The 144,179-nt window shown below is 35.3% G+C and overlaps 2 protein-coding genes across 3 annotated transcripts; one reads left to right on the top strand and one right to left on the bottom strand.

The window, feature by feature from the left end:
• Positions 1–9,567: 9,567 nt before the first annotated feature.
• Positions 9,568–26,206, top strand: Ccnh (cyclin H). The gene is made up of 9 exons (XM_042691051.1): positions 9,568–9,778; positions 11,912–12,034; positions 14,141–14,214; positions 15,234–15,444; positions 17,365–17,528; positions 19,057–19,127; positions 22,904–23,015; positions 25,294–25,354; positions 26,002–26,206. Exons 1-9 carry the CDS (start codon positions 9,662–9,664, stop codon positions 26,038–26,040), a joined length of 972 nt encoding a protein of 323 aa, XP_042546985.1. The 5' UTR covers positions 9,568–9,661; the 3' UTR covers positions 26,041–26,206.
• Positions 26,207–28,926: 2,720 nt separating this feature from the next.
• Positions 28,927–99,242, bottom strand: Rasa1 (RAS p21 protein activator 1). 2 transcript variants are annotated; one of them, XM_042690726.1, is made up of 26 exons: positions 98,914–99,242; positions 98,644–98,868; positions 80,469–80,621; positions 78,825–78,960; positions 77,949–78,019; positions 74,371–74,488; positions 70,638–70,669; positions 66,144–66,196; positions 62,803–62,953; positions 58,477–58,555; positions 54,956–55,076; positions 53,852–54,008; positions 49,173–49,260; positions 46,546–46,623; positions 45,094–45,251; positions 44,209–44,285; positions 42,760–42,932; positions 42,306–42,465; positions 40,960–41,102; positions 39,739–39,854; positions 38,720–38,806; positions 36,584–36,651; positions 33,799–33,887; positions 32,550–32,627; positions 30,880–31,014; positions 28,927–29,762 (listed from the first exon to the last, which is right to left on the bottom strand). In XM_042690726.1, the coding sequence occupies exons 1-26, from the start codon at positions 99,156–99,158 to the stop codon at positions 29,679–29,681; spliced, it is 3,075 nt and encodes a 1,024-aa protein (XP_042546660.1). In that variant the 5' UTR covers positions 99,159–99,242; the 3' UTR covers positions 28,927–29,678. The 2 variants fall into 2 exon arrangements, with proteins under 2 accessions (XP_042546660.1, XP_042546659.1); XM_042690725.1 differs by having other exon boundaries at positions 98,644–99,242.
• Between the last annotated feature and the right edge of the window lie 44,937 nt (positions 99,243–144,179).

Below are 144,179 nucleotides of genomic sequence, written 5' to 3' on the forward strand. Positions count from 1 at the left end.
ATTACCATTGCATCTCTAATTCTCCAGGCTCCAGACAATTTGCACAGCAAGCAGTTTTTCAGTTCATAATTAAGGTGTACTTTTCATTGAAAAGGCTTGTACCAAGTTTAAAATTCCCATCTCACAACGTAGTTTAAAAACAAATCTTTGGATATTTTTACCTTAACACTGTTCTGAAAAGAACATGATCCTTACCACCACTGAAATCAAAATATATACAAGAGAAAATCAGAGGTGAAAAAATGTCATTGGATAATTGTATTAGCTCACTAAGTGTAATGATATCCTAGTGATTCAAACTGTCTCTTCTAGAGCTGGTGCTGGTGGTACCTATCTGTAAACCCAGCTATGCAGGACACTAAACCTTAGAAAATCAGTTTGAAGACAGCCTGTGCAAGAAAGTCCAGGACACTTTGCTTCCAAATAACCAGGAAAAGAAGGCATGGCTCAAGTGATAAAGGGTCAACTATGGGCAAGCAAGCTGAGCAAGTGAAAGGCCCTGAGTTCAAGTCCCCATACAAGCAAAAAGAATGTTAATGGCTTTTCTAGATGTGAGTTAGCAATTAACTTAATAAATACCTTGCCATATATAAGACACAATATGAACATAACAGATGACCAAAGCCAGGGTCCCTACTTTAAAGAAATTTAAATCTTAGGAAAGAGGTAAGACATAAAACATGGCAACATAGAATATGTTGAAAGACCAAAATAAGTGATACAAAATAAAATAGCAGTAATCTGGAATGCTATTGAGTGTACCTAAAAACAAAAGGATTTGTTAGAGCTAAAATAAACGAGTATAGGCAAAATCTCAAGCAATTTGGACCCAGGGTCTGTGAGAGAAATAAATGCTGAGAAACAGAGTGGTTAACATTCTTGCAGCACTGGCTTTAGCCAGGAACATGTCTGAAGTGGGTCTCAACCTCTTGAATCAGAATCAACATTTTGTGAGATCTGCAAGCAACTTGACTGCATATAAAAAATTGTAAAACACCCTCTTAAAACAATTCTGACCTAAGAATTTTCTATAAAGTTTCAGATAGTAAATATCTAAAGTTTTTCAGGTCACCTTATCTATCTCAGCTACTTGGCTCTGCTGTGGTAGCAAGAGAAGCTAAAGATGAAACCATATGAACAAAACAAGCATGTTCCAATTAGACTTTACTTATTCGACTTTACTTTTTATTTCAGGTGTCAGTTTGGCTGGGTTAAAAGTGGTGTCTGGATAGATAATTTTTTTCTGGGTGTGTTGATATGAGTGTTTCTGGAAGAAGTTCACATGTAAGTCAGGCCTCTGAGTGAAGCGGGTTGCTCTCTCTGCTTTGAGTGACACACAGCCAGCCTGTTGGAGACCTAAATTGAAAAATAAGACAATCCATGTTATTTCTTACTCACTGTATTCTTTTCTTGCTCTACATTCATGGTTCACCTCGGTTCACAAGCCTTCAGACTCACATTGGAATTCCATCACTCGTTTCCTGGGCCTCAGCTTGCTGATGGTAGGTCAGTTCATAGACTTCTCAGCCTTTATAATATGTGACTCCTTCCTTACAGTAAATATACGCAAAAGAACAATGATAGCTTGTGGCAAGGAGTGGTAATAGTGATAAATATAAATATTTGCATTGGTCTCTGAATTCTGATCAGTTTTTAGCAGTGGAAAAGCGTCCCCATCCCCAGTAGTATCACAGTATGAAAGATGAAGTCTACACTGCCCAAGAACCTGCAGTGCTGCCTCTGAGGCAGCCACTCTGCAAGGCAATGTTGATTCCTTTCAAGATCCATCCCCCTTCCCTCTCTCCTCTTTGTTTCTAGCCTATAATGAGACCTGTAATTACAACTCAAGTTGTAGCAGAGTTATGAGGAGGTGTACTACCCCTGTATTTTCTTCTTTGCACAGATAAAATTCTGGTGTTGGAGTGTAAGAATGAATGATCATGGCAGAATGATGATCCATTAGAGTGCCTCATCTGGCAGAATGGTCCATACAACATTGCTTCAGGTCCAGCAGCTCACTTTACAACAAAGAAATATGGCAATGAATTCCAGTTTGTTTGTAAGTCTCACTGTGTTCCTCACTATCTAGGAGTTGCTGAGGAGAATGAAAAGGCATTATCAGAACACAGTAATTGAATCAGTTAGTTATTTCAAGGGGCTCTGGAAGAGTTCTTTAGAAGGTTTCACACACTCTGAATCAGCATTTAACACAGGGATCTGTTTTGTTTTTTCCATAGCAAATATTTACTAGTCTTAAAATGAAAGGGAGAAAATGGGAATAATCCCATGTACTATTGCTCCTGATGATATCCTAGAAAAATCTATGCTTCCTTTTCCCATAAATTCATGCTCTATTGGCCCACAGGCCTCACTCCAAAAATAAGAGAACTACAAATGGGAAACACAACAATGATTCCAATAGAAGTTAAGAGTGTTGTCTAGCTCCTTGCCATTCTTCAGACCTCTGATTCAACAGGCAAGGGAGTTACTGTGCCCACTATTCAATGATAACGACTACAAATTAGAAGCTGGAGTATTTGTTGCTCCACAATGAGGTAAGGAAAAATATATCTGGAGTATAGGAGATTCTTTAGGGTCTTTTTTTTTTTAGTACTACATTCCCCAAAATTAAGATTAATGAAAAAAATACAAGCTAATCAAGGCAGAGCTACTAGTGTCCCTGACCCTTTCAAATAAGTGTTTATAGGTCACTCTACTGAGTAAATATTGAGTCAAAGTGCTTGCTAAATGCAAAGTAAATACAGACTGGATCGTGGAGAGAGGTAGTTATAAACAGAAATTATAACCACACTACCAGTTTACAGTAATGAAAATTGTAATTGTTTTGAGTATTTCCTCTATACTGTTATATATATAGAGAGAGATAGATAGATAGATACTTAGATATTTATGTTTGTGGGAACATAATGTGTGTATCTATGTACATATTATTAGAATATCTAATTTTATCGCATTATTTAAGGTGTGGACATAGTAGAAAAAGTGATGTGCTATCATTTTCCCTATTACCAATCAATAAAAATCAGCTGGGATAGCGATGCTGCAAGCGTGGACCATGCTCCCAGCCTTGCCTGCGAAGTAATTACATATGCAAATTCTTGAGCTTGTTCAAGAATTAGAAACTTAGCAATCTAGGACTTTATATCAAGTTCTCAAAACTGATGAACATGACAATTGGAGAATCTTTGTTAGGTATTTCCTATCCCTAAAATAATATTCCTGGAGGTACTTCTCTACATCTACTGAAGTGGAGTATCTGACTTTGAAATGCAGGCAGGTTTACCTGTGGCGAAGACAAAGCCAGTAAGGACAACCAGGAGATAAGAGGGAAGAAAGGCTAATTAGGTACGTAAAGCAGAGTATGGAAGCTTTTGGGGGGAAATTTCTGCACATTCACATAGAGAAGGGTCATCATCACAAGTAGAGGTGGGAATATTTCTGACCAAGCTGAGTTCAAGACCATATATAAAAACTCCAAAACAATGATAGCAAGAATGCTGCTGAGTAGAGAATTTAGCCTTCTAATGAGCAAAATTTTCTGAGTCACCTGAACAGTGAGGCAGTGTGACTTGAGATTTTGACATTTGAGTTATTTCCCTTTGATATTCTCCAGATGGCCTTCAGGATTTAGAAGAAGCAAAACTCAACAGCCTTGAAAGAGCCTTAAGAATTATTTACCAGAGTAGAAAGACCATCCCTACCTTCAGTACTGATAATTGCCTACACCAGGCATGGTGGCACAAGCCTGTAATTCCAGCACTGAGGCTAAGGTAGGAGGATCTTGAGATTGAGGATAGCCTGGGCTACTCAGCTTGGAGATCATGTCGTAAAACAAATAAACAAACAAACAAACAAAAACAAATAAAACACACAAACAAAATATGTACCTGCTTAGTGGAATAATGTATAGGTCTTTGCCAATTTCTATAAGTTGCACATTTGCATAAACTTCTAAACCTAATGCAAATTTGTCAGAAAAAATCTTAAAAAAATAAACAATAAGTTCTGGTCCAGTTTTAGATTTTTACACACAAAATTAATAAGTATATATTTTATCTCATATTTCATATGTTAGATAATATGAATGGTATGGAGATAAATTCACCTTATAAACTTGAATCTAATAGAGTCAAAGTACAGATGTTTGGGTTTCAATATAGATTGCATTTATTCTAAGTTAACTTATTTTAGTGACAACTTACAAGTTATTTATTTACTAAACTTACTATTTATGTATTTATTGGCAATAATAGGTGTTGTTAAAGATGACATTTGTTAAAGATGGTAAGACAAACTTCATTCTCCCATCTAGAGACTCTGTATATCGGTAATCCAGTAAACAAATGCTGATGTAGACATGGACTTATAACAATGTACTACTTAAGATATTATCAACCCTTCTTTGCATGGTGATTTAAAATAGTCCTAAAACAAAAGGACTGAAAGTTTTGGAGGTCACATTTAAAAGATGTTTTCTTTTTTAAATTTAATTTTATTGTCAAGGTGACATACAGAGGGGTTACAGTTACATATGCAAAGTAATAAGTACATTTCTTGTTGAACTTGTTACTCCTTACCTCATTTTTCTCCCTCTTTCCCTCCCTCCCCAAGTTGTACAGATCATTTCCAACATAATGTCTTGTGTCTATCACTGTTGAATTGGTTCCCCCTTTGTCTCACAATTGAGTTGTTCCCCTTCCCTTCCCTAATTCAGATAAATTTATATACAATACTCAGGGTATCAAAAATCAAATACAATGACAACAGGGGATAAACTACGGTGGGAACACAAAAGAAAAAAAGAAATAAAAACCAACAAAGAAAAATCTCTTGTGTCCATGTCTTGGAGTTCATTTCCCTTAGCATCATCTTATATGGTCCTATGTACAGCTCATCTGATAGGATTATCCTAGACTTACACTAATTATTACAAATAAGGGAAACCATGGGACCTATGTTTCTTTAGGTCTGGTTTTGTTTTCTAAATGCCACTTTTCCTTTGTATCTTTTCCTTTTTATTAGTCTGTTTTGGAAAAATGTATGTTTGATGCAGATAATTCCTTGTTTATCAGGTTGTACCTGCACAGCCGAGAATTCAAGTGAGAAAGGATTCCTGATTCTTTGTTAATTGAGTGCTAGCCAAAAGAAAGTGCAAAGATCGCAATGGTTTTCAGTACTCATTGAAAGCTATATGTTAGATGTCATAAACCTATGTCGGTAGCTAAAGTGATACATTCTAAAGTAAGAAAGATATTATGTTTCTGTGAATATCAATGCAATTTATTTTCTCAACAATTTCTCTTTTTTTTGCTTTGTGACCCTGAAAACAGAAACCATTTGAATATGAGTTCATTTGATGGTTTGAATATGAGTTCATTTGATGGTTTTTTGACAGCAAAATGATCCCAAGTTGCATATAAACATATATATATGCATATATATGTATATATACACGTATGTATATATACATATATATGCATATATATATATTAGTAATCATTCCCTTACTCCTTTATTTCCTCATTTCTCCAGTTTGAACTAAGATTCATCTGAGTTTATTATCTTTATTTTCCCCAAAACATTAAGACAACTAGGGTAGAGCCAGGAAAAAAGAGAGTGTTTTCCTGAAGTCAGAGAGAGGGATTTCTAATTCTGTATCTCATTGGAAACTAGAGTCTCATGTAGGCAACTCCAGAGCATTTAGAGGAAGCCAGCAGATGACACTGCTCGGCAAACTCTGATGTCTCTTTCAACCTTTGATGTGCAAGGAAGACTTGTATTCAAAATATTAAGAATTTGTCTATTAGTAACACTAACAAAGTTTAACAGTTGAATCAGGAAGACATTGTATTTATTGTAAAAAATCACTGGGAATTTATCTTATGTAGATGCTACTTCTGGATGCTGTGTAATGAAATAGTATTATCTCCATTGTTGAGTCATGAATTTTCCTATTCCTACTGCAGTCTCTGTTTTGTTTGTTTGAATCATCCCCATATGATAGCAATGGATGTTATTTAAAAGTAATGGTGAGCCAGGAATGGTAGCACACACCTGAATCTCAGCACTTATAAAACTGAGACAGGAGAGTCATGAGGTCCAAGTTCACTAGGGCTACATAATAAGACCACCACCACTACCACCACAAATACACACACAGGCACGCATCCGTGCACACACACAGACATACACACATGAAAAGAAAGAGAGGGGGAGGGGAAGAAGGATAGAGTAAAAGTAATGGTTGTGGAGGGAAACTGATCACAAAACATGTTTCTACTCTTTGTAATTCAAAATTTCCATAGCAGAAGTCAAAGATGATGAAGAAAATCACTTGCTATTTGGTATTTGGAATTAGACATAGAAATAGGTAAAGACATCAAGTTCTAAGTCCTCAGTCTGTCTTTGGATGCAAACATAGCAAAGAAACCAACTGTTGTTCATCCAGCTGAACAGGAAAATAACACTTAGTCCACATGATCAATGTATACCCTACTAAGAAAGAATCACATGTGAACATTAATTTTGAGTCTGCAACAGCTTTATTTACAGTTAATTTAGATAAATCCAATCCCTAATGTATGTGTGTATGTGTGTGTGTGTGTGTGTGTGTGTGTGTGTGTGTGTGTGTGTGTGTAATCTCAACATTACACTAGAGAAAAGTGGTGCCAGTTTTTTACATCTTGTCTTCTAAAATAAATAATGGCACTCGGCAAGTTTATTCATTCCTTTGTGGAAAGAAAAATCTTCCAGTTCTCTCAAGTGGCCATTTTTATTTTCTTCTTCATGAAACTAATGATTTGTCATATTTTTTTAAGAAATATAAAATAAAAAGAAGCAACATGAATGCATAACTCCTACAAGTCTGAGATTATGTGTACATATATGTACATGTTTGTTTATATATATACATATATATGTATCTTCTCTGGCCCGTTTTAGTGTCTTTCATTTTTTCTTTTCTATTATTCTTTTCACTGATCAACTTCTTTTTTTAATAGTTGTACAGAGGAGTTCACATCCATTAGTCTCATAACCTGTGTGTTCTTTAGCATCATTGGATTTTCTGTTTGCCTTTTTTCCCCTCTTTTTCCTAGCCAGTTTCCTAGTCTAGATTACCAACACGGGTTCAACATGCACTGTTTACTGTAAATAGTGTAAGTGTGAAGAATAAATAATCTGCACCCTCTATCCTTTCTGGTTGTATCAAACAAAATGAAAAGGTTTTCCTGTTCTTAAGCTTCAAATGATATTTTTATAGAAAGCAAAGTTGAGTCATTCTTCCACTTATTTTAATCTGTGTATCTTTTCAAGATAAAACTCTGCTGATCTCCAGATTTTTTCATTATTTTTTATTAATTCATTCCAGGGGTTTTTTTTTTTTGTGGTATTGGAGTGTTCTCTCAGGGCCACTAGTTTGGACTACACCACTTGAGCCATAATCAGCACTTTGGGCAATAGTTATTTTTGAGATAGGGTCTCCAGTTGTGGGCAATGGCTAATCTCGGACTATGATCCTCCTTATCTCCTTAGAGTAGCTGGGATTACAGATGTGAACTACTACAACAGTTCTCATCATCTTTATCTTGTTTTTATTAGCTATTAGAAAAAAATACTTGCAAAAGGGAAATCTGTTTTCTTAACAGCATGCACGGGACACAGAAGAGTAAATAATGCCTAAATGCAACAAATATCAAAACCAGTAAAGGCTTTTGGAACCAATATACTTTAAAAAAATTTATTGTGAAAATACTGTACAGAGGGGTTACAATTACATGAGCAAGGTAATGGGTAAATTTCTTATAGTTGCCTCCTCCTTTGTTTCCCCTTCCCATCACTTCCCATTTCCCCCTCTTCCCCCCACCACCCCCCTCCACCCGCGCCAAAATTGTAAAGTTCGTTTTTTCGACATTAGGTCTTGTACATTTCATTGTTGCAATGGGTCCACCTGTATCCCTATTTAAACAATTTTCTTTTTCCCTTCCCCTCCACAAATTATACCAACATCAAATACAGTGAAAACAGTGGTTATACCTTGGAGGAGGGACATACAAAGCAACAAAGAAATCATCTTATAAATATGTTAGAAACAATCGCAAGAAAGAAAAAGAAAACATTTGAGCCCTTATCTTGGAAGAACCAATATACTTTTTGCATCTTAATTTCAATTCTGAAAATCCAAGTTATAAAAAAAGAAAATGTGAGTCTCTTAGGCATTAATGATAGTTCATCCAAACACTGTCTGGAGGCAATCATTAAGATGGGGATCTCATTTTATGGTCGCGACTAAACATAATGCCCATTACCTGGCTTATGAAATCTGACCTCTTCTAAACTTCCGATTAAATTCCCTATTCAATATATTCTTAAAATCTCTGGAAACTGCTGTATACTTTTGATTTAGAGATAGACATAGGAAAAGAGGACTGGCAAACAAGTCAGGTTAGTCGCACAACAATCAGGACCAATGAATACCAACTGCATCTTGTTTTCTTGGCCTCAATATTTCTCCTTAGACTAAGTAACTCACACTACTCTCAAGTGTTTCAAATGTTTTTTCAAGTATCAGCTTCTCAGTAACATTCCTTGTTAAACACAGATGATTTTTCCAAGCTCTTTCTCCAGTTCTGATTACAGGCCCATTATACAGCCTCCACTTAGTCCCTTTGGTGCATGTTTGTTTGGTCCTGCTCTTTCAATTTTGCCATGAAGGGGCAACTTGATAAACAAGGCATTATCTGTATCAAACATCTATTTCTCCAAAACAGACTAATAGAAAGGAAAAGAGATATAAAAGAAAAGTGGCATTTAGAAAACAAAGCCAGACCCAAAGGAACATAGGTCCCATGGTTTCCCTTATTTGTAATCATTAGTATAGGTCTAGGATAATCTTATCACATGAGCAGAAAAACTCAAAAGCTATGTACATATGATCATATAAGATGATGCTAAGCGAAATGAACTAGATATGGACACAAGAGGTCTTTTTTTGTTGTTTGTAATGAACTATGTGAATTTTTTTTGTTTCCTTTGTACGCTCTCCCTCTATCCCGTTGTCACTGTACTTGATTTTGGTATATACGTGTATATACATTTATCTAATTTGTGGAGGGGAAGGGAAATAACAAAATGCTGAAACAAGGACACAGGATGACCCATTGCAACAAGGATACTCACCAGGCAAGTGGGGGGGGGGGAAGGGAGAGAGAGAAGGGATAGTAGGAGAATTGGAAGGGAAGGGGTAACAATGCTTGATCGAAAACGTACTCATTGCCTTCCTCATGTCACTATAACCACTCTGTACAGCATTTTTACAATAAAATACAAATTTTAGAAAAGAATCTTGCTAAGAAGGGGAGGAACCAGATAGTATGTCACTGCGGGTCGGCAAACCCCGCCCACGCGAGGCTCCGCCCACACCAGACCACGTCCACTCGCCACAGACTCCGCCCATGCGTCTCCAGCCAGGGAACGCCCTCCGCGTAGACTCCGGAAATGCCTCTGCGGGGCTCCACGTGATCGTGACGTCAGTGCGCCTGCGCCCGCCGTCCTGGGGTCCGCGGCGTTCGCGGGGTTCTGAGCCTGGTGCTGTGCTACTGATGTTTGCCTGTGCTTTCTGAGCCTGGCCTTGTAGTCCACGATGTACCACAACAGCAGCCAGAAGCGGCACTGGACCTTCGCCAGTGAGGAGCAGCTGGCACGACTGCGGGCGGACGCCAACCGCAAGTTCAAATGCAAAGCGGTGGCAAATGGGAAGGTGAGGTCCGCGGTGGCCAGCCCCGGCCCCCCGGCCCCTCTGCCCCGGCCCCTCTGCCCCCCAGCCCCTCTGCCCCCCAGCCCCTCTGCCCCGGCCCCTCTGCCCCGGCCCCACTGCCCCCCAGCCCCTCTGCCCCACTGCCCCCAGCCCCACTGCCCCCGGCCCCTCTGCCCCACTGCCCCCGGCCCCACTGCCCCCCAGCCCCTCTGCCCTCGGCCCCTCTGCCCCGGCCCCACTGCCCCCGGCTCCTCTGCCCCCGGCCCCACTGCCCCCCAGCCCCTCTGCCCCCGGCCCCTCTGCCCCCGGCCCCTCTACCCCCGGCCCCTCTGCCCCGGCCCCTCTGCCCCCGGCCCCACTGCCCCCCAGCCCCTCTGCCCCCGGCCCCTCTGCCCCCGGCCCCTCTGCCCCCGGCCCCTCTGCCCCCCGGCCCCTCTGCCCCCCGGCCCCTCTGCCCCCCGGCCCCTCTGCCCCCCGGCCCCTCTGCCCCGGCCCCTCTGCTCCCCGGCCCCTCTGCTCCCCGGCCCCACTGCCCCCCGGCCCCTCTGCTCCCCGGCCCCTCTGCTCCCCGGCCCCACTGCCCCCGGCCCCTCTGCCCCGGCCCCACTGCCCCGGCCCCACTGCCCCCGGCCCCACTGCCCCGGCCCCTCTGCCCCCGGCCCCTCTGCCCCCGGCCCCTCTGCCCCCGGCCCCACTGCCCCCGGCCCCTCTGCCCCCCGGCCCCTCTGCCCCCGGCCCCTCTGCCCCACTGCCCCCGGCCCCTCTGCCCCGGCCCCACTGCCCCCGGCCCCACTGCCCCCCGGCCCCTCTGCCCCACTGCCCCCGGCCCCACTGCCCCCGGCCCCTCTGCCCCCGGCCCCACTGCCCCCGGCCCCTCTGCCCCGGCCCCACTGCCCCCGGCCCCTCTGCCCCCGGCCCCACTGCCCCCGGCCCCTCTGCCCCGGCCCCACTGCCCCCGGCCCCACTGCCCCCCGGCCCCTCTGCCCCACTGCCCCCGGCCCCTCTGCCCCCGGCCCCTCTGCCCCACTGCCCCCCAGCCCCTCTGCCCTCGGCCCCTCTGCCCTGGCCCCACTGCCCCGGCCCCTCTGCCCCGGCCCCACTGCCCCCAGCCCCTCTGCCCCCGGCCCCTCTGCCCTATGCCCCACTGCACCCGGCCCCTCTGCCCCTGGCCTCACTGCCCCCGGCCCCTCTGCCCCCGGCCCCTCTGCCCCGGCCCCTCTGCCCCCGGCCCCACTGCCCCGGCCCCACTGTCCCCGGCCCCTCTGCCCCCGGCCCCACTGTCCCCGGCCCCACTGCCGAGGCCCCACCACCCTCGCCGCCCGGCTCCCAAATCCGAGCCTGTTCGTGGACACTCGGCCTCCCCAGGGCAGCCTCGCCTCAGCCACGCCTCCTCTGCCTGGTCATCTTCCGCCGGCCTCCCAGCCTAGCCTCGCCTTCCTCCTCCTCCAGCCTCCCTAGCGCAACCTCACCTTGGCCTCCCATGGCCTCCTCAGCTTCATCCTCACCGCCACCCTTGCCAGCGCAGCCTCTCCTCCTACTTCCCTCTCTCTCCTCCTCCCTCCTTTTCTTCTTCTCTTTCTCCTGATTCCCCCTAATTCTCCTCCTACTCTTGTTCCTCTTCCTCCTCTGTCTATGGATACTCAGGAGAACAACACTATCCCCAGAGTAGGATGGCACACCGACGAAATGTTTCTGTAAAATGGCCAGGGATATGCAGGTCAGGGCAGGTGCTCTGGATTTTGTAAGCCAAGGTTGGGTCGGGCAAGTTTTACACCGTAGCTGATAGAGATGAGGGGAAAGACCAGAACTGAGTGGCTAGGAGCAGGTGCGTAGACGCTCCTGGTCATTTGTGGCTCAAGCAGTATTGAGGCAGCAGTGGTTGGAGAAAGTAGCCCTGGATCTTGTAAGCAGAAGGGGGTTGAAATTTATACTGATCCGTAGGGAATTTTGGAAGGAGTTAGAATAGGATGTTAGCCTTACTAGATGTCCATCCTAGAAAGAGCCCTCTGGCCTGTAATGTCCAAAGAGAAAGTGATGAGTGGTGTATTTCTCTCTGTTGCAGATATAAACCAAATTTAAACTGGACAGTTTTACCATAAATTCATTGAATTTAATGTTGACATTTTCACACAAAAGGTTCTTCCAAATGATCCGGTGTTTCTTGAGCCCCATGAAGAAATGACACTCTGCAAATACTATGAAAAAAGGTTATTGGAATTTTGTTCAGTTTTTAAGCCAGCAATGCCACGGTCTGTTGTGGTAAGTTATGATTGTGATTAAGTATAAAGTCTATTATCTGGCTTGTGAAATCGGATCTCTTCTAAAATTCTGATTACATTTCCTAACCAGTTTACTCAAAAACCTTTGTTTAATTCATATTTTTTTTAAAGTATGAATTATGATAGCTGACAGAGTACTTCAGGTACTTCATTTTATAGTCAAAGAAGCATGGAGGTCTCTTGTTCAGGTTGTGGCATCATGATACAGAAAAAGAAAAGTAGTTTTTCCCTCCATATATATTATCAACTAGTGAGCAGTAAAACTACTGCTTTTCAACTCTGGCACACTCCATACTGTTTGAAATGATGCATTGATTCATGCCCTGGCAGAAACTGATGCCATGAGATTGTTATTTTTTAAACCTTGAGTAGTGGATGCTGAATACTTTTATAATATAACACTGAATATAATTTTTATATTTTATATTTTATAATATAATTTTATAACACTGAATAATTTTATTATGGTTTAAAAAATTGTTTTATGAGCTTGGCACTGGTGGCTCATTCCTGTTATCCTAGTTACTCAGGAGGCTGAGATCTGAGGATCGCAATTCGAAGCCAACCGGGGCAGGAAAGTCCTTGAGACTCTTATCTCCAATTAACCATCAGAAAACTGAAAATGGTGCTGTGGCTCAAGTGGTAGAACACTAGCCTTGAGCTGAAGAGCTGAGAGTTCAAGCCCAGAGTTCAAGTCCCATGACTGACTCAAAACAAAACAAAACAAAAAAACAACTAAAAGATAAAGAGAACAGCAGAGATGGAGAGTATAGAATGTCTTTACCCTGCTATTATCCTACAGTGATTTATTGTGGAGAGCAAATATAAAAGTCTGAAGTTTTAAAGTTAAAAAGAGCGAATAATTTATGCCCAATGGAGAATAACTTTTTAATTATACTTGAAAAAAATTGAAGTACATTGAAAGTATTGTCTAAATGTATTTTGGGTGATTTTCTTCTTTCAATTTACTAGCCTATATCTGAGATAGCAAAGATTGACAAAAAATGTTAGATATACCTGATTAGTTTTTATGTTGAAATCTGGCTTTTGTACTTTGTGAAATGAAATATAGAATGAAGTCAGTCATAGGTTTATGTGATCTTTTAATGAAGAAACAATCTTCAATTGAACTATGTGGAATTGATCTTTTATACAATGTATATATGGTGGAATAATGCTATTCTACATAAAATAACAAATTTTTGATATTTAAGATAAAACGAAGTGTTCTCTCCTTTAAAAAAATATAAGAACATATTAGCTCTGAGTGGTGGAAGCTTCATTGTGACATTTCCATGCAGAGGTATATTTTTTCTGTCAGGAAATATATAGTATGATTATTTTCATCAAAGTCATAATATTTTTTGATACTACCCAAATGATGTAGTATCTGAAAATACAGGCAGATATCTAGGTCAGGAAATAGCAAACAAAATCCAGCCATGTACCAGTTGACTCCAGCTATGACTTTTATTAGATATCTGATTTTGAATAAAGTCAGCCTCCTTGACACTCAGTTTCCTGTACTGTAAAGTACAGATAGCAATAGTGATACTTTACGGAGCTGTTGTAAGGATTAAAATATAATGATAGCTTTGTACTTGGTGCAGAATGGGATGTTTTTACTTAATGGATGCATTTAGGAAATGACAGGTGTTGCTTCCAAAGTTCCTTTTTCTAACACTGATCTGGAGTGTATTGAGAAGGCATAGTATCCCAACCATTTTTCTATCAATGTTTTTTCAAGATTGGTGTGGTAATCTGTGACTATTTGTATTTTTTCTGAGTTTTTTGTTTCTCAACATTTTTGTTACTTGTAACTGTAAATAAACAAACACATGTTTGTAAATTCAATAACCACAGAAAGAATTAGTTACAGTGGGCCTGGAACAGACAGGAGTCTTTTTATTGTGTTGTTTTTGCAGTACTTCATCATGGCTTATTTGATTAAAAGAAAATTAACAAGTGTTGGTATTTGTACAGATAACTACTCAAGGAAACCTTAGCATATATACATTCTTTTTCATTAAATTTGACATGTAATCTGCTTGAATAGATTTTTATATATGTCTTGTTTTAACCTTAGGGTACAGCATGTATGTATTTCAAAAGATTTTATCTTAATAACTCAGTAATGGAATATCACCCTCGGATAATAATGTGAGTATAAGTTTGTCTAGTTTATTGTATTCATTAAAGAAAATCTTTGTTAGCATTTGTCTGGGATATGTGTGCATGAAAAAGTGGATTGGTTTTCTAACGAAAGGCAAACATTCTGGTAAACATTCTGTTTACCTGTGTAAAGTTAAGATTATCTCTTAGCTTTATAATATTACTAATGACATCTGAATTTCAGCTTGACTAAATTCAAAACCTTTTTCTCAAACCTGGCTATTTCCATAAAACTGCTTTTGGTAGTAACTCCTTTATTCTTCCAGTTCTTCAAACTGAAAATTATTTGTGGTAATATTCTCCCTTGGATGAAATTTATATGTTCTATAGCTTCACATTGGTTTCACTAAAACAAAAGTTTTATTTTGTGTCTGTCCTCTGGTAAGTATCATGGTTTATCAGAGATCTTGCTGCCAATCACATTGTTTCTGTCTTTTTTGTTGTTGTTGTTTTAAATTCCCTTTCCTATCAAATGCGGGCTCTAGGCCTTACCTCAGCTTGCAAAAGCTGACTACTGTGTCTCTCTCACTAATTTCTCTCTCTGAACTTCATATCATGGCTAACTCTCTTTTGTAAATATGTCCATAGATTCAAAATTTCTATTCACACAACTTCAGAGATTTCCACCATGGCCTTCTGCAATATCTCCTTATCCTTCCTTCCCTGGTTTATGGTACATATATATGCACTGTTCTGTTTTTAATTCTTCCAGCTATCTTTCATTCCTCAGTTTTCCAGACTTTAGATTTAACTGTATGAAATTGACATTTGAGTCTAGTGGTTGAATGCTGTGATAATAATATTAGATGGTTGAAATTAATTTTATATTTTGTTTTGTATCTGCTAGTGGGTAAAGGTTTGCAGATATTTTTATTTTTTATTTAATTTCCTGCACTGTCTATCATAGTCATTTGTGATGATTTTAGAATGTACTTCCAGCAACATTTAGATATTTATCAAAATACATGTATATCGCTCCACACTCCCTTATTTTTTTTTTCCTCTAGGCTTACTTGTGCATTTTTGGCTTGCAAAGTAGATGAATTCAATGTGTCTAGTCCTCAGTTTGTTGGAAACCTGCGGGAAAGTCCTTTGGGACAAGAGAAGGCACTGGAACAGATTTTGGAATATGAACTACTCCTTATACAGCAACTTAATTTTCATCTTATTGTCCACAATCCTTACAGACCCTTTGAAGGCTTCCTCATTGACATAAAGGTAAACTTACTGGTATGAAATGAGCTGTTGACTATTATACTCTTTTAGAATTGTTCTTTGAAGAATTATTTATAACTCCACTTTATACTATGCAACTATTACCATATGTGCAGGCCATTATTGATAGAAATAGCATGATGGCACATAAACATATGTATTTATAACTTGGATTAAACTAGGTTTTGTTTTGATATGGAAAAGGATAGGATAAGAAAACGAAGACTGGAAATAGAAGAAAGTGAGAGTGTTGTTTTTTTCCAAAGAAACTGATACATATTTTAATGCTGATTTAGGGAGTTAGTGGTAAGAGAAAGATTAAAGGGAGAATGAAAAATGTTTCTTTTTGCAATAAAGTAGAGGGGGTTTGCATGGGGAATTAGCTTTAGTGACAATAATAGCTCTTTTAACAGAAAAAAAAAAAAAAAGTATGGATGAAGATACTGTTATACCCAAGCATTTGGTGGTGACAGGAAATAGTTCTTCTCTTGGTTAAGAGCAGAAATCATATTCTGAGAATGACAGTTTCTGAGAATTATGGAAGACATTGAGTCAGGTAGATATTGTTACCATAGTTGCTGAAAAGTGGGACAATTTTTTTGTGTGTGGGAAAATCATTATTAAATCTATGAACATAAATGTATGATAACATTATCTGACATATAAGTATATGATTTTCTCTGGCAGCACCCAGAGATCTGAGTAGAGTTGTCAAGGAAAAGGTAGGATAGATTGAAATACTGTTGAAATTTCGGCAGAAATGTGTTGGCAGTGGATTGGAGCAGGGAATTCAGGTAATAAATAAGGGCTAGAAGATAGTGGTGAATGGGAGCAAGTAGATTTGTGACCAAGTAGATTTGTGACCAAGGTATCCAAGGAAGGAGAACAGCTAAGATTAGTGAGTATACTTGGTAAAAGGGACATTAGTGATAGTTTGGCCAATTTCCTTAGAGGTCAGACATTTGAACATATGACAAGGCCTGCCTTTTGTGACTGTATTCTGGATAATTTGTTTCAGACAAGATTCTTACTGTTTTATGGCAGTTGTTGGGTGGCTCAAATCTATAATGCTAACAGCACAGGAGGCTGACATCTGAAGATCTTGAAGTCAGCCTGGGTAGAAAAGTACAGGAAGTAAGACTCATACCTCCAATTAACCAACACAGAGCTGGAAATGGAAGTGTGACTCAAGTGGTAGAGCACTGGCCTTGAGTGGAAAAGCCAAGTGAGACTACAAGGCCCTGAGTTCAAGCACCAGTATTGGCAAACACATATAAAAATTACTGCTTCAGGTCTTGAGAATTAAGATTTTGGATTCATCTTAAAGGATATGAGGAATTGTCAAGAAGTGAGGTCTTCTGTATTTCTTAGGCATAGTCTAAAAAATAATTCTGTAAGTATTTTGGGAATTCTGATAGGTCCAAGACTCATTTCCATTCAGTTCTATCCAAGACTATACCTTAAAAACAAATTTCATATGAAAATAAGATGATGCTGTGATTCCTGAATGTGACCTTCAATTTGAATCACCTGGATTACCTGAAGTCATTTCCTATGAGTAAGACAGGGATTAACATAAACCAAGAATATCAGGTATTATCATGCTTGGAAATTTAGCTATGTTATCTCAAAGCATGTTTATTATTTTGGCTGTTTGTGTTCAAAAAGTTTGAAAGCTACTGAGTTAAATGATAGTATCACAGAAGACAGAATGTTGCATTTACAATTTAAGTACTGATTTTGGTACATTCTAATGGTATATCCCAAACATTTTTCTACAGAAAGAATACTTTTAGGGGTAAAGGAAAGGAATTACTTTTACAAAAGCATTTTGTATTAAGTGTTTTGGTTAATGAAGTTGTTTTTTAACAGAATATTATTAAAATCTCAAAAATGGTTAATATTTGAAAATTTTCTTTCTAGACTCGCTATCCCATGTTGGAGAATCCAGAGATTTTGAGGAAAACAGCTGATGACTTTCTTAACAGAATTGCATTGACAGATGCTTACCTTTTATATACACCTTCCCAAATAGCCCTGACTGCCATTTTATCTAGTGCCTCCAGAGCAGGAATTACAATGGAAAGGTATTAATTTGAATTTTACCTTGGTTAAATTATGGCTGGGACAGTTGATGAGAGAAGAAAATAAAATCATCTTCTAAGGAAATCTTTAAAAATTAAGCAAACATGTTGAAGAGAATAAATTTATGACTAAAGTAGAAGTGAAACATGGTGTAAGTGGAAAGTATTCTGGAAAGACTGGCATAGCTGTCAGTAGGAAGAAAGTCTGAAAGTTTATGAATTGAAAAGAAATGCGTATAGAAGATGTCTGCTTTGTATTCTCAGTAATTCATTTGCTATACAGTAGGGATTTCAGTAAAGATTTGCGGGAAAATTAATGCTTTAGGGATGTCCAAATGAGTTGTAATTGGACTATAATCGTTAATATGTAAAATGCACACTGAGAAACAGGCTTTATTGTAGCTTTACATAATTTAAATTCAGTTGGTTCTTACTTTCTATTATTCACATTTTAAATGTTATTTAAATAACACTGTGTGCAATATTATTTAATTGGGGAGGTAAAATAATAGTAACATCCACGTATTTGCATTACTCAGTGGGTTTGTTAGACATTTTTACTGCCCATATATAATTTTTTTATAACCTTGGAATTTTTCTATGCTTGATTCCTAAAAATAGGTAAAGAAAAAAGATACTTTCTAAACAACCTGTTTTATATGTTTATAATGTCCTACTTAAAATTTTTATTTCAAATTAGTAAGATGGTAGCAAATAGGAAGAGATATTTCATTTTTATCCAAGTTAAAAGTGTTAATGTTTCCTTATAGGCATACATTAGTCTGTCTGATTACAGGATGCTGCATCAGACATCAGTGGGCTATTTCATATATCCCACATACCAGGCTAGTTTGCTAAAATACAAGCAATTATAAATTTCAGAGCACATCTTCATCTCAGATAATGGATTATAGACTTACATTTTATTTTATTTATGTTACATTTCTGTTCTACAGATAAAACGTACCAGCTATGTAAATGCATACATTCAATCCCTGATGATTTATATTCCATTTTCCGTGTAATGCACTGTTCATGTACTGTGTATGCACTGTTCATTACATTTATGAATATAAGAACAAGCAAAATCTAAATCTCTGCCCTGGATAGAAACGATAGTTAGTCTTGTAAATTATAAGTGTGTGTGGAATTTACATAGAGGTCTTCTGTTCTGAAAGTAGAAAAAGCCCCTTTACCCACAATTTAGATAACCCAAAGTTTCATGAGTGTTTTAATCTATAGTGATTAAATTTGGTTATTTAAAACTTCAATTATAGGAATTATATTTTCATACCAATGCTTCTTAGAAAATGGTAACTGGGTTTTATATCACATGGAAAAATATAAACAATTTAGATATGATACAAATAAAATATAATTTATAAAGCATAGTTGGTATTCTTATTGGTTTTAGTGGTAGTCACTCCAACAAATTACAAGTGAACATGGATGTAAATAATTCATGATGTCACATTTTCTCAGTGTACTCTGAGATGTCTGTATGCTAAGATGCTTTCCTTTCTTTAACCAGTTATTTATCAGAGAGCCTAATGCTGAGAGAAAACAGAATTTGCTTGTCACAGTTACTTGACACAATGAAAAGTAAGTAAATAGAAAATGTTGTAAAATACTCTTTACAGAACTGCTTTCTGAATAGGTATGTAGCTTGAGGTAACAGATTTTTCCTTAATTTACTTTTACTGAATTACTGTATTATGGAAGCATTGAAGATACGCTGATACAGAACAGATCAAAGGTAAGATTCAGAAAGGTTATAGTAGGTCAAAACAATTCTTTTAAAATGTACACACATTTGTGATAATCACTAAAATATATCTACAGAACTGATTGAACATTTATGTCTGGAACTTATAATTTTTTTAAGTAAATCAGCTTAAATGATTAATGCACATCACTTGCTGGTACTGTTGTTAGTTGCTTCTCAACCAGGAATGATTTTTGGCTGTCACAGCATGGATGATGATGGTGGCTTAAACCATCAGGTTAGTGTGCTGAGGTACAATGCTGCTGAACATATTGGGGCCGGGGAATATAGCTCGGCTTAAAACACTTGCCTGGCATGTACAAGCTCTGAATTCAATGCCTATCATCATTTAGAAAAAAAAGTTGTATATGATTTCAGCATGGTCAATAAGGCATGCCCAAGTTAAAAAAAAGTGCTGCTAAACAAACAGCCTACAGTGCACAGGATAGCCCTTATTAGTAGACTGAAAAGTTGTTCGGCAAAAGAGTAATGTCCTAATTTCTGGAACCTAGAATGACAAAAAAATGGAACCTTAAATGTCAAAAAAGAAAAAGAGGAAGTAGCAGGTTTTTCAAGTAAAGAAGGGTCTTAAGATGATAGCCTGCAATAAAAAAAAAAAAAAAGATGGTAGCCTAGATTATTGAAATGAGAAATGAATACAGTCGCAGGGTCTGAGAAAAGTAGAAGGAAACTTGATATATTCAGAAAAAGTAGTGTTAGACAAGTGAGAAAGATGTTAATGTGCTGGCTATAAATTGGAGTGATGGTAGCCATAAGCCAAAGGATGCAGATGGCCACCAGAATTGGAATGAGTAAAGGGTGCATTCTTCACTCGTTCCTTCAGAAAAATATAGCCCTCGCACTACCTTGATTTGGCCCAGTAAAATGAATTTCTTCTTCCTGGGTTCCAAAACTGACAAGTTATATTTTGATTATCTTAAAGACTGAATAGATTGTTTAATTAATTGTCTGATTTCACCATCTTCATTTTTGTCCATGTAACACTGAATGGTTATACCTACTGGGCTCCTATTTAGTCCCCTTCCCCCTCTTTCACTCCCTCCCTCCCTCTCTCCCTCTCTCCCTCCCTCCCTCCCTCCCTCCCTTCCTTCCTTCCTTCCTTCCTTCCTTCCTTCCTTCCTTCCTTCCTTCCTTCCTTCCTTCCTTCCTTCCTTCTTTCCTCCTTCTTTCCCTCCTCCTCTTTTTTTTTCTTTCTTCTTTGCAGTAATAGAGTTTGAACTCAAATACTCAACCCCTGAGCCACCCATCCAGCCCTTTCTTACACTGGTTATTTTAAGATAGTTTTACTTTTTGCCTGAGCATGTTGCCTGGTCCATGATTATTCTGTTTTATACTTCTTACCATACCTGAGATTACAGGCATGAGCCACCACACCTTGCTTCTTCCATTGAGACAGTATCTTGAGAACATTTTGGCTGGATACCTTGGAACCCCAAATCTCCTAATCTCACATAGCTAGCATGGTAGATGCATGACTGCCCCACAACTGTTAGTTGAAAATGGGTTTTAGTAACTTTTTTGTCTATGTGCTTCAACCATGGTACTTTGAGTGATCACACTGGGCTTTGACTACTCTTTCAAAGTCAGTTTTGCTTCCATTTTGTATGTTCTAAATTAAACTTGTAATTAAATAGTTAACAAACCTACAAGATAGATTTCACATCTTCTTGTGAGATAGTATGCTTTGGGGCACATACTTTTTATTTTTTAAATTAAGTAGTTTTACAAAGGAGTTGCTGTTTGACAAAGTAGTTTATGAATCAGTGCATGTTGATCAATGTTATTCCTCCCAATGTTCTCACCCTCCCTCCCAATTCACCCCTTCCCTCACTTAATTTTGTAGGATGTATATTAAATTCTTGACTACATTGACTCTTCATTCTAGTTTTTCTTTCTGCATGAAGTAGTCTTTTCTGAGAATGATGGATTTGATGTTTAAATAAATGTTGATTTACTTACAAATTTATAGGCACTTTCTTGTTACAACAAATGAGGGAAACCATGCAACCTGTTTCTTTGGGTCTGGCAATATCATTGCCAGATGGTGCAATATCATTTTTTCTGATGGATGAGTAGAAGTTTACTGTGTATATATACCATATTTTCATGATTCATTGGTCTGCTGAGGGTCATCTGTGTTAATTCCATATCTTGTCTCTGGTAAACAATGCTGCAGTGAAAATGATTGTGCTGGTAGCTGGCTAGCTTTGTTTGTGGTCAATGGGATAATGTCCAGGAGTGGAATTACTGGGTCATAGGGATACATTGGGACATGATAAAGTATACAGAACTTTAGATACACAAGACCAAAGGAGTATATTCTTAGGAAAGGATCACAAAGATTCAATAACTATAGGCATATAATGATGATAGTTATTGAAATGAACTCCAAGAAATGATTCTATGTTATTTTGCTTCTTGTTGTTTTCCTCTTTTGTTGTTTTTGATTTCTGTACCTTTTATATGTAAGTTTATCTGTTTTGGGGGAGGGTAAAGGAGAGCACAGAAATGGTAGATCAATGGGCAAACAAATGCAGCAATGATACTAACAGGTCACTCTGTTGAAAATGAACTTTTTCAGGGAGAGGAGTTGGGATGGAAAAACCTGGGAGAAAAGGAGGGAAAAAAGTGTCACTGCTCAAAAAGAAATGTACTCATTACTTATGTAACTGTAACCTTTGTGTATAATACCTTTACAATAACAAAAAAGAAATTTTATTAAAAATACATTATGTTGGATTGGAACCTCGTAGTATAGCTATTTAAAGGTAGTTTTAAAATGAATTCAATTAAAAGACAAAAAAAAAATCACATATATTGGTTTTCTAAATAAATAAACAACTGTAGATACTTACTTTTACCACTAGAGGGTTCACTTTCAAAGCTAATTGCGACTCAGATCATAGAATCTAGTAGGTAGAAAGATCCTTAAAGATAATGTATTTACTTAAAGTTTTAAGCATTGAAACTGTGCACATGCCTGTCTAATAATTCCTAAGATCTCTCATCATTATAATCTTGACATATTTGATTTGTTACCATTGAGTAACAAGATCAACTGGAGGATGTTCTACAATTTTACATTACTAATAGGTTGTTTATTTTAACCTTAGTAAAAGAATATTTTTGTATGGGACATATATTTTGTTGAGGCAGAGGATTACATAGTTACTTTTGTAAACAAGAACTGTATTCTTGACCCACCATCTGTAGTATAGAATATTTCAAATATGGTTGACAGTAAGAAAAAATGTCTACTAAATCATGCAGGGAATTTTTGAAAAGCAAAAGGTGTTTTAAAATTGAGCAAAAAGTGAACATGATATTATTTGCAAATAAAAATGCTGACTACATAGAATGTCTTTATACATGCGTACATGATACAGGATATATAGCTATACAGATTATATGTATATACCAATGTATAATTACTTTAAAAAGCATGGTGCTTCTTGGATTTTAGAATGTTGGTAAGAACAGATAATCTTTAGTGTTTCTGTTTCCTATAAAGAGTTGGGAAATAATTTGGCTCTCTTCATATAAAAACAAGGCTTGTGGTACTCAAGGTAGAACTGTTTTTTCCTCTACATAGACATGAGAAATTTAGTAAAAAAGTATGAACCACCTAGATCTGAAGAAGTTGCTGTTCTGAAGCAGAAATTGGAACGATGTCATTCTTCTGAGCTTGGGCTTAATGTAATTACGTAAGTCGATGTGAACATTTCAGAAGTTACATCTCCCAGTCAACTAGTTCGTAAACTGTTTTCCTGGTAAAAATTTATTCTTCTGGTGAAAACTGACATACCATCAAAAGTTTAAAAATTAGGGTTTTAAAAATTAAATTTTTAGAAATTTTATTAAAAACAAAATGAAGTTTTGGTTTTCATCCTGCAGTTTTATACCTGCTGTCACTAGTTTATTCAATTTTCAGGTTTGCAAGTTGTCTTATCGTTGTTGAGATGGGATCTAGGAAACTTTTCTGCCTAGGCTGACCTTGACCCTTGACCTGGATCTCAACCACCTGAATGCGTTAAAGGTGTGAGCCATCAGTGCCTGCTGTCCTATTTTTTCTCATCTACATTTTTTTTTACTTTGTTTTTGTTGGTCCTGGGTCTTGAACTCTGTCCTGAGTGCTGTACCTCAGCTCTTCAGCTCAAGGGGAGCACGCTACCACTTAAGCCACAGCATCGCTTCCAGTTTTCTAGTGGTTTATTGGAGATAAGAGTCTTACGAACTTTTCCTGCTCTGGCTGGCTTTGAACCGTAGTCCTCAGATCTCAGCCTCCTGAGTAGTTAAGATTACATGCGTGAGCCACCGGCGCCACACTCGCCTACATTTTTATATGTGTAAATTTTCTTTTGCTTTATACTTTTGCCTTAACTTCATTTAGTATTTATTTTACTCTTTTTGATGTTGTTGTTGGTTGGGGGGCTTGAACTCAGGGCCTGGTCACTGTCCTTAAGCTATTTTGCTCAGGGCTAGCACTCTACCATTGGGAGCGCCACAGTGATACTTCCAGTTTTCTGGAAGTCAACTGGAGATAAGAGTCTCAGGGACTTTCCTACCTAGGCTGGCTTTGAACTGCAATCCTCAGATCTCAGCCTCCTGAGTAGGTAGGTTTACAGGCTTGAGCCACCGATGTCTGGCTTATTTTATTATTTCTTGAGCTGTTAAAATCATTTATTTGTGAATGGCAGGATATTTTTTCCTACTTTTTCTTCCAGTTGCTTTTCAATTTCACATCTTCAGTTGACATACTCTTGGCACATATATTAAATCCATATGTATATATAATTTTGAATATCTATTTTGATTATTGGTGTATAATTATTACTATGTTTACATATGGGTTCTTTTTGAGAAAGGGACTTGCATCTCCTGATTTAGCCTCTTTTGATCATTGAACTTACAATTATGTGTCACTGTGCCTATCTATAGTTTGCCTTTTTATTTGCTACCGTTTGAACTCAGGGCCTTATTCTTGCCAGATAGGTGTTCTACTGCTGAGCCACACTTTCAGCATTTTTGTGCTGCTTTTCATCATATATCCTACTTTGTTGTGTGCCTGGATTACAAACTGTTTAGACTTCTCATCAGAGCCGCCTTGTCCAGATCTTTCCACTGACTGTGTCCCAGGGTGTTTCTTTTTTTACTAGCTTATATCTGTAATGCTCCCAGGCTGAGCCTTCCGCATAGTTGCACAGATACACACAAATGTATCAAGCTATCAGTTGAAAAGGGTCATTGCAAATTTTTCTGCCTAAGCTATCCTTGAATGGTAATTCTCTTACCAGCCTCCCAAAAAGATAGGGTTACCACTTGTAAGGCACTGGTGCCCTTCTCTGTTTCTTTGCATTAGTATATCACTAGCATTGCACTGAAATCAAATTCATACTCATTCCCCTACAGCATTCTGAAAGCTGGGATTACAGTGATCACTCACCTATCATGGAAGTTATGTTTCAGAGACCCCTGCAACAGTGAAAATTTTCAATGTAGCAGCGTTTATTGTTGTCCGTCACTATATTGTGGCTCACTGCTACTTCGTGGATTTTCACCTATTGCAGTGTATCTGGAATGTAGCTCCCACAACAAGTAGGGGATTACTATTTACATATTTTTTAAAACCCACTATACAATGAAGCCACAATATGCGAAAGTGGGATGTCTAGTCATGAGCAGTGATTGGCTTCCTATCATTTTTTCATAATTTTTAAATATAACCTCAGGTTTATATTAGACTTAACAGGTTCCAAGAAAAATTCTCTTGGGATTCTAATTAGTATTACACTGAATTTAAACTTAGATTTGGAGAGCATTGTTTTCATATCCATAATTCTTCAAATGTTTTCACTTATGTAAAGGCACTGTTCTTCAGTAGTTATGTATCTATTTATAGTTTACTAGTTTATCCCTACATATTTTATAGTATTTTGCTATTTCTAATGCCAAATTGCTTATTGATAGTTTCGTAAATTATAGGAAGAAGAGGAAAGGCTATGAAGAAGATGGTTATGTATCAAAGAAATCCAAACAGGAGGAGGTATGTTTACTCCAATGGTAAATTTTTAATCACTATTGCACTTTCTTACATAACAGAATTTTTTGTTTTAAAATGTAAGTATTTTAGGCAAGGTTAAGAGAGGAAAGTTGTTAGGATTTTCTTGGGCTTTTGACACAGGATTTCAGTATGTGTAGTCTAGGCTAACCCCAGTCTTTTGAATGCTGGAAATACAGGCATGCACCACCACACCCAAATGAAGTTTTTTTTAATCTTCATTTTTTACATACTTCATTGTTGTGTACATTATGCATTGATAAGGGAATTTTGCTTCCACCTACCCTGTATATAAAAGTACTGTACTAGTAACTTGATGAAGACTTCTTCATGTTTATAAGAAGCAGCAGGATCCAACATACATGCTAAATTTTGCTGTTCTCCCAGCTATTCAGCCATTGCCCCTTTCCTTTAAATTGTACCTGGCATGTCAGAGATAAACCAGAGGCAGGTCACAATTGTAATCTTTATTATTCATGTTGGTAAGACTATGCTAGTATTGCAGTAAGACCAGTACAATAAACTTTGTGGGGTTATTTTTCTGCTATCAATGCCATTTTCCTAAAGGGAGGTAAGGCAATAATATGGCAACAGTTATGCTTCTCCTTATGATGTTTATGTTTCCTCCTTAGGAAGAATGGACTGATGACGATCTGGTAGATTCTCTCTAATGATCTGAGGTTGATGTCAGTGCAAACTAATCACCAGATGTAGGAAGCAAATCTGGGAGTGAACTTTATTGGTGTGAAGATATCAAATATTTATGCTTTTCTACTTGTTACTCAGTGTGTTTCCTTTCATAGTGCCTTTATGTAAAATAAAATGCCTTCCAAATGACATCTAGTTTTGATAATTATGTCCAAGCATAACTAATTCCAAATTAGTCTTTCCTGAAATGCAGAATACAACTGTTACTTGATAGTCATCAGGCTAATAAACTTTTTTTCCCTATTAGAAAACATTTGAATTTAAAGTCTTGAGCAGTTGCCTAGATAAAAACCTAAGTTGCTATAGATAAGTAGTCATCAGTTGTATATTCACCTTCATACTTAACCCATTAAATCACCTGTAAAAATAGGTGTTACTAGGAATTTTGCATATTAAATGTGTACAAAGTACTTATTTCAAATTGAAAAATGCTGATACAAAATATAAAAACAAAGCTGGGAAGGTGGCTCAGTGGTAGAATGCTTGCCTCACATGCATGAGGCCCTGGGTTCAATTCCTCAGCACCACATAAGCAGAAAATGCCAGAAGTGGTGCTGTGTCTCAAGTTGTACAACGCTAACCTTGAGTTGAAGAGCTGAGGAGCTGTGCCCAGGCCCAGAGTTCAGGCCCCATGACTGACCAAAAACAACAATAATAATTATATATATATAGAGAGAGAGAGAGAGAAAGAAACACACTGGCATCAAATTACTTAGGTATAAATTGGGACAGCTGTAGGCTGGTAGGTTTTAAATTTTTTACCAAGTCACCATGTAGAAAATAATACTGTACGCTAATGCACAATAAATAACATTTAAGATGTTTATAATAAACCCTTTATTCATTGTAAAAAACAGTTGTGAATGTGCGTCTATCAGATGAATTGCTTTTCTGAAAAGTCAGCTCAAGGAAATGCTGAAAAATTTATTTGCCTTGGATCTAATTAAATCTTATGAATACACATGACTTAAAAATCGCTGTACCCAGGCTGTACTTTCCATGAGGGTAGGTAACATTCTTAATGTGTGATCATATTTCCTAAATCCATATTTATCTCTAATATTTTGTATTTTAAATTAGTTTTTTGTTTTCATATTTTTTGGTTTCTTGCTCATACTGGGATTAAAAAATTACAAAATGGGGCTCTATGAAATCAAAGGAGAAGAAATCAGAGTTTATAATTACTCAGAATAACCCATGCTAAATAGCATTATGCTAATTTACAGACAGAACTGCAAAAGACTCCATTTATTGTTTCCTTTTCAGATCGCTAAATTTGGCATCATCAAGGTTAATGTCTGAGAGACTTCATTTCAATATAGTTACTGCAAGGGCCTACAAAGTAACAAGTTCCCCATTCCAATTGAAGAGACAACAGTCATTAACATTTAAAAAAGGGGGTAAGATTCTCAGATTTGTGCTTTTAAATAAATGGCAGAAAAAGAAGTATTTAGGATGAGGAATAAGTATGTCTAAAAACTGTAATTTTAAGTGGTGGGAGCAACCTAAATTGCCTCACACTAGTTTGGACCTTTTTGTCTGTTAAATATTTTGGGTTCTGTGTCCACATCAACTAGTCCATATCACTTCTTGTCAACCTTCATCCTATAAACCAACAAACAGTAGAGGATGCTACTCCTGTACATTAGAAAGCAAGAGGAATGGCAGAAAGCACAGGAAAAGTCATAAGGCTTCAATATAAAAGGGAAGGAAGGAACTGTATTGACTGTTGGAACTGTACTTGTAGCTAAGACTAGCTGCCTCCACAGAAATATTTTGCAATTGGGGGCTGGGAAGGTGGCTCAGTGGTAGAGCGCTTGCCTTGCATGCCTGAGGCCCTGGGTTCGATTCCCGAGCACCACATAAGCAAAAAGAAAAAAGCCGGAAGTGGCGCAGTGGCTCAAGTGGTAGAACGCTAGCCTTGAGCTGAAGAGCTGAGGGACAGCGCCCAGGCCCAGAGTTCAGGCCCCACGACCCCCCCCCCCCCAAAAAAAAGAAAAATATTTTGCAGTTGAAAACTATAATAACAGACATACTTTAAGCACTTAAGGGTTGTGATTATTGCTTATTTGTAGAACACTTGCCTCACATGAAGGAGACCTGAGATTTCATCCTAAATAAATCCTGAAACTTAATTTCCTCCATATTTTACATATCAGACAAATAGAATCAGATATTGTCTTGGAATCTTGATGGAACTGATTGTCCTCAGCTTCTTGGTTCCTATCTTAACCTACTTTGGTTACTAGTGATAATTTACCTTAATTTTTTTGTGTGTCCTTCCTATACCAAATTATGGAAGGAAATATTACAGAACATAGAAATGTTTATGCATATTTGTATATATGCATGTGTATGTGTATATATATATATATATATATATAATGAATATATATACATATATAAAATGAGTAAAAAATAAATAGACCATTAGCCAAAATACTGGTCTAAAATTTCATATTCTCCCTGGGTTTGCTCTGGGGCTAAAGTCTGAACTGCTCCTAAAGGAAGAACATAATGAAATTAAAATGGTTAGTGTATTTAGATGGAATTAATCAATTGTGCAAGATATCCCTTGGTTTTATTTTAACTTAACCCTGTGAGTATTTCACAAAAATACACATACACAGAAGCAAATAAACTATACAGTCAAACTAAATATCCAGCAGATAATAACAAGTAGTCAAATTCAAAGATGGGTAAGTTAAGTGGTTGATGAAGTTGTATAATGAAAGGGATAGCACAAACACAAACTGATGGAGAATTAATTAACAAAAGCATTTTAGTTTGTGTTTTACATAAAAGAAATTGGCAATGTAGAAAGTGGCTGAAAAGGTAACATGCAGTGATCAATACGAAGACCAATAATATTTATTGAATTCAAACTTATTTACTGTTGTAAACATTTAACAAAAAGCATTATGAGATCTAAATACAGTCTTTGACAATTCAACAAAATAAGTGGTATGTTTAAAAATAAAGCTGATGAACAATAGATCCATTCTGAATATTTTAACAGTTCCAGAAAAAGTAGCACAGTATTTTTAAAAAAGTATACAGCAAAGATTGTTCCAATTAGAATGGCAAACTCCGGAAACTGTAAATACAAATAAAGTCATTGAACAGTCAAATGGTCATATTCTTAATCAAGAAGTTGTAGTAATAACAGTCCGCAATCCAGTTATACTCAGTTGTTAATAGAGAATGCTTTTCCTTGTCAGTTGATTTCATAGTTCTTTTTTCAAGAGACAGCAAAACTTTGGCAATTGGATGTACTGAAAATATATTCTCATAGTTCAAGACACAGTTGTAGCTTCTTTTTTTTTTCTTTCTTTTTTTTTTGTGAAAGGTGATCTGTACACCAAGGCTCAGAGTTTGGTAAAGATTCCAAGTGGAAAAAGTGCAAATATCCTGCACAGATAGCTTACAAAGTTGCTGGTCCATTATTCACCAGCAGAATCTTGGGTTTTGTTTGCATAGCTCACACATCACTGGAATGTGGAAAGGTGTGCTATTTTTTGGCAAGAGCAAAGGAAATATACTGATGTGAATTACCATGAAGGGCATGCTGAATCCATGCAGGACACCAGGATGAAAGCTGCTACCTGACATCATTTGTCTTTGTGTACTGGTTTTGTTTTTGTTGAAGCAGTTCTGTTATAGCCAGGAGCTTTTTCAGTACATGCTAAACAGAATAATAAATAAATGATAACTTAGTCAAAATGTGAGGATGGAAACCTGGATTTGAAAAAGCTGTGTCAAAGTAAAGGTATCTATAAGATATCAATATTTTACTCAAAGCATAAAACTGTTTCTAGTAATCAGACCTATACTGAACATGTTTACCTACAGCCAAGGTGGAAAAACTTTGCACAGATATTCACTTATCATTCTTTGTTGTCAGATCAAAGTATTCTGAAGATAAACAATAACCATTAAAAATAAAATGTAAACTAGGCACCAGCGGCTCATGCTATAATTCTACCTACTCAGGAGGCTGAGGTCTGAGTGTCTCAGTTCAAAGCCAGCCTGGGTACAGTGCCAGAAGTGGCACTGTGACTCTAGTGGTACAGCAATAAGCCTTGAGCACAAAGCAGCTTAGGCCCTGAGTAAAAAGCCCAGAAATAGCAAAAAATAAATTTAATATAGAACTCAACAAAACTGCTATCCACACTTGGCAGAAGGTGAGGAAGGACTTCACGATTCTAGAATCTTAGATTAGGAAAAATTCAGAATTGCTACACTTAGTGCTTTAAGATCTTTTGCAAAGTCCCTGTCAGTCAAGTGATTAGCCAGTGCAGTAACAACATTCACTGTATACCCAGAAACCTTGTATTAAGCTAGCCAGAAATGTGTCTTGATTAACAAAACTTCACCTGTGTGACTTTATGTCAGTTGTCTTTATCCACACAAAGACAATTAAAATGCAAATAAGTTATCTCCATGTCTTAATACAAGATTAATTAGGCCCTTTTAATTTCTAGTCCCTCTTGAAATATATCCCAGTCTACTTTTAACTAAAGTCTTAATATTGATTAGAGTTTCTTGAACACTATGTTCTTTGAATTCCTATTTGATCCCAGTATTCCAAGGTCTAGCTTTGAAAACTAGTGTGGCACTTTTTTGTCATACTTTCTAAATCTCACATGTTTCACAATTTGAGAATCATTTTTGTCATCCATTGCCTGAGACAGCAACTGTTAGGGAAAAAAAATTACCTCACTATAGACTTACTTTAGCTCATCTGCTTTTTTACTTACACTGTTAAGAATGTGTGTACATCATCATTTTCAAAAACCTACCTGCTGTACACCACGTTCATTACTAAGTGTTCGAAGTTCATCTGAATGAGCCACACAAATCTCATGCAGTGCTGCTAAATCACGTGACAAATCAGTTCTAGAATGTTCTGTAGTGTCCGGAAGTTCGGGTACATTCTTTAAAGGAATTATAAAACTCCATTTAGAAATCAATATACTGGTATTTTCTTCTGAATGATGCTAACTGGGTATAGTAGATATAAGTTTTAACATAACATTTCTGTAAAGAATGATATTAATTTCAAAATCCCCCCTTAAGATTAAAAAGCTTCTTATTACTGTAGAATATATACCTGTATTTACATGAAAGCTAAGTTCCATTTTCTTCCACAGGGTATCTCAATATTCTTTTCATCCTAAAACAATAGGTTACCTAACAGCTACATATCTGTAAGTAGTTTTTATGGAACTAAGAGTATACACTAAATACAGTTATTAACTGCTAATCTAGATTAAATATAATTTAAATTTAAAATTCAGACAGAATCTCACTTTATTACAGTCTACAAAAACATCAGCATATAAGAAGTTGCACTATTGAAGTGTTAAAATATTTTCACTATATAAACTAAATTATATATTTAAAACCGACTTAGTGTCTAAAAAGGTAATACAATTCATAGAATTTAACTTTACTGAGAAATATAGGGTCTTAGAAATTATAAATTTTAATATTATATCATAGTTTTATTAATTACAAAAGCCAAGTGAGGCACTGACAATCACACACTGAATGTAGTGGAACACCAAATCCATGCATCTTATTTATTTTGTATTTTTATTTTTTGTTGGTTGTGGGGCTTGAACTCTGGGCCTGGGCACTATTCCTGAGCTCTTCAGCTCAAGGCAAGCACTCTACCACTTGAGCTACAGCGCCACCTCTGGTTTTCTGATAGTTAATTGGAGATAAGAATCTCAAAGGCTTTCCTGCCCTGGCTGGCTTTGAACAGTAATCATAAGATCTCAGCCTCCAGAGTAGCTAGGATTACAGGTGTGAGCTACTGGTACCCGGCTCTGTAACTGAAACTTCAGTTTTACTGAAAAACATTAATTTTATACATCCAAAGATCTCAAAGTACTTCATGAATAACATGAATAATTTAAAACATCAAGACATTATATTAAAAATGTTATGAAAAGCACAAGAAAACTCATTCTCCAGTCTACTTATAGTAGCAGACTGTTAGTATCTGTGGGCATATTGGTCCAAGGACACTCCATTAAGGAGAAATAGTTTATGTTCAGGCAGCATATAATTAAGGGCTTCTCTGCTTCAACTAAACGAGGTAAAATGTGTATTATAATATTTTTACTGCACTTCCTTAAAACTGTATAAAGACAAATAAGGCAGATTACTGTACTTAGTGAGTTTGGTTAGAACTGCATTTTTCACCTTGTTCAAATCCTATTGTAACTATTCTAAAAGTAACAAAAATAGTGGAAAAGATTATTAATGACAATACAAACTACAAAAGGTACAATGGATACTATTTAGTGTATAAATAAATGCTTACACACAAGTAACAGTGAAATATTTTTGAAAAAGCAGAAATGTTTTTGTAACTTCTATATAGAAAAATCTAAAGGTTGTTGCTTAAATGGGTTCTGCTATAAAGTATGGTTCTTAAAAGAGTTGAAAATTACATACATACCCCAAGTTCATCTAAAAACATGATCATACGATGTTTGTTACTTTTGATGAATGGATTGACACCTTCCATATAAGGCTCCTTTAAAAAAAAAAAAAAAGCTTGCCATTTGTCTTAGAAACAATTGGCTGATGATCTATTAACAAAAACTACATCCAGTTTTTGTAAGTCTGCTATCTATCAGTAACATCACATTATGAGAGTTTAATCATAAGACAGTTTATTTTCCATCTGTAGAAGAAAAATCTGTGCCCAAATACAACTCATAGGATATAGTCTGAAGACACAAACTGCTTATTTATGCATTGAAAAGGATTATTGAAACAGAACTTATAAACCCAGCACTTTTTATAGGAAATTACAAAGAAGGCAAAAAACCGTAATTAGCTTCAGGATTCAGGTAAATTCAAATGTTAACCAGCATATGTAAACTGCTTAAAATCCTAAGCCACTTAAAAATACACTATAAAACATAAAAGGGTAATTTTTTAACACAAATTCTTAAAATCAGTTTTATAAAAATAACCTGAAGACCTCAATAGGTAATCCAAAAGATGCAGACATGTAAGTCTAATAAAGTCTAATAAACAAGTAACATGGCTATCATAAGGACAAAAAATTAAAAAAAGATCTAATTTCTCACAAGCCTGTCAGGAGAAAAAAATACCTTATATTGCTAAATCCTAATAGTATTTAATTCAATTATGAATCCTCCAAAGGTTAGGAAATGGATAAGTATAAAAGGGAGTTTATATGGATATTTGTTATGGCAGTAACAGTGATAAATTGAAATTCCTTTAAGTATCTAAGGACTGTATGACATTTACATAGTAGCATATTTATTATAAAGTTAAATGTTTCCAGGTTTACAAGAAACTAGTCAGATTTTAAGCAAGAGTTTGTGACAATATGATTCCAACTAGAATATTCATTTGTTTTACTTGTTTCACATTTCGGTAATGACTGCCTGCTTTAAAAACTCATTCGAATATATATTTTTAGGTTTATTGTGAAATAAATGATTATAATTTAAACCTGCTCAATGACCTTTATATTTAAAATACAAGAATCTGAACCAATTGCCCTTGAAGAATTACGTTGTATAATGAATAAAATGCTGTGTTTTAGTTACACTGTTGAAAGTGTAAGTTTATGACATACCTTTGCTGAAAAATTAAAGTATATTTGACAGTTTTATAATGTGAATACTTCATTCACAAATTACACTTAAAGTATTAAAATAGGTTTTTACCTTAGCTCCAAATTCAACAAGATTTGCTAAATTCTGCACAGATTTAGCCACTAGTATCAGTGTTCTTGCAGCAATTGGAGATGGAGAATCTGTAAGAAAATTTAGGCACAACTGAAGAAAACTCCAAAGATACTTCCAGGTGAAAAATATTATAAACTTAGATATTAATGTTTTTCTTTTTTTTTCTTTTCTTTTTTTTTTTGCCAGTCATGTGCCCTGAACTCTGGGCCTGGGCGCTGTCCCTCAGCTCAGCTCAAGACTAGTGCTCTACCACTTGAACCACAGTTCCACTTCTGGCTTTTTCTGCTTATGTGGTGCTAAGGAATCGAACCCAGGGCCTCATGCGTGCAAGGCAAGCACTCTATCACTGAGCCACCTTCCCAGCCTCCTATTAATATTTTTCTATTCAGGCCTATTTGAATTGTAATGTTGTACAACCTGTCTAGTTCAAATGAACTTCAGTTTTGGGGTCCTGAGGAATTTAACTTAGGACCCCTTTGGCTCCCCATTATTGCTAGGCAGGTACTCTACACTTTGGACATGCCTCAGCCCTATTTTGCCTTAACCTTTCTGATAGTGCTTTCTATTTGATATAGCTGGGATTTTAGGTATGTACCACTGCACTCAGCCCAAAAGAACTTAAGGGAAAAGCTAGGGAGATGAAAGGGGTACTATAAAACTCAACAATTCCCAAATGGATGATAATATTTCAAAATGCCTCACAAAGTCTGATTTATATAGTACCACACAGACTCACTCCAAAAATCTTTCAGGGCAACTCACAAAGCTAATTTCAATCCATCTGGGTTAACAACTGTAATCTAAGGAATATCCTGCCTACATCATTATTTGCAGTCCACTAACTGACTTTTAAGATGCAGAAAACAAAAAGTCTGTTAGGTTCTACTATATTTTAAGGAGAAATTATAAAATATATTAAACTTTAAAAATATTTCAAAGCTCAGGAAAGATTTCCCTATTAAAACATAATGGAGGAAGTGGTGCTGTGGCTCAAGTGGTAGAGCGCTTGCCTTGAGCTGAAGAGCACAGGGACAGCGCCGAAGCCCAGAGTTCAAGCCCCATGACCGACAAAAAAAAAGAAAGAAAAAACAAACTATAATGGAGCCAGGCTTTGGTGGCTCATGCCTGTAATCCTAGCTACTCAGAAGGCTGAGATCTGAGAATCACGATTCAAAGCCAGCCCCGGTAGGAAAGTCTGTGAGACTCTTATCTCCAATAAACCACCAGAAAACCAGAAGTGGCACTGCAGCTCAAGCTATAGAGCACTTGCCTTGAGCTGAAGAGCACAGGGACAGCACCCAAGCCCAGAGTTCAAGCCCCACAACCGACCAAAAAAAACCCATAGTGGAATGTAAATAAAGTATTCATGGCTATAAATATGAACCCTAACATATTTACTTAACAGTAAATGCTGTAAGGTTGACTTCAAACTTTGATCCTCCAAGTTTCTCTCCTCCAAGTTCCTCCTCTAAAGGAAGCTATACCTCTTCTAGGTACAGACAGTGGTGCTCAACTTATAATTTTTAATGTGATGGCTACAAAAGTAATAATTTAAATTTTTTGAGGTGAAAGGATCTTTCCTCCTCACTTTCCCGATTGCTTGGACTACATGTGTGCCTCCATGCTGTTTTCAAAAAAAAAAAATTGGGGGGGGGGGGTAGGGCCCACATTCTAACTATGTAGCCTAGTGTGCTAGCCTCATATTCTGGGATCCTCTTAACCTCCCAAATGCTGTAATTGGAGGCCAAAACTATGATGTCCAAATCAAGGTATTTTAACTCAACTTCTAGGTTTACTGGGTTAAAATAAAAATGATTTATGTTAGCACAACATTTAAAAATACTAGCTATCTTCTTTCTGCTCATAAATCTGAAAGTCATTTCACAATGAATTTATAGGCAATAAACAAAACTGAATTAGGATTGCTGGAGTTTAAAATGGCCAATTAACATGATATAAATTGATGACAAAAGTCTTCAACCAGGGCTAGTTTTTTGTTTGTTTGTTTGTTTAAAGCCAACTTAATTATTTCTTGCATTTGAAGTGCTTTCTGATGACATTGTTGGCTTGAGAGACTGCCATAGTTCTTAAGGACTACATGGATACAACCAACCCCATCTCAGGGTTTTCTCTCTTGGTCAGTTTTGCCTACTTATTCCCTAATTTCTTGTCATGATCAACCTTACTGAGGGTATTCAGCAATAAGGGCCTCCATCAACTTGACATACACTGGCTTGTTAAAGCTGGATCCAAGTGTTTGGAACAGGTCTAAGGTTTTGACAGCTTTGGGAATTCCCATGTGCTAGGGCCATTGTGAATGAGGGCAGCTTTGGCACCTCTTGTAAAACAGTATTCACATACATTACACCTTTAGCACTGATGCCTTCCTTTGCCATGGTAGTGGGTTCTAGATAAAACTGGCTATTGGTTGCACCACTTCCATACCTCAGTTGTGCCAGGGAGCTACTGTACAAGTATTCAGTTCTAGCCTCTAGTAGTCTAGCTGAGACTAAGCACACTAAAACTCTTCTCAAATTATAAAAGCCCAAGCTGCACATTAAGTCTTCAGAAAAGGTTGAAACTATGTAGAGATATTAAGTACAGTGAATATACTGCTGCCTTGTTAAGTAGAAAAAAAAGGGAGTCTTCTTGGAATTAGGTAATTGTTTAAAAATCAAATTTTAACAGGAAAACAGTATTCTTACCAAATAGTATGACACTGTTCTGATTTCTTTCATTTCAAAATGTATGAAAAGCTAATTACCTGAGATGATATTAAACATCCGTGGATTCAGGATGGCAGGGCAAATAAGCCGAAGAAAAACAAAACCACTGAATGGGAGGGAAAATTTTGAGAAAATTATTTTATATTTTACACTAAAATAATAAACAGATTTTTTAAAACCTTGCAGAACCATTGCCTTTACTTTGAATTAACATAGGAAAAAAATCTTTAAGAAAACATTACACTACACTTATATTTTAGTGTAATGCTTCACTATTTTAACAAAACAAGAAGATATTAAGCCAGACTTATGTTTTAACAACTATATCTTCTTGAATGTACTTTTCCAAATCTGGAATTTTAGATTAGCTTTGGAATGATGTTAAGTTTACCATTAGCATTTACTGTGTCACTGATGTTTATTCTAGACTTCTAGAGGAAGCAGCATACTTAAGAACCCTTTGAATTTCTGAAATACTATAGGAATTAAACCTTTACTAGACACAGTTCTCTAAGGTTCCAAAACTCACATTCTCTCCCTTTTCTTTCTTCTAAAACTTATTTAAACAGTAAAGTCTGTTGTACAACCTGTTGGCTATACCTGTTTCAGTTTTGTTGCTAAGAATGAATGGAAACCCATGGCTACTATCACCAAATCCTTGATAAAAGAAAATGTATAATATGACAATGAAACTCTGGAAGCTTTCTGAATAAGAAAGTAACAGGAGTCTAATTTAAAAACTTGTTAAACCACAAAAAAAATTACACCAAAACTGAGTATAAATCTAAGCCTATTAGAAATTCCCACTCTGCTCCTGTTCTTTTCTAAGAGTGGCAATACAGCTTCACAGCATTTGCCTTCAAACATATGTCAGCTTACTAATTTTGGCCTCAAGTTTTTACAGTTGTATCTTTTATCTAAACCATGACAATTCTTTAATAAATTTTAACTTGAAAATTTGAAAAAAAAATTGTATTCAAGTGGGGGGTGTATGAAACTGAAATTTGACTTGGTCACTACATTGTACTATGTAAGAATTCCAGGGTAGAAATCTACTTTGAACTTAAGAGTAATTTAAAACTCAAGAAGGACACATAGCTGCTTAAGACATATTTAAAAGCTTACTAAGACACACCATTATGTGGAAGATGATTTCCACCAAAAACATCCTGTTACATTAAACAGTCAGCACTGCAGGTTTCCCTGCTATATTTGCTAAGCAATTTTAGTTGTTTAAAACTTAAGTTTATTGAGCACTTTGATTTCCACAATACATATACATAAATGTGCTTGTAATTCTTTGTTTCCTCATAATTACCTCTAAAGAAAAAAAACACACAAAAAAATGAGAGAGAATCCTTAGCTTTTATTTTTCCTACAGCTAACAGATATTTTGTTCATGCTAAGGATCAAACCAGTGCCCCATTCATGTTAGGAGAGTGCTCTACTACTGACTATGCTTCTGGGCTCTCAAGAAGTTTTTATCTGCAAAAAGCAGTCAATAAACAAAATTCAGATTGTTGTATAATATACTGTCCTTTTTCTGAGATTTCATGTAACTGGCGGTTACATAATGAATTGTATTAGGTAAAATGTTGTATTTTCTGAGTTGTTTGTACTTGTCACATTGTATTTGTTCGGATGCACTAAGGAAAATTTTCCAACAATGATATGAAAGATACTAGGTTTATTTTAGGTTTGTTTCAGTTCTGCCTTAGATATATTCACTGTAACTTTAGACAATTTAGCATGCTCAAATCTGCTTCCACATTGGAAAAATAAGCTAGAACAAGGTATCAAATTCCATGACCTGCCAAAGGACCAGTTCTTTTTTTCTTTTTTAGATAGTATCTTATAGTGTAGCCCATGCTGTCCTTTAACTAGTGAACCCCTCTTGCTCAGCCTCCCAACTACTGAGATTACAGGTATGCATTACACACCCAACTACACTTCTGATGACTCTTCTTCAATGAGCAGAATGAAAATGACACTGGTTGAAAATTAGCTGGAGATACTGATTTTGTTACAGACAAACTAAAATCTAAATGGTTCCATTATTTCTCTTTGTTCTCATCACTAAATCTCTTTTTTCTCATATATAACTTTATATAATACATACACAAATCAGTATGTGCTATATACAATTATGTAACAATTGAAGTACTGAACATTACCTAACAACTCTTGTTCTCATGGTGGTATTTGTAGGCCACTTGTGCTGAACAGATTTCTGTAAACACCCATAAATATATCTCAGTGTCCTGCCAAAAATAACATAACCATCTCAATACAGAAAGCAACTAAATTCTAATCTCATGGCAGACAAAACTCAATTTATACTTAAGTATTACATTTTAATGTGATTAGCCTTCCACTCCCTACCAAAGTAATTGTACTATGTAAGAATTCCAAGGTAGAAATCTACTTTGAACTTTTAAAGTAATTTAAAACTCAAGGATACATAGCTACTTATTTAAAAGCTTACTAAGAACAAACCAGTTTCTAACACAACTGTTTATAATCATTAATTTTAAATTATGCATTATCTAAAAGTATGAAGCAAGTATATTCTTTTTTTTTTAGGGGTGGAGATTGAACCTTGAACCTAGGGTCTCATATCTAGTAGTTGGGTCCTGTATTACTGAGCCATACTTAGACTCTAGTGTACATTTTGAAAAAGAAAGTATAGATAGACTAAATGTAGAGAAAGCTTCCACACTTTATTTGTTCCCTAAGCTTCTATTCATCATTCATCTTATATTTAATTATTTTATATTTATAAATTTCTCTATAGAACTGTATGACTCCTCTATATCTTATGTAAACATTTCTATATATATATATATATATATATATATATATGAGACATCAGCCTGTAAAGACATGGTTTATTTAATGAATGTGGCTATTTCATTATTTTTGTTAGTTCTTTTTAATAAGAATCATCTCCAAATTCATAAATCTCACAATTCTGCATCAGCCACTCAAGTGCTGAGATTATAAGTATATACCACAATATCTAGCATTCACTCTACTTTTAGTATTTCCTTATATTTTTCACTTTTATTAAACATTCATAGTTTAAAAACAACTTTTTCAGGACAAAAGAAAGCTATCATATTTTAGAAAAAATATTTATTTTTAAAAATAAAGGTTAGACAATTTCCTGCCAAATGAAAAGTTCACCACTTACGGTGGAAGTATTTCTGAAGCCATGAATATTTTCTCCACAAGCTCTGAAAGGATGTTCAATAAGTGTGCTAAGTTAGTGTTCACATCTTCATTTTTTTCTAACTTTGATGGACTTAACTAAGAGAAGGAACAAATCAATATAAATGCATCATGGTAATAACAATTTCAAATTATCATAAGTAAACATTGCCCTCTTCAAAGTTATTCCTCCTGTTATATATTGTCATGCTTCATAATAACTATGTCATTTCCTATATTTCCAAACTAGATCACTCATTTCTTCCCTTTAAGTTACTAGTAAGAATTCACAACTTGGTGCAGGAATATTTGTCAGCTCTTGGCATTAAAACTAATCCCCTATCTTAATTGTGTACCAATCTAAAAATTTAAACTGAGTACCTTCCTTTGTAATTTTTCTCTCATTAATATGAGACTAGCCACCTGATATTTTGAATGAGATTCAAAATTTTAAGTTTATATATTCATACTGAAGCCTTAATCATCTTAGAAAATGATTTTGACTTTCATTTATCTCCATCTTTCCACAAAACCTTCAACCTACATATTAGGATTTACAATTAAGCATTTCTAATACAACAATCCAAACTGTTTAAGTGCTGACATGTTGCCATATGAGAAAGTTTTACACCTGATCTCATATGAAGGGGCAGTCACAAGGCTACGTGTATTAAGACATTCATGAAAGAAGTGAGTTTCATGTTTGGATTTGGGTCCTGTGCCCAAAACACCTAATTATAGTAGGAAAGACCCGCAAATCTGAAGCACTTCCCTACCATTTTGGACAAGGAATATTCAATCTTTACAATAGTCTCCATAAATTTTTTGGGACTATTTATTTTGCACAGTTTCCAAAAGTAGGCAGGCTATACTTGATAGTCCAGTAGGAAAAATGACAAAATACCACAAAAGTTAGTGGTTTCTAATACCAAAGTCAAGTACTTCGTATGTTTGCTGCTGGGAGTTCAACCCAGGGCTTCTTAAGTACTAGGTAATTGCTCTGTCACTGAGCTGTATCCCAGCCCTCAAGTATGTCCTTTTTTAAAAGGCTATTTTGTATAACATTTTAATAACTATATTGCAGCTGGAGTAACTGCTTTCAGAATTGATTTCAGAAACGTAATTTTTCTTAAAATATAATTTGCTGTATAACTTTCTCATTAAATATGCTATTTACTCAAATACTAAAAGGTAATATTCTTACCTCACAAGACTGTTTACTTTCCATTATCTTTAAGATGGAGTCTTTCAAAGCATGATGAACAAATTGTGTAGCAGTGGCTTTCATATACTGTTCCATCAAGGTGCTTGCGAGTGTTGTGGCTCGAAATAGGGTAGTGGCTTCATCTACACCAAGATTTACATCAAGATTATTTGTAGAGAACTGTATTGATATGATCAAATTAGTAATTTAACATTTTTATTTTTCCTCAATAGTGAGTTTATGTAGCAATCAAATAATGCTTATAACAACATACTGTGTTTCTATCAACTTATGTTACCGGTGTATGTATTAGATCATAAATGGGAAGGACAAACACCACTGTTCATGTAACAAAACATGAAGTCTTACAGTGGTTATGTTATGTGTCTAACATCAGTTAGCCAGTTAGTAAAAACGGAAGGAAGGACTACTTTGCAGACTACCTATTTCATGCTTTTAAAAGTATGAGTGCATTTGCACATAAAAGAAAGCATTGTCTCATAATGAATTATTAGACAAAACATATTAAACATTATGTTAAATAAATATTATATTAAGTTTTAGTAAAATTTTAATGAACTAAATATAATACAAGACAATACCACCATTTTACCTACTCTTTAACAAATTTTGGTATTTTTAGAGTTTTTATAATTTTAGACTCTGTCAGTTATTCAGAGAATTCACAAGCAAGAACTCTTACTGAACCAAAGTATGAGGATAAATTGGATTATTCTGACACAGTAAATTGTTAAAAATCTTGTATGTCCAATGACCTCAGAACTACTACAAAAGAAATGAAACACATCTGACCTCCAATTTTAATGTAATAAATTAGCAAAAATAAACGGGACTATGGAAAATAATCAAAACTATTTTTGTTAATCAAGCTATGGAGTATTGATCACACACAGAAATCATTTTCTTATATCTTCTAATACTTCTCTGACAGGACTTATATTAGAAATATTAGTCTCTTAAACCCATTAAAGTTGACATCCCAATTGCAGTTTTTGTTGTTATCACAGGCTGGGGTTTTAAACTTAGGACTTTGTACTTGTTAGACAGGCATGCTACCAGTTGAGTCTCAGTTTCTGCTCCTTTTGCTTTCAGAATTTTTTCAAATAGAATTTCTCTTTTTGCATGGGCCAGCCTCAGAATGCAATCCTTCTACCTATGCCTGTTACCTAGCTGGTTTAACACCAACTGCAGCTGTTAATGAAGGAAAAACAAAACAAACTTACTTGCAATATGATTTAATTCTGTAATATAAAGGCAAAACCTGTATGTTTGATACATAAAATCTTGTTAGCTCAGTTTTTAACATTACACATCCAAACTTTTACCTTCCATGCTTATTTCTCTGTCATTTAGTGTACATAACAACAATGATTCAAGCTTTTCATGAAGAAAAATCCTCAGTAAGATGCTAGCCAGTAGTGTTCGGTCTTGTCCACATACATGTGATAAGGCATATACTACATGAAGTTCTTTTTGCAGTATAAGCTAAAAATGACAATAGAAAAGACTGCTGAAAGCACATAGAACAACAGGAAAGGTCTTCTTTCATATGTTCTTATGTTAAAAGAGATCCATTGAATAAATTCATCAAAAATAGAATGAGTTTGTAGTCTACATATATCTGGTCTCTTAAGATCTTAAAACTAATAAAACAAAGTCTTTAATCTTGACCAATGTGTCACTAGAATTATAAAATTAGTATGTTCAACTTAATGGATCTTTTGTTGAATGTTTCTGCTAATCATGTCATTAAAATCAGACTGGTAAATAACTTAATACCTCCTTAAATTCACTGTACTCTTCTTCTGGCATAATTTTTTCCATAGAATACCGTGCTCGAACACGCAGGGATCCTGGTTCAATACCTTTTAACGGTATGTGAGAGCTGAGCAGAAACCATTCATCTGTGGCATGCCCTTTCTGTAACCGGCTCAACTGGCATCGCATAAATACTTGGAAAGAAAAGCAGATGATTACTGTATAAAACCAAACATGCAGTTTTCTACAGTGTTAAATTATCACTGACAACACCAAGTCAATACTAAATTGCCTCCTTCATTTGCTAAAGGCTAGTATGTCTACGTGCTAAACCATGGTAGGCAGGGATATAAGGTATGATAATCAAGACATGTCTCTGAATTTTGTGAAATAAGTCTAGCCAAGAAATCAATTATAGTATAGTGTGCTGAGTACTGTGACAGCGAATAATGCTTTTGTGATAAAAAGGAAGATCTAATGCAACCTAGGAATGTTAAAACTCCCTCCCAAGGATATAAGCCTGAAGGTGATTTATAACAGGATAAGTAAAAAGGTAGAGAAAAAAAGAGTTGAAATAAAAGGTATGGTTTTCCTTATATGTCATTATTAATATTTTTATAATAAAAGTAATGCAGAACCTCTAAAAATGTTCAGCAATTATAAACATTTTATACAGACAAATTTAGACTTTGATCTATCTGCTAATTCTTATCTATTCCTTCCCTAAGTCTGCATTTTAAGAAGGTATTAACCTAATTCATCCTGATGTGAACTGCTAAATCCTACTGTCATCTGTTCTCCCAACAGGCTGTGAAGAAATGTGCTGCTCAGAACAAGAAATGGGAACATTAACTATTATAATGAATAATAAAATAAAGATTTTTTTTTTAGTAGTATTAGGGACTGATCTCAAAATTTCATGCATGTTAGTATATGAACTGCGCCCCAGCATTCAAGTGCTATATCAGTGAGCTACATCTCTAGCTCTAAAGTAATTTTTAAAATAGAATACCTATTTGCATATAATCTAATTACATATAATAAAGTAGACAAAAGCTAAAGTAAAAAGTAGGGAAGAGAAGGAGTACCACAAAAAACTACAACCATTTTTCTGGTTCTTAATTCATTAAGGAAGAAAATAGAGGTATGTATTTTAGTCTTAGGAACTCAGCCTTACAGTATGTACAATTTATCCAGTTTGCTCTTTTCCTTTAATAAATAAGAAGCACAATAAGAAGCTATCTCAATTTGTACGGTGCTTGAATTTGCCTTTAATTTTTCATTTTAAGATATTTCATTATGAATTCTAAGATATGTAAAACATGCTTTTTCTTTTTTTGTGGTTGTTGTTATTTTACTGCACTAAAGGAACTGAACCCAGGGCCTTGCACTTGCTATGCTATAGTGTAGAGCCCAATCCTAGCTCTAAAATATGCTTTTTAACTTAAAAAATTTTCTGTATCAACTTACAGATATCTGGGTCTTTGCTTTTCTTTGTTTTATTACTAAGAGTGATTTCAAATCTGTTGATGTCAGGAGGAAGATCACTAAAGAGCAAAGAGAAAAAGAATTAACAAAATGTTCTGGCATCAAATTACATTATGTTCTACTGTCAATAAGCCCCGTATTTGTACTAAAAATGTAAGCTTGGTATATCCAAAACTATTCACAAAATATTTTATTATTTGGCAGGCAAGAATGGCAATAACCAAATTACACACTTGTTATCAAAGTTAATATAAAGACATATATTACGTTCTTAATAAAGATAAATCAAGCTAGGTGCTGGTGGCTCACACCTGTAATTCTAGCTACTCAGGAGGCTGAGATCTAAGGATAGTGGTTCAAAGCCACTCTGGGCAGAAAAATCCGTGAGACTTTTTTTTCTTTCTTTCTTGCTATTGTTTTTAATGTATTTATAATGTACTATGTGATTTTTTTGTTTCATTTTTTTATTGTGAAAATACCTTACAGAGGGGTTACAATTACATGGGCAAGGTAATGACTACATTTCTTATCAAGCACTGTTGCCTCCTCCTTTGTTTCCCCTTCCTTTCCCTTCCCATCTCCCACCCCCACTGTGAGAATCTTATCTCCAACAAACCACAAGAAAATCCGAAGTGGTACTGTGGTTCAAGTGGTACAATGGTTGCCTTGAGCTGAAGAGCTCAGGGAAAGTTCCCAGGCCCAGAGTTCAAGCCCCACGACCAAAAAAAAAAAAAAAAGATAAATGCAACAGAAAAAAAAGTGTTAATAGCAACCAGACAGGATTCCTTATTCTGATAATTTAGACACACAAAAAAGTAAATATAATATGACTACAAAAATTATTTAATATCATAAAATAAGACTTACTCAAATACAAACTCTTCTGACCATACTGGGTTTTGCCCTTCTCGTGCATGAGTTTTTGCTACTTGGACACTATTCAGGTAGATGTTACAATATGGATTAGTAAAATGTTTTACTGGGAGTTTGTGGGCTTCTTCAATATGCAAAACAAGGCTGCTGACCTAAAGAAAACACAAAAATTATTGCCCCAGTTTTACAGAATAACTGTTGCCACCTGAATTAACAATATAGTATATTTATCTTAAACGTTTTATTCCAGTGAAAGAATTCCACTGCCAAAAGGTGTTTCTTAAAATACTGATTTTACATTCTGACTTTAACCAAAAGTACACAAAATCCAAAGATGCTATACTATTTGACAGTTTTGGTACCAAAACTTAGATCTTCTCACTCCAAATATCAGGTCCTCTTTCTCTCCGTATGACCTACTATTTGTGTGACGTTGGACAAATTTGTCTCTTTGACCCCCCATCTTTCTAATATATAATACTGCAGGTTATTATTAGAAATGTACTTCAGATATTAGTTGTAATTATATTACTAACAAATGTATTATTTTTTAAGTTCCATAAGACTTAACTTTCCCTCATTTGCAAAAATTAAGGCTGCCTTTCCATAGCATATAAGATTCCCAGTTAAGTGAAGATATATGACAGTTATATACATAAACAATTCTTGGGAAAAGCACTAGACTTCAGGTTACAAGAAATATTTAATTGGTTATATATTAATCATTTATCCAACTTCTATTAGAAAAATACATAAAATTTGACAAACTTATTGGAAATACCTATAAATCATTTAAGAGTCACTTTGGTCAATAAATACATATTAAACTTGCCTCAAAAATTACAAGAATGTCACAATCTGCCTGATTCCTTCTAATAATCTTGAGATTACTTTAAATGGAAGGAGAAAAAAGTAGAAAATATAAAATTGCCCTAATATTCCAAGGAAATAAAGAGAAAGCCTAACTTACCTTTTTGTATACACAAAAGGATTGGTAGTATTTAGCGTTTTAAATGAAGCTGAAGATCATGCAGTGGGTTTAAAAACAACTAGTAGAGAATTAAAAACTCAAAGCTTTATTGGGATGATTAGCACAAATCAGAGAACCTTTTCAATAAATACTTTAAGTTTTATCTTTCAAGATAATTTTTTAAAGGGAAAATGATTTGGTATTGTTATTTTAAGTGAGAGAATAAATAATACTTTATTCAACATTTATTCAAAAGTTAACAGACTATAAATTGGCATAGATATATAAAGAACATTCTCTTTCATAAAGAAATTATTACTTTTCCTTGACTGACAGTAAGACTTTAAAATGCCAGAAAAGATTTATTTCCCTTAAAAAGGGTCGTCCAAAGTAGTTTATATAGAAATCAAAAGATAAAGAACAAAGTGAAAAATAAAGATTGTGACAATTACAAATCCAACAAAATTTCGTTTTACCTGACGAAGGCGTTTATTAGATGTTCCTGGACTGCTTTTCCGTAAATTGCAAAATGCCTGCAGACCTTTCATCCAATCCTACAAACAAAGCAGAAAGAAAAGAAAGAAAAAACAGTATTTTAAAGAAATGTACATAGTTTATTTACTTTTTGTCTTCCAATCATCAACTCATTTTTTTTTCAAATTAAACAATTTATCATCTAGGCTGGCAATCCTAGAATATACTGTACTACAATTTCTTTTGGCCTAAATAAAGTAGAATAACCAAAATTACTATAGCTCATCCAAAACTGCATGAATTTATGTAGAAACTGTAAATTAGTCTTAAATATACAGCAAAGGGTAGATAATTAACTGCCCAAAACAGTAAAATATATATTAAAGAAATTGTTTCTCCCAAACAAATGTCTAACATCAAACACCTAAAATATATATGAAAGAAACTGCTTCTCCCAAACAAACATGTTTGATACCTAACACAAATATTATGGTCTAACACCTAAATGCTCTAATACCTAAGTTTAGCTATGACAAAAGTCAAATTGATACATTTTGTAAGGAGGAGGGCCAAATGCAAAGCCAACTAATAATTTATGTGTTAACATTTAAACCTCACACAATTTGAGTTATTTCTAACTTTATTAAATACAGTGTTAGGTTCTTAAAAGTCCTTTTGGCCTAATCAAAATGATACTAACAATCACATTTTCTTAACATTTAAATTTTTTTGGCTGGAAAAAGAACAGTTCACATGTATTTAAAAGGTAAATATTTGTTTAGCTTATACATGTAGCTGGAAGGCTTGTACTCTAGTTTGTTGACTATTTCAATGAGTCTGAACAATTATATATATATATATATATATACACACACACACACACATACGTACATATTATTGTTACCGTAAAGGTGATGTTCACAGAGGTTATTGTTATATGTCAAGTGATGAGTACATTTCATTTTGAATAGTGTTCATCCCTTCCCCACCTTTCGTTTTTCCTTCCCATTCCCCTCTCAAGTTGTATAGTTCATTTTCAACGTAGTGTCTAGCAAGTACACTACAGCATTTGTTCACCCTTTGTCCCACCTTTTCTGCAACCCTCCCTCCTCTCCATCTTCCCCAAATAAACTTACAAACAAGACAAAAGGTACAGGTTAGTGGTTTTGTTGTTTTTTTGTACCTAGTGGTTTTCTTGTTTTTTTTGTACCCAAACCTCGAACATTCTACACAAATGCTCTATACTCAGGCCATGCTCCAGGCTCTTTATTTTGTCCTTTTCTTTTTGAGACAGAGTCTAGCTAGTTTGAAAGAACTAGTCGAAACTCCTGATCCTTCTCCCTGTACCTCCACAGAGACTAGAATTACAACCTGTAACATAAACCTCAGCCTGAACTCTATCAATCTTCACAGAATTTCTTTAAACCCAAATCAGTTACAACAGCATTTAGAAATACAGAAGAGACCCCACAGCCCATCAACCAACAAAAACTGGAAACTCAAGAAGAGTTTTACTTTAAGTAGCATGTGCAAATATGGAAAATCTATGAATATTGCGAGAAAACATCTTTAAGTGAGGCTTTCAAAACTGAAATATACTCAAAGCATGTAGCACACTTTTCATTTAGAAAGAGGGTAAATAGTAAAAAGTAATTAGTAAGTATGAACAGTGAAGCTTAAATTTCTATTCCTAACCCAATTTCATATAGTTTAGAAAGGAAGGGAAATAATGCAGTCCTAATACTGAATGCATATCCAATGAAACTAGGAAATTTGAGGGGAGGGGTGGGGTTGTAGGGATGGGGGGAGAATACAAGGGGTGACATCAATTGAGATCTCTTGTGATTTGCTGAATGGTAACCCCTTTGAACAGCTACTTAAAGATAATAAAATTGTAACAATGAAAAATAACAAAATAATTCCTGAGAAAACAGGACTAAAAATAATCAAATTACCAAATTATTTTGAATCTTATTTTTCTGATCTAAAGCTTAGGGAAACATAATACTAGACTTTTATCATAAGTGAGGAAAATGAGTATATAGTTGAATTATTTTACAAAGACTTAATTTACAAGCCATAAAACAATTTCTCATTTGTCAAGTTTACCCTCCAAGTAAAATATTTTTATAATTTTTGAGTCAAGGATTCATCCTAAAATCCCAGTTTTAAGAAAATCTGCTTATATCCAGGGTTGGGATCGTTGTATTTCCAAAAGAACCATTTTTTTAACCTCTTACAGCTCCTTTAAGTTCTTTCCATAGAGTATAGCAGAAATGTAGCTATAATCATACACAAACTTGAACAACCAGAAACATTAAAGCTTCAAGAAAAAGTGTAACTGAATACCTAGAAATACTATAGCCTATATGTAGAGAGGATTTTGTAAGAACATTCTCAAGTGAGTTCAACATAGCATATTTAAAGGTCAATTTTAAATGGAGTATAATATCCACTTATCCCTTCACTGGTATATCTATTTCAAAACATTTTTAAATATCAAAATTCTCATGTCTTAAAAGACAAATTGATTTCAGGCATTATTTTATCCCTTATCTGGAATGAATTAATTTTCTGTTCTACTTAATAAGAAAACATGGGTTAACAGCTTACAAAACAAAGATCTTACCTCTGCTTGTTCTGGAGTTTCTCCTGCAAAGTAAAAGATGTAATGTTCTTCACTAAAGTGCTGAACTACTATCTGAAAACAGTTTGGCCTTTAAAATACAAACCAGAAAACATTATTCAGAATCAATAAAAAGCACTGAATTTTTTCATAAAACCGTACAATATAATTCTATAATTAATATGAATATAATCTGGAGAAATGTTTCATTATAACAGATCTTTCCTATAAAGAAAAAATATCATCTGCATATATTTTAAAACTTAGTACTATCAAATTGGATATGTTGGAAGTAGCAGTGTGGCTTATGTAGTAGAGCATTAGCCTTAAAGAGCTCAGGGACAGTGCCTAGACCGAGAGTTCGAGCCTCATGACTGACCAAAAAAAAAAAAGAAATAAAATAATTAGATACATCTTTCAAAGTGTAAACTAAAGGACTTTGTAACTTTTAAAAGTATTTGAAACAGGAAAGTTACTAAAAATCAAAACAGAATTTAATTGTCCATAGCAAATCTAAACCTTTTCATATACATTTAGAAGAGACTAAAAATGTTCTTATACCAAAAATATTTGTAGTGATTATCGGTAGGCAGATGGAGGGTAATTTCAATTTTATAATTTTCTACACTATTAAATTCATCTATTGAAACCATCTGAATGAGAATAAAAATAATGGAAGACTAAAACATCTGCCAATCTAAAATTTAAAACCCAACAAAACATCATAAATGGAAGTAAAATACTAACTCAATGAAAGATCCTGTCTATGCAAAGAAGAAAGTATAAAAACTTCAACCTAAATGTTCACTAGAATATCACTGAAATGTCTTCAATTTATGCTTCTGAAATAGTTACGGTTTAATGCATACCAATAATCAAAGTCTAAAACTTAAAGAAATGGTTCTCAGAGATCTCTAGTATTTTGAAACCTAGGCAGCTGCATTTCAGGGAAACAGCAATGTTAGTTGTGTCCGTAACCACCAATATTTCAACATCAGTATCTACATGGAATCACCTACTGGAGAAGATTTCTACATTCTTGGACATTAGACTTCAGTTAAATGATAAAAGTCTTGGGGGGGCTGGGAAGGTGGCTCAGTGGTAGAGTGCTTGCCTTGCATGCATGAGGCCCTGAGTTTGATTCCTCAGCACCACATAAGCAGAAAAAGCCGGAAGTGGCGCTGTAGCTCAAGTGGTAGAGCGCTAACCTTGAGCTGAAGAGGTGAGGGACAGTACCCAGGCCCAGAGTTCAGGCCCCACGACTGGCAAAAAAAAAAAAAAAAGTATTGGGGACTGGGAGGGTGCGTCAATGGTAGAGTGCCTGCCTTGCATGCCTGAGATCCTGGGTTTGATTCCTCAGCACCACATAAGCAAAAAAGGCCAAAAAGTGGTGCTGTGGCTCAAGTGGCAGAGCACTAGCCTTAAGCTGAAGAGCTGAGGGACAGCACCCAGCCCAGAGTTTAGCCCCACGAATGACCAAAAAAAAAAGATGAAAACTCTATGCTTACACAAAACACAAGTTTCAAATATATCTGAAAACACAATAAAGCTCATAGAAATTCATCCAAACTGTCCACTTTTGTGTTTGTGTATTTGCATTTTATAACAAAACAATCTGGTACCAAGCCATTTTTATTTGTCCTATTATATGCTCAGTATGTTTTCTCACTTCTTTGAAATATACCTTACAGATGCTGCTTTCTTTGGCGTTTCATGCTTCTCAACTACTCTACAGAAAAGCACAAAAAACAGTTGATGCTAAATTAGCATGTTTCCCAAAAAAGTGGTTTTAATGAGAGACCTGAGCTTAAGTCTCATGAACATAACATTTCCTATCTGATTTTAAGTAGTATCACTAAAGATCATTCCTAAGAAATTCTTAAAAAGTAACCTTCAACAGAAACTGCATAGAAAGCAAATGATGACCTTAAATCATTTTTCCCTTTTTTTAAAAACTCAACTGTATAATTTAACTAATCTTAGAGTTTCACTGCCTTTTTGTTTGATTCTGTTACTGTTGCCTTCCGTTGTACATTCCATTGTATTTATATTATGTTTATTTACTGTAGATACCTATTTGTTTTGTTTTTCAACTAGGTTACATTAGGCATATGGAAGAGACAGGAGAGGGATCTCTTAGCTGCATTTTCCCACGTTTCCATTTGATTTTAAAAAATTATTTCAATCTGCCTATTAACTTTTCTGTTAGAAGTTAGGCATAAAGCTCAAAGGGAGGATACAAGGTCCTAGGTTCAAACTCAGACCAAAAAAGTAAATAATTATTGGATAAATCACTAAATTGTTCCTGAATATTTTCTTCAAGTTCAGAATTTCCTTGAAAGAGCTATTTTGAATTCTGTACCACAGTTTACACAAATTACTTACCACATGATCAATTTCTGACACCATGGGTTTGTATATGTGTATGTTCACCCAATCTCTTTTGAGATAGGGTCTTGATATGTAGCCAAAGGTTGCCTAAAACTCACTATGTAATGCAGATTGGTCTTTAATACTTGATCCTCCTGCTTCAGCTTCCCAAAAACTAGAATTACAAGCATATGCCACCATGCCTACCTCCCTTCAAGTTCTTGATGCTGGCTGATCTATCTACGTATGGTATCTGTATACTTCAAAGTACTATGTATTGACTTGTTTCCATAATCTGGCTTTGTTTGTACTTCTCCCAAAAATATTGGACAGTGTTTATTACTATCTCTGATCCTGTGCAGATTTCAGCACTAGATAGTGTCCCATGTCCAAGTTTATTCCAAATTTACATATGGTATGTCATTCAAGATGACCCTGGGGTAGTACTGGAAAGCATAGTTTATCTTGATGTAGATAAGCCCAGATAACTTGTCCATAGTCAGTAGTCAGGCCCCACAGGATCCAGCCAAGCACTGGGTCTCACTGTCTATCCATAAACTCCAAAGTAACAACTTGGACCTATCTTCCAATACCCCCTCTTCCTTCCTGCATGCCATTATTCTCTTCATGTTTGCTAACTGAGGCTGGGGGGAAGAAAGAGAGTTGTACACTTCAAGGTTACAATGGGGGCCAACAGGATTATTCAAACCTAGTACCCATAGCCCATCAAGAACAGTACAGCAAAAAGACAATACAAAATCCACACTACTATAGTTATAGTCTTCAATCACTCCTGCCATCTGGAATTGATGTAGACCAGATGCCAAGTTTATCCCACAATGGCAAGAGATTCCTGACTAAAGTATGGGCAGATCCAAAGGCTTCCCATGGTTTCTGCTCTGGGAACATGGTCATTGTATTCTGCCTTAGTGTTAGGTTTTGCTGTGGCAGTCCCATCCAAGTCAAAATCTTGTGCTTAACTTCTCTGTTCAAGCTTTCTATGTTTTGGTCTTCAGAGATGATGAAAGTAATCACATGCCTGTCAAGTGTTATATTAAGCTAGGTAGTACCTGGCATTAATAGTCTCAAGAATCAATGTAGACCCAAGGACAGAGTACAGGATTACAGGGGCTGCTAGTAGTGTACATTGAAACATGAACCAATCCATCTGAGGTCCCAGGTTTAAACCTGGTGGAGAAGGTGGAGTCAATGTTTGGGGTCAATGCATGGGAGCAGTGGGAAATAGGGAACTACCTAATAATGAGTTTCACTGTGCCAGGCTTCATACTGGATTCTAAGTATAAGGCTTATACTTAATTCCCTCTCCTAAACAGGAAGCATCTGTCTGTCTAAGACAAATTGCTTGTGGATAGCATAGGAGTGATACTGATAACTCTTTTCTTCTAGCCTCATTCAATCTTTTCTTATGCTGTAAAGCTCTCCTAAAATTAGCTCTCCTAATTAGAAATAGTTGTTCAAATCGATGTTTCTGTAAGAAGATGATCAGTGGAGAGTTTTACTCTCATTTGCTCTACTCTGTAAATTACCATATTGTTAGGGGTGGGGGGAGTCTACCTTAACCAAACTTGTGTTTTGAGTTGTTTTTTGTTGTGTTTGATGTTGTTGTTGTTCTTGTAAATAATTCTTTTTGAAATATTAGGTTTCAGGAAAATAAAAGGAAATCAAGATCAGATGAAACTATGAAATACTTCAGTTGGTATTAAAAGTAGCAAGTACTTATAAAAAGGACTATTGATGACACATTAAGAATAAAGGCAAAGCTAGATTTGTAATGTTCAGAATTTAGCTTGTGCATTTACATTTATTTGTTTTAAAAAAAACTTGAAATAAAATAAGGAAAAAATTCTATTTCCAATCTGAAATACCTTTTTTTCCAACTGAACTAAATTTTTATGTAATTTTTTCTAATGTTGATTAACTTGGGAACTAGCAAAATTAAGTGTATTAGCACTTCAAATATACTTAGAAGTTAACAAGGAATATAATAAAAGCAGGGAAAAGATTAATGAATCAAATTAAGTCACCCGAAGTGGCAGAGAAATTAAAACACACTATACACAAATCAGATTCAAATGCTACCACAAGAAATACCACTCCAAAGATTTCTCTAGAGTAGATATTTTATATATAGGTTAGAAATAAGAAAATCAAAAATTATCCTTAGTGGTAAATATGACAAATTTAAATAGTATAACACTATTAAAACAGATTTATGTTTCAACAATATCTGTACATATCATTTTTAAGACAATTCCAAAAGAGTACAAAATAATAGAAAAACAATTTCTTACCTGCCAAAGAGACTATCATGAACAACATAGACAGAACATACACTGAGATCTATTAGTCCTTTTGGTTTTGTAGCTCGTTTTTCACTTTCAAAATAAATAAGCTGGGCATCGCTACCCTCTAAAATAAAATATAAATTTTTCCAACGTTTTCCTTTGCCTGTTAAAAAATAATTGCTTCTTTTAGCAAATAATTGTTTTTAAATTGGAAAACAGTAATTTTAAAATAAAGTGTTGTTCCTGAAAATAAAAATTAACATTATTTTAACTTGTCTTCTAAAACTCCAAAAACATACCATTGCTTATACAATGACAAAATGTTCCATTAAAAATGTCTTGTTATCATTGCTTGTTTCAATAAATCACAGAGTAAATGACAATGGCCTTACTAGATCTTCAAAGATGGGATTATGATGAAATCTTTAAATTGTTATTTTAGAATAACAGTTTTCTACTCTAAGGAAAAATTCTTGGTAAATACAAGAATGAATTATATCAACTAATCTTAATATAAAGACTAAATATAAAAATCAAGCCAAGCACCAGTGGCTCATACCTATAAACTTAGCCAATCAGGAGGCTGAGATCTAAGGATCATGGGTCAAAGCCAGCCCAAGCAGGAAATTCCATGACACTCTTATCTCCAATTAGCCACCAAAAAAAAACCCCCTGAAGTAGAGTGTAGCTCAAGTGATAGAGCCAGTCTTGAGCAAAAAGGGTAAGAGACAGTACCTAGGATCTTAGTTCAAGTCACTGTACCAACACTAAAAATAATTAACCAATTAAAAAAATAAATAAGAACATCAACCCCATAAATGTGCTAAGGGCCACAAGGAGTTATCTGTAAGAGAGCATGAGAAAGGTTGAAAGGATTAAACACCTTTACTGGATACTACTTCAGGATTTATGAACAATTTAAGTGTGCTTTCTAAAGACTCTGGTTGAAGTGTGAACAATACAGCTAAATAAGTATCTATTACTAATAATTCACATCAAAGAAATTTATTAAATATAAAACAGTAAGTTTTGTGATACTTACAATGTCTCTATCAAACACTTTAACAGTAAAATATTAAACTGAATCCTTAGCTTTAAAATTTCACTTACCCTTCTTCAAAAGATAACCTTTCTTCACAATATTTTTATAAAAAGCATCCTTTGTTTTACGACGAATTGTATTATAGATTTCCTTTCCATCTACAGCATCATTGAGCACTTGTTCCTGATCCTGAATTTTAACATAAATTAAAATTACTATTTAATTTTAATATTACCTTTTAATAAACAAAACAAAAGACCTTTAATTCTAAAATGCAGATATACATAGATTAAAAAGATTATTCGGTTTCCAAAAATATTCTCAGAAAAATGTCCTTATTATTTCCCAAGAACGTATCTCATGGGCAATCAATAAGCTATTTTAAAAACTACAGGTTAGTTTTTTATATTTTCCAACAAATAAGTAATAAATTTGATCATCAAGGAAATTCATATTTGCTTAAGAGGTATGTAACATGAACACAGAAAACTGCACCCAAATGAACTAAAGACACATAGGAACAATCAAAATATAATTCTCAAATACCTCACAATTTCCTCAATCCACCAAGGCAGTTACATTATCATACCCATTCATGCCTATTGTTATGGTTGGTCTAATTTCAGATAATTTTCTTTTTACAACTTCACAACTTTCTTTTCAACACTTTCTGATATCCACACTATGTTTTATTCATATATAAATAGTTAATACATTTCTATATATCTTCAAATACTAGTGTATTTTAATTTATGCTACATATTATTAAGTCCCTGATTTATGTCACAATCATACACCTAATTCTACCTTACCCTTCCAATCCTGTAGTTTGCCTAACATTATGATTTTTAGAAATGCATATATATAATACCTTATACCACAACTGACATTAATTGCTTAATGCTGCAAATAAGAAAAATAATTATGTCACAAATCTTCAATTCTAATATCAGGGTCCACTGAACCTGATTTTATTTTTCTGTAATCACTTCCTCTTTTTATTTTCCTTTTTTCACTTCTTACCATCAGAGATCAAGACTGTGGGTTAAGAATCAGAGAAGAAAGTTGTTAGTCATAGAACCAGGGGGAGTTATTGAGGACATGACAGGTAAGAGTTTCTTTCTCCTTTTCACCTTCAAAGGCTTCACTTAAAACAAATGGAGAAGCCAGGTGCAGGTAGCTCAAGTTGTAATCCTAGCCTCCTACTCAGGAGGCTGAGATCTGAGGATCGCAGTTCAAAGGCAGTCTGGACAGGAAAGCTCATGAGGCTTTTATCTCCAATAAACTACTCAGAAAAAGCCATACGTGGTTCTGTGGCTCAAGTGTTGGAGCACTATCCTGAAGACAAAGAGGCTCAAGGACAGTGCACAGTCTCTGAGTCCAAGCTCCAGGACCGGAAAAAATGGGGATGGCTACTTTTTATTAAAACAAATGATAAACATAGTAAAACACACTCTTCATAAAATACACTCTTCACTGACCAGTATCTACCCTGCAAAGTGAGGATACAGGATGGACTGGAAGATCCTACCTCTAGTCCAGTGTGCTTGACAAGTTATAGGTCCATTCAATCATCTTACAAATCTAAGATTGAATATTAAATTTTCACCATCATCTTTCTCTTGTATTTTGAGACATTCTACTCTTTCATCATCCTAAGAGCTATTTCATTATTACTTGACAACATTCCTTAGAATGGAAAAACTGGTATGACTTAAAGAAAATAGAAGCATGAATTACCAGTGTAGATGATGCAAACCGGCCTGTATGCTAAATCTACCCTATTAACCTGATTTTGTACATAAACTTTATATTGTCCACAGTCTTCTTGAAGTATATCAGAAATTTAGTGGTTGATTATTCTAATGAATGACCACAAAATTTAAAATATTTAGTATTTGGCCTTTTACAGAAAAGCTTTATTCATCCTAGTTTAGAGAATGATGTAACAGTGAAATAATTTTGATTGCATTACCTTTTGGTTCTTTTAATGTGTTGCCAAATAATGCAGTATCTTTCAAAAAAAGTCTGAGTTTTTTTGTTATCTTTTTATTAGCTTTCATTGAGTAGAGTTAAAAATTAAAAAAAAATTCTTAATCGCATATGCACTTATAATTGTAAAGAAAAAAATGACAGGAAGAGTTTTAATATTTTTCATTAGTATGAGAAACAAATGTAAAGAAATAACTGCCCTCAGAACTCTAAGAGAAGAAAAAAGTCTGTTGTTGCTTTAGCTGTTTTTCAGCACAATGGTACATGCTTATTATTCAAGACTGTGAGCTCTAGGACAAAGATAGGCCTCCTACCAAGATCTAAGAACTCTATGTATGAGACCCTGTCTCAAAAAAAAATTTTTAAAGAAAAAAAGTAAAAAGAGAAAGAGAAATGTGAACATATGATATTCTCATCCAGGAAAACACTGAATCACCCTTTAATATATTGTGACAAAAATGTGTCCTATCCTACTTTTCCAAACAAAAATATTCCTTAAATTTTATGACCCAAATGGTAATTGAATGTTGAAAACTACATTGTATAAATAAATCATTAAGGAAATCACTGTAGTAAAGACATGTTAAAATTTACTGGCATAGTCTAACTAGATTAATTCTAAACTTAAAATTATTTCCTTTTTGGTATTTTTATGCCGTAGTTGGGTTTGAACACAGGGTCTCACACTCGCTATGGAAGTGCTCTACCATTCGGCCACACAGTCTCTTGTCTACTCTAGGAACCTATTGCCCCACCCTACCACCACTCTATCATTTTTACTACAATTTTTACATAATATAGGGGCATGCTCTCTTGTCCTAAAACTACAGACAAATGAGCAAAAAATAAAAATTTAAATCCTTCTTGGTCCTAAATCCTATTGTATTGCATATTTTTTTTTAGTTTTTAATTATCTTTAAGTAGCTGTAAAAAGCAGTTTCAATTCAACTGATCAGTTCATGAGTACAATTAATCTTGATCAATGTCAAACCCTTCCATCATCCTCCCCCATCTCTCCCAGCTCCATCCATCCCTTCAAATCACCTAGTTCCATTTTCACATATGTATATTGAATATTATGAACTATATTCGCCCATCCTTTCTCTGTCCATTCAAAACCTCAAAGTATTCTGTTAGTCAATACTTCAGCTCCCTAACTTAGCTTTCCCTGAGATCTGTTTATACTTCAAAATGGTTAAAAGTTTGGACTTTGGACACATGTTCTGTGAGTCTGAATCATAGTCTCCCTGCATACTGCATATTATTCCATGTGGCTTCAACCAAGTTACTTGATATCCATCTGCCTTAAATTACTTACCACACTTATCTAAATAAGCTTGACTGTGCTTTATCCATACTTGCTTACTACTGTCCTAGTTTAACTTTGCCCCCAAACCACTACTATTGTCATCATAAAGCCAGGGATTTCCTAATTATCTCTTTAAAATTTATTTTAAAGAACATGAATAACTGAGTTTGACCTACTTTAATTGCAAAAATATTTGTGAAATAGTTTTGCAACAATACCAAACACATATCACAAAAAGACATTTAAAAATAAAATATTAATTACCAAAAACAGAAAAACAATACTGACCTGCATTGGTACAGGTTCCTTAAGATAATACCCTTCAACAATCTGCTCTTTTCGATAATGATCTATGATGTCTCCAATGCTGCCAAAATCAAAATACCATTGTGACATATTGTGCCTCACCAAAAAAAAAATGTAAATCTCTCAAAATACAAGTAAACCCTGTTATCAAGATTATCTGTTCACAAAGCCTTTTCAATGCACATAACCAGAATATACAGACTACATGGTCATTAACTATCACATTATTTTAGAAAAACAATGTTTTAATATAGATTGACAGACCACAATACTTAAGTCAGAGATTCTAATTTCCTACACAAATCAAGTGGGTAGTCAAGAGTCACCCAACAGTGAGGAAATGATTACAAAGCCACGACTTTTGGGGGGGAAAAAAGGCATAACAAATTGAAAATGAAGAACTGACAAATGCCATTTATTTAGGAAATAGAGCTAAAACATGATGTATACACACTACATTTACATGAGATTTACTTAGAGTATAAAATAAATAGAACGCAAAAGTGGAAGCCAAAAGAAAATCAGGAGCTATTTTTATATGTTTGAATATCAAAATGAAATCATATTGATAACTGATTTAAATAGTGCTATCAATGTTTTATATATCTGATATTACTAAATAAAACAATACTGAAAATAAAAATAGCAATGTATTTTAACATAAATGTATTTAACTATAAATTTAATATGTCATAATGAGGTTTTTAACTAGATAAAAGTGTTACTGTATAACAGTAGGCATTTCAATATAATGAATATTTAAGCAATGAAATTTAAAATTTTCCCTTAGTTATCTAGAGAATATTTCTACAAACAGATCTTGTTTAATCTACCCTTTGACTTCTTCCCATAGTTTTTCCTACTGAGAGAATATCTAGAGTACTTATGTATGTGTGTATAAGATATAATAGTAATAAATACAATAATGATACAATAAAATATAATAAACACAATATTAATAATAAAGTGAAAGACTTGCAAGACATGCTAGTTAATTTCAAAAAGAGTATGGAGAAATATTAAATAGCAGGAGTAATATTTAACACAAAGCAGAAGATCAAGGGAAAATACAAGTACAAATATTATGATAAAAAGAACATGAAACTTTATAAATTTTTAAAGGAAAAATATACCTATCACACAAATCCAAGTCTATCAGAAGAAAACTACAAACTGAAAATAATGTGATCACACCAAAATAATGAGTGTTTTTTAACATAGAAAGTATCATATCTATGAAGCTCACAGGTTGCTGGCTGCATAGGGTGGTGGATAAAAGGCATAGATATGACTAATGCATGGTATGTATAGCTACAGAAATGTTTAATGAGACTCCATGAATTTGTACACATAGTATGTGTACAAAATAAAAACAAAACAGATTTCTGCAGTACCTCAATGTTTCAATGTAACTGAGATAGAAGAACATAGTTCATGGAGTCTGTTGTGAAATATAATCCTGAATGTCTGAGAACAGATTTAAAAAAGTATGTGCCAACTAACAGGTTTTTATCCATCAGACTTACAAATTTAAAAAAGTACTCTAGTTCAGATCCATAGATGTCTAAGAAACTAATCAAGAAACCAACCAAGATTTCTTAGATACTCCAAGTAAGTTTTGGCCATGAACTCAACAAACTTACATATGAGAAAACTGTAACACATGTTAAACATAGATACATTTGTGAAACAAATGTAAATTTCTAAAGACAACTGTGTCTTGTAACTTCAGTTATGTGCATAATACATGAAAAGGTGCACCCCTCTTTGGGAACCTTTGATAAGTGTTAATGTCCTCAAAGTCTCACCAAAATCTTCCTTTTCTCTGATCATTATCTGGCCTATGCTCTTCCTGCTGACTTCAGTGTGTTTTTGTATATCCCCTCAATTTATTAGTTTGCATACCAGCCTGAATGCTAATCATTCACAAATCATATCTTTTCCTTTAATATACTTAATTCAGGAGATCTATGAAGTATATCTCACAAATGAATTAAATTTAATGCCAAATTAGTGTCTCTCTTTTTATCTAAAATTTTGAAGAGGAATGTCAAACATATGTTTCTAAGTGAGAGAAAAATAACTATTCTCTTAACCAAAAGTCTAATGTACAATTAATAAGACAACTGAATCTTACGATGCATAGTCATACCTATGTAGTCAGTGGTATAGTTAAAGAGTTACCTTCTTAAAATATTTTCCTAGGAGTAACTGCTGATATTAGTGCTTATATTTTTTTCCCTACTTATATGGAAACTGCTATTTTCTATGTATCAGAAACATATAATTTTAGCCTTGCTTTAAAAAATGTATTAAAACCAAAAAATAAATAAATAAATAAGAGATGATTTTTTTTTTTTATTAAGCGTATATTCACAGGGAACCGAAGGCTAAAAGATTTGGGGAATGATCAAGCCTACCAAATTACTGTCCCTATCATTTTTTTAAAAATCTTCATTTACCAGCAGACTAATAATTCTCAATAATTTAAACAGAAATGTACTCCTAATACTTCTTTCTCCTTGCTCCACTGTGATCTTCATCAACAAAGATGACTACTTTTACAAATTTTACTAAAAGTCCCTAGTGTGTAGTCTTAACTTTGCAGGGTTCCCTAAGGTAATTTAGGTCAATAAAAACTTCCAAAAACTAAATTTATGTCAGTTATTTTATCTTTAAAAAACTCAACTTAGACATATATTCATTTAATAATATATGTCCATGTTTTCAAATTGTAAGTATTCCAACTGAAAACTGGACAATGGAAATAATTTATATAGAACTCAGCTAGCTGGGTTTGATAGTGACATTGTTTAAAACGCAGATCATAATATAGAAGGTACTCAAGCTGCTTTACATGAGGTCTTCAGAAGGGAACAGTAAACTAAACTTAACATCATCCTTAACATTTTCTAACTGCCTACTGAACTTCTGGCAAGCAACTAGAAGAATCTGTCTATGGATCCTGTTTTGCTTGGTTTTTCAAACAACAGTTTTTGGATCTTTCATGTATTTAAGTTAAGCTAGACCTGAGGGGCATTCTCACTGGGCTACATACTGCTGTACGGGGATCCAAGCATTAGGATGGCAAGTATCAGGATCATGCAGTCTCTAAGACAGGAAAACAACTGCACTCTGACAATTAAGTTGTGGGCAAACCTATGAACCCTAAGATATGTATTCAAATGTTTTTTTTTCTTTCATGCCATTGTTTCTAACACATTTATAAGATCATTTCTTTGTTGCTTTGTATGTCCCTCCCCCACAGTATAATCCCTGCTTTCACTGTATTTGATGCTGGTATAATTTGTGGAGGGAAAGGGGAAAAACAAATCGTTTAAATAGGGATATAAGTGGACCCATTGCAACAATGAGATGTACAAGTCGTTATGTCGAAAACGAACTTTACAACTTTCGTAGGGGGGGAGGGGGGAAGATTGGGTGGGGGTGGGGAGGATGGGAAGGGATGGGAAGGGGAAACAAAGGAGGAGGCTACAATGCTTGATAAGAAATGTACTCATTATCTTGCCCATGTAATTGTAACCCCTCTGTACAGTATTTTCACAATAAAAAATAAAGAAACGTACTCATTATCTTGCCCATGTAATTGTAACTCCTCTATACACTATTTTCACAATAAAAAAATAAAAATAAATTAAATGACTGTTTTCTATTTCAAAGCAAAAAAAAAATAGTGACATTCTATCACACAAAGTTTCCATTATTGATTTACTTTATCAAGCAACTAAAGTTAATTCTGAGTTTTGAGACGTTTATTTTCATTGCTGAAATAGGAACCAATCATGACATAGAAATATCATCAAATCAGCAACTCAATTAAAGATGACATTTGGACAAATCCAACGAAACACTTAGAAAACCTTTCTTTCCTATTGAAATGACTCAGACTGTTTTATATATAATCTTTTTCCTAAATTAGATGTTTTATTCTTCCCTCAGACAACAGAATTAGCAAATTTGTTACAAATAATAGGAATTTTTTAACTCAAAATATTTTAGAAGGAAAAAAGTTATTAATTTATATTTGTTTGATACTGTGGAAACAATTCTTGGACGTATCTACTATTAAATTATACTAAACGCTGATGAAGAAACTAGAAGTGTGGCTCAATTGGCAGAGCACCAGCTTGCATGAAGAAGTTAGCCCAAAGCTTGACAACCTAACTACTAACCACAGTTTAAAGAAAAAAAAAAAGCAATATTAAAACAATTTTGAAGTTAATACCTTATCAAGATTTCAACTATCTTTACCCCAAGACTAAATAATAAATCTTTCTTGTGATTTACCTGTTATAATACCGGCCTCCCATCATAAATTGGTTATTTGGTGTTGGACATATTTTAAATCGCTGAATATTTTCATTGGTCCGAAAATAAAGTGAATAATCACCAGGAGTATTATCTGAGGGCCTCACAAGAAAACTGCAGACTTGGCCAACTGTAAAAATTAAGCTGTTAGTTTTATTCTCTAATTATCAAATATAATTTGTTAAGTAATTTAATAACAAAGTACATTCAAACTTGTAACTATGTTACTTTTCATCAGAAGCGACATTTTTAAGATAATATTTTTCAATTTTCTGGTTTGTGATTCATTACCATGTTTCTTGTCAACTATATCTTGTCAGCTTCATCTCATAAATACAAAACAAGTATTTAGTAGCAATAACATTTGTCACAGTTGGGATAATGGCTATAGGTGCTACTCTGTAAATTTCCTTATTAAGAGATTGGCAGAGCTTTACTAAGTAAGCTAGCAAGAAAGCAAACAGACAAGTAGAAAAGCAGAGGCACATTCTGGCGGAGTGTGGGTGCTTAAAGGGAAACAATAAGAAAAAATTTTAAAGTTAAAAAGTTCTGCCTAAGAATAGCCTATACTTTTTCCAATTAGCGACTAAAACATAAAAACCAGAATTGTACTCTAAACTTATAAAGGTAACTGTGCATTGTATTTGATTCAATACGTATTATCCTTAAAGATACACAGAAACCAATTACATATTAAATTGTTCATATTAATTATAAAAACAATGGAATTTTCTTAATTAGCAATGATTCTTAACATGCAGATATTTTTCCTTCTCTAATTCCTAATGACATAGAAAAGATAGGAGCTTGATGTTTTTAGGAAAGCAGAATGCACTACTTATAAAACCAGATGTAGTTTTGTATAAATTATTAACATCTAGCCAAGATACTTGCCATCATCAAGAAACCTCATGTTGGATACAATGAAGTAAAAAGTAAACAAATTTAAACTGAATCTTCCAGGCTTAATATCAAAAATCGCTTACTTAATATAGGCAAAGTGTTTCTAAGTTTATCCAACAAAGCTTGGTGTCAAGAATCTAGGATATCCTCTTAAGTTTCTTTTTTTTTTGTGCTGGTCTTAGTACTTGAACTCAAGAGCTCAAGTGCTGTCTGAACTTTAGTACTCAAGGCTAGTGCCCTACAACTGGGGCCACAGCTTGACTTCCAGATTCTTGCTGTTTCCTGCCCCGGCTTTTTGCTGAGATCCTTAGATCTTGGCCTCCTGAGTAGTTAGGATGACAGGAGTAAGACACTGGCACCTGGTTCTCTTATATTTCTTAAGAATAGACAAGAGCGAGGGAAGGGGTGACACTATCCAAAAGGAAAAGTACTCTTTGCCTGACTTATGTGACTGTAACCCCTGTTTTAAGCATTTTCAAATGAAAATAATAATTTTAAAAAAAGGGAAGGAAGCAATTTCATGCAAAATTAAACATTCAAATGCTACAGGAACTAAAATTGTACCAAATCTTCTCACAAGCATATGACCCAAAGAAAATACAAAGTAATAAAAATAAGCTGAGCAACTTTTCATTTTTACATGTCTAAGACTAGCTGCCTCAAATATTCGGTGGTAAGTTCCAGATATTAATTTATATCCTAAGTTGATTAAAACAAATTTCTGGTCTTATCTTGAAAGTTAATGGCATGTCACTCTGGTGTAAACTCTATTACTGTCATATAGCAATATCATATTCTTCATGTTTTGAGCCCATTTAATGTAAGTTTATACACTGAATACTTCAAAACCTGCCTCAAGACAGCATAAGGCTCAAGGCTCTAAGTTACAAGTTATTTAGGAAATAAAGGTTGAAAAAAATTGCAGTTCAAGGTAAGCCTAAGCAAAAGATTCTCAAGACACAATTTCAACCAATAGTTGGGCTTAATGGTACACAAATGCCATTCCAAATATGTAGGAAACATAAATAGGATCATAGCCCAGGCATAAATGAAAGAATCCACTGTAAAATAGCTAAAAGGACTGGAAAAAAGTTAGAGGGAATTGCTCAAGGAAGCATAAAGCCCTGGGTTCAAGTCCTAATACTAAAAAGAAGTGCCCAAAATCCCTCAAAAGAGGAAAGTATGGGGGGGGAGTGTAGTCGTGGAGGTGGGAGGGCAGGGATGGTAGGGGAAAAACAAAGGAAGAGGCAACAATGCTTGATAAGAAATGTACTCATTACCTTGGTCATGTAAATGTAAACCCTCTCTATGGTATTTTCACAATAAAAAACTTATTTTAAAAAAAGAGGAAAGTATAAATTTAAAATGCAATGCCTTATGGCTTTAAAAAAAGTAACTCAGATCATATGTTTAATAATAATCAGTTGATTTGCTATAATAATCATTTTGACCAAATATATAAACTAACAATTTTTAAAGAACTATACCTTTAAATTATGTATCATTGATTAAATTTGTCTCAGATTTGTATAAGATATGATTTACTGAATAAATATTTGGCAGTTACATTTTGACCTTAAAATATTTTAGTAACAAGAAAGTTTGTATTTTTAAATAATAAGCCTCTAGCAACAAATTTCCTCATAACTACAAGAGTTTGAGGAAAAGTTGAAATGAACATTTTATAGGGCTCAATTATAATTCCACAAGTATCTAGAAATACAAGACTATTTGCTCTAAATTAATGATAAACGAATGATAGCAACACCCATGTTTTTATATGGCCCTTGAAAATTATACTATTTATAAAAATAGAAAGCATTTAACCACTTAAAAGAACAATAAAAATGTTTTCCTATAAATATGGAGTAATTTCCCAATATATAGCTTAACATTAAAAATATGTTGCATGTTCCTGTAAGTGGATGTATATTTATACATAGATACCTCCATACATATAGCCACAGAAAACTTCTAGAAACAAATAGAAAAAAATTATCATCAGCTGTTCATGTAAGAAAGGAGACAGGGTCAAAAGCTAGAGCTAGAAGTGAAATATACTTCAAATGATTTTACATAAGCCAGGCTCTGGTGGCTCACACAAATAATCCTAGCTATTCAGACTCATCTTCAATTAACCACCAGAAAACTGAAAGTGGCGGTGTGGCTCAAGTGGTAGAATGCTTGCCTTGAGCTGAAGAGTTCAGGGTTCAAGCCCCACGACCAACCAAAAAAAAAAAAAATTTTAAACTATGCGTATAATTCCACTAAAAACAAACAAGAAAATATAATCCTTTCAGCACTGGGTAAGAAAATATACTGTGTATATATTAAGTGAACAGTACAATATAGAGGGTGGTTCGATTTTATATTTTTTTAAATAAAATGTTTAAAAAGGCAAGTGATTATAAAAGTACCTGTCATTAATAAATTATAAGCTTCTTGTTTGGAAATCTTCCCATGGAACCATCTTAAAAAGAGAAAAATTAGACAGTAAATCAACAGTATTTTTGCTGCTACCATATGACAAAATTAAACCAATCTAATAGTAATTCAAACTAACATGAAATAAATGCAACTGATCGAATTATTTCATTCCATTTACATGTTATATTTTATAAACTTATGCTTAATTTTAACAAAATATAGAAAATATCAAATGAAAACTGCAATTTCCATGTTAATTACTAATACAAAAACAAATAATTTTACCCCTGATAACACCTGTTATATGTTTATATCATAACAGGTTTTTGAAGGGTTGAATGATATAAAGCAATGTAGCAGTAGTAGGCAGAACCCACTTTAGAAATGCTACCCAAATTTAATTAAATCAAATCAAATTTATTTTTCTCATATTTATAAGCATATTTTTAATATGTGATAAGCTGACTTGGCTAATAAATCAAGATGCTGATGCATACTTTATTGAAAGCCAGAAAATAAGAAGAAGAAAAACAAGCAGGTATCAGTATCAACAATTTAAAAAAAGAATTTCGTATTCTAGTTCTATTTGAGCTAACAGCCTATCAAAACTCATGAGAAAACAACAGTACTCTGTTCTGAAATGGAACTTCTAGAAATTATTATAGATGGAATCACCATCACAAGCAAAGCATTATAAAAACAAGTATTTAACTTTTACTATCAAATAAAACATCCTACTTAAAATTATTTAGCCACCAAAGTACTTAATATCTTTTACATTATAGCCTATTATTGTCTTGCGTGGCACATGTTAGTGACAAGTTGGTAATTCCAGATAACTTTTCTACCACTTTGCTGTATCTTCTTGGGGTCTACAATTATTCATAATAATTAATTAGCATCTATGTTGGAAACTATAAGACTAAAACATAAGTGCTCTAAAATCTAGTGCTACAAATTTAGTCTGTTTGTACCACTTAAGTTATTCATGCTATTACTAGAAAAGGTACAAAAATATAGTTTAATATATATATATATGTATATATATATATATATATAAACCATTTCAGCAATATATCTACCATTAGCTCACTAACTCAGATTTTCTAGTGCTCCTCCTACAAACTGTGAATAATAAAAGGCAAGTATACAACATCTAAAGCAGGGTAGACTCACTCAAAAGGTTGTGAAGTTCCCTATTATATTCAAGTATAGTCTAGCTCACCAGTTAGTTACAAATGCTGTAACAGGATTTCTATATTCAGTAGACAATGAACTAAATAACTTCCAACACCAATCCTATATTCTTCTAGTTAGAAAAAAAAAGCTTTCATGGTATTTAGAGATGAATGAGAATTTTTAACGTAAGAAAGCCTGAAGGCAAAAAGAGCACAATCATTTTCTCAAGTTACTCCTATGTAAAATTTGTATTATTGAGTACGTGGTCTGCACTAGCATTAAAAAGACGAGTCCCTGGTCTTAGAAAACCCGTACTCTAGTTAGAAAAAGAAGGTATTGCTGGTATATGGTTAAGAACAGTTTGGGAATGAGAGAAAGAAGGGGCCAATTTTTAGTGAGTAGAGGAAATGATGACAGATGATTTAGTTCATTTAAACTCATTGATTTAAATAAATAACAGTATAAGTAAATTAAAGGGAATCCTAGTATGGGAAGCAGCCAGAGAAAAGGCATCAAGGAAAAAATAACTATCATGTATTAGAATACTGATAAACACTATACAAAATTTTAAATGACAAATAATAGACTAGTACAAGATGGCAAGAGTCAGAACAAATAGTCTTTTGATAAGATCTGCTAAGATAAAGATGGTACAGAATTAATTACAGATTTAGATGAGAAAACAATACTATCAAATAATGTACTTAGGTATAATTCATTATGGCTATCAGAAGACACTTTTGGGGAGATCTACTTGAAGGTCTTTGTTATATGAAAGGCTAGTATAAAAATGACCTAAAACAGAATTGAGAAGAATGCACACATTCAAGAAAGATTTTAGAAGATAAAATCTTTACTTTGGCATTGTGCCATCAGGGAAATGGGAACTTGAAGAAAAGGAATTGCTGATGTTACCAATTATACTTTAAAGAATTTAAGATGTTTCACTGTCATAATCTTTGCCTTAAGAAACTAAAGAGAGGATGCATACAAAAATACCACCAACAATATAAATTTAGCATATGATAGACCACATAAGAAAGTATAAATTCGTGGGGCTGGGAAGGTGGCTCAGTGGTAGAATGTTTGCCTTGCATGCATGAGGGCCTGGGTTCAATTCCTTAGCACCACATAAGCAGAAAAAAGCCAGAAGTGGTGCTGTGGCTTAAGTGGTAGAGTGCTTGCCTTGAGCTGAAGAGCTGAGGGACAGCACCCAGGCCAAGAGTGCAGGCTCCACGACTGACAAAAAAACAAAAACAAAAAAATTGAAAAATAAGTATAAATTCAAAACAATATGTATTAAGAAAAAAATGGAAGCAGCGTTTATACATGACACTGAGAAATCTGGATATAGCTCTAAATAAGGGAATGTTTTGTTCTTTTTAATAAATGCACACTAATATTTAAAATAGAAACAACTAAAAAGAGCTTGTGTAGTTTTTCTTGAAAAGGAAGATTTCTTAATACTAGTCAAATGCTGTATACCAACTTAGACACCTTACAAGAGCAGAAAATTTCCTAGTTTTCTACTTCCAACCATCATCTCCAATACCAAGAGCAAATATAAGTTGCCAACGGTGTAGGACCACTTGATTTTGGCAGAGGTACATAGGCCTATGTATCTTGATCTTTATCAAAAAAGGAAAATAATAAAGAACAAGATTATTACGTATGGCCAGGAACAATAGCTCACATCTATAATGCCAACTGTTGAGGGAGGCATAGGTAGAAGGATCAGGGGCTCAGGTACACCCCAGGCAAAAGCACTTGAATCTATCTGGAAAATAACTAAAAAAAAAAAGGACTGGAGGGAAGTATGACTCAAGTTGTAGAGCCTAGTAAGCCTGAGGCCCAGGTTCAAAATCCAAACCACCAAACACAAAACAAAAAAAAAATTATTATATTTGGAAAAATCGGAAATATGTAAACATAATCTATTCCATTTGCTTGCATTATCTGACTTCTGCATTTTAAATAGAATTTGAAACTGCAACTATGGAGAAGAGACTTCAAAGTAACACAAATATGTTTAGTCTTATTAAATGGGTCTCTTAGAAGCCATCTATAGGACAACAAGAAAAATAAACTAGAAAATTACCACATATATTCTACTTAAGGAATTATAAAGAACGGAGTTAATTATAAATAGAATATTCATTTTAAAGTTCTAATGGTTATAAAATAAGCAAGTATGAGGCAAGCCTTGAGTCCTATCCGTAAATAGATAGGATGGTTAAGAAAAAAAAAAATACACTGAAAGATTACCAGAAGATAATCTATTAAAATAGACTGAACAAGATAGAATGAGTAAGATATTTTTTAAAAATTCATATACATAAACCCAATCTAAAATGATCATGAATGCCTTCAGCTGAAGAGCTGAGGGATAGCGCTCAAGCCCAGAGTTCAAGCCCCACGACCCACAAAAAACAAACAAAACAAAACAAATAAAATGATCATGAAAAGTTAACCACTGTAGAGGTGCATACCTATAATCCCAGCACCTGAGAAGTAGAAATAGGAGGACCAAAAGCTTGAAGCTAACCAAAAGCTTGAAGTTAACCTGGACTACACAGTGAAACTTTGTTATAAAAATGAAACAAAACAAACAAACAAAAAAGGACAAAAAAGATTATGAAAAAAAATCCCTTGCTAAAAATATTAAAGTTCTCAAAGGAAAATGAAAAAAAAACCAAAAACCTGAATTTGTGGCTCAATCCTAGCTATTCAAGAGGTTGAGATCTGAGGATCTTGTGTCAAAGCTAGCTTGGAGCAGGAAAGTTCGTGAGAGTTTTATCTCCATTAACTACTAAAAAAGCCAGAAGTGCAGATGTGGCTCAAGTATAGACAACTAGCCTCTAGAAAAACATTAAAACTTAGAGACAGTGCCCAGGCTCTGAATTCAAACCCCAGGAACAGCTCTTCCCCCACCCCTAAAAATCAAACATGTGGCCACAAAAATAAACAAAAAAAAAAAAACAAGGACTATTACAAATAATCAATAAAAGACTAAAAGAAAATGTAAAGAATTAAGAATTATGATGTATTTATTGTTACTAATACTGCATTTAACAGAAAATCTTTAGTAATAGGAGAAGTGCATACAAGTATAGGCCACAATTTACTTAAGACTTCATTATTAGGTCCTTAAAAACTTCTACACATCAATTCTCTAAGTCAATGTTTTGTTTTTTTTAATTAACTGTATGTCAGTCCAAAAAAACTTTTAAAATCTTATTGGCTAGTTTTTAAATTAGTAGTTTTACAGTATTTTACTTTCCTTTTAATAATTAACATAAACTCACATTTTGCCTTCATGTGGATCTTCTTCCCGGCCCTAAAGGGAGGACATTAAGACAATATTTTATATAATTAACTATTAATCTACTTTACTTAAAATTCACAAGTCATATCTTGAAACATATCTCTACAATGTTCTTCATATCTATGTATACAGTAATTTTTAAAACTATTAAGAAAGCTACAGTACAATTAACTTCAATGTCTATTATTTCCAACTGAATTCATTAGTTTGAACTATAGCTTTGCACTAAGAAAAATGAAACCAAATAAAATTTTGACATCAAGCCTTTACTACTTATGTTGCCTACAGAAACTCATTTTGCAACCAAAATCCTTTATCATAGTTCTTAAAAATACATTTCCTATCTTATAATAGCAATTCCCTAGATATCAATATCATAATACAACTATCTACTGTGTCCCTAATCTACATCATCTTACCACTGGAGCTTGATTTTTATCTCTGTTCTTATTATAACACTCACTACTATTTATCATCTAGACAGAATCCACTTCAAATGCTACTTTGCATTAAAACATCTTGAGACCCTAAAACATGAATATCGACTTAGCACTGAGTATGAAGGACACTTTCTTTTTATCATCTTTTGAACTTTAGCTTATTATACTTTGTACCCCATTTTTTAGGATGCACTAATGTTATTTGACAATAAAGTCTATCTTAGGGTCTAAGCCATTCTTTATTAAACACCTACCACTAATACCACCATAAGCACCAGAACAAGGCTAAGTACATGATTTTTACCAAGTATCTGTTCAACTATATTCCTAGTACCTAGCACTGACATTTAAATGAATAAATAAAAAAAGAATAGAATAAAATAAGAATACATAGCTATGTACTATGACCATATAAAATGATGCTAAGTGAAATGAACTCCAAGACATGGACACAGGAGGTTTTTCTTTGTTGTTGTTGTTCTCAATATACTATGTGATTTCTTGTTTCTTTTGTATTTTTTTTCACCTATGATTTATCCCCTGTTGTCACTGCATTTGATTTTGGCAACCTGGGTATTGTATATGCATTTATCTGAATTAGAGAAGGGAAGGGGAGCAACAGAATGGTGAAACAAAGGATAAGGGGGAACCAATGCAACTTGCAATACTCACAAGAGTATTGTGAGAAATGATCTGTATAGCTAGGGGGGTGAGGTGAAGCAAAGTGGGAGAAAAATGAGGAAAGGGTTAACAAGTTGGACAAGAAACATACTTAGTACATTATTTATGAAACCATATATCACCTTGACAATAATTTAAAAAAAAACAAGAATACAAAAATAACCCACCTATATGTGGATTTACTTCTTGAAATTTAGTCCTTAGTCATCAAATACCCAGTCAGACTAAGATCAAAATTCCCCAAAAGCCTGCTGCTAACAGAAATAACTACAAATGAAAAGCATTATCATTGCTCTCTGGTAGAAGACATTTATATAATAAATTAATTTTCTAAAGTATAATGAAATGTAGAAAAACAAAGTATGAGAATCTAAAAAGGCATAAAATCTCTGTGAAAGGAGGGGTGACATCTGAAATGAGCTAACAATTTAATTTTACAAGGCAGGAGTATGTGAACGAAGAGGAAAAGGAAACAGTATAGGTATTAAGGCATTCATCTATACAACACTCCTTAAAATGCATATATTCAAAAAGAAGGTTCTGATTAAGAATTACCTCTCTGTAACTGATTTACTCTTCTAACTTTTTGCCATTCATCTAATCTTGCCCCTGTTGTTCAACTATTTAAATATTCCAACTAAAGTTGAACAATGACATTTACTCAATGCCTACTAATGCACAGCACTAGTCTAGGCAATGAGGATACATCAGTTAATCAAAACAAAAAACCTTCCTCGTCAGAGTACACTGAGCAGGTAAAACACAAAACCAATGTGCTTGGAGAATAGTAATTCTTTTAGAGAAAGAAATTCCTTAAATCCCCCTATTACACAAATGACTGAAATATCTTCACTCCCTTTCTAGATAATGTCCAAGTGGCTTTTCAATATATGCAGAATCATTAATTTCCAATGAAGACATTTTGAAAACTCATTCAAAACATTAGATTAAAAAATGATTGATGAAATGGTGCTACAGCTCAAGTTGTAGAGGCTGGCCTTGAGCTGAAAAGCTGAGGGACAGTGCCCAGGCCCAGAGTTCAAGCCCCAATACTGACAAAAAAAAAAAATAAAGAGTTATAATTTTAAATCGAAATGATTCCAGTATTAATTTGCAAATTTATTCACACTAGGTTTAACTCTTCTTTTTTTCTTCCCTGTAGGTAGGTAATGTCTCCTTATCCTACCCTAGGCAATTATTTATCACTTTTACTTACCCTTAAGTTTTTTTTTTTTTAATTTGACCCATAATTCCAAGAATTTAAGAAAAGTTAATTGCTTAAAATAATCAGGACAGGGAAGAGGGCAGACAGTATAGATAGTATGAGAAGAAAATTTAATAATGGAATAGATATCTCCAACTGCAGAACATAGAATGCTATTATAAGAATTCAACGTTCTGCAAAGCATGACTGGCTCACACCTGTAATCCTAGCTACTCAGAAGGATGAGAAACTAAGGATTGAAATTCAAAACCAGTCCAGGCAGGAAAGTCAGTGACACTCTTCACTCTCATCTCCAATTAAGCAGCAAAGAAGCCAAAAGTAGAGCTATGGTTTAAGTGGTAGAGTGCTAATCCTAAGCCAAAAAAGCTCAGGGACAGCACCCAGGTCCTAAGCACAGGCATAGGAACCAACATACAAACACAGAGACACACACAGACACACAGACACACAGACACACACACACACACACACACACACACACACACAAATTAAGAGTTCTAATCTCAGCTCTTTAACTAAGTATGTAGAATGTATGTTTACCACTGTGAATCAAGATTTGGCTGTCAGAATAGGGGGAACAGACTTAGTAGAAAAATATTCTCTACTGAAGTCTTTCTAGAATAATAGTCAAAATACAGGTTTCATCATATTACCAGGTTCATGGCACAATTTTAAAAAAGGAACTTTGAATATTACAAAGGACACAGCCATTCTATCCTAAAAGACCAATATAAACCAGAAGAATTAACTCTAAACTTATATTTGGACTTAAGTTCAAATTATTTTAGTGATATTGAGTATTGACACTGAGACACAAATATTCCTTAGATGTTGACCTAATATCAAACAATAAACCTGTGTGGCTACTAACACTACATAGTCAACAATAATATAACATGTATGACAAAGAAAAATGGAATATTAAAACTATAGAACCATATGAAATGCATTGTATAGATCTTTTCCAAGACTGTTAGAAACTAATACATATATTAGGAAAATAAAGAATCTGAAGACAAACATATTTAACCACTTGATATTACAGGATTAGTCTGAATTTCTCCTATAAGAAAGATTAAGAGGGCACACATAGGACTAAAACAAACTCAAATATTAAGACATTCCTAATTCACTGTAAAGTCATAAAAACTTTTTGAAAATGCAAAGCTACCTATTAAAACTTGATAACTTATTTATTTCCTTTATAAATAAGTATTCACATTTTAATGAAAAATTCCTTGTATTTATGAATTAGTCTTTCACAAAATAAATATATTCAGTGCTAATTACCCAAAGTCTAATTACCCAAATTTTCATAAAATGTTTAGATTCTGGAATTTATATAAAAAAAAAATAATGAAACTTACCACCTCTTCTACTAGGTCTTCAACAATAAGGCCTTGTTCATCAGTTCTGAGATTCGTAACCCACATCCATCCATCTTCCAATTCATTGTGAACAATGAACATATCTCCTTTTAAAAAACTAAAATAGCAAATATGACATCGTTAGAAATTTCAATTATGTACATTTTAGTACTTATACACTGCAACATAGGATAGTATGATACTGAGAAAATTAAAGTATTAGATTTACGAAAACCTATCCTGTTTCTAGTACTATCTATGACACATAATCTAAAAGATTATCTATATTCTATTATATATCTTAAATTTCTTACGTAAAATAGACTTACTAAGTGTAGCTTACCTACCTACATTGCTGGAATCTTTTTAGATTTAAAGAACTTTTATAAGCAGTAGTTATATATTACAAGTATTGGGTACAAAGCTGAGAAAACTGAATGGAAAATTTTTGTTTCAGTGTTATTGCATGTTCATATGTAGGTCAGATATAAAATAAAGAATATATTTAATGAACACACTATAGGTACACAAAGAGTTAATTCAGAAAAATGTGCAATTAGTTTTATTAAGTAGGTACTTATATCAATTAATATTTCCCTTATAAACAAATGTTAAGGCTTATTGGTACTAATGTGTATTACTAGAAAGGCAACATGCTTTCATCTTCATCTATTTCAGAGTCAGAAGTATAATACATAACCTAGGTTCTTTTTATATAAATGTTTTTGCTTAAAATACAGAAAAATACCTCATTTCATACAAATATATAGATATGAAAGCAATAAGTTTATTTATTGCCTTTTCAGCTAATTACTTGTATTATACCAAAATCTCCAAAAGTAACCCTTTCTTGAAGGCTGTAATATAGTATCAAGGAACTTTCTGTATATATTCTACTAGTCTACTTTGTACTTTCCTGCATCTTTTTTCCAAGCATAATTTGTAATATCATGCTTTGATCATTCAGAACATAGTGATACACAAATTTTATACTATCAAGCACTCATATCACCACATATTTTACTAGAAAAGTCATTATTTATGAAGCTGTTGAACTCAGATGGGCAATACAAGCTTTCTAAAAATTCTTTAACTGGTAAAAAAAAAAATCTTTCAGTTGATTTTCTTTGAAGTAGTGGTTTTACTTTATTAACTTTTTGAATACAGGTACAAAATTCAAGTCCAAATAACTATAGTTGGCTTACCATTCTCTCAAGAAAAAATGGTATACATATAAGTAACAGCTAGTTTAGCTTTTAATTTTTTTTAGTTTAGCTTTTAACTTTTTCTAAAACTTTGGTATACAAGGTAAGTTGAGTTTGTGTTGTTAGTCTTGCTGTTGTTGAGATAATCTCACAATGTAGCCTGAGGCTGGCTTTGAACTCAAAACCATCCTGCCTCAGCCTTGTGGGTGCTAAAATTACAGATGTGTACAGCTATATACAAAATGTTTTATCTTCCCAGTTATTAGAGAAAATGCTGAAAAGATGTACAAAGGCTGAAATTTAATAAAATACTTTCGTTGCCTCATCAAAAACATTAAGTGAAGATCTTTTTGATAACTGTGTATCACTGAAAACTACTATATACTTTAGTGTTACTGCCTTGATTTCTAAGGCACCAACAGTTTTACTGTGGCTTTTACACTATCATTAGGAAATCAAAATGAACAAAAAACAGAGAAAATAATGTCTATGAAAATTTTGACCTTATGGATTGTGGTAACTTATTTTATGTATCATATTGACTGGGCTTCAGGGTGCCCATGTTAGATGCTATTTCTTATTTTTCTGCAAAGATGTTTCTGGATGAAATTAAAATCTGAATCAATAAACTACCATAAAGTATGTTGTGGTCCTCAAGGTGGGTGCCATTATCCAATCCATTGAGTGTCCTAACAGAAAAAAAAAAGGGAAAAGGAGTACCTTTTCTCTCTTTCCTTCCCTTCTAGCATTGGCTGATATGGAGCATTTCCTCTCATCTTCTCCTGCCCTGAGACTGTGAGTTCCAGTAATTCCCATAGTTTTCTGGCATTTAAACCTGGACTAAATTATACAAGCTTTCCTGGGTCTGCACAGATTGTCTCATTCTCCATAATTGTGGGAAGCAATGTCTCATAATAAATCCTCTTCTCTGAAGAGCCTGGCTAATATATAGAACATCTGAATGGATGACAAGGATCACTGACATTATGCTGAACACACTTTGAGAACTACTGTCCTACATGATGCCCAAGAATTACAAATTACCTAAAACTAATAAATTTGTAGTTAACACTATTCTCATTTATTAAACGTAACTCTTCCTCATTTTTCTACTCCCTTCCTAAGTTAAATGGCAAACGTCTGCCAAAGAGAGTAAAACAATAAATAGGGCTTTTTAGTACACATCTACAATCCCAGCTATTAGGAAGGCAGGGATCAGGAGGATCACACTTGGAGACCAGGCCAGATAAAAAGTTAGCAGGACCTCATTTCAATCTAGTAAGTGGAGCAAGGTGACACAAAAACAGTCATCCTCCTCTGTGGTAAACATAGGTAGGGTTATGATCTGAGTCTAGCACTAGATAAAAATGATAAAACTCCAGCTTAACATAACCAAAGCAAAGAAGGCTAGGGATATGTGACTCAAGGAATAGAGTACCTGCCTAGCAAGTATGAGGCCCTGTGAGTTCAAACCCAAGCGTACCAAAAAACTTAAAATCCTGAAATACAGATTACTGAATTTCTGTTTTCTTAATAGTATTATTTAAATGTTTTTGGCCACATTTTTAAGTGCTACTACTGATTTCAAAGAGAAATTAATCACAAATCTTCCTGAAGTACATTTAAATTAAAAAAAGTTTCTACTGAAAAATCAGGTACGTTCAGATGGTAAGGCTGTACACAAAGATAATCAATTTGCATAATGGTATATATGAAAATAAAGTACCACATAATATATTCTGTAATATTTTTTAAATTTAAACTTATCCATCTATTACATAACACAAACATTTAACTATCATTTATAGCTGAGGAATAAATGTCATGAAGTAATAATTTTTTTTTTCTGTCTATCAGCGGGCTTGAACTCTGGGCTTGGGCGCTGTCCCTGAGCTCTTTAGCTCAAGGAGAGCACTCTACCAGTTGAAACACTGTGCTACTTCCAGTTTTCTGGTGGTTAATTGAAGATAAGAGTCTCATGGACTTTCCTGCCCAGGCTACTTCGAACTGTGATCCTCAGATCTCAGCCTCCTGAGTAGCTTGGATTACAGGCGTGAGATACTGGCACCCAGCTAATATTTTTTAGTACATAGATTGTAAGAGGTCTGCCTTTCCATTGCCAAAGCTATTATAATAAAAGGTATTATTTCTCCTGACACTTTCAATGTAGTCACCCTAATCCAAATCATTAGCATAAAAGATAAGCCATCCTAGGAACATGGTTCAACAGATCCAATAGTAGAGGCACTGTTAAAAAGATTGTTATAGACTATTTCTGCAAATCCCCAACCTTTACTACTACAAGAGCAGTCAGCTGCATCTACAAAGTCTAACTTTATCAAATGCCTATGCAGAGAAAATACTATGAAATACCTTATTTCATCAGTGTCCGGTACTTTTGTGTAGGGTAGAATGGCTCGAACACGCCTTCTATCTTCTACTGGCTAGAAACCATTAAAAAATATTTTAAATGCATAGTCTTTCTTGCAAAGTCAAAATGAAGTATTTCTATACAAGGTTAAATCCAACCAAAAAGAAATCGGTATTACAGATCTACAGAATCATTTGAATTAACCTCTTTTAAGCCTCTATCCAAAGGTTTGAAATGTTTGATATTTTTCTTATGTTTTTATAGATATCCTTTTAAAAGTGTAATTTGCTTTTTTAAAAAACTTTTCTGCCTACTGGGGCTTGAATTCAGGGCCTTGAGCTTGTGAGGCAGGTGCTCTACCACTTGAGCCATAAGTACAGGCCTGTTTTTGTTACTTATTTTCAGGATAGGGTCTCAGGAACTTCTCTGCCTTGATTGGCCTCAAACTGAGGTCCTTCCATTCTCAGCCTTGTGAGTTGCCAGAATTAGAGGTGAAAGACACCGTAACATACTATCATTTTTCAGAGAGTATGAATGATTACATAATTATACATAAATTATATAGTACATACTACTGAACATTCTGATGATATAGAAACATTTGTATTTCTGTAATAATTTCATAATTAGCCCTATGAACTCAGTATTTCTTATTCATTCAAAAATTATTTTAAAATAATAAATAATTGTTCAGAAATGATTTTTAAGTCTAGTTAATTGCAAAATTAGATAGAAAAATACATTTTATAAGTCAGTTTGTTCACATAGCAATTAATATTCAATTAAATACTTGTTGAATTAAAATATAAGAAATTAAGTAGGAAACAAACAAATACCATGGTGAAATAACAGAATTTGGAAGATAAAATTTTACTTGCCTCCGGAGGTGCAACTGGATAAAGTAATTTTTCTCCTTTAAGCAAACAAGAAACATGACTGTAATAACCTATTAGGTCTGACAGTGAAGAAAACCGTCTTCCTCCAATGTAGTAATCTCCACACATGGCAATAATCCTATAAGGAAAAGGAAAAAATAACAGCGTAACAAAAATCTTCATAATCATTTTTATCTTGAGGGGTGCAGGTACTAGAGTTTCAACTCAGGGCCTCGTGCCTTTGCTTAGCTTTTTTGTTCAAGACTGGCACTCTATCACTTGAAACAAACTTCTACTTCAGGTTTTTTAAGTTAACTGGATATATAAGAGTCTCACAGATTTGTCTGTCTGGGCTGGCTTCAAATAGCAATCCTCAGATATTAGCCTTCTATTTGGCAAGGATTAGAGGCATGAGCTACCAATGGCCAACATAGAACCATTTTTAAGTACACCATTAAACCTAGATCTTTGTTCAGTGTCAGTAAGTAGTCTACCAATAAAGCTTGATCCTTAAGCCCTACAGTCAATTCCAAAACAAAATTTCATAAAGAAACTATAAATCTACAAATTTCATACAATTTTTATTTTAAATTTATCCTTGTTTTTTTTCTTTTAAAAATCACTTATTAGTGTTTTCTTCATAGGCAAACTACTTGCTGTTATTTCAAGTTATGTGCATTTGATTTGAAATATATTAGACTTATAAACACATTTTCAGAAACCTACATTTATTATGCATTTTTCTAGTATATGCAATTATTCTCACTCTAAAAATAGTTTATAGCTTTCTTGAAATATAATAATTTAACACAATACTGTTAAATTATCTTATCAATTATTAAATTATATCATTAAATTGTATTACATAAAAGTATATTTCATATAAATGTTATATTGTGTAAAGTGTTACAGCATTTTTAAAGCTTATTGTTACTATCTAAAATCAAAGGTTCAAGAACACTTTATCAATTAACATTAAAGGATCTAGATGGTGTTTCTTTCCAATTCCTCCCACTAAAGAATTCAATAATATGTGTAAGTACATCTGTATATACAAATTTTGACATCACTTCAAAATCTACCCATCTGTTTCACTGAAAGGCATGTGTACAGTTTCAGAATAGTGAAGTAAAAGTGAATTAAAAGGCACAAATCTCTGGAGTTAAACAATGTTTGCTGTATTTTCTGTTACTGAGTAGTTGAAGTCTGAATTTCTTACATTTTAAACTTTTGAAAGTTTCTTTACAATTCTCTTTTTGCCAGTCCTGGGGCTCAAACTCAGGGCCTGGGCATTGTCCCTGAGCTTCTTTTGCTCAAGGCTAGCACTCTACCACTTGAGCCACAGCATTACTTCTGGCTTTTTCTGTTTATATGGTACTGAGGAATTGAACTCAGGGCTTCATGCATGCTAGGAAAATTCTTTATACTTTAAAAGTGATAAATATGTTTGAGAACTAGAATAGTAAAGACCAACAGTAAAGTTTTCATGCAAAAAAACTGAAACATTCAATATGTAACACTAACTCATTTAAATGATTAAGTGAAATCCAGTTTCTTTCTCTAGTATTTAAATGTCACTGTCATTAACTTTTGTGAAAGCATAATCCAAACAGCTATACTAAATAATCTCAGAACAAAAATACTTACCTGAAATGGCTGACAACATTTGTCTGGCTAAGAAACGAAAGTACAAAGGACCCCGGCCTCCGATCACTCTCTCTTATAAGGTAGCTACCAGACTTCCCTGCCTGCCTGAGGCGTTCTTCTGCTATAGTTCTATCAAGTTTTCCATGATACCACCTAGGGACAGAGAGATAAAAGATTAAAATATAAGCAGCAACCATAAAATTACTAGGTTGATTGAAACATACAAGAAGCTTTCAATACCTACATGTAATTTACACATTGATATTTGATTCTGAATCAAAATTATAGCACACTTGGGTTTTTTTACCCTCTTCTTAGTCTCTCTTAAAAATGTTCCTCTACTGTTTTTAATTATTAAAGAAGATATGAGTAAGATGGATATACAGAAACAATTCATGTACAGTTCTAGCCAACATGTGACCAAAAAAGCACACAAAACCCATGAGAAAATAAAATCTGGTCTCATTTTATTGTTTGTACCCTGAACTAGTGAAATAAAATAAAGTTGTCTAAAATGCTAGTATTTAGTTCTTTTCAACAAGATCTCCAGAAGAGAACAAAAATTCTTCAGGAATAGTCCCCAATTTGTAGAAAATTGGTGAAATGTTCTTTTAGAAATCATTTAAAATAATGTTCCTAAGGGCTCAAGGAATGACTCAAGTGTAGAACACTGGTTTAGCAAGCAAAAGGTCCTCAGTTCAAACCACAGTCCTGCTTAAAAAATAAGCAAACAGCTAGGAGCTGGTGGTGGCTCACACCTGTAATCCTAGCCAACCAAGAGGCTGAGATGTGAGGATCAGGATTCCAAGTAAGCTTGGGTAGAAAAGTCTTGTGAGATTCTTACCTCCAATTAAGTACCAAAAAACTAACAGTGGAGCTGTAGCTCAAAGTGGTTGAACACTAGCCTTAAGCACAAAAATTCAGGAACAGTGCCCAGGCCTGAGTTCAAGCTCCACAACCACAACAATCAACAAGGTTCAGTAAGAAATTGAGCAAAGAGATAGAAATCATAAAAATAAACCAATTAAAATTTGGGGAGGTAAAACCTTCAAACATTGAGATAAAAAAGTAAAACATTACATCAAGCAGAAGAAAAAACTTCAGTTCATGAAAACCAGTGCAAAGTATCTGCACAATCAAACAAAACAAATTATTTTAAGGATGAAAAAAGCATATTAAGCCTAAAGGAATTCCAAAAAATAAATAAGGCAATAAAAATTTATTTCTTAAAATAATAGATGAAAGCTTCCCAAACCTTCAAAAAGATATGGACGGGACTGGGAAGGTGGCTCAGTGGTAGAGCACTTGCCTTGCATGCGAGGCCCTGGGTTCAATTCCTCAGCACCACATAAGAAAAAAGCCGGAAGTGGCGCTGTGGCTCAAGTGGTAGAGTGCTAGCCTTGAGCTGAAGAGCTGAGGGACAGCGCCCAGGCCCAGAGTTCAGGCCCCATGACAGGACCCCCCCACACACACAAAAAAAAGATATGACAACTAGACCTAAGAACTTTAAATAACCCCAAACTAAATTTGACCCAAACAGACCTACTACAGAAGCCAAAATGTCAAAAATAATTAAGACAGAGAAAATCCTAAAAGCAGCAAGAGAAAAATCAAGTCACATGAAAACAATTATAGTAAATTTCTCAGAAGTCTCTAGAAGAAAATGTGGTATAATAAAAACTTGCAGAAAAAAAACCTTCCAACTAAATCCTTCAATACTGAAGAACAAATACACTCTCCCCAGTTAGCACAAATTGCTTATCACCAGCAGACTATTCTTGTAAAGAGCTGACAGTCCTATGGAAGAAATAAAAGGTTAACTACTATTATCAAGTCACACGAATATACAAGAGTCATTAAACAGATAAACAAAGGCAAAGGAAAGAGAATCAGAGCATGGCATGTCAGAAAACTGCCAAATCACAAAAGTAAAAAATAAAAAGTGGGAAGGAACAAAAAAATATACAAAGCAAGAAGAAAATCACTAACATAATTACAGAAGAAGTTCATTGTTGTTAATACGCTTAGATATATATAGATATATATAGAGAGAGATATGACATAGGCTGGCTGAATAAAAAAAAACTAGACAACTATATAATGCCTACCAATAATCAACTTCACTGGTAAAGATACTCAATAATTCAATATAAACAGAAAAAAAATGAGAAGTAGCAACTCATAAACTTAAAAAAATACCATAAAAGGAAAAGAGGTCAGTTTATATTGATAAAAAGATCATTTCAACAAGATGATATAACAATTTTAAAGTACATACAAAATCCAACACAGGATGTCTTCCCCTTGCACAAATACATAAAGCAAGTATCACTAAATCTTTTTGAGTTACTAAGGTAAGCCACATGAATGCTTTAGTATTACATAATGGACCCCCAATAATAACCTTAAACATTGAGGCTCAGATGAGTTTTCCCAGCTGCAGATATTTCAATTATTGTTTATATGACTTAAGAGAAAAACCAAATGTTTGTATCTGAACTCTTCCTTATACACAGTTTTGTATTTACTGATTTTGATCTTTATCATTTTACTAGAATAAACTATTACTATTAGTAAGTCTTGTTTTCTGTTACTCCTACTAGAAAATGAATGAACTTGAAGACTATCTTAGGGACATTAAACAAAAGTTTATAACATACTATTAAGAAAAAAGTCCTCAAACTCAGAGATAAAAGTTTCCAAAATTCTAATTTTTGCATGAAAACTTAAATTTTGCTTGAAAGCACCAAATATTTCTTTAGTGATAGCTTCACTTAGTTTTCAAGAAAATGTCATCAAACTTTCAAGTCTGAATAACCAGTCTGTCATTCTCCCCAGGAAAATGATTTAGCCATAGAATAAGTGACAGAATCAGTATAATGTGAACTTCCCATTTCAACACACAGACTACTTCACAAACATACACTCAATGATTGCCAATGAATAAATAAAACTGTGTGGGCTGTTTCTAGGTGTTCTACTGATTCAAGTTTTTTGTATCAGGACCATCTTATGCTCATTATGATAGCTCTGTAGCATAGTATAAAGTCAGAATTTTTTGGTAGGAATCTAGTATTATACTGAATGAAAGTAGGGAGAATGGACACTCCTGTCTAATTCCTAATGTTAGATGGAATGGTTTTAGGTTTCCCCATTTAATATGATATTGGCTAAAGGTCTGCCATAAATAGCCTTTATAAAGTTGAGGTATATTCCTTTTATTCCTAGTTTCTTCAATACTTTTATGATGAAAGGTTGTTGAATTTTGCTAGACTTTTTCCTACATCTATTGAGACAACAGTGTGCTTTTTAGACCTCTATTGTACTATTGATATGCATATGCCAAGTCATTCTTGTATCCCTGGAAGGAAACCTACTTATTCATGGAATATGACCTTTTTAGTGTGATGCTGGATTCAGTTTGCAAGAACTACATTGAAAATTTTGTGTCTATGTTCATCAAGAAAGTGGCCTATGGTTTTTCTTATTTTGATGCATCTTTATCTAGTTCATGTATTAAAGTAATATTGTCTTGATAAAAGTTTAAAACAAGAAATATTATTAGGGCCTGTAATCCTAGCTACTCAGCAGCCTGAGATCTGAGGATCGAGGTTCAAAGCAAGCCCAGGCAGGAAAGGCCATGAGACTCTTATCTCCACCATTCAGAAAACCGGAAGTGGTGCTATGGCTCAAGTGGTAGAGTGCTAGCCTGGAACTGAAGAGCTGAAGGACAGTGCCCAGGCCCAGAGTTCAAACCCCATGACAGACAAAATAAATTTTTTTAAAAAAAAATTTAGAGATAGGGACATTTCATGAAGAAGTCATCATGAATTAAGTTAATTTTAAATGTGCATATATATACTCAGTAATTAAAAATAAAAACATGTAAAATATAAACAGAACTATATAGATAGTTCCCCTAAAACAACTAGATGCACAACAATAATGAAATAGAAAACATCAATTCTCAATAGGTGATAAAGGAAACAGACCAAAAAAAAAATAACAAGCATAACAAGCAGTGAACATACCAGACATGACCAAGACTTACAAATATAACTGTCCTTTTACAGAAAATTGTGCCCAACAGCAAAAAAATAAAATATTACTCGGAAATTACCATGAAACTTTCATCCCAAATGAAGCATATGATGAATTTACCAAGCCTCATTCCAAAGGACCAAACTCATTTTCTAGTCTCAATGGATTCTACTGAGTGAATTTTCCCATTCCCAGTGTGGCCCCAAAAGAAAACTTTCAATGTACCCAACTAATATAGAAAATAAATCAATATACTTCTTAATAACTCTAAAAGTAAAAAATAGGAATCAAATGTGAGATAGGTCAGATAGCAATTTGTGACCTGTAGCTGAAGCTATTACGTAGAAGAAAATCCATAGCATTAAATGGTTACACAAAAATAAATAAGTAAATAAGAACAATTATTCATCTACCTCCTCTTTTTTCTTAGTCCATCAGGGGACTTGAAGTCAGGACCTGGGCGCTGTCACTGAGCATTTTTGCTCAAGGCTGGAGCTCTATCACTTGGAGCCACAACACCATTTCTGAAATTATTATTTTATCTACCTCAAAAGTTACTAAAAGCATGAAGTGCTAAATCTGGAAAGTCAGAGACAAAATTGTAATTAAAAAATTGGGGCTGGGAATGTGGCTTAGTGGTAGAATGCTTGCCTAGCATGCATGAAGCCCCTGGGTTCTATTCTTCAGCACCACATAAACAGAAAATGCCAGAAGTGGCGCTGTGGCTCCAGTTGGTACAGTGCTAGCCTTGTGCAAAAAGAAACTCAGGGACAGTGCCAGCCCCAGGACTAGCAAAAAAAAGAGAAGAAAAGAAAAAAAAAGAAAAGATAAGAAAAGAAATCAGAATTAGTACAAACAAAATCAAAAGTGTAACATAAAACTTCAGGGGAAAAAAATCTGATGTTGTTTCTTAGAAAGACATAAAAATGACAGATTCTGGCAAAGGCAAATGAAAATACCACAGTAATGAGAAAGAAGTACCCTACCAGCTTGTAAAGAAGAACAATTAATTATGCTATTGTGATATATAAGCTATATATTCCATTGCAAGAAAGCCAATAGCAAATATATGTACATAACACATGCAACACAAGGCAACAGAAAATGTCTATAAATCACGCATGTATATGTGACACATGCACACGCGCACACACACAGCTATCTTATGATAATCATAAACTGAAAATGATGGGCATTTTAGTTATGGAAATAGGTATTCTGGATATACCTGTCTTTTGTTCAGACTTTTTCTCATACTGATTTCTCCTTCTTTTCTATACAATGAGTTTTGTGATAGATGTATATCTTAAATCCTTTCAATTTTGTACCTTCTTCCATTCTACTGAATTGTGATTATGAAGAACAGATGCTCTTCATTTTAATAGATTTCTGAATATGTTCTATGTATACAGAAGTAAAAAATAAACTATGGAATAAGTTGGAATTTTTTGCCTAGTGTGAGATGGGAGAGCAGGCACAAAAGGACATGTTTCTTTAGAACACTGGTATATTCACTCATTAAAATTGACTGAACTGAACTGAATAGTTATAATACTATGTGTTATATATTACATAATGAAAAACGATTTAAAATGTGATTCCAAATAAAAAGTCTTTATGCAAAAACCTTCATTTCAACATTCAGGCTTAAAAATATTGGAGCTAAGCCATGCAGTGGTAACTCACATTTGTATTCCTATAGACTGTGGAGAACAGATGATCTTGGTTCAAAGTCAGCCCAAGCAGGAAAGTCCAGGAAATTCTTATCTCCTATCAACTAACCCAATAGCCAGAAGTGGACCTGTGACTCAAGTGGTAGAGCACTAAAGCTCAAGGACAGTGCTCATGCCTTGAGTTCAAGCCCCAGGACTGGAACTAAAAAAAAAAAAAAAAAAAACCAACAAAACAAAAAAGATATATATATATATATATATATATACATATTATATATCTAATATATACATTATTTTACAATTCAGTTCCACTAACTCCCCATACTGTCAAACGTTTATACAGGTCAATGCTACCTATGTTTTACAAATTCACCTATGTTCAGCCCACTCACCTAAGACTCCAGTCATTTATACCAGCTGAGTCAATGAATGACATTGAGCCAAACCTGTTTCATCTCTTCTGTTTGGTGTTTGTGTGCTAACTACTCAGGGCTTTGTAGCATTGTGCTCAGCATTTTTGCTCAATGCTGATACTCTACCACTTAAGCCATACCTCCTGACTTTTTTCCTGATTAGTTGAAGGTTAAGACTTTATCAGATTTGTCTGTTCTGTCTTGTTTCAAAATACAATCCTCAGATCTCAGACTCCTGAGTAGCTAGATTACAGGCATGAGCCACTAGTAGCAGATTCATCTGTTCTGCTTTTATAAAACTGATGCCTTGCCAAGTGCCAGAGGCTCATTCCTGTAATCCTAGCTACTGAGATCTGAGAATCACAGTTCAAAGCCAGCCCGGGCACGAAAGTCCATGAGACTCTAATCTCCAATAAACCACCAGAAAACCAGAAGTGGCGCTGTAACTCAAGCTCTAGCCTTGAGCAGAAGAGCTGAGGGACAGTGACCAGGCCCAGAGTTCAAGCTCCACAACCGACAAAAACAAAACAAAACAAAACAAAAAACTAATGCCTCATGCCTACTGAAGTCAGAGATGTGACTGATGGGAATCCATACTTCTGTTTTTCTACTTCTCTGTACTTCTCAATATTTTGTCATTTTCCACTTTCTATGTTCATGAAATAACATAAATTTTAATCATATCTATCACTTCTTCTTTTCAAAAATATCTGAATAGTAGACTGTCTTCATAATTTTTTCTTTCTTTGCTTCCAGGCTAAGGATATATAGGTATTATTCATGAACAAATTCTAGCATTAGCATGTTTAAACACAATAGTTACAATTTAACAGCTTACTTCAAAAGTAACTATTTGATTCATGGTTTTATCCAAAAAAATTCTGTCATTAAAATGTAGAAATGTTTATCTGCTAAGAAAGACTTTTCTTTTTTCTCTAAATCAAATGATCTGTTTTTGCTCTATTAGACCTTCTCTTCCAAAGAAAAAAATTACAATATAACAGCAAAACTTGACATTGCTGCTCCTGTATGTTAACGTATCATTCACTGATTCATACACCTAATTTATGTAATTTATATACTTCTGATTCTGTGATAATTCATATCAAAAGAACCTATCATCAGACCCTTCATGTCAAATGGCTGTAGGAACCATATATGTATTCACTTAGGCAATACATAAACTAAGAACTGTAATGATACAAACAGAATTAGCAAGGTCTTTGCTCAAGGACAGCATGGAAATTGGCAAAGTGCCTATTTTCTCAGTACTATTAGCTCATCCTCTTACACACATAGAGCTAACTGTGAAATGATAAATAAGTTAATTTACTTGACTATAATTGTTTCACTATATGTATATTAAAAATATATTGCATTTAAGACATACAAAATAAAAAAGGAAAACTAAAAATAACTAGTATTTTGAAAATTATAAAATACAGAAGCAAACTAAAAAAAGGAAAACGTTACCATGTTTCACAAAAAGAAACACTGAATCATGAAGAACTTGCACAATTCTTTCAATATAATAATTGATTAGAAGTATTAAAACCAAAAACAGGTTTTCAAGAGACTAAGCCATAGGTTTTTTCTCTATAAGCAGCAGGAAGACAGAACCTTAGCTATCTGCTATTACTATACTGACCATAGTTAACAACTAACTTCAGGAAAAGTACAGGTAAACCAAAAGGTAATTTAGTGTATTTAAAACTCTAGAACTCTTATGCATTCTAGATTTGCAAAAACACTGAATTTCCAAAATGAAGATGCTCCCAAATTATGTCAAAAAGGTTAAAAGAATTACCAATTGCTTTAACAAACAATTTATAAAATGTAAATGTTTATGTTAAACTTACTAGAAATTCCTTTTGTTTGTAACTGTTTTCCTCTTATAAAACATCTATTGTTTCTAGATTTAAAGTATATCAACAAAGAGTGAAAATGAGGCATCAGTTACTTTGAAATGCACTGCAATAAAAACAAGAGATCTAACTGGCTATTTTATAAGATAGTTAAATGTTCATTATTTGGAATAAAAAATGATTAATTTTGATCTTCTTTGCTATTTTGAAAATAACCAGTCCCATTACTTTATCACTTCCAGCTATGGTTCTCTTAACGACTTCCAAATTTCCACAAATCGATGACTTTTCAACTATTTCAAAAATAGATTACAACTTCTTAAAGCCACTTTTAGTTTCTTGTCTGGCATGTAGGAAGGTTGAAACTCACCAATGCATCCTTGCTAGCACTCTACCATTTGAATCAGGCCTCCAGCCAAGCTCACTGTTACATTTTGCCCCATTTGTTAGGAAATGGAAAGACTTGGAAAAAGTTACATTAAGTGAATAAGCCAGGCCCAAAGAAACATAGGTCCCATGGTTTCCCTTTTTGCAATAACTAGTATATATGTGAGTCAAGCAGAAAAGGTCAGATAAGTTGATGTTAGGGAAATGAACCCTAAGATATGTATTCAAATGTTTTTTTTTTCTTTCATGCGATTGTTTCTAACACATTTATAAGATTATTTCTTTGTTGCTTTGTATGTCCCTCCCCCACAGTATAACCCCTGCTTTCACTGTATTTGATGTTGTTATAATTTGTGGAGGGGAAGGGAAAAAACAAATCGTTTAAATAGGGATACGGGTGGCCCATTGCAACAATGAGACATACAAGTACAAGTCATAAGTCGAAACCGAACTTTACAACTTTGGTGGTGGGGGGGGAGGGTTGGGTGGGGAGAAGAGGGGAGGATGAGATAGGAAGGGGAAACAAAGGAGGCTACAATGCTTGATAAGAAATGTACTCGTGTGGGCTGGGAAGGTGGCTCAGTGGTAGAGCGCTTGTCTTGCATGCCTGAGCCCCCGGGTTTGATTCCTCAGCACCACATAAGCAAGAAGAAAAAAGCCGGAAGTGGCGCTGTGGCTCAAGTGGTAGAGCGCTAGCCTTGAGCTGAAGAGCTGAGGGAGCCCAGGCCCAGAGTTCAGGCCCCACGACTGAACCCCCCCCCCCAAAAAAAGAAAGAAATGTACTCATTATCTTGCCCATGTAATTGTAACCCCTCTATACAGTATTTTCACAATAATAATAAAAAAAAAAGGTAAAGAGCCAAACACACTCAAAATGGCTAGCTTTTCTTACTTAGATCCTTTAAAGAAGTAAGGTAGTAAGGTCTTAAGCAAACCACTGCCTTCAGAGACAGATAAAAACAGGTGGGGGGGAAAAAAAAACACAATTTACCAGAGCAGAAATGCACAAGCAAAAACTTCCTAGGGAACCACTGCCACAGTAGAGAAGTTCTAGCAGTAACTGAAGAACACTTGTGGAGACTTAGTACAGACAGACTGAATTTAAAACACTACAGGAACCCAGACTACATTTTTTTGCTTGTTTTTCTTATTTTTACTGTAAAGGATGTACAGAGGAGTTACAGTTACACAGGTCCGGTAATGAGTACATTTCTTTTTAAACAGTGCCACCCCTTATTTTCACCCAGTTTTTTTCCCTCCTAGCCTCCCAACCCCACAAGTTATATAGTTCATTTTCAACATATTATCTCCCGAGTATCAACTGCTGAATTAGGTCACCCTTTGTTCCACTATAGGGTTTTATCTCCAGGAGCTCTACTATGTTCCTAGAGCAAATACCAGATAAAATCCTCATATCTGTGGTAAGAAGAAGATTTAAAAAAAGAACAATCTTGAAATATGCCAGAAGATTTGTTCTCTTTTTTTTTTGGGGGGGGGGGGGGGAAGGGGGTCCGCTAGTGGGACCTGAACTCTGGGCCTGGGCGCTGTCCCTCAGCTCTTCAGCTCAAGGCTAGCGCTCTACCACTTAAGCCACAGCACCACTTCCGGCTTTTTTCTTTTGGCTTATGTGGTGCTGAGGAATCAAACCCAGGGCCTCATGCATGCAAGGCAGGCTTTCTACCACTGAGCCACCTTCCCAGTCCCAGGATTATGTTCTCTTAACCAGGCCTGCCTTTCCAATTTACCAAAATCTAACCTACAGTAGTTAGGAAAACACTAAATGTCTCATCTAAGGTGAACTGATAGATGAACAGAAGGCAAGACAAAAACTGGTGAAATTCACAAGCTCACTAAAAGACTTAGACCTACAGAATACTCACCCTGACACTGCATTACCACTAGCCTATTTACAACAGTTTTGTTTACCTAGGATACCGCATGTATGTCAACAAAAATTACATGGTATACTAAAAGGCAAAAAGTATAGTTTGAAAAGACAGAACAAGGGTCTGGGAATGTGGCTTAGTTTAGAGTGACTGCCTTGCATGCATGAGGCCCTGGGTTCAATTCCTCAGCATCACATAAGCAGAAAAAGTGGAAGTGGCACTGTGGCTCAAGTGGTAGAGTACTAATCTTGAGCTGAAGAGCTGAGGGACAGTGCCCAGGCCCCAGAGTTCAGGCCCCAAGACGGAAAAGGAGAAGGAAAGGAGGAGAAGGAGAAGGAGGAGAAGGAGAGAAGAAGAAAAAGAAGAGGAGGAGGAGGAGGAGGAGGCGGCGGCAGTAGCAGAACAAAACAAATATTAGACATAAAAGACTCTAACAAAAATAATGTCTTGAGAGAGTGAAACAGACACAGCTGAGGAGATGATCTGAGCTTAAAGGTGTGACAACAGCAACGACAGTACTTCCAATCTTAAAAGAATAGACTGAACAGTTTTTTAGGAAAAACAAAACAAAACAGAACTGTACAGTAGGAATAACATGCAGAAAGTGAAAGGAAAAACAAGAACTATGGAAAACAGTGAAAAATTTCCCAAATGAATGCCAGATACCAAACTACAGAGCCATAAAACTCAACAAGCAATATGTTCTCTACCTTCCAAATAAATACATCTAAGCATATCATATTCAAGTTTTATAAAAATCAAAAGATAAATATTTTGAAAGTCACAGACAGAGAAACCTATAGAGAACCAACTGTAAAAATTCCACGCAGCTGGGAATCTGGCTTAGTTGTAGAGTGCTTGCCTACCATGCATGAAGCCCTGGGTTTGATTCTTCAGTTCCACATACACAGAAAAAGCCAAAGTGGCAAAAGAAGCTCAGGGACAGCGCCCTGGCCCTCAGTTCAAGCCCCCAGGACTGGCAAAAAAAGAAAGAAAGAAAAAAGAATTTCACCCAATATCTCAAAACACTATGCAAGGAAAGTGGAGTAAAATATTCAAAATGTAAAGAGGAAAAAATGTCAACCTGAAACTTATCCTTCAAACATGAAGGCCAAATAAAGACATTCTCTTACAAATGGAAATTGAAGAGAAGATCTGTTGCCAGTAGTCCTGTGTTTGAAGATATGTTTATTATCAGAGAAAAGGAAAATTATATAGGTATAAGTTCTGATCTACATAAAGAACAAAAAATAAGCAAAAGAAAATTAAAACTTTTATTTTTCTTATCAATAAAAAGTAATAAATTGTTCAATATAATAGCAACAATTTACTCATTTATGCATGCATTCATAAGCAGAATGAATTACAGAATAAAGGAATCACAAATATTTGGTAATCAGAAAAAAACTATATATGATACAGAATCTTATTTGAAATACACCTGGATAACTAATAAATGTGTATTGACAACTCTAGGAGAAAAACTAAGGAAAACAGTTATGCTAGAAAAAAGTGGAAGAATATAATAACGTAACAAAATGCTCAGTAAAATCACAAAAAAAATGAGAGGAGGGGATCGGAAGGCAAAAAAAAATTTTTTTTTGTCTTTTCTTTTTTGGTACTGGGGATCGAACCCAGGACGTTGCACTTGCTAGGCAAGCGCTTTGCCACTGAGCTACATCCCAGCCCGGAAGGCAAAAATTTTTTTAACACAAAAAAAGAATATCAAACATAAAACCTTAACAAACAGTAATTATTAATCTAACTACACCAGATATCAATAGACTAAACACATCAATTGAAATAAATTATGAGAATAGGGATACTCTAACACTACCTGTGTTCAGCTATGTTCATCAAGCCTCTACACCTGTCTGTATCTGGGCCATAAGAAGGTTCCCTCTTGGCAAAAATGTCTAATATCTTGAGTGTAATAACATCAATGCTACAACAACTACAACAATCCTATTAAGATTGTGGTATGAAATTCCACTATTACTTTCATTTACTTTTATTCTTTTTAACTCTTTAGCAACTACAGTCTGAGTTTGAAAAACCTATCATACTTGATTGCAGACTAATTCTTATCAGCTTATTTCTGAGTAATCACCCAACTTTCAACTATACTGTATATTTTTATACTTTTTGTCCCCTAAAGTCCATTATTTTATCCATTCAATTATATAATCACTAACATGTCTACAATAACACCCAAATCCTGCTGACATGCGGTAAGACACACGGTGATGTTGTCATTAAACTGTATCTACTAACAACTATTTTTAACTTAACCCAAAACCTAAATATATCATAGGTGACTTAAGATAACATAATTATCATATACGTATATATTCAAATAATGAACCACAGCCAATATGCATATGAATTATGTTTTTATTTAAAACTAATAGTTACTTAAAGTAATATACTGTAAGGGTTCTTGAGACAATTTATCATTTTTGGCCTAAATAAGGAACTCACAAGTAATTTCCTTTTCTCCCCCAACCCACTATTCACCACCAGTATTCTAACAGCATCTGATATTTTGTGTAAATGAGTAATACACGTGATATGTTGCTGATATCAAGAATCTCCCACTATTCAATCTCTTAGGTTTTCCTCCCATTCTAAGTTTTTACTCAGTTATTAAAACATAGGAACAAAGGCTTGGTATTGTCACTCTGAGGCTTGTTCTTTTAGAGTCTCCCTTTACCCTCTCCGAATGCTTTTTACAAGCAGAGATTCTACAACAAGGGAAGGAGAAAGGAACGTTCAACTATCCTCCACCAGCTCTTCCAACCATCCCAACTGAGGCACCAGCTTTAATGAGGTTAAGAAGCCTTCTTAAACACTGTGGACAAAAGATAACATGTACAACAATATCCACCAAGTTTGATCCTAATTTCAAAATCAAAAGTAAATGATTAGCCAGGCACTGGTTGTTCTTGCCTGTAACACTAGCTACTCAAGAAGCTGAGCTCTGAGGATCGCCATTCAAAGCCAGCCTGGGCAGGAAAGTCCATGAGGCTCTTACCCCCAATCAACCACCCAAACAATGGAAGTGGTGCTGTGGCTCAAAGTGGAAGAGCACTAGCCTTGAACAAAAGAACTCCTTCTAATCTACAGCTTCACTTTACCTGTTCATCTGTCAGTCTTGTCTGCACAGCTCCTACAAAGTAGCTCACCAATGATTCAGACCAATTCTTGCCTTTGGTTGGGCTCTGTAGCTCAGAAACTACTACTACTGCCTTTAACCTCTCTCCACTCCTGATAAAGCATAAGAAAACACTCTTAGGAACAAAAGGTATGGCATAAAACTTACACTTCTTTTTCAACTGTTATAAGTAAGGCAAATAAACTAATAAACTCTTAGTCAAAAACTTAAGCAACAGAAAAAAAAAACATATCTACTAATTTTCCTCTGTAAATTTGCTTAACCATACAAATTTTCTTCTTTTAGCACCCAAATAATCTCCTGATCACACTTACTCAATAATCACCTTAATATTTACCTAAATCAAAGTTACTGGTTCACTAACTTCCTTCTACTAAACCTAAAATTTCCCTAGAAGAGACACTTCTTGAAATAGGCATTTTACTTATAGCTGTCACCCTTGAACCACTTCTTATATAAATTACTTATATAAATGTAGTATTAAAAAATACCTAACTATGGGGGAGGGACATACAAAGCAACAAAGAAATAATCTTATAAATGTGTTATAAATAATCTTATAAATGTGCATGAAAGAAAAAAACATCTGAATACATATCTTAGGGTTCATTTCCCTAACATCACCTTATCTGACCTTTTCTGCTTGACTCAGATATATACTAGATACTGCAAATAAGGGAAACCATGGGACCTATGTTTCTTTGTATGTCCCTCCCCCACAGTATAATCCCTGCTTTCACTGTATTTGATATCAGTACAATTTGTGGAGGGGAAGGGGAAGAAAAACAAATCGTTTAATAGGGATACAGGTGGATCCATTGCAACAATGAGATGTACAAGTCGTTATGTCGAAAACCAACTTTACAACTTTAGTAAGGGGAGAGGAGGATTGGGTGGGGGGTGGGGGGAGGATGGGAAGGGATGGGAAGGGGAAACAAAGGAGGCTACAATGCTTGATAAGAAATGTACTCATTATCTTGCCCATGTAATTGTAACTCCTCCGTACAGTATTTTCACAATTAAAAAATAGTAATAATAAAAACCTAACTAATCTTTGAAATTCTCATTCCTATTTTTACTTAGAAAATGGTTTGCTCTCTTGTTTCAAATGCAATCAATGACATAGTTAATGAATGCTACAGCTACATATCTTAAAATTAACCTTCAGCAATATTTGTTAAAAGTTATTTTAGGAAAGGAATGATACTATTAAACAGTGTTTTTCTTTTCCTTCAAGTTGTAGGATTAGACATCAACACATATTAGGGCCACAATAAGGTTCAGGTCAAATGCCAAGTAAATAATATTGACATAAAAGCCTGGGGTATATTATGCCAACTAGAGAGTTTAGTACCTTATCCTAAAGTGGCAGCCATTGCTCAACTCTAACAATCTACTCTCAAGCAGAAAGAGCCACCAGATATAAACCAAGCTCTATGATTTTCCAGGAGACAGCAGAATTCAAGACTTCTTAAATATGCCATTTTCCTATTTCTAAAACATAGCAACTAAATTTCCAGATGTTCCAAATACACCCACCCACCCACCCACCCACACACACACACACACACACACACACACAGGATTTTCTCCAAAAGATTCTTGCGATTGCAGAAAAAGTTCAAAATCTCTGTATACAATCTAAGATTCAAAGAAATAACTGTCCCTTACTACCACTTTTAAGCTATACAAAAAAGAGAAAACAAAATAGAACTAAGAACACCATAAAAAGTATAGACTACCAGTGGCAAACTACTTTAACCTTTGCTCTCTCAGGGAGAAGAATTTAGATTAAAAAGTCCTTTACAGCAGAAAAAAATACAGGGAGAAGTTTTTTCATTTTTCAATTTTGTTCTAGAAAGTTTCAAAAAGCAAAATATTCAAAAAATTTAATAAAGTTATATATACTATTCCAGCCTTAATGAAAAGTATTAGCTACAAACAGAAGACTAATGATTTACCTTGCACAGTGAAAAATAAGGTACTCTGATGGTGTCAATACATTGATCATTCTACATATTGTCACTTAACACTTTTCTGACCAACAAATGATCTATGAACTCCCTGACCAGGGAATCCTAATCTAACAAAAGTGCACTCAATCTTTTGACCTACACCTTCTTATTATCATGCTATTCATTATTGTAACTATCAGTTATTAGTAATCAAATGCTAATTTAGTCAAAGAATATCTTTGCGATTGTTTTTAAAAAAGATTGCCATTATTTAAACAAGTTGGTAAGGCTTTTCCTGTTTGAAAGTAAAATTTGTTTGAGCTTACTATTAGATAATAAACAAACAAATTTAAAATAAAAACGTAAACATAAGCACTCACAGTAATCTTGGCTTAGAATTCAAAACGTTTTCTAAAATAGCAATTAAAATCCATGTGTTACACTTAAAATCACAGTTACTCAGGACAGAGACTAAGGCAGGAGAATCACTTGAGCCCATGAATTTGGATCCAGCCTGGGTAATATATTGATGCCTAACCACAAAAAAATAAAATACAGTAACATATATGACTTAAGGAAGTCTCTATACCAAAATTAATTACAAAGCAATTTAATGACTAATTGTATTGTTGTTATTGGGGGAAGGGGAAGAGAGGGGGAGAGAGTGGGAGAGGGGGAGAGGGGGAGAGAGAGAGAGAGACAGAGAGAGACAGAGAGAGACAGAGAGAGACAGAGAGAGGCAGAGAGACAGAGGCTAGATATTTGTTGCATTTATTACATGTCAGGTACTGCATTAAAAAATTCAAAACACTCTTTAAATCTTTATAAAAATAAAGTAGCATCATTGTTGTACCCATTTTAATAGATGGAAAACTGACCTTTCTAAGATCACTTTACACTTAGCATACTTAGACAATGCATTGCATTCTTTCCAGTGGCTTAGCTGATCTAGGATTATTAAGGGGTAGGAGGCACCAGTTTGCATACCTGTGATAACTGTATTAGAAACTTAGCTGGGGATGTGACTTGATTTTACAGACTTGCCTAGCATGTATAAGGCCCTGAGTTCAACCCACAGCAGTATAAAAAAAAAATATGTGTGTGTACATTTACATATATAACAAGATATATGAAATAGAGGGCTTTTTAGAATATGACCCACTCTTATATAGTCATAGTTTTTTTAATTCTCATATAATAATGATGAAAATTCACCTATGACCTCTCATAAATACAATTTGTCCAAAGTAATTAATTTTCGTGGGAATAGTCCACTTTCCACTCCACTTTACTGTGAACCTAACATACTCTTTAAAAGTTTAGAAACAATTTAAAAACCACAACACACCAAATACGCCTACCCTAAATATAAGTTAGTTCAGTTATGAAGATTATACTTTTAGTATTAAAAGTTGCAATTTTATTATAGTCACAGTACTGAGCATATATTGGGATGTGATAAATATGGAATTGACTAATTTTCTCAAAACTACCTCAAGGCAAGCAACAACTTTACCAGGAAAGTTTGCAATGCATAGACATGACATAAATTGGAATAAAATCAAACAAAAAGTTAAAAGCTGTGTCAAATGACATAAAAAACAGAAAAACATCTGTGCCCAATGGCTGGCATAAGACTTTTTTCCACCTTAAATATCAAAACATGTAGCCTTAAGTCAAAAGTGGATTAGTCTTAGTATGTTCCTTTAAGTCCTTTCTAAGTCCTCTAGAGATGTTTATCCCACTAAAAAACTTTTAGATTTGTCATGAGTGACTGTTAATGTCTGAACCAATATTTGTTGCAATATTCACCGATGCTGTTGGAATAAAGACTGATGTGAAGGACTATTTATCAAATGTTTTGCATACTAACCACTTCCCTCTCACCGAGGTACACATACCAAATCACACACCTAAGGTTCACTTATGAAAACAAGGACAGGGGAGGTTGTAACGTTTGGAGGGATGGGGTGGAGTCACTCGTCCTTGTATGTACTGTGGTAAACTGTCAAAAGCCATCATATGGTGAAAGGGCACGTTACTGATGTTTGTTTTGCTTCCATGCTGTATGGACAGGGTCTCAAGATGAAAGCATTACCTGAGTACCAACACACAGGAATCCTGCGAAGGAGTCTCAGACACAGTGGTTCACAGTAACTCACAAAACAGCTGACACCTGTAACTCTGCACTTTCCTCCCACTTCTCACCCAGACTTTTCCTGAAGCACTGTGCTTTCCAGGAGACACAAGCTGGGATTGACAGTGCCACAGAAGCGAAGCACTGCGGGGGCCAAGGAGTGTTCCAGATCAGATTCACACAAAAATGCCTCTGGCTCCCGATCGTCGCGGCCTGGTCCCGGGACCGCTCGGTCCTGGCGGGGTGCGCACGCAGGTTACACCCTGGGACTACCCCCCACCCGGCGGGAGGGGACAGAACCATATCCGGTGCTCACTAGAATACACATTTCCCCACGCTTCCTAGCCTAAAAAGTAATCATCATAAAGGTAAACAACCACCACCCCCAACAACTGTCCATCCTCCCGGAGGAGCAAATGCGTGCAGGCAGCCGCCAGGGAGTCCGCCCGTCGGGAAGATGCCCGATCCAATCAACTCCCTACCGCAGGAAAACCTGAAGCTCCGAAACTTCTTCCAACAAATCACAGCTTCGCAGAACGCGGTAGTTCTTCACTTCTTCATTCCCCCCCCCCCCCCACACACACACACACTGCTTTCCCAACTTCCCCCCCCCCCCCGTCCCGGCCCCACGGTCCGGACTTACTGATTCGTCGGAGGCGCGGTCAGCGGGATGGCCACCTCTTCCTCCTCGTATTCCGGGCCATCCAGAGAGTCACCTTCATCCACGGTCCCCAGGCCCGCGCCCAGCGGGGGCAGCTGGGGAGGCGGCGGCAGAGGCGGGAACCCGGCGCCCGGCCCCAGCGTCTCGGCGGGCAGCGCCAGCGTCCCCCGGGCCAGCGCCATCTCTCCACTGGGTCCCGCGGCGGCCGCGGCCGGGCCGGCGGCAGCGCCGCCCCCTGTCAGCCCCGCGCCCCCCGGAGTCCCCGCCGCACACCCGGCTCCCAGGAACCCGGACCCCAGCTCGGCTCCGACGCCCAGAGTCCCGCCGGCTCCGGCCTCCACCAGCCCGGGATAGGCGGCGGCGGCGGCCACGGGGAGGGCCGTGGGTACCTTGGCCCGACACGCGGCCGGATAAGCGCCGGAGCCCGCGGCCGCGCCGCCTCCGGCCCCGGCCGTCACCGGGCCGCCTTCCTCACCGCCGGCCTCGGCCGCCATCATGTTGAAGCCCGCTGGGCTGTGCCGCCCCAGCCCGCCCGGGAGCCCCGGGGGCCACCAGGCCCGGGCTCCGAGCCGCCCCACCCAGGCGCGTCCCCCAGCGGCTCCTCGGGCGGGGGAAACAACAACAAAAGGCGAGAGCCCGCCGCCGCGCCCCCTCGCCGGGCCGCGGCCCAGCCTCCCGAGCGCCCGGGCTTACGGGAAGCCGAGGGGGCAAAAAAGCCCCGCGCCTGCACCAACGCCACCCGGCCTCACCTCGCACACGCACACGCACACTCGCACACGCACATGCACGGACGCGGAAAACTTCCTGGCTGCACCGGAGAGGAAGGGAAAGGGGCCCCGGGCGGCCGCCGCCGCTCCAGCCGCCGCCGCCACCGCTCCTTCACCACCCCAGTTCCGGCCACCCCCACCGCAGCCACCGCCGGTGCCGCTGCCCGGGCTGGGGCCGCGGCCGCCGCTGCATCCTCCTCCCGGCCCGAGACAGGAGGGGTGGGGAGCGGAGCAGGCAGGGGGGCGGGGTGGCGGGGAAACTGAATGGCTTGCTACCTGGAGCTCGCCAGTGACTGAAACCCGACAGAGAAAGGAGGGCGGGGCCCTCCGGGGAGAGGGCGGAGGGAAGGAAGGGCGGGGGAGGAGGAGGAGGAGGAGGTGGAGGAGAAGGAGGAGGAGGGCGGGGCCAGCCTCGGCGCGTGCGCGTGCCCGTCCGGGGCGGGGCCGGGAAGGGAACCGGAGAAGGAAGGAAGCGACGGGGGCGCGCGTTGCGCGTTCGCGTTCGTAGTTCCAGTGGGCTGAGTGCCTGGAGGCGGGTGCCCGGTGGTCTGGGCAGTGCGGTGGCGCGCGCCGCCCTGCCAGAGCTTTGTTTGACTGACGGGAGGGAAGGGAATGGTAGAGGGTTGGCAGTTGGTGGACAGGAAAGGAGCAAGGGAGAGAGGAAAGAAAGAAGAGGAGGAGGAAGGGAGGCGATGATGCCCCAAGCTATTTCCTGCTTCCATGACTTGTAGGAAAAAGGGCCTTAACCTGAAGCTCTGAAACTAGGGAGCGGGGACCCTGCAGCAAACGCCCTGTGCTACTATCTCATTTTCCTTGTCTGATGCAAATCACCCTACGACTACAATAGACTATCTAAAAAAAAAAAAAAAATGAAAAACCAGATCCTGAGAGCCCTGAGGGAAGGATAGAGAAGTATGGTACAACTCGTGTTCTTGCTATTCTGTGACCTCTGCTTTCTACCACTATAGTATGATTGATTTCTTGACCAGCCTTCTCTCTCATACATATATTTACCTACCATCCAGAGTCTGTTAGATAGTGCTTAGTGTGAGGAGAGGTGTCATAGAAATCACAAATATTTTTATCCTAATTTGTGTGCAAAAGACTCAGGGCAAGATCTATGATATTGAATGCCATCAATGAACAGAGCACCTGCAAAATGTACAAACCTCAAGAATGTCCCAAATGGTTTATCTTAAGTTTATATATGTATATGTGTAACATATCTTAGGCCCATATATATGTTGCTTACATACACATATACATATTTGTGTGTATCTATATTATAGTACCTAATAAAATGTAAATGTACAGTTATATTATTGTGCTATTGTTTAGGGAATGACAAAAACCTGCACATGGTTCAGTAAACATGCAATTTTTCCAGATATTTTCCAGGCAAAATTGGTTTAATAAACAAATATGGAATTCAGTGACACAAGCCAACACTGTATATGTAACCATGTAAGTGGACAAATCATTACACTTTGAAATTAAAATATTGGTAATTTGCCCTTTGAAATTCATACATTGTTTTCATAAATTCTTCTAAGGATTCCCCCACTGTTTATTAATTTTAATATTTTCTCTGCTAGAATGAACAAACCAACATAGAAACACACTGAAGATGGCAAAGAGCTAAAGTAACCTCTGAAAAGGGGAACAGGTCACTAAAAGAGACAGCAAAGAGCAAGCAAGGGATTTCCTTTATAAGTTCACAAGTCACTATTTACCTTGTCAGTGACAATAAAGATGATTAAACAGTACCAAACTGAGAGCCTTGAAGACGGGTTGAGAATTCTTAACAGTATAGTCAAACCAGGAATTTCAGCAAAACTGAAATATGTCAAGGTACATCTCTGGAAATCAATTTCAACCTACTCAAAGGAATTACTATATCTATTTATAAACGAATAGTACCAATATCTTACCTAGATTATGCTTACCCTTAGAAAAGGGTATTACTCTTCTCATCAACAAAGATTACCATGTATTTTATGAAGTATTTTAAAATATTTTATATTTGAAATATTTTATATATTTAGAGTATTGGGCAGATTTGAAACTTTTACAATAGTTTGTGTACTTCCTTAATCTCAAATATCTTTTGGCTTGACTGACCCATTATTTTTTCCCATAGAGTTTAGTGTTTCAACTGCTCTTATTTTTGTTTTTACCTTTATTCTGTTCTACTGTCTTTGACTTCCTGCTGACTTTAAGTCTCATGTTCTCCTTTTTTTTTTTCCTGCTAATTTCTCCCTCAGGTTTTGCTTCAGTATCTTTTTTCCCCTGAATTTCCTAGCATAAATATACTTCCTGAAGTGTCACAAGTCAAGTTTTAAAATAAATATGAAATATCTATTTAGGGAGAGGCATTACAGTGATTCTGCAGCAATTGGTGTTAGGTACTATCTTATGTAACATCAGTTAACAAAAGGGAAGTAAACAGTCTTAATTAAATTCACAGATATTGTTAAACAGGAAAGTACTGAAAAGCAGAAAAATATACATAAAAAAGAGGAGAAAATTCAAAATAGTTTTAGTAAGATAATCCATTACATCTGCACTTTTAGAAAAGTTACTTGAGATATATATTGAAATATAATATTTAATGAAGAATAAGCAATAAGAATTTGGGGCAAAGTCTTCTACATGAAAAGAAACTAAAAACTTAAGAAAATAAAATTTGATACTTTTACTAGCAGCCCAAATATGAGTGTAACTTAGTTATTCCAAACATTTTGTCATTTAGATACCTCCAATATGTGGAAAAGTAATTCTGACTCAATAATAATGCTGTAATTTTAGACAACCTCTAAGGATTTAGAGAAAACATAAAAATAGTTTCCTTTGGAAGGTCTAAGGAGAAATGATCAAGAGCTTCTGCTATGTTTGAGAATCTAAACCATGTTTTTCTGGCTTTTTACATGTATGGGTTCATGTTTATACATATAGTGTCGGAAGATTTGTTGGCCAAACCATTATGAAAAGAGGCCTTTTTTCTGACCCTAATAGCCACTGTATTCATTGACCTCATAACCAAATCCTCCAGATGAGGATTTTGTGTTTTGCTCTTCCTAATGAGGAAGATCTTTTCTGAAAATAACATTGAAGGGATGGAGGCTAAATATTATGATGAAAAAGTAAATAACTCTACAGAGATTACAGTGTGTGGCATAATAACTAAATAAGTCAGAAAAAATTATAAACATCATGGAAAGTTAAAAGAAGAGTCTGATATCAAAGTATATGAAAACTTTGTTAAAAGGAAAATAGTTAAGTTTATACTAGCAAGCTCAAAAATACTCCTTTTGAAGAATGAAGGGTAGAAAAGTATGTCTTCACTCTTTAAAAGTTTATCTTTATAACTTGCTTATCTGTATTTTGCAAATGTAATTACTTTTGCATTGCTAAAATAATTCCCCCATTCATTATTTCTAGACTGTTATTTTCCTCTAACCAACACCATTTATATATTTTCCTTTCTGTGCCTTGGCTCCTTTATATATAGTATTTCAAAACAGAAGAAAAGAAGAAGGAAGTAGAATGATCTCAAGATGAGGGAAATGGTAGAGTCAGGGCAGGCAGGACTCTTATCTATATTCCTTTTCTTCTTTCATTCCCCTTCTATGTCAGTACATTTTAAACATCACCTACATCACTTTCAATATCTAACTATTCCACTGGACATTTCATCTCAGGAATTCATCAGAGTGCTAATTCAAGTTATGTTGTTTGGTCTACTCAAGAAGCCCTTGAATTCCACATCTATTAGATGTGCAGTATTCTTTTATAGTCGAGAGCAACTATACAGGAAACAAATTGAGCGGGTCTTGACTTGAGATATAGATAAATAGGGGAAGCCTCTAAGTATTTCCAAAGCTTTTTATTGAACTAAAAATAACTAAGATGTTTCTAACTATATTTCTCCATTCACATATTCTTACGAAGACTTTTCCACTGCTCATGTTATCTTTAACACAGCTTTTTTATTTTCCATTCTTTACCTAATGCTTTTAAGTTGAAATATAATGTCATATTATAGCATATAGTTATGATTTTCAGATTTAATCTTACAAATACTAAATAGAAATGGAGGGGTAAATTGTTTAGAATTTAGCAATACAGCGAAATGAGTGATATGTTGATGTTAGTACCATATCCTGCCACTCTTTTTACAAAAGGAAAAAGATAATTCCAGCAGGCAGGAGAGGAAGAAAAGAAAAGGGATATGAAACTATTTCATAAACTCAGTCCTTTAAATTTTGTGAATTTAGCTTTATGAAATGTTTATAATGTATTATGTCCCTTTTCCCCCTATGGACTTACCATTAGTTTGCAAGCTAGGTATTTCAGTTAAGAATTCACCAGAATGAACACCAAGACTAATAGTGAGTGATAAGACATTTATTTAGAATTTTCTCGGGAAATTTCAGTATCTAATACAGAATATGTTAGAATAGGATACCATATAATAAACTGGGGTTCAAACATACTTGAGAGACAGAACTCACTTTGAGAGTTGTCACACTTAAAAGACAAAAAAAAATGTCAGTGTTAGTCACCAGCTCTCATTTGTCATAGGTTGAGGGCTGGTCATTTAAACCTCTCTCTTACAAAAATGCTATAGGGTCCTGTGTATGCAATTTGAGCAGATTCTTCACTGGAGAAACCTTCAGGTAAAGAGCCATTGGTGCTTGTATGGAGGCCAAGTGGCATGCACAGAACAGTTAACTGCCAAGTGGTACGGGTTTGACCGTGACACTCCCTACAACATTCAGATCTGAAGATCTCTGGGATGAAAATCTTCTTACTGTTCAATATTTGTACTACAATTCAAGGGTTATTACCCTTGAATTATATCTATTCCTATAGGATATTTAGCACAAAAACTTAAGGAGGTTATGCAGTGTTAATCATGGTGTGGCCTCTTCCTTTTCCTTCTTTCTCTGTAAGGTGTTTTGTCTCAGAGCAGTGCTGACCAGAAGGTGTGGAAGATTAATTATTGCTTGATTCCAACACATTCTCTGTCTTTTTGGGGGGGGGAGGGATAGGGGTGTCAGTTCTAGGGCTTGAATTCAGAACCTGGGCACTGTCCAAGAACTTTTTTGCTCATGTCTAGTTCTCTACCACTTGAGCCACAGCTTCACTTCTGGTTTTTTGGTGATTAATTGGAGACAAAAGTCTCACAGACTCTGTCCAATTTGATTTTGAACCCCATTCCTCAGATCTCAGTCTCCTAGTAGCTAGGATTATAAGCCTGAGCTGCCAGTGTCCAGCTTCTGTTATTTTAGTAATATGTACTTTGTGCTAGAAAACATAATAGAAACAAAAGTAATTATGTTCTGGATATAAAATAGCTCATTGACCAAAAATGTGAAGGATCTATAAGTAACTATTAAAATATTTTTGAGAAATAATTTGATTAAAAGTATTTTCATTAATGTTCCCCCAAAGGATTTCCATGCTTTTATAAACACTTTCAGGTTTTCAAAGTGTATTCTCACTCATTGTCTCATTCACAACTTTGAAAAAAAATGATATTATTGTTATTTTCAGTTTTTGGATCTGTTATTCTTTCGAGTTCCAGAGGTTTGATTATTTACCTCAAATGATAAAGGCCTATTTCAAGGACTTCTGGTGATTTCAGCAGGACAAGAAAACTGAATCATTATATTGTCTTGTGTCATAGGGGACTGTAAAAAGTCTTATTGTTTAGGATCCAGAAGCAACTCTTGGGAAATAGAAGGCACACCTGTGGTCATGTCTGAAGAATGGGGACTATGTTATTATCACCTTCAGTCAGTATATCATTCTCATGACTCAAGCGCTCCATCACTGCTTTATTCTATTTCTCCCAATATAGTCACTTCCTTTTCTAACTCTACCCCATCCCACCACCATCCCACTTTCCAACTCTCCCTACTTAATGAGTCCTGCTTGTTCATGCCTTCCACTATTTCTCTGCTTTCATATTTATGAAGTTCTGTGGGAAAATGGTGACTCAAAATCGATTATATTTTTTTGCTGTCATGGAGTGCATACTTTAGAGAGAGAAGGGTAAACATTTAAGCACATAGCCACACAAATATGGGGTAAAAGGATGAAATTTATTGCTTTATTTGCATGCACGATATCCTGAGTTCAATAGCCAGCACTCCCCAAAATTGAAGTTAAAACATTCAACACTAATGTACTAATATAAATTATATTAACTTGAATCTTTATAGTTTCTCTAGTCACTTGACAAGAATCTTTGTCGAGTGTTCATAGAACATTTCAGCGTAATAATATACACGCTGTAAATCTGCACCAACCTTGGGATACTGCAACAAATTGTCTTTTAGTCTCACTCCTGCCACAACTAGTTCTATAACTCTGGACACGCTTCTTAACTTCTCTGAGTCTCCATTTTTGTATCTGTTATGTGCATAGATAGCAACACACAATGTTTAGGTGGAGTTTGCTAGAAGTGGACTGAGACTAGAATTGCATTGTAAGTTCTTCATTGGAAGGTGAATAGAACAAGCTTTATTGCAGAAATGGGAAGTAACACAGGAAATGGAAGCAAACAAAGATTTTGTCATCCAACCCCTAAGGAAAATAATTGGGTCATTCTTACAGGATATCTATACAAGAATGTATTAAACATAGCTTAATTAATGAGGTAGCTAGGAGGAGTTATTTGGATCTTTACTATCTTTTTTGAAGGCTTCTTTTGTATTCATTAATCCTCTGTACTTTCAAGATATGTATGTTGTGTCAAGAGAATATTTTTTGATAGTCAACAAAAGATAGATTTTTACAGTCAAGTGCTACAAAGATGAATGACAAGAGAATATGGGTAGGATACTGACAGATGCTACAACTATCTTTAGGAGGTTTTGAGTACTTGAAATAGAACAAGAAAGGATCTCAATAAATTGTATCTATTTCCATTGGTAAATGTCTTTTTCAGAGGATAAGCTATAAACTTGTAATACAATAACATAATAATAGAATGTAAAATTGGGTATTTAATTGTTAACATGAATAGTATAAATGACTGTAATGTTAATTTAGAAAAGTCAGCTGGTTGGTTCCCTGGAGTAAAAGTACTTCTTTGACTTTATATTAAATTTCACTGTTAGCTCTGTAACTGTAAAAGAAGAAAGAGTAAATCTTCTAAGCAGGGAGATAAAGTTAAAGAGTCAAGATGAAGGTTCTCTTCAATAGTCAAGAATAAAGTGTCCATCTTTACTAGAGCAGAGAATTTGTCATCAAAAAGGAATATATGGACACAGTTACAGAAATGTTTTAAAGCTAGCTAGAGGCAAATAGGCAGATGTTAAAGATGGATGAATAAAGATGACCATTACCTAAACAAAAATCTAAGGATGAGAGCATGGAATGGAGTACAGTAGTGGAGTACTTACCTAGTTTGTAAGGAGGCTTTACGTCTTATCTCCAACTCTGAACAAAAAAAAAAAAACAATTGGAAAAAAAGTATAAGCATAAACATTGAGATTTTTATCTTATAAAAGACATAGGCGGTCACCTACTTAAAGCAAGACTTTTCCCGAAAGTCTTTGACTTGAAAGAGAAATTGAATATTTTATGTAAGTTAAGTTACATACATAATATTCAGCACTTGCTATAAATGTTAGAAAGTGATTTCCTTGGTTAATTAGAAATATACTTCTGACCATTTCTACACATTGGTCCTAGTTAATGCTACTAAATGGTAAATATAGAACATTAAAAATAGTTGAGGGCTGGGAATGTGGCTCAGTGGTAGAGCGCTTGTCTTGCATGCATGAGGCCCTGGGTTCGATTCCTCAGCACCACATAAGCAAAAAGAAAAAAGCCAGAAGTGGCGCTGTGGCTTAAGTGGTAGAGCACTAGCCTTGAGCTGAAAAGCTGAGGGACAGCGCCCAGGTCCAGAGTTCAGGCCCCATGACCGGACCAAAAAAAAAAAAAAAAAATTTCTTGAAGCAGGCTGGGAATGTAGCTTAGTGGTAGAGTGCTTGTCTCAAAGCACGAAGCTTTGGGTTTGATTCCTTAGCACCACATACACAGAAGAAGCCAGAAGTGGCACTGTGGCTCAAGTGGTAGGGTGCTAGCCTTGAGCAACAGAAGCTCAGGGACAGTGTCCAGGCCCTGAGTTCAAGCCCCAGGACTGGAAAATTTTTTTAAAAAGTACTTGAAACTAACATATAAGTCATGCAAGAAGAATTTCTCACAAGAAAATTTCTGGTTCCCTCTATCGTCTTTCAAATGGCTGGTTATATATCCTTGGACACCTTGTTCCTGATTCCCTAGACATGCTGTCATTCTCACTGTTACTTGGTATTAACACACTAAACAGCAGTAGAGATATGTTGGGACCAACCTACTATTAAACATAATTTATGATCCTTATTGTGAGTTTCTATTAATAAAATCTAAACCTGCCTGTATCCTCAACATTACCTTCTTTTAAAAAAAAATTATTGTAAAGGCGATTTACAGAGGGGTTAAAGTTACATGAGTCAGGTAATGAGTACATTTCCTTTTGAACAGTGCCATCCCCTCCCTCATTCTCTCCAGTTCCCCCACACACATTTCCTTCCCCCGGAAGTTATAGTTCTTTTACAACATAGTGTCTAATAGATTTCACTGCTGAATTGGTTCACTCTGTCACACTGTTTCTGAGCTTCCCCTTCCCCTCCCCAAATCAGATAAACTGACATGCCCTTCCGTGGACAAATGGATCAAGAAAATGTAGTATACATGTACAATGGGATTCTATGCTTCCATCAGAAAGAATGATACTGCCCCATTCGTAAGGAAATGGCAAGACATGGAAAAAGTTATACTAAGTGAAGTAAGCCAGACCCAAAGAAACATAGGCTGCACTGTCTCCCTCATTTGTAATAACTACAATATGTCTAGGATATTCTTCACAGAGTATCTCAATAGCTCAATAGCTATGTGCATATAACCATATAAAATGATGCTTTTCAAAATGAACTCCAAGAAACGGAAATGAGTTTTTTTAGGCTACTGTTTGCAGTAATTTCTTTTTTCTTTTGTTCTTTCGGTTTATTCCCTGTTGTCACTGTTTTCAATTTCTGTACCCTTTTTGCTTGTATGTAAGTTTATCTGCCTAGGGAAGGGAAGGGGAATCCATTGATGAAATTGGCACCCTCATGATCTAACAAACTCTTAAGAGCTCTCCCATCTTGAGTACAAAGCTTCAAACACATGAGCCTTAAGGTGGAGGGAATGCTTTATGTCCAAACCATAATTATATTTATGTATTTACCATACATTTGTATTCTGTTCTCATAGCTTAAACTAAACCTTGGCATCTCCATTTGAGCATTTCATATCCAAAGCAAAGCCCTCAGAGTTACCACATGTACTATCACTACAGTTTCATTCTCATTGTATAGCCCAGTCATAATATCATTTGATTCCTGTTTTCATTACATCTTATATTTAATCAGTATATATCATCATCTCTACCTTAAAATATATTCTATATCACTTTTCTAATTTGGGGAGGGGAAAAAACAAAATGCTGAAACAAGGATACAGATTGACCCATTGTAACAATGAGATGTACAAGACACTATGTTGAAAATGAACTTTATAACTTGTTTGGGGGGAGAGGAGGAGTTGAGGAGGTAGGGAGGGAAGGGATGGTAGGGGAAAAACAAAAGAGGAGGTAACAATGCTGGATAGGAAATGTACTCATTACCTTACATGAGTAACCTCTGTACACTATTTTTACAATAAAAAATGTATTTTAAACAATAAAATGCTTAAATAAGGATACAAGTTGACCCACTGTAACAATGATATGTACAAAACACTATGTTGGAAACGAACTTTATAACCTCGAGAGTTTTGAATTATGGTAATTGCACAGGTCACTAGTCTTTGGGAATTCTTTGTTCTTTATTTTTCTGTTTTTTGCTCTTTGTTCTTTATTTCCTTATTTTCAGTTTTTCCTTGTCTATTTCTGCTTTGGTTACTAAAAAAATTAAAGTTGATGAGGGCTTCTGAACTTGTTACTTGGTATAAACAATTTTATATCTTGCGCTGAAGATATGTATCAAGTTTCTATACTTTTAGACTCAGCTAGAGAGGCATTTTGATTTTTTATTTTAAAAATCAAAACAACTACAGTACATTAAAAATATGATAATATTATTTTGCTGGTCAGCTACAAATTTATGACTTATGGACATACTCTGTTTTGTTTAAAATGTGTTTTCCTGAAATAAAATAATAGTCTTTTAAGATGTGTCCTTAGCTGGGTGCTGGTAGCTCATGCCTGTATCCTAGCTACTCAGGAGGCTGAACTCTGAGGATCATGGTTCAAAGCCAGCCTGGGCAGGATCATCCATGAGACTCTTTTCTCCAATAAACCGCTAGAAAACCGGAAGTGGCGCTGTGGCTCCAACGGTAGAGCACTCACCTTGAGCTGAAGAGCGCAGGGAAAGTGCTCGGGCCGAGTTCAAGCCCCACAACCGGCAAAAAAAAAAAAAAAAAAAAGATGTGTCCTTAAACATGAGAGGGAGGGGGTAGCACTGTTCAAAAAGAAAAGCACTCATTCATCACCTTAAAATGTAACCCTAACCCCTCTGTACATCACCTTTGCAATTAAAAACAAGAAAAACCTAATTTGAAATGGTTTTGACCTGAAGTATTTTAAAGCTTTCATTTCCTGAGACTTCTGACTAGGCCATGTCTAATATTGTGCTTATAAAAAATCTTTGTTCTTAGATTATATATGTCTGGTTAGGTTTTTTATTCTAATAAACCAATCATGATAAGACCACAAGGAAACATTCACCTAAAATCTTTGAAAGAGGAGGGGTTACATACTTTGTTGAATAAATTCCCTTACACTTTTTTTAACCTATAAAATTTCATTTATATTGCTTAGCTTGCATGAATAAAAGTTCCCAGATTTATTATAGGAACAAGGCTCTGATTCATTTTCATTTCATCTAAAAATAATCTCTTATTCTCTATTGCATGTTTTAATGAATGGGTCTTCCTACATTGCCATCAAACTCTTCCTGGACTCAAATTATCCTCGTGCCTCTAGAATAGGACTATGCATAAGGGTCACCATGCTCAGCTTCCAGAAATTATTTTTACATTTAATTTGATTTTTTTTCCTTTTGAGGACAAGTTGATATAATGCTAACATTTTTTGTTCATTTTATACAGTAGGCAGTTATGTTCCCCAGAATCATTTAAAATTAATCCATTGTTTCATTCTTTATTGCTTTTGTTTCTGTGTGTGTGTGTGTGTGTGTGTGTGTGTGTGTGTGTACTGCTCATGTATATTAAGCAAGTATTCGACCATGAAACTACACCTCTAGCTCTGTTACAAGTTTTAAAAAAGAGTACTGGTAAGTTTTAAGGTTTGTAAGTTTTAAGCTTTGAATTTGGTAATAGCAAATATTTTATATTGCTGATTAATTATTTTGATATATTTGAATTCATCTTTACTTATGTAATTAAATTTTTAGAATAAAATTAGTTAATGCAATCACAAGTGTTAACATTTCTGCAGGGAGAGGAAAACATGATTAAAACAGATACATGATTTGTTTATCCACAGTACTCCTTCCACCTTCTTTCTGACTAACAATGTTTCCAAGTCATACTTGCACATAATATGGCCATGAGGGATCTAGTTGGGTTTCTGTAGGGCTCCAAGATTTGTGCCATAGTTAAAAATACATTCTCAATTATAAGACTATGCTTGGAAAATCTCCTAAGCTATTATCTGATGTTCTTTATGGATTCAATTTTTAGTTTCTTTAAATTTGTAGCTCTCCTCAAATTTATTTTGGTTTAAGAAGTGAGGAAGTCGTCATCCTTTTATTTTTATTCTAAATATTAATTCCTCTTTTGGTGCACTGGGTGTTTTTTTTACTTTTCTTTTTTCTCTCTACACAGTTATCCAACTTACAAAAACCCCCAACTCTTTGACTCTCAGTAGTGAGATATTATTGAAGAGAGGAAATAACACTAAAAGTTTCATATTTTAATTATTGTTAGCATTCCAAGAATGTTTCTATTATATTTAAAAGTTTGGATATTAAAGATCCAGAGCAACCTGCTTGAAATTTCTCTCCCCGCATACCACACAAACATCTACTTTAGAGGGAAAATTCCAAGGAAGAAAGGAAGAATTTGTGGGACCCATATGTGAGATGCAATGATCTATCCAAATTTTAATTTTTCTTTTTCATATCAGAGATTTTTGGCACAACACATTTCCACATGTTAAAGGGAGAGTTTCTGTATTTAAATAGATTGTTAAAGGAAGGAATTACTTCCTGCTTTCTGCCGAAATGTGCTTCATATATCTCCTTTTCTTCTGGATGGATTATGATTCTCTTTATTTACATACAGAAATAAAAATAAGGCACCTCATATGAGACAGTTTTATGTAGGTTATAGATCTAACTATGAGGTTATAGGAAGATCCCCTTCAAAGAATTTATCTTTATCATCTTTATTTTGCTTCAAATTTTCATGAAAAGTATTCCCTTCTGCTCTTATATATACATTTTTTGCTAATATTGTGAATAATATTTCTGAACAACTTTAGGTCATAAGATTTAAAGTTTTTCTGTGATGATACCATGCTAGGCCTGCAGTGGACCTGGGAGCTTCTTATACTATTTTTGTTTACATTTTTGTAGGTTTGAGAAATCCCATATGATAAAAAAAGTAATATTTTGAGCTTCTGTAAATATTTGCACCTTGCTTTGTGTAAAGATCCTTAGATGATGATCTTTGTACCAAGGGGGTTGAGGAGGGCTCACCTCAGAAAGATGCATTCAAATTAGGCAACAATGGGAATAAGAAGGTTATTTCTCAAACTTGAATAACCTTTGTCTAGCTGAAAGGAAGACAGTAGAAAAAGGATCTGAAAACATCTACAAAATATTTCTGAACACACAATGCCTTTCCACTAGAAGGAAGTTAAATTTCATCTTTCTATCCATGGAGCTGACTCGTTATGAGTCAATATCACACCCCAGATTCTAGGACATTATGTCATAGTTTTGTAGCTATTATTTCTTCTGCCAACAACAAGTCTATCTCTGCACTATAGTTTTAAACTATTAAAGTAATTTTAGATTTTTAAAAATAAAAACAGTATAACATTTAGTAAGGACCAAAATAAACAAGCAAACTCTGACTGTCATTTCAATTCTAATGTTTAAACAGAATTTGATATGCTGTGAGATAACACTAGAAAAGCTATGCCTTCATAGAATCTATATTTTTATTGCGTTGTCACTTTAAATTTTCCAATCTTAATCCAGTATGGGGGCTCACACTTGTAATCTCAACCTCTGGGAGGCTAAGGCAGGGAGTTCACCAAGTTTAGGACATCCCAAGCTATACAGTTAGACTCTGTCTCAAAACAAAAACAAACAATAAATTAAAGGAAAGAAGGGAAAAGAAGAAAGGAAAAAGGGAGGGAGGGGAAGGAGGACAAAGAAGGTGATGAAGGCAATGAAGGAAGAGAAGGAAAAAGAATAAGAACAAGAAAGAGGAGGAGAAGAGTGAGGATGAAAGAAAAACAAAGAAGGAAGGAAGGAGAAACAAAGTAGAAAGAAAGATAAGATTTTTTTTCCTCATCCTATAGCTTCATCAAGATTCACTTCTGAAAGTATGTGAATTAAAATAAAAAGAGAAAATATTTTGACAAGTACCTGTGCTTTGCTTCCAGTTAGATCCCTCTTGTTGGTGATTCATTCCCAAAGTTCACCATGTTCATTCTTGTTACTATCTCCCACCTACAATCAAAAAAAAAAAACCCAGGAGACGAAGGAAAATTAAAAAAAATCAGTTTTCAAGTAGGTTAGAAAGATGTAAGTCAGAAGAACTGAAAGAAGATGGCTTGCTTTATGTAATAAAAAGTTGACAAAGAAAGAAGAAATAAGAGGAAAAAATGGAGGTGGAATAGGAAAGTTGTTTTCTTACCATTTGTTTTATTTTGACAGAAAGAGAACAGAGCCATAGGGAAAGCAACATTGCTTTTTATTTTTCTGTTTGTTTCATTTATTTTTGTTTTGAGACAAAGTACCACTATAGCCTCAAACTCCTATTTCTCCTACTTCAGCCTTCTAAGTGTTGAGATTACAAGTATGTACTACTATGCTGGGCTTTTTATGGTTTGCTTTTAGACCCATACTGGTATTTATAGTAGTTTTTTTCTAAGTTCACATCAGTTTGAAATTGAAATAAAGTAGGCTGTTTTGTTAAAAATTTAGTAATATGAAATTGAGTTTTATTATCATTTACTAAAGTGTTACGTTATTACTGTTTAAGTTCATCATTATAAAAATATTTCATTGTCAAGATTCAAGTATTAGTTAAGATTAATAGAGGATTGACAAGCAATATATATAAAATGCCCTTCCCGCTCATTCTTTTCACTGTAAATTTAGGGAAGAAAGTAAAGAAAAAAAATCTTTGGTGCTGAATTTGCCTAGAGAAGCTTGTGACTTCAGGCAAATGAAATTTAATAAATATTATTTCTCCATAGGTAACTTCAATGAACTCGTTTTTTAATTACAGAAATTCTAATTTTTTTCAAAATCGTGGTCTCTTCTTTGCCTATCATTTTCTCTGTAACTTGAATCACTTGAAATGTTCTTACTTTGTAGTTAGAAATGAATAATTCTATTTCCTAAAGTTCTTGGGGGGCCTAAGCACCTAAGATGGCTCAGTTTGATTCACAATTGACTATTTCTTTCTGTGTTTTGTAATGTTAGGTTGTGAATGCACTAGCAAAGATAAAGAGGCAATTTCTGAGACTGTGACTTGGTGTTTGTTTCTGCAAGGTGCCCTGTAAGTAGTATGAATATACAGTGCATGGGAGACAGTTTGAACTTGTACAGGTAAAAGCTGTCATTGAGGCTTCAATGTTTCCAGGCCTTAAAGAGAGTATACATTCGAAGCTCATATATAAATGCTGTTCTGATGCAATTTCTAATAGGAGACTTTGTTCTCTCCTGAAACAAGTTATAAGATAAACAAGCTTTCCCGTCACTTGGTGTCAGGGGCTTCATTTTTTTTTTTTTCTAATTCAGCCTTTCGGTGGCTCCAGAAACTCCTACCCTGCCTGTTCTAGGCCTTTTCTCTCCCCTCTCTCTATATCTATGCTTGCAGTGAGTAAGAATATTTCCTATGTCTTACCCAAAATAATCTCAGTATAAGTTCACATATCATCTTTTTGTTTTCTGTGTGCTAAGGACCAACACAGAACCAGTGCATGCTAGGCAGGTGCTAGGCCACTTAAGTGTGTCCATGGATTCCCTGGTTCATATTTTTAGCTCTGATTTATAGCTTTCTCTTATGGGTTGACCTTGGGAAGTCCCTTTACTGTCTTCCAAGCTTAGCTATTCATTTATGGGAAATTTGTTGTGTTTTATCCAGCATGTTTGTGTGTATTTTTGGAGGTTTTCCAAATAGAGATTACCACTTTGCAAATAATGTAATTCCGTGTTCTGCTAAGTAAAATGGGGATAATAGTGGCTATTCCAGAATGAGAGTGAGGTGTGTAGGTAATATTTTTCAAATGCTAAGCACAGACCAGAGCTTTAGTTACTGCCCATACAGGTAGGTATTAGGGAACTGGATGACTGCAAGGGTAAGTACCTTACAGAATATAAAACTGAGAAGACTGCATCATGGAAAGTATGCAAATAGGAGTGCAGAGAGTTTCTTATTTTCATAGACTTTCTGTATAATATCTTCTATGGACACACCTTTTCCAGAATTAAAAAAATTGATAGGAGTGACTGGAAATTATTTTTATTTTCTCTACATAGGGTACTCTTCACTTTTGTGATAAAATATTACATATAAAATGGTTTCATTATCTGACAATGAGTATTGTGTAAAGGGGCCATATATATATTAAATAGAGGATACATGTATTTCTAAAAGATGATGAATTTATTCATCTCTTTTCTAAATATCACTGTTGAAAGCTGGGGGTATGGCTTAAGTGATAGAGCTCCTGCCTAGCAAGTTTAAGGCCCTAAGTTCAAATCTCAGAACCATGACCAATAACAACAAATAAAAATACTGTTGAGGATACTGAAAAAGTTTTTACCCCAAAGGAAATTGTGATCTGGTGAAACTATTAGACACAAACTAATAATACTTTAATTTTAAAAATTACAAATGAGAAGGACTGTGGAAGGTCAGAAGAGGAAGAACACCTTGCATTAGAACAGGAATGACTTCATAGTCCATATGAGATTATGTTTATCCTTGATAGTTGCATAGACCTAGATAAAGAAGACAGTGACTAGAGAAGGAATAAAACAGACATAGCTATGGACATGGCAACAAGAGGCACTAGAAGGGCTAGCCTAAATAAAGGGGATAGTTTATAATTGAAGCATCGGAGAAGAAGAAAAAACAAGTGAGGGAGGCCCCTGTGTTTCAGGAATTGTGTTTCAAGAATTGAACAGCAAATGGCAAAGACATTGTAGAACAGTGTACACTGCTCAGTCTGTTCTTCTATGATCTGTTCTGTTCCTTCTTACACTAGGACAGATGTTTCTTGAGATCAGGGACTTAAGTTGTCTTATTCACTCTGTACTTTCCCATTTATATCAGTTCCTGAAATGAACAAATGAATAATTTATTTGGTCACTTTGCAGAATCAATTAGATATAAGGGGAATCTACAGGCAAGACAGCTTATTAGAAGGTGTTTGATACCAAGCATGTCTGTTAAGAATGGAAATAAATGGGACCACTGTAAATCCACTGTGCTCAGTCATTATTTACAAGCTGTGGCAGCCTCATGACGTGTCCTTAAGACAACAGATCATTGGTAAGTATTTATTTAATAAATGAGAAGAAAGGTGTAACTTAATGACCCAATTTGTTATGGGGCTAAGAAAGGGAAGGGCCTGGATAATGACTTTGACTTTTCTATAATTAGGAACTAGGAAGGTAGTGATATTGTAAGTAGAAATATATAAATTGAGAAGTGGTCACTTAAAAGACAATGCTCCATTTCATTTTAGAAATGTTGAATACACTATAATATATGTAAGTGCTTATTGTTACTAACCAACTTTGATGATCATTTATTTGGTAGTTCACAGGTGTTACAAATATATCTTCTGCTTTTCTTGCAAGTGAATTCTAAACTGGTGTTTTGTAAAATTTGAGGAAAATTTGGTAATATTCTTGTGTGGTCTGTTTCTCTCATAATGAATATTTTAGGGTAAACGTTATGAATGTTGTTCTAAATGATGCTCTCTCTACTTTGTTCTATAGATTTTATTTCAGTAAAATGAATAAGCTCTGTAAAACTTATTATTAGTACCACACTATACTCACAGTAGTATATTATGTACATAAAAATGTGTTAAGATGAAAAAATGGAACCTAAAGTTACTAGATGGAATCAGATAACCAAACTAAGAATAGAGATTAATGAAACAGAGAATAGGAGAGTCATAGCCAAAATTAACAAAACAAAAAGCAGGTTCTTTGAAAAAATAAATGAAATTGATGGCCCATTGGCAAGATTAATTTTAAAAAAAGAAGAGAGGAAACCCATATTAACAAGACTAGGGATGCCACGGGAAAAATCACAACACATACCCAAGATATCCAAACAATTTTAATGGACTACTTTCAAAAGTTATACTCTCTAAGAAAACCTGGCAGAAATGGATGCATTTTTAGAGAAATACAAGTTGCCCAAACTGAGCAAAGAAGTAAATCAATTAAATAAGCCAATATCCCACAATGAAATACAGGAAGCAATCAGAAGTCTTCCAACAAAGAAAAGCTCAGGACCAGATGGATTCACAACAGAATTCTATAAGATCTTTAAAGAAGAACTAATACCTATACTCCTCAAGCTCTTCAGAGAAACAGAGAAGGAGGGAGCTATCCCAAACTCATTCTACGATGCCAATATCACACTCATCCCCAAACCAGGCAAAGACCCAACCAAAAAAGAGAATTACAGGCCAATTTCCTTGAACACAAATGCAAAGATCCTTAACAAAATTCTAGTTAACAGAATCCAGAAACACATAAAAAAAATCATACACTACAACCAGGTAGGCTTCATCCCAGAGATGCAGGGATGGTTTAACATACGTAAGTCAATAAATGTAATCCAACATATCAACTGAGCCAAGGTCAAGAATCATATGATTATCACCACAGATGCAGAAAAGGCCTTTGATAAAATTCAACATTCATTCATGCTAAAAGCTCTGGAGAAAATAGGAATAGAAGGAACATTTCTTAAAACAATAAAAGCCATTTAAGACCAATAGCCAATATTATACTTAATGGGGAAAAGCTACAACCAATTCTCCTAAAATCAGGAACACAGCAAGGATGCCCACTGTCTCCACTCCTCTTCAATATAGTCCTGGAACCCTTAGCCAGGACAATACGACAAGAAAAAGACATTAAAGGGATCCACATAGGGAAAGAAGAAGTTAAACTATCCCTTTTTATAGATGACATGATACTATACCTTCACGATCCCACAAACTCCATCCCCAAACTCTTAGAAATCATAAATCACTTGGGCAAAGCAGCAGGATACAAAATCAACCCACAAAAATCAATCACCTTCCTGTACACTGACAATGTACAAGCAGAGAGGGAAATAAAGGAAGAAACCCCATTCACAATAACCTCCCCCAAAATAAAATATTTAGGAATTAGCCTAATCAAAGATGTAAAAGAACTATTTAATGAAAACTATAAAAAGTTAAAGAAAGAAATTACAGAAGACACTAGGAAATGAAAGACCTCCCATGCTCTTGGATAGGCAGACTTAATATAGTGAAAATGGCAATACTGCCAAAATTAATATACAAATTCAATACAATTCCTATAAAAATTCCAATGATGTACATCTCTGAAATACAGAAAACAGTCCAAAAATTTATATGGAGCAACAAAAGACCTGTAATAGCCAAAACAATTCTAGGGAATAAAGACAACATGGGAGGGATATCCATGCCAAACTTCAAACTCTACTATAGAGCTATAATAACAAAGACAGCATGGTACTGGCACAAAAACAGACCCGAAGACCAATGGAATAGAATAGAATATCCAGAAATAAATCCACATGCCTACAGTCAGCTGATATTCGACAAAGGAGCCAAAGACATACAATGGAAGAAACACAGCCTCTTCAACCATTGCCAAAGACATACAATGGAAGAAACACAGCCTCTTCAACCATTGGTGCTGGGAAAACTGGGCAGCCACACGCAGAAGACTAAAAGTGGACCCAAGCCTATCACCATGCACCAACATCAACTCAAAATGGATTAAAGACCTTAACATTAAACCTGAATCTCTGAAACTACTGCAGAACAGAGTAGGAGAGACACTTGAACTTACAGGCACAGGAAAGAACTTCCTGAACAGAGTCCCAGAGTCACAACAAATTGGAGAGAGACTCAACAAATGGGACTATCTTAAAATAAAAAGCTTCTGCACAGCTAAATCTATAGCAACCAAGCTAGAAAGACAACCAACTAATTGGGAAAAAATATTTACCAGCAATATATCAGACATGGGGTTAATATCCAGTATATACAGAGAACTCAAGAAACTAATCCCTCCCACACCTAACAAGCCAATTACTAAATGGGCAAGGGAACTAAAGAGAGACTTCTCAGATGAAGAGATAAAAATGGCAAAGAAACACATGGTTGTGAAGTAAATGAAAATAGAGACAATCCTGAGATACCACCTTACCCCAGTCAGAATGTCCCACACCCTCAAGTCAGCCAACGACAAATGCTGGAGGGGATGTAGAGAAAGAGGAACCCTGTTACACTGCTGGTGGGAACGTACACTTACACAACCACTTTGGAAAGCAGTCTGGAGGGTCCTCAGAAAGCTAAGTATTGACCTCCCTTAAGACCCACTCATACCACTTCTAGGCATCTATTCTAAACAACAGGAACCAGTATACAAGGACACATGTACCTCCATGTTTATTGCAGCACTGTTCACAATAGCCAGGATATGGAAACAACCCAGATGTCCCACCACAGATGAATGGATCCAAAAGTTGTGGTATCTATACACAATGGAATATTATCCAGCCATTAGAAATGACAAAATAATGGCATTTGCAGAGAAATGGATGGAGCTAGAAGAAATCATGTTGAGCGAGGTAAGCCAAGAGCAAAGAGACAAATGGTACATAGTCTCCCAGATAAGTGGATGTTAAATCCAAAATGTTAGGTGATACGACAAAATTAAGAGGACTTAAGAAACAAAGGACTTCTACTCATCTGATCAAATCACTACTAAATAACCTCATGTTGCTGATCACATGTATGGTATATATGTGTACATCAGAGGGGGGAACCAGGAAAACGACACAGAACTAGAGGGAATCAGGGAAAAACATAGAACAGCAGGACTCATCAGCTGCACTGGACATTGACCAAAATGAACTAAGCAACTCAATGGCAGCGATGGGAGGGAGGGAACAAGTGGGAAAGAGGGAACAGCTGATGCTATGCAAAACAAAAGAAATGTACATATCACCCAATGTGGAAGAAATAACTGTATCACAAAGCTCATAGAACTCATAAATGTTATAGACCATAATAGACAATTTGCTCCAGGAAAGTTAGAATGTGTTTGTGACTTTAACACAATACTGTGAAATTTGGGGAATTATGTAACCACTTAATCATAATAAAAAATTTGAAAAAAATGTTTTAAGAGAGTTAACCTTATGTTAAATGTTCTAACCACAGTAAAAACGTATATCTCTTTAGAATGACAAATATTAGATTTATATACTTTTTGGCTATGTTTTTATCTCTAATTTTCAACATTATGCTATTATAATTTTCTCTTCCTTTTTCTTTAATGCTCGTGTTATCCATGACATTAACTAAGTATTCCTTGTGATGGGAATTTATGTATGACAAATATACAAGATAAGCAAGATTCTAAAACATCCACAAGATCCCCTATCCCTGAAGTACACACCTCATAGAACCCTCACCATGGGAAGGGCAGCACCATGAGTACAATGTGATGAGATAGAGACTTCCTTTATTAGATTCTGTCATAAGACTGTTTAGGGTTGTGTGGTGAATCTCAGCTGTAATTTCAGTTTGGAGGGGAAGACAGGAATCACAGTTGGAGGCTAAACTGGACTTTAACAAACAACCCTCTACTCTCAGCTACGGGGGAAGCACAGGTAGATGGTTGTCCAAGGTCAATCCCTTGTAAAAACGTGGAGGCCCTACTCAAAAAGATAACTAAAACAAAAAGGGTCAGAGGCTTGGTTCAAATGTCAGAGCACATGCCTACCAAGAGTAAGTCCAAACACCATTACTGACTAAAGGAAATAAGAAAGAAAAGCAAACAAGCAAGCAAGCAAGCAAGAAACAAAGAGGAGAGGAAAGGAAAGGAAGCTATAAAGGAAAGAGCAAAAGGAGAGGAAGTGAAAGGGAAAAAAAGACTCATTAGGCTCAATGGAAGCCTACATCTGGAAGCAGTTCTCTTGCTGGACTTCTAACACTCTTATGTTGTGGAGAAGGCCACATAGCAGGGAATGGTAGATAGACTCTGGAAGCTGTAAACTGTCTCCAGTTAATAACCAATAAGGAAGTAATTTTGGCCAACAGCCAGTGAGCTTGGTAGAGGGACTCCAGAGGCTCAAATGTGATGCTAAGTCTAGCTGACACTTCTATTTTCACCTAAGACCCTACAGAAAAGCCTCAGCTACATTGAATCAGGACTTCTCTGCTCTATGGAAACAGTGACAATAAATCCATTCTAGTTTCAAAGCACTCTATTTTTATTCCACGATAGAAAAATTTATGTAACACCTATAACGTTATTATAATCCATAATCCTTCTTTTGAGGACTATGAACTATGAATCAAATTTTTGAAAGTCTAAATCTCAAGCTTAATGGCTCATGTAAAGTATTAGTAGCTAAATTGTTTTGGACTTATTATTACTTTAATTTTTTAAAATACCTTATTAGAAAATTATCACTGATAAAATCCATAACCTTTATATCAAACCTTGCAGATCATATAACAGCAAGTGACATCATAGTTAGTTACATTTTAAAGCACAAATTGACATCTAGTTTATTAATTGTAAAGTAATAAAGGAATGAAACATTTGCTTCTGGGTGCATGTGACAGGGAGAGGTAGAGAGACACAGGCACATAGAGAAGGTACTGTTTACACATTTTTAAAATAATATAAAATGAGCATTTGCTGCTTATATAGTTTTTCTTGAAGTGTTAGGAATAGATTTACCAATTTTTAATACTAACTATTTTTGTCAGTCATGGGACTTGAACTCACCCTGGATGCTGTCCCTGAGGTTTTTCACTCAAGGCAAGTGATCTTCCACTTTGAGCCACAGCTCCACTTCCAGTTTCCTGGTGGTTAATTGGAGACAAGAGTCTCATGGACTTTTTCCCGCCCAGGCTTGCTTTGAACCACATTCCTCAGATCTCACCCTCCTGAATAGCTGGAATTATAGGAGTGAGCCACCAGCGCCCACCTTTTAATGCTAATTCTTATCAACAACTCAGATACATAAGGAAGCCTAAAAAGTGCTCTTTAGGCTTTTCAGGTATATGATATGTTAGTTCAGACTTTAATAAAACTTTGTTGCTATAATATATGCACAGTGTATACAAATCATATTTCCCAATTTATTTTCCCAATTTAATAGTTGAACAATAGCAGAATCTTAGAAACCCTGTGTTAGCTCCTACTTTCCTTACACTAATGAACATCACCAAGCTTCCAACACCAGATTCATTTTTCCAGATTTTAAGCTTCAGATAAATACTCATACTCAATAGTCATGCATTTTCCTCATCATTGTTTGTAAGATTGACAGGTGTCTATATACTTCATTTATTTTGCATGTCATATAGTATTTTATTGTCTATTCATACAATAAAATTTTATAGATGGGCTTTTGGCTTATGTCCAATTTCTGGCTATTGTAAGTAGTGCTTCTATAAATATTTTAACTCATGCCCTTTTAAAATACATATGTATATTACTGTTAGGTGTATAGCTAGGGGCAAAGTTCCATCAACTTATGGTATATACATATAATCTATATATACACATATATGTATATATATGTGTGTGTTTATAGATATATGTACATTCTGCTATAGAAAAAAGCTGACCAATATTTTTCCACAGTGATAGCACCAATTTCTATTCTCACCATCGAAGATGAGTTCAAGTTCCTCCAGAGCTCCTTCTCCCTTCTTAGAGCTTTAATGATGCAGATAATGTAAATGGTACCTTTTTGAGGCTTTAATTTCCAATAGTCTGAAAAACAGATGTCAGTATCCTATCTTTTCAAAAGTTTGCTGGCTATTTGGACACACTCTTGCTCAAGGTGAGTGCTCTACCACTTGAGCCACAAAGCCACTTGCAGTTAATTGGAGATAAGAATCTCATGGACTTTCCTGCCTGGTCTGGCTTCCAACCACGATCCTCAGATCTCAGCCTCCTGAGTACATAGGATTAGAAATGTGAGCCACCAGCTCCTAGCCACATTCTTTTATAAAGAAAATTTTCAATTTGTTTCTTAGGCTATCAGTCATTTTTCTGATGTGTTTGTTTGTTGCTGTTATTTTTGGAGTCTGTACATGAACTATTTGACAGTAAGTAAATAGAAACAATATTTCCCACCCTAAATAGCTTGCATTTTTACTTTTTTTTTTGGGGGGGGTCCAGTTGTGAGGCCTGAACTCTGGGCCTAGGTGCTGTACCTCAGCTCTTCAGCTCAAGGCTAGAGCTCTACAACTTGAGCCACAGCACCACTTCTGGTTTTGTTTTCTTTTTGCTTATGTGGTCCTGGGGAATCGAACCCAGGGCCTTATGCATGCAAGGCAAGCACTCTACCACTGAGCCACCTTCCCAGCCCCGCATTTTTACTTTTTAATTAATAACTTTATCTATTATTTAAGCATAAACTTTAGCTCAGGCCAAATTATTTCCCCTCTCCCCCTTCATTTGAGTATTTTATGTTTCCTTTTAGAAACCTTTGCCTACTCCAGAGACATGAAGCTATGTCTTTCTCTGGAAGCTTTATAATTTGCTTTTCACATTTAGTTCTATAATTCATCTGAGTTCTATTTTGATATGTAGTCCTTTGGCTATTCTACATAATCAAACGTCATTTGCATGGTGTTTAAATTTACTTCTAATCCTTATGGATTTTATTTACTTATGGTGAAAGTAATTGAAATAACTTGTACTGTTGTTGGATGAATTGTCAAGTTTATCAAGGTTGTTCAAGTTTGTCATGTGACTTAAAATTTCTCTTCTAACAATATTTTGTCTCTTCAGAAGAATATTAAAGTGCCTATTATTTTGTGCTTTTTTATATTTAACCTTTGAGAGATACTTTTTAAATGGGATTTGAATTCTGGGTACTGTGCTTAACCATATTCTCATTGCTTTTTGCGTTAAGTGCTTTTTGGACAAAATCTTGGTTTTTGCCTTGGATGAACATGGGACTGCACTCCTCATACCCATGCCCTGCACTGATGGGATAACAAATGTTTAACAGCAATGCCAAGTTCGTTTGATGTGGTCTCACTAACTATTGGTCCAGACTGGCTCCCAAACTATTACCCTTCCAGTCTCCATCTCTCTGTGATTACAGGTGTGAACCACTGCACCCAGCCCGGTGCCACTTTTTACTAATGGCACTGTCAGAGGAAATTTTGTTTTTCAAGAGTCAGATGATGAGTTTAAACCTATAAGATCTTCCATATAGTCAGTGATTCAAAACATTATAGACATCCATCTATAAAGTCCTCCCACAGCAATATTTCATGGGAGAAGATATGTGCACATCTTGGGCTGGAAATCTTGAAGGAACATCTTAAAATTCGACCTAAACTAATCAGACTTTATAATATGTCCCTTTATATAGAACATGTTTTTATCAATACAACTGATAAAATTCCAGCCTATGCAGAACATAAACTCCAGAAAGTTCAAGGAGAAAGTGTTTATGTTGATTTTTTTCAGCACTTCAGGAGATGGAGCCATCAAAACAGGCTAAGACACTCATTTTACACTTGTTTTTTTCCCGACTAGTATTCAATTAACTATTTTTAACAGATGGCATTTTTTTTCTGTGTGTGCTTGTAAATGTGAAAATCATGAAAATGAGCTGTGTTGTTCATTTTTCTTATTTGAGTTTTTTTCCCCTTAGTTTATGGAATTTCAAAATTGATGGTGGAGTGGTAACCTAAAGATTATATTATCCTTTGAAAGAATGTTAGGGTAAGTAGTTGAAATGAGAATTTTCTGGTTTGATTATAGTTAATTAAACATCAAGGTGCTCTTTTATGTCATTTGAATCTTATTCTTCTTTTCAAATCATAACAGATGTGGCCATCCCTAATTGACTGCATTTCTTGAAATAGAGCAGAAACTTAAATAGCTAGATTGGGCAAGATACCAAGGAAGCAGACTAATGAGGCAGCTGGTGACTATTTCCTAGGGCAAATCTGAGTAAACCAGCAACTCCGCAGCAGTGAGCTGAAAATAAAGGAACAGTGGTGGGCATAGAAAACTTAATGTATTTTTTATGTATTTATATTGTTAGAATAATTCAGTAAATTTCCACATACATTTTCCCTATTTCTGTAGATTTTATGGTAAAATTTAGTTGTCCCTTTCATTATATTTACTTTTCATGTTAGCAAAATTTTGGCCTCAAATAATTTTTATAATTAAGATGAAGCAATGAATTTCTTCCCTCTACTATCTTTTTGGGTATTTGTAATATTTTCTCAATCCTATTTGTCTTTTAAAATGGTCTAATATTTTTTATATGAACTGATTTCTTAATGTAATAAAATAGATTTATAAGTGATAGGGTTCTGGCTAGAGGAAAATTAAAAATCACAATCAAGTGAAATACATTTGCTAAAGAATGGATTTTTTTTCATAAAAACAGAAGTAAAAAAAATTAACAGGAAACCAGAAACGGAATAAAAACACAAAAAGGTATCTCTGGCACAGTGCCCTGAAAGTCAACAGCTATGGTCAACAGCATGAGGTAATGTCAGAAATAAGAAAACACCCTGGGTTGGATCTTTGACACTCAGATCCTCAGATCACTAATGTTTGTGTACAAATTGAGTCTGCATAGTAATTTATTGACTTGTTGGTTGAATATTGCATCTCATTTTGACTTCATACCCTAATAGGACAAAACTATTCTTGTAATCTCCATGTTGCTGATGAATAAATATATACAATAGAGAAATCAGCTTGCATACTTCACAAAGTCACTAAATAGCAGAGTAGAAACTAGAAGTGAGTTTTAAAATTCTGAAGCAAATATACTTTGGACTAAAGGAAGGTATTTTAAAGACAATACTATTACTCAGAGAAATGAAGTTGTTTCCATTTAATATCTTTCATATACATAGCAACTTTTTTAACATACATTTTTATTGTAAAGATACTGTACAGAGGGGTTACAGTTACATGAGCAAGGTAATGAGTACATTTCTTATCAAGCATTGTTGCCTCCTCCTTTGTTTTTCTCCTACCATCCCTTTCCTCCCCACCTCCCAACAACTGTTTTTAAGGGAGTGCTTCTTTTATGACAATCTGCCTCCTCCCCTGTCTATCACAAAATATAGATTATATCTTAGGAAACATATGACTGAATGGAATATTCCTGATAACATAAAAATCTGTAATCCAGAGTACACATGAATGCTTCTAATAAACACAAAGACTCTGATGTATATCTTACATCTTTCCTTGAGTCTAGAAAATTGGAAATTTTAATGGTTTATATAAAATGTGTATATGGAAGTCTCTATTCGACATGGGTTAAACTGCTCTTTGCTAGATCCAGTTTTTAAATTTCTGGGCAAACTTCTAAATGTTACCCAACATTTCTTGCAGTTTTTTCCACAAACCTAAGTCTAAACAAATGAATCTAAGTACTAAGGGCCATTTTATTTTTGTATAGATTCTGGGGCTTGAACTCAGAGCCTGAGCTGTGCCCTTGAACTTCTTTGCTCCAGGCTAGCGACAGCTCTACTTCGAGCTTTTTAAGGTAGTTAATTAGAGATAAGAGTCTCATAGGCTTTACTATTGCCTGGGCTGGCTTTGAACTGCAATCCTCAGCTTTCAATCTTTTGTATAGATAGAATTACAAACATGAGTCACAGTCCCCTGGCGTAAGGTCCACTTAAAATCCCAGTCTATATGATCCTATGTGGTCCTTCTGCTTTCACTTGCTTGATGTTGATGCCCAGAAAGCACCATAGGAGGCACGCACATCTTCAGTTACCTTGGCCTGCTAATGCATGAGAGAAATAAATTTCCATTATGCTTCCATGATTACATTTAGAGTCAAATTATTTCACCGTTAGTAAGCTTATCCTAACGAATTTAGTGTTCCAGACAAAGTACTAGAAAATAGTTACAATTTGCTTCTCACTTCTATAGTCCATACTCTCAACTTTCTAGTCCTTACTAGTGTTTGAGATTCTTTGATCATTTCTAGGGAAAACCATGTGTTCCCATGTCATTTTAACTCAATATTTATTAACTGTTTCATGTACCTAAACTGAAAAGACCTTAGCCAGTTGAGCTGAAAATTCTGTCTACAGAATATAATCCTGGATGAGGAACAGTAATATTCTCTGGAAACACCTTAGAACTAGAGGCATGAAAAAAAACCTCAGGATATCACCCAACTTCTTTGGGCATTACTAACCAGGACGGCACACGTACTCTGCTAAAGTAAATGTATTCAAATTTTCTGTTTATTGTTTTTTATTTATTTATCTATTTGTTTTTTTTACATTTCTTTATACTTTCAATATCAATGTGTATTCTACAAGAGAATGGGTTAATAAGTTAACCAATCTAAAAGTAGATGAAGGTATTAATACATTTTTTATATAAAAAATAAATTTTATGTAGTGAAATCTAAACAAAAAAAGATTTTTATTGTGAAATTATCATACAGAGGGGTTACAATTACATGAGCAAGGTAATGAGTACATCTCTTATCAAGCATTGTTGCCTCCTCCTTTGTTTCCCCTTACGATCCCTTCCCATCTTTGGGCCCGGATTACTTCACTTAATATAATTTTTTTCCAAATCTTTCAATTTCCTAATAAATGGGGCATTCTTTCTCATGGAGGAATAGAATTCCATTGTGTATATATACCACATTTTTTGATCCATTGATCTACTGAGGTGCATCTGGGTTGGTTCCATATCTTAGCTATGATAAATAATGCTGCAATAAACATGGTTGTACAGATAGCTTTAGTATGGTCTTGTTTGTGATCATTCGGGCAAATGCCCAAAAGTGGGATTGCTGGGTCATAGTGATCAAACAAGATTCATTTCAGGGATGCAAAGCTGGTTCAATATACACAAATCAATATAATTCATCACATCAACAAGAACAAGGATAAGAACCACATGGGTATCTCAATAGATGCAGAAAACGCATTTGACACCCCTTTATGATGAAGGTTCTGGAAAAACTAGGAATCCAGGGAACATTCCTCAATACAATAAAGGCTGTATATGACAAACCCACAGCCAGAATTATACTTAATGGTGAAAAACTAAAGCCATTTCCTCTTAGCTCAGGAACGAGACAAGAATGTTCACTCTCTCCACTTCTCTTCAATTTAGTATTAGAATGCCTAGCTACAGCAATAAGACAAGATGCAAACATAAAAGGGATCCAAATAGGGAAAGATGAAGTAAACTCTCCCTCTTTGCAGATGACATGATCTTGTATTTAAAGAATCCCACGGACTCCACTCCCAAAATACTCAAGCTGATTCAGAACTTTGGCAAAATAGCAGGGTATAAAATTAAGCTCAAGCTGGGCGCCAATGGCTCACACTTGTAATCCTATCTACTCAGGAGGCTGAGGATCTCAGATCAAAGCCAGCCCAGACAGGAAAGTCTATGAGACTTTTATCTCCAATAAACCACTAGAAAACTGGAAGTGGCGCTGTGGCTCAAGTGTTAGAGCACTCACCTTGAGCTGAAAAGCTCAGGGACAGTACCCAAGCCCAGAGTTCAAGCCCCAAGACCTATCAAAAAAATTTAACTCTCAAAAATCAATTGCTTTTCTGTATGCCAACAATGAGAAAAGCGTGGCTGAAATCAGGAAAGCAATTCTATTTGTAATTGCCTCACAACAAATAAAAACCTAGGAATTAACCAAAGAAGTGAAGGACCTCTAACATGAAAACTTTAAAAACCTGAAAAAAGAAATAAAAACAGAACTTAGAAAGTGGAAAAACCTTCCATGCTCCTGGGTTGGAAGGATCAACATCGTGAAAATGGCAATAGTTCCCAAGGCTATCTACAAATTCAATACAATACCTATCAATATTCCAACCTCATCCTTCAAGGAAATAGAAGAGACAATCCAAAAATTCATATGGAACAATAAAAAACCCCAAATAGGAAGAAACGATCCTTAACAGAAAGAACAGTGCTGGAGGAATATCAATACCAAATTTTAAACTCTACTACAAAGCCATAGTAATCAAAACAGCTTGTTACAGGCACAAGGACAGACCTCAGGACCAATGGAATAGAATTGAAAACTAGAAATGAACCCACAGACCTATAGCCATCTAATCTTCGATAAGGGAGATAAAAAAATAGATTGGAAGATAGATATCGTCTTCAGTAAATGGTGCTGGCAAAACTGGTTAACCGCTTGCAGAAAACTAAAGCTAGATCCTTATATATCACCCTGCACCAGAATCAACTCTAAATCGATCAAAGACCTCGGAGTCAAAGCAGACACTCTGAAAACATTACAGGATGGAATAGGAGAAACCCTAGGTCTCCTTGGCACAGGCTGAAATTTTCTCAATAGAGACCCAGAAACACAACAAATCAAAGAAAGTTTGACAAATGAGATTGCATGAAATTGCAGAGCTTCTGCATGGCAAGATCAATAGAAAGCCCACGGATTGGGAGAAGATCTTCACTAGCCATACAACAGACAAGGGTCTCATATCTAAAATATACCTGGAATTCACAAAATTAAATCCCCCAACAACAAATCTTCAAGGAAACAACTGCTGAATAAATAAGTGGGCTAAAGACTTAAAGAGAAACTTGTCTAAAGAGGAAAGAAGGATGGCCAATAGACACTGAAGAAATGCTCAACCTCCCTAGCCATAAAAGAAATGCAAATCAAAACAACACTGAGATACCACCTCACCCCAATTAGAATGGCTATAATCAAGAACTCTAATAACAACAGATGCTGGAGGGGATGTGGACAGAAGGGAACCCTACTGCATTATTGGTGGGAGTGTAAACTTGTTCAACCACTTTGGAAAGTAGTATGGAGATTCCTCAAAAGACTCAAATTTTCTGTTTTTTCCAGATACTACCGAGCTGGAGGAGGATACTGGAAATACAAAGAAAGAAGATAGATTTGATTTGCATTTTTTATGGCCAGAGATATTGAACATTTCATGTGTCTAAAGGCCATTCTTATTTCCTCTAAGGAAAAATCTCTTTTTAATTTTTTGGCCCACCTATTAATGGGGAGGTTGTTTATTTGAACTTCCGTGTGACCCAGCAATCCCACTCCTGGGCATTTATCCAAATGATGTAGTCACACTAAAGCTACCAACACAACTATGTTCATTGCAGTATTATTTACCATAGCTAAGATATGGAACCAACCCAGATGCCCCTCAATAAGTGAATGGATCAAGAAAATGTGGCATATGGGGGCTGGGAAGGTGGCTCAGTGGTAGAGCGTTTGCCTTGCATGCCTGAGGCCCTGGGTTCGATTCCTCAGCACCACATAAGCAAAAAGAAAAAAGCCGGAAGTGGCGCTGTGGCTCAAGTGGTAGAGTGCTAGCCTTGAACTGAAGAGCTGAGGGACAGAGCCCAGGCCCAGAGTTCAGACCCCACGACCGGACCAAAAAAAAAAAAAAAAAAAGAAAATGTGGCATATATACACAATAGACTTCTACACGTCCATCAGAAAGAATGATATTACCTCATTTGTAAGAAAATAGAAAGACCTGGAAAAAGTTATGTAAAGTAAGCCAGACCCAAAGAAATAGAGGCTCCATGGTTTCCATCATTTGTAATAATATTCCTAGAATAGTCCTAGCAGATGCAATAGCTCAATATCTATGTACATATGACCATATAAAATGATTCTAATCAAAATGAACTCCATGATATGTAAACAAGAGGGTTTTTTTATTTTTCTTTTCTTGTTTTCTTTAGTGTAATGTTTGCAGTCATGTCTTTTGTCCTTCATCTTTTTCTCCTCTGGTTTATTCCCTGTGGTCACTGTTTCTGATTTTAGTATCCTTTGTCTTGTATATTAGTTTATCTGATTTGGAGAAGGACAACAATCATAGAAATTGTGGGACAAAGGGTGAACCATTGCAATTGCAATACTCATAGTACGTTGGAAACAAACCTTACAACTGGGGTGGAGGAGATTCAGGGGAGGGGAAAGTGGGAGAAAAACGAGGGAGAGGGAGTAATACTGTTTGAAAAGAAATGTACTCATTACCTTATTTATGAAACTGTAACCCCGTAACACCTTTACAATAAAATAAAAAAAATAAAAAAAGAAGTTAAACTTGAGATCTATATGCCTGAAGGCAAATCAAACATTTACATTTTGAGATGTATTAACTGAACTTTCAAAAGTTATAGACAAATCTACATACATCTGATGATATTTTAGTAACTATTGAAATGAGTTTCACAATCCCCTTTATCTTTGGTAATAGCTTTTCCATCTACATAGGAACATAATAGTATTTCATGTGTATGTCCATGTTTTTCAACATTTTAGTTTGAAAAAATTTTTCAGGATTAAAAAATAGACAACATTACAAAGTAATCATGTTCACATGTTGCAATCTTACCTGAGAATAATTATCAAGCAAGAAATTAATATTGAGAAAATACTATTAATTAATATGCAGATCTTATGAAAATGTCATCAACTCCTTCTAATGTTTTTGGATACACTTACTTGTAATGTCTTCTTTGTTTCTTCCATATGTGAGAGTTCTTAGCTGTTCTTTGACTTTCACCTCCTTACTTTTCATGACCCTGACACTACTGAAAAGTACTGGTAGGTATTTTGGAGAATGTTCCCCTATATGTTTGTCTGTTGTTTCTTCAATGACTGCATTCAGGTTTGACATTTTAGCAAGACTATCACAGTAGTGGTGTGTCTATCTCACTGTATCACAGCAGGGGACAGAAGATGTTGATACCTTCTTACATATCAATATTATATATCTCTTGCTAATATTCACTGGAAATGGCACAAACAAGTTTAGACATGTTCTTTATCCTTTTCTCAGACTGACAATGCCACTTAGGGTGACCTGGGAAGTAATTTGTGAAAGAAAAACAGATTGCCTTCATCCTGGCTCTCTGAATAATTGTTTGGAATAGAATTCCTCTCAACATTACCTACTAATTGGGAGCTGTCTTGTTCTGTTTATGCTTTTGAACTATTGTATGGTTTAGTTTATTTCTAAAACAAGGTAACTTGTTATACTATCTAGGAGTAGTTAGAAGCTGTTCTCTACAAACGAAATCCTTTGCCTATATGATTTAAATATGAAACATCCTACAAGTTCATGCTTTGAGTGCATTGTCCCCAACTGGCGATGCTGTTTTGGGAGGCAGTAGAAGCTTTAGGGGATGAGACCTCATTGGAGGAAGTGGGTCACCAGTTTCATGTCTTGAAAGGTTATCCAGGTTCCAGTCCCTGCTTTTGTCTCAATCATGAGATACCACCATGACATTCTGCTTCATGACATTGGATGCTGACAAGATTTGTGGATGTATATATATATATATATATATATATATATATATATATATATATATATATATATGGTTAATGATAGATATGCTATACAATAATTTGTCAGTATTGAAAATGTATGATTCATATATCCTTGAAATAGTATCTTACTAAAAATGAGGCTGACAGAAATGCTTATATATAATAATAATAAACATTAATTGGACACTTTCTCTGGGTTAGAGATTTCCTCAGTGTTCAACACAATTCTCCTGACAACAAACCTAAAAGGTAAATAATATTATTTATTTTATTAAAAAAGAAGCTACAGTCCAGGGACGGTTTTTACTTGTTAAGTAGAATAAAGAAGTGACAGACTTGGAATACAAACCCAAGTGATTTTTTCTCCATACCCATAATCTCCAATAACAAATACTTCATATGAAGAATTGTCTACAATAATGGAAAGAACTGAAAGCTATGCTTTATGTGCTCATGATATGTAATACTTGAAAACTACTTAATGATAATAAAATCATAAAAAATAATAAAACTATTGAAATCAATACCCCTCTCTCTCTCTCTCTCTCTCTCTCTCTCTCTCTCTCTCTTTCTCTCTCTCTGTACTGGGGCTTGATCTCATGGCCTGAGATCACAGGCCATGAGCCACAGCTCCACTTTCAGTTTTTACTAGTTAATTGGAGCTAAGTATCCCATAGACTTTCCTGCCTGGGCTTGCCCTGAATAGATTCAGATCACAGCCTTCTTGAGTAACTAGGCTTGTAGGCATGAGCCACCTGTATGAGTATTTCTATGCATTCTAAAGTGGAAATATATGCAAATATAATTGAGTGAATAATTCAAGATAATAAATAATATGTAGATACATAACCCTATATACATAAAATATATAATTTATGTGCTGTATATGTACATTATGTACATATATGTATCTGTAAGCACATATATGCATACTGGCTTGTGTCGATACATGAAGAAAGTAATCTGGAAAGGTCATAAACCCAACAGTACTTTCTCACAAAGGTATGTCTTTGGAACTGAGTAGCTTAAGATTTAAGGATCGGTTTTTACTTGAAATTCTATATTTCTGTATTTTTGAAATTTCAGTAAATAATTTTAGAAAAAATAATCAATCATTATATGAGTAATAAAATAGAAACAAACCAAAATTTTGAAAGAGAATTCAACAGTGTAAAATAGCAAATTTTACATCTTTCTTAATATTCAGGTTTTCTGAATCTGTATTTATGGTATAATTATTACTTTTTAGTAGAGAAAAAATCATAAGCAGTGTTGGCTGAACCAGACAACTCTAAATACTTCCTTAGAATTCTTCTTCTGCCTTGCTGCAATTGCAATTTGCACAATACTGAAGATGTCATTTGTCTCTCTCCTTTTACTGTAGCACTTTTCTGTTGCCTCTGAATCATGTGAGGCTGCAAGACCCATTCATAACCCAGATGTGCACAATTTGCAAGTACCAGAGAGTCATTTCCTATGGGGACTACTTTTTCAATTTTGGGGAAAAAAACCTGGAAGATAAACTCCCTCTTCTTTTTATATTTTTAAAGACTGTCTTAGAGATACAATAATTTAGATCAAATCTTGCATGACTGCCCTATGACAAGTAATCACTTAGGCTTGCTACCAAAAAATTGGAGATTGGATAGCGCATTCATCCCAACACATCCACCTTACTGTTTTACTCTCATTCTTGCTTTTCTGGGATTGGGTTCTGATTAAGTAAAAGCACATAGAGTATCGCCAGGCTGTGCTTGTGTTCAATTTTTGGAACACAAAAAAAGTATACATGGTACACAAATGAGTCGATAGTGCCAATGAACCTCCATTTTATATTTAAATGATGAATTAGAAATTAACTCGTGTTATTTGAGACAGATTTGCTTTGCTTTAGAAAGCCTTCTGCTCTCTATTCTCAAGAGGTGATTACTCATAAGTTATGAATACTATTTTCTCATGTACTGAACAATAATTCTCTCCTTCACCATAGGGTATTATTGTCTGATGATTTTCCCACTACCATGAAGTGACTTGTTGAAATATATAGGCTTTAACTGAGAATCTTCTAGTGGACTGTGTCTTCCTCAGAAGCTTCCTTCATGATTAATTAGAGCATTGGACATTAATGATCAATTCAACTTTTAGCTTCTTTCCCCTGGAGTGTAAGGGTTGGAGATGAAAAGTTCCAACCACTGAAGCATACCTTAGTCCTTGTTAGTCTTTGTGATGAATCCCAGGAGTTCACAACAACCATCTCATCAGCCAAGAAGGCAAGCTTATCATTCTGAAGCATCCAATACTTTGTGGAACTATATGACATGACATTCAAGCTTTCAGAAACTGTGTGTGTGTGTGTGTGTGTGTGTGTGAGTGTATGACTGGCTTTATGTGTATATCACTGGTTTTTCTAGGTTATCAGCTTATAGATACCACATTGTAGAACTTTCTCAACCTCCATATTCACACGAACCAATTTCACATAATAAACTTCATTAATACACACACCCACATGGTATTAGTGCATAGTTTGTGGAACAATTAACTAATGCAAAAGCTCACTCTATGGATCTTTATTTCCCTCCAGATTTCTAGTTGGGCATTTTGCCAAATATCCAAAGAGAATTGTAGAGAGGATGAAAATTACTGCTGTGTTTCACTTGGGTGAAATTGGTTGAATTCTACAATGCATTGCCATAATGGCTGCTGGGATAATTGCACAAAGCCCAGAGACTGGTGAACCCTGAGTGAGTAAATCATTTTCCTTTATTAAAACAATTTTAAAATACAGGAATTTCTACAAGTATGTATTTTACCTAGCAGCTTTTTAGAAAATCTCTGATATTTAATGGATCTCTTCCAGAATAAAAAACCTCATTATTTTAGCTGTTACTACAAAGTTTGAAAATTTTATATTTTTGGTGAAATAACTGAAAATGATTAATCACAGCTCATATAAAAACTTATCTTTATACTCAAGAATTATTTTCTAACTTAATCTTCCCAAATAAAATATATCAGTAAGCTTTAAATTGGTTTGTTGCATAAGAATGCTACATTATTTGATTCGTTTACAAGAAACCCAAGTAAAATAAGGGAAAATTGAAATTTACTACAGTATTTATCATTTATATTGAAAACTTCTGTATGCTTGGTAAATGGATTGAAAATTAGTATTACAGTTGAGTAAACACAGCCAATGATATATTTCCTTCATTTGGATATAAATATTTTTGTGAGGTTTCTTTTTCAGTTAGAAAAGTCATTCAAATTGCAAATTGATATACAGTAAACTTTGAGACCAGAAATTCAAATCACTTGACTACAAATTTTATATTAGAGGTTTAAAAATAAAGCATATTTAACTGCTAATGATGAATAAATTTCTAGTGAGAGAACAAAAGAATGAATAAGATTAAATAATAAACTTTAATATAGTTCCTTCATGAATATGTTTTATCTTTTAAATTTTATAACAAATGTATCTTTACAATAGAATATTTGTGATTTATTAACACATATTCCAGTGTATGTTCCATATTCTTTATTTAAAAGACTGTATGATTCAAGAAAGTTCAGACACAAATCTTAGGTGAGCAAATGCTTTGTGGGTTTCTATGCTCTCTTGCCACTATCTTCCTCAACTCCATCTTTGCCAATTATTCATATAAACATCAAAACTTGTCATCACCAATGAAATCACCTGCTAAATATGAAGAGCCCTACTTTATGACTATCACCTCCTGCTCTTCTAATTCAATGACCTGATCTTCCATTTCTGCAAATATTTAACCTGAATATAATCTCAAAGTATTGTCCCTCTCTGGATCTGCCCTTCAATAGCTTGAACACTGGTGGAAAAAATTAGGCTGACTGATAATGCTTGAAATTCACTTTAAAAAATCATCCAGTTGTTCAGTACTGACTAGCACTTATATATGTTTTCTTAGTAAATTTGCTTTTCATTCTCTCAGATGACTGTTTCAAACCAGCCCTTCACCCTTTACAACCTTCCCAGATCTAACTGAGATAATAGAAAGCATCAAAGGTAAACTCCCTCATCTCCCCCACTAATACTAACCAAACAGGACCTGTGTCCTGCTCCTCACAGTGGTAAAAGAAATATCTCAGCCCCCATCAAATAGAAATTTGTGTACTTTTCTCTGAATTCAACTCTCTCTTGTTTTCTCATGGACTAGACAATTGGCTCTTTTGTCTAACAGCAATCTCCTGAGCAAATCTATTAACTAAAATTCACCACGTTAAACAAAAGTAAATATTTCCACAGACCTATGGTTTTACAGACATGACTCTATTTTGTTTCAGCCTTTAAAAATTATCCTGACCACTATCCCCTCTTTCTTATTTCCAGTTAATTCTTCATTTCATTCTAATCTAGCTTCTCATCTTACTCCCAGTTTCCACCTTGCACTGGAACTACATTTGTCATGCTCCCTTACAATCTCTGCCTGGCCAAGCCTAACTTGGCTATTCTCACCTTACGTGATGACTTGAAACCTCTTCTTCCCCTGGCTGTGACCTTTCCTTCTGGTTTTCCTCTGATCTGACTGTTGCTTCTTCTTCATCTCTTTGCCAAGACTCAGAAGTAGTCTTCCATTAAAACCTTTCCCTTAAGAAGTCTCATTTGTCTCATGGATTTAAGCACATTGAATATGTCAACTGTTTTTAATATTAGTTTCTATTTTTTTTTGGTCTGTTGTGAGGCTTGAAATCTGGGCCTGGGTGTTGTCCCTCAGCTCTTCAGCTCAAGGCTGCCACTTCTGGTTTTCTTATTGGCTTATTGGTGGCTTACTGGAGATAGATTTCTCACAGACTTTGTTTCTTGCCTAGGCTGGCTTTGAATATCGACCCTCAGATCTCAGCCTCCTGAGTAGCTAGAATTACAGGGATGAGCCACCAGCCCCCAGCTTATTAGTTTCTTTTCCAATGTCCAAATCTGAGCTTTTGATTTCCTTCACAAATCATGTCATTTGCTACTCTTTCTTATCTCAGTACTTGGTACTATCTTTCATCCATTTTTTTGAAACAAAAATAAAAACATCAAGAATCAGTTTAAAATTCTCTTTCATCTACAAGCTTATGTATGTCCATCATCTAGTTTGTTACCACTAAACACAATCTCAAATTTTGCCACTTTCCTTTATTTTTACACCTTACTATGAATTCACCATAATTGTTTCCTATTTTATTAGAAATAGCTTCCCAACTGAAGTTCTTATCTTGCTCTTTGGCAAAAGCATTTTTTTCAATTGCAATAATTAGTGAGCATAGATAACGAGATAGATAATGAGCATAGATCAAGCATGACACTTCCTCCTAAATACAATTCTCTGGTTCCTTGTTGCTTTGGAAATGAAAACATAGCTCTTAGGTTGGCTTACAAAATGGGATGGGATGGTTTCATACACTTTTACAATGTTACCTCTCATCTATCATAGTCTCCCTTGTTCATTTGATGTCAGTCTGATAGACTCCTTCTGTGGTTCTCAAATATCCCCAAGTGGGGCTGGGAAGGTGGCTCAGTGGTAGAGTGCTTGCCTTGCATGCATGAGGCCCTGGGTTCCATTCTTCAGCATCACATAAGCAGAAAAAGCTGGAAGTGGCACTGTGGCTCAAGTGGTAGAGCGCTAGCCTTGAGCTGAAGAGCTGAGGGACAGTGCCCAGGATGAGTTCAGGCCCCACGACTGGCAATATATATATATATATATATATATATATATATACATATATATGTGTATACATATATATGTGTATATATACATATATATGTGTATATATGCATATATATATACACACACATATATATGTGTGTGTATATATATATATCCCCAAGTGCTTTCAATATAAAATGTAGTATAAATGCTACATTTTATATCCGCATTTTACACTGCTAGCTCATTTTCATCATTCGGCTCTTAGCCTGAAAACATCTTCTCAGAGAGTTCTTTGCTAAAGACATAACTGTACCAAACACATATACTCTTATTCTATCTGTCTTTGTAGCACTTGTCATGATCTTCCTCAGGCTTACTTATCTTATTTTTTATATATATGGGAGAATGTAAATAGGTTGGATCCTGTTTCTTTCCTTACTGTTAGGGTCTAATAGACTATCTTGTGTAAGCTCCCAAGAAATATTTATAACCAAAGAAATGTTTTCTATTGACATACTTTTTGCTACATTATCTTGCTTTATGTTTTCTATTCTGATTATGCAAGCTTCCTTATTTTGCTGTCTTTTGTCTTAATCAACTCATGTTTCCACAACAAAATATCATGGCCTGAGTGGCTTAAGCAACAGAATTTTATTTTCTCACAGACTGGAGGCTGCAAGATCAAGGTAATGACTAATTTGGTGTCTGCTGATGGTTTCCTTTCTGGCTTACAGACAGCCAACTTCTTGATGTAACTTTATGTGTAGTTTTTTTTTCATTTGTGGATATGGAAATCAGATTGAAGAAAAAGAGCAATCCCTTTGGTATCTCTCTTTTATGAGGACAATAATGCCATTAGATCATGGCTTTATACTATGACATCATTAATCCTAACTACTACCTTAAAATCCCACTTTTGATGCAACCTCTAGCAATTAATCCATTAACATGAATTCGAGGACAGCCTATCATCTTTTCCTAAGTAAGTTCACTCATAATGATAATTAAGTGCCATATTATATTAATCTTGTCCTCTAATAAACTCCTAGTTAGGTCTTACTTAGGCATATTCACTATTTTATGTCATTTCCTTTATGTGGACAAATTCCTTGATTATATTTTAGTAAATACTTTCTCACTGTTATCCATCCTAGGCCTTATAAGTAGTTGTTCCATGTATATTTATTAGTTGATTGATTACAGCTGCAACTACATTTCTATTTATGAACTTTCATCTAACATTGAATTCTTCATCTCCATCTGCTAAGTATATTTATACTTGAATTTATCATGATATATTAATATCACACATTGTTATGGATTCCAAACTTATCATTTGCTCAAATGCAAGCAAGATTATTCTCTTAACTTTCCCACTTCTTACTTTATTACATTCTCTTGACCATTCAGATCCAAAACTTCAGCATAATCTACAATTCATTTATTACTTCTTAAAATTATTTTTTATCCAATTAATTACCAAACTGTCACTTTCTTTAAAATCTTGCATAAAATACTTCTCTAAAATTTCTTGCATTTTAAAAATAAACATTTTTGCTTAGGAGCTTTTGGAATCTAGGAGCTCTAGATCTATTGAAATTTCAATGATAGTTTAAAGTATTTCCTTATGCCCTATACACAGAGCCACAGATTAGCACAACTCCTAAAATAATACTGATGTATTGTTAACTTTAGTTCATTCAGACTTCCTCAGTTTTTAACCAATGGTCTTTCCTCTTTCAGAATTCCATCCATGATACCACAATACATTTATTTACTTATGTATTCATTTAAGTTTTTATTTTTGTTGTGCTGGGGATTTAACCCATGGTTTGTGCATGCTGACATGCTAAATTAGCACATTATTACTGAGCTGCGTTTCCAGTCCTGACACGTAATATTCAATTGTCATGATGTTTGTATTGAATTATTGTAGTTTTGTGCTATATCTGCTTCATTTTGAATATAAGTTGAACATCTTTGTTCAGTTGAGCTCAGTTACCCTTGACACAGTGTCTGGTTCAGTACATTCTCCTAGTTCCTCAATGTGGTTGATCCACATATCTGCCCTATACAACTTCCTCCTAGTGACCACCTTGCTGTGGATTAGCCAGATACATACAGCCCTCGACTGGCCCTGCTAACCTTCACATTCTGCACAGGTTCTGCAGTTAAGTCACAAAGAGACTGCTTGCTATAAATCCACCAATTAATAAATATCCACCGCAGGGGACATGTTTAGATTATATCTTAGGCCCACTTAGGGTATTGGTTTGCAGATCTCTCCTTTTCCTCTCTGACTCTCCATTCATACTCTGATATAGAACTACCCGTCTGTTTTAGTCTGTTTTGTGCCATTAGAACAGAGTATCACAGATTGAGGATTTATAGATCATATTAATTTGGCTTGTATTTCTAAAAACTGGCAAGTCCAAAATTGAAGGGTTGAGCTGGTAAGGACCTTCTTGATGCATCATAGCATGGAGGGTATCATATGATGGGAAAGTTAAGAAGGAGGTAGGGAGGGGGTAAAAGTATGGGTTAAGGAAGAGGGAGAGGAAGAGGGACAAACAATACGTTTTCCAGTCACTCATTCTTGATAATCCTTTCAGTGAGTAACTGCATAAATCCATTCCCCTTATGATCTAATCACTTTTCATTTTTGGTGGAACTATGGTTTGAACCGAGGACCTCTACTTAGGCAAGTGCTCTTCTACTTGAGCCACAACCCCAGACCTGATCTAATCATTCCTTAATTATTTTCCTGTCAATACAGTTGCACAAGGATTAAATTTTCAACACATGAACTTTGAAGACACATTCAAACCAAAGTCCTTCTGACTCATTGAACTCTCACTGTCCAGAAGCGTTAAGTAAAAGGCTGAACACATTTTCTATTTTGGTTGTGTACTGAATTTACATAATACATCTGAAGATCTGGGGACTATTGTGGGCTGGATTTTCCGCTAAGAAACGAAGGAATTCAAGATTGGGCTCCCAGAGATAGACAATGATCAGGCAGTAATAAATGAGATAAGGGTCAGACAGAACAAGGGCATTTGCCATCCTGAACAAGTTTCTCATGTGAGGGAACCTTTGGGTGTGGCTAGCTATGAGCAGTAAGTTGTTGAAGCAAAAAGTGTGGTTCATGGAAGGCAAACTGGAGACATGTTTCTCTGGCCTTTATTTTTCACTAGGCCGAGTTTAAAATGTTTTGGTACTGGAACTCCAATTTAGTTGATGACACTCCAAACACCCTTCTTCAACTTTGCTTAGTTGTGATAGCTACTGAGACATTCTAGGAATGTCTGTGGAATAACTATCAAGTGCGGTAGAATGCTCCTCAAATGCAGTTTGTATGAGTTATTCCTCATGATTAGGTTGAGTTTATGATTTTTTTTTTTTAAAGAAGACTAAGGGTTATTCTCATCACATCAGATCAAAAAGGATATGCTGTCAGCACAACTTGCTGTTAATGTTAACCTCGGTTTCCTAGCTGAGGTGGGACTTGTCAAGTACCTTTATCCTCAATTTATTCTCCTTTGTCCCTGCACTGTATTCGCTGGAAGGAGGTCACAATCTATAGCCTAGTGTTAAAGAGTGGAGAGTTTTTTTTTTTTCCTTGAGGAAAATTGCTTGGGATACTACATGGAGATTTGTTTATTCCTCATTATTTATCAATTATTTATTTCCTTACTATGAATTCATGGATATTTATACAGTGCTTTAGGTTATAATACAATATTATGCTATTAATTTCTTGTTCATATTATCCCAGGTTTAGTCATTGGAGTTCTTTTACTAGGCTTCTGAATCCCTTTGACACACCTCATTGTAGTTCTTTTCATTTGTAAAAGTATTTTTTTATATTCTGGAACTCCAAGATGTTTCAGGATCATCTTGTAGTTTTCCGGCTTGCATTCACTGTTATAACAACTGGCCACAAAATTTGTGGCATGAAACAGCATAAATTTTGTTATCCTCTAATTCAAGAGGTCAGAATTTCAAAACATGTTTAACTGGGCTAAACATTGGAGAATATAAATGCTTGTGGTAGGTAGGTTACAGAGTAGAATTTCTTTTTTTCTTTGTAGAGGCTTCTAGCATCTTTTAGCTCAAAGCTTGCTATGGCAATGTGTTCTTTCTCATGTTAAAACATCTCTGGTTCTTTTCTTTTGCCTGCCTCTTCTACTTTAAAGACTCTTCTGAGTATATGTGTCTCAGCCAGAAAGTTCACAATAATCTCCTTATATTAGGGTCAGTTGAACAGGTATTAAATGTTTTCCTACTAACACATTTGGGTGCTTTGACAACCCCTTTTCTCTTTACCATACTGGCATAATAATAGAATCATCATTTCCCTATATATCCTATTAGGATGTGATGTTATGAGGAGGTAGTTCCTTTTACACTCTCTCAACTGAAGCAAGGGATCATTTGATTATATGCTAATCTATGTATCTATGCTCATCTATAAATATTTGTATATGTAAGCTAAATTGGAGGTCATAGTGATTCCTTCACCTCTAATGTAGTATTTATAATTTTGAAAAAATGGTTTAATCCTTTGTCAGACTATGAAAGGAGGAAGTCTTCTGAGATTTACGTTATTTATAAAAATAAATTCAGATATTTTATTGCGTAGTTTATTCTAGTTTAATGGTATTTTGAAACATTTTCTACTTTAGTGTAGCCTTGATGTTGGTTTATTGCTTGCATATAGTCAATAAAAACTCAACATTCTTTGAAGAAGTTGTCTTAAGATGTAGTAATATACAAATGTTAATACAGTAAAATATTTTTGAAAAATAGTTTCATCAATTTATTTCCCTTATTCTTTAAATGTGGAATGTTTTAGCCTACTTATATGCTTAATTTTTCAAAGTTACTTTGAGCTGAGGCACAGAAAAGCTATTTACAGTATTATCGTGGGAGAATAAAGAAGAAAAACTTTGAGGAATCATGAAATTTTAATGAATGAACAAATGAATTAATTAAACCAATATTTAAACTGGTTCAACTAACCTGAAATGTTAACTCAATTTAATTCTCATAACAATCCATGAGTACAGTGTAATTATCTCTCATTTCTTAGTAAGGAACCATGCTTTGTTGAGTGATTTCTCTCAAAGCTATTACATAGTAGAACTAATTAATTATTCCAACTTTAGTTTCTGACTCCAAGCTAAACGCTCTTCACTGTATAATCAAGTTTATGCATGATGTTACTTTTATGTAGAGAAGACAAAGTTTTATTTTATTTATAACTCACTAATCTAAAAGGGTAGCAGGTAAGCATTGGGTTGGTGAGTGTTAGCAATGTTTGCCCTGGAGTTGGGAGGTGATGCCTTCTAGATCTGGTTCAATTACATGTTGAATCAATGCTGATTTACAAAATGTGGTAATTGGCCAAGAATTCTTACTAGATCGTGTCTTAGTCCATTTTATGCTGATATAGCAATACCTAACACTGGGTAATTGGCAAAGAATATAAATGTGTCACTCATAGTTTGGAGTCCGGGATATCATTAAATCAAGGCATTATCATCTGGTATGTGGAAGGGCAGAAAAGAGATGAATTCTCTCCACCAAGTCTTTTTTGTAAGGTTATTAGCTCATTCATAAGAGAGGAAAGCTCTCAGAACATAAACACCATCAAAAAGTCTCTACATCCTAACACTGGTGACATATGAATCCTGGGGAATTTCAATATACCACAAATTAAAATAGTTCAGTATCAGTATCCCAGTAAATGAAATATTTCCTCTCTTTCCCTAGCAATAACTTTTCTCTGTGTTATCCTTCTAGGTATTAAAGATTTTTAATTTGTTGGCACATTTTTTATTCAATTTCATCATCTGACAGCTAGATATGCTCTAGAACAGGGAGCCCAACAGAGTCCAGATGTTGAGATGACAGAGTAAAGATATTTTCTTATGTATCAGACCATGGCCTTGTCAGTAGTCATGATATCACGAGCATGTTGTGCCTGGGTTAGGACTCTCCAAGCTAAGAACTATCAGAGGGACTGATCTCTTAAAGTATAATCACACTGCTAGCTAAAGATTATTAAGTTTCTTGCAAGACAGAGAGCTTTGATTCCTAAATCATCTTCTCATCTTAAGAAATGAAATCA

The sequence above is a fragment of the Dipodomys spectabilis genome, unplaced genomic scaffold (genome assembly GCF_019054845.1).
Source record: "Dipodomys spectabilis isolate Male_0828 unplaced genomic scaffold, ASM1905484v1 ptg000140l, whole genome shotgun sequence".
Classification (NCBI taxonomy): Eukaryota; Metazoa; Chordata; class Mammalia; order Rodentia; family Heteromyidae; genus Dipodomys; species Dipodomys spectabilis.

Bases quoted from the DNA above. Each gene is read 5' to 3' on its own strand.
- Ccnh (XM_042691051.1), top strand. From the start codon at position 9,662: ATGTACCACAACAGCAGCCAGAAGCGGCACTGGACCTTCGCCAGTGAG. The intron at 12,035-14,140 runs GTAAGTTATGAT...TTTTAACCTTAG, and splicing joins CAATGCCACGGTCTGTTGTG to GGTACAGCATGTATGTATTT. The intron at 15,445-17,364 runs GTAAACTTACTG...TTTTCTTTCTAG, and splicing joins GCTTCCTCATTGACATAAAG to ACTCGCTATCCCATGTTGGA.
- Rasa1 (XM_042690725.1), bottom strand. From the start codon at position 99,158: ATGATGGCGGCCGAGGCCGGCGGTGAGGAAGGCGGCCCGGTGACGGCC. The intron at 49,261-53,851 runs GTAAGAAATTGT...TGTATTTTAAAG, and splicing joins CATGATAGTCTCTTTGGCAG to GCCAAACTGTTTTCAGATAG. The intron at 44,286-45,093 runs GTAAGTCTTATT...TTTGCTCTTTAG, and splicing joins TCAGAAGAGTTTGTATTTGA to TGATCTTCCTCCTGACATCA.